Source organism: Podarcis tiliguerta (assembly GCF_965153285.1).
Source record: "Podarcis tiliguerta genome assembly, chromosome: 18".
NCBI lineage: Eukaryota > Metazoa > Chordata > Lepidosauria > Squamata > Lacertidae > Podarcis > Podarcis tiliguerta.
Window position 1 is genome coordinate 1,789,306 of NC_139551.1, and position 133,036 is coordinate 1,922,341.

Below are 133,036 nucleotides of genomic sequence, written 5' to 3' on the forward strand. Positions count from 1 at the left end.
ATTCATTCTGGAGGTCTGTTCTTAACCTGAAACTGTTCTTAACCTGAGGTACCACTTTAGCTAATGGGGCCTCCTGCTGCCGCTACGCCGCCGTCATGCGATTTCTGTTCTCATCCTGAAGAAAAGTTCTTAACCCGAGGTACTATTTCTGGGTTATCGGAGTCTGTAACCTGAAGCGTCTGTAACCCGAGGTACCACTGTTTTCAAGAACATCTAAAAACATCAAGAACATGTAAAAAAACAGCCACATTCCCTCACAGCGAGTAATGTCAAGGTATCTTTGAGCTACCCAATGCCTGAGTGAGCCAGGAATGGTCCTCTTGGGTGTCAGTAGTGAAAGAAACAGGAGCACCTCAATATGAAGAGCATTATGCAAAGGGGATATCTCCACCAAGAAGTCCACGTCATGGGTCAATGCCAACCAGGCAGAAGCCATCAACGGTACCACCACCAACAGGACCTTCTCCTGCAGATTGTAGGGTCAGATGTGGTGGGTCTTTGTGGAGGTGGTCTTTTTAGGTTCTCAGGCCCCATTCCATGGGTCTCTTTAGCCACCGTTGATGGTAGACCCAGATCTGGAGCACTGAGGAGACGCCACAGAGGGCTTTGAAAGCGACGCCAACCCGTCCTAGCTTGGCTTATCGGAAGCAGAAAGAGGAGATTGAGCAACGGGAGATCACCCAGGCGTGGTAGTTATCAAGAAGTGGTTGGCAACCTGGGAATCGATACCCCCGCACTCAACTGGGCTATCAGCGATCGTCTGGGGAGCTTAGGAGGACATATGGTCGCCACCTCATCTCCTCCCTTGGAGCAGCCAACCAGGAGCCCTCTCCATCGAAGCTAAGCAAAGCGAGTTGTCCTATCTCCTCTCCGGAGCCCATCAGTTCCTGTATTGCCCCTGCCATCGCGGCTGGCGAAGCCCTAATGGCCCATCTCTGATGTTTTATTATCTCTTTTAAAAGTGTAATTAGTTCAAGTGTAAACAAAAAACAAGGCCTTTGGTTAATTAAGAATTTTTAAACAGGGCAAGGGAGACAGTAAGCAAGAGGATGTTCCGGAAACATTAACGGACCCCGGGCAGGTATCATAAAATTGATTGAGGGACGGGACGGAAGGAAGGGGAGATGTCGGCGGGGAGGGCAGGCCGCCTTTGAGAGGGGAAATATGGGCAAGGGGGGGGGGAGGCGAGCCCTCCTGAAAATGGACCCTAGTTTATCTCTCCCTACCCACCCACACAACGGAGTGCATTTTGAGGGCAGTGTTTATGGCCCCGGGTCTCCATAGAAATGGCTAATGATTTTTTATGCATTAATGGGAATAATGGACATCGGTAATATATTGTTTAAAGAGATGGATAGGATCCTTTTAACGCTGACATGTATATAGATCTCAAGAGCGACCGGGGGATGGACCACGTGAATCAGGAACCTCCGTTCGGGCCACGATAGGCCAGGCACTTTGGCTGGGATCCAGGGCCTTTCGTTCCATTTCGTTTAAAAAAAATATTTTTCATTGGTTTTTACGAAAACAAATTAATAAAAAAGTAATAAAAAGAATAAACTTCTGCCATATCCATATATGCTGCAGCAAGGCTCCTCACGGGGTCTCTGCCATGGGAGCATATTCACCCAGTGCTTTTCAAGCTGCACTGGCTCCTGGTGGAGTACAGGGTCAGATTTAAGGTGCTGCTTTTGACCTTTAAAGCCCTTCACGGCCTAGGACCCTCGTACCTACGGGACCGCCTCTCCCGGTATGCCCCACGGAGAGCCTCAAGGTCCATAAATAACAACACCCTAGTGGTCCCAGGCCCTAAGGAAGTTAGATTGGCTTCAACCAGAGCCAGGGCCTTTTCAACTCTGGCTCCGGTCTGGTGGAACGCTCTGCCTCATGAGACCAGGGCCCTGCGGGATCTGATTTCTTTCCGCAGGGCCTGTAAGACAGAGTTGTTCCGCCTGGCCTTTGGCTTGGAGTCAATTTGATTCCCTCCCTCCCTCTCTTTCTTTTTCCTTTTCCTTCTCCTCCTGCGATGAGGCTACATTTTAACATTTTAATGTTTCAATATTTTAATGTTGTATTTTAATTTTGTTTTTAAGTTGTATTCATTCAACTTGTTTTTATTATTGCTTGTAAGCCGCTCTGAGCTCGGCCTTGGCTGGGGAGGGCGGGGTATAAATAAAAAATCATTATTATTATTATTACTATTATATATGAGATTCGCTGTCACGACTTCCTCCCTGTTCCCTGCATGGGTCCTTAACATACCATACTTTTCCGTGTGTTAGATGAGGTTTTTATACACCAAAAAAAGGTTTAAAATTTGGGGTCGTCTTATACACAGATAGTGCATGGGGGGTGTGGGATTGGCTGCTGCCGCGAGCCGGAGATTGTCAGTGGATATTGGGTGTGGCAAGGGCTGTTGCTGATTGGCCAAAATCAAACCCCTGTGTTGCAATAAGAACCAATCACAACAATACAAACACAACACGTAGACTAATAGTAGAGAATATAGATTGTCTTCCATAAACACGGTTTTAACAGTGAGTCCGTAAGTGACTGTGGAGGCCAATTCTGGATCCCCACGTCCTTCCACAGTGAGGACATTGGTTTCTGGGTGGGAGTTGATCCCGGTGAGGGTTTGCCAAGCATGCCTTCCTTTTAGCATGTTTCTCCCACGTTTCTCCTGAGTTCGAATGGCTCCAAAGCCCAGGACACCTTTGGTCAAGGCTGTTCTCCAACCGGAGCGCTCGCAGGCCAGTGTTTCTCGCAGGGAAGAGGTTTCTCCAGCCCCTTCGACCACCCCTCCCGAGGCTTCAAGGTGACACTTGCCTCCTTCTGCCCTCTTTCCCTGCCTCTGCCGGTCCACCCAGAGAAACCTCAGTCTCCCCACCTCCTTTCAGACTCCTTCCAGCTTGCTGCAATCAGCTATCGATTTCATCGACAGGCAGAGCCGGTCCCCGTGAGATAGAGCAGCGAGGCTCCCCGCAGAATCTAATTTCAGAAGGAGAGGCTTGATTTTTCTTTTAAAAAATTCTTCACACACACACACACACACACAAATATGGATTTAGCAACAAAGATCCCTCTCCTCCTTGCTTAGCCAACTCCCGAAACCGCCAAATCTCCTGCAAGAAAAATCAGGGAGGTAGAATAGATGGGTTGGGGTGAGGCAAACTCCCCCACCAAAGAAATAGATTACAACATGCAGGCCACATTTAAAGCAACAGTTATGTGGCCCCCACACACCCCAGAATGGAAGGATCATGAGAGGAACAATGTTGTGGTTTTGTTGTGCAGTTGAAGCTACGTTACAAAGCGTTTTATTGTGTTTTTATATATGTTGGGAGCTGCCCAGAGTGGCCGGGTTCCGATGGGAAGGGTAGAAATAATAAAAATATTATTATTATCACCATGGAATAGGATGTCCCTATTTTCACAGGAGAAACGTTGGAGGGGATGGAAGAGGACGTCCCTATTTTCACGGGAGAAACGTTGGAGGGGATGGAATAGGACGTCCCTATTTCCAGGGGAGAAACGTTGGAGGGGATGGAATAGGACGTCCCTATTTTCACAGGAGAAACGTTGGAGGGGATGGAATAGGACATCCCTATTTCAGGGGAGAAATGTTGGAGGGTATGACAGCCACTCTCTGCACTAATGATTCTCAGCCACTGGTACTTGGAGGCAGAAGACAGGCCGCTACGGCTAGCGGCCTTTGAGAGCATCCTCCGTATCAATGGTTTTGTCGAAGCCTCCATCCAATTTAATGGTCGGCCCTGCTTCTTGCCGGAGTGAATATCGTAATTTCAGCTGCGTTCTTCTCCCAAGGCTGAGTCGGCTTTGTGTGTTCAAAAACGGGTTTCGGGAGGGGAGCTGGAGGTGGGGAAGAATCGGCCCCGTTGCCGTGGAAACAGCCCGCGAAACAGGGGCAGCGTCTCCCTCCCCTCCTCTTCATCGATTCCAGAAATCTTCTCTCTGCATGTATGATCCATAGAAAGGCTGTGGGCCTATTGATCCGGCTGTTGCATGGCTCAGAGATCACCTTCCTTAGAAACGAGGGTGGGAGAGAGAGAGAGAGCGATGACGGCAGGCGAGGTGTCTGTCCCAGATCTGAGCAACAAGATGGTCGGCTGCATAAGACCCCCCTCTCAAAAAACCCCACAACAACAAATCCACCCCTCTCCATCCCTTTGTCTGCTGTTCTTGCCTTTTCTCAGACACATCCGCAGCAACCGGTCAAAATTAATGCTAGCCGGCTAGCGTGGGCTTCTTTGTTATTTACCTCTAGACGTCTCCAGGAGGGTTGCTCCCAGCTGAAGGCAGGAAGCAAACCCCTTTGGCGAATTAACACCAAACCATCGATGAACATCAGTAATCAGAAAGCGAGGAGGCCGGGCAGCCGTAAGGAGCGAGACTCCCGTCTGTTCCTCGCCCACCCTCCCCAAGACATCTGCAAAAAGGAACGTAGGATGATGGCTTGCTACTGAGTCAAACAATTGGTCCACCTAAGCTCAGTATGGTCACCACCACCACTTTTTATTTATACCCCACCCATCTGGCTGGGTTTCCCCAGCCACTCTGGGCGGATCCCAACACAATATTACAAACACGATCAAAAATTAAAAACTTCTCTAAACAGGGCTACCTCCAGATGTCTTCTAAAAGTCAGATAGTTGTTTATTTCCTTGACGTCTGAGGGTGCCACCACTGAGAAGGCCCTCTGTCTGGTTCCCTGTAACCTCGCTTCTCGCAATGAGGGAACTGGCAGAAGGCCCTCGGAGCTGGACCTCTGTGTCCGGGCAGAACGATGGGGGTGGAGATGCTCCTTCAGGGATACTGGGCTGTTTAGGTCTTTAAAGGTCAGCACCAACACTTTGAATTGTGCTGGGAAACATACTGGGAGCCAATGTAGGTCTCTCATGACTGGTGTTATGTGGTCCCTTGGGTTACAGACGCTTCAGGTTACAGACTCCACTAACCCAGAAATAGTACCTCAGGTTAAGAACTTTGCTTTAGGATGAGAACAGAAATCATGCGGCGGCAGCAGGAGGCCCCATTAGCTAAAGTGGTGCTTCAGGTTAAGAACAGTTTCAGGTCAAGAACGGACCTCCAGAACGAAGTAAGTTCTTAACTAGAGGTACCACTGTAATCGCTTTAGGGTGGGAACATGTGGGGTTTTTTTACTGCACGGGATATTAATCATTTGAAGCTTGCGGAAAGGGTTAGGGCTGGTTTCACAGCAGATCAGCGTCGGGTGTGGTTTCAAAACTGCAAAACCACACGCCACAAGAATTACGCTCGCACCGATTGCTCTGTTACTGCCCCTGTTGAAGTACTCCAGACTTAGAATCGTAGAAATTGTAGAATTGTAAAGTTGGGAGGGACCCCCAGAGTAATCTATTCCAACCCTCCGCAATGCTGGAATCTCAGCTAACGCATCTGGGACTGTGTTGAAGGAATTTATGTATAGGTTGGGGGTGGGTGTTGCCCCTCCAGCAGATCTCATGCACATGCAGCCCACTGCCAAAACCAGCACAATCAGAACAGAATAGAATAGAATAGAATAGAATAGAATAGAATAGAATAGAATAGAATCCTAGAGTTGGAAGAGACCACAAGGGCCATCGAGTCCAACCCCCTGCCAAGCAGGAAACACCATCAGAGCACTCCTGACATATGGTTGTCAAGCCTCTGCTTAAAGACCTCCAAAGAAGGAGACTCCACCACACTCCTCGGCAGCAAATTCCACTGTCGAACAGCTCTTACTGTCAGGAAGTTCTTCCTAATGTTTAGGTGGAATCTTCTTTCTTGTAGTTTGGATCCATTGCTCCATGTCCGCTTCTCTGGAGCAGCAGAAAACAACCTTTCTCCCTCCTCTAGGTGACATCCTTTTATATATTTGAACATGGCTATCATATCACCCCTTCACCTCCTCTTCTCCAGGCTAAACATGCCCAGCTCCCTTAGCCCTTCCTCATAAGGCATCGTTTCCAGGCCTTGGACCATTTTGGTTGCCCTCCTCTGGACACATTCCAGTTTGTCAGTGTCCTCTATGATTCTATGATTCTAAGTTTCCCGAGGGAGACTGTTCTACGGTCAAACAAGAGGTGGTGAGCTCTCCACCCCTAGAGGTTTTTAAGCTATTTCTCAAGGCTGCTTCAGTTGAGATTCACGAGACGGGCCTTAGCATTCCTCCCAACTCTACAGTTCTTTGATTTTATAAGACAAAGCTTCGCTGAGAACCATGATGGTTAGAATCTTTGTTTTCAGGGAATGCACATTTTAGAGAAAGTAACTCAGGGGTTCAGCACCTGTTTGGCATTCAGAAGTTTACTCTCCAGTAGTATCTCCGGGTAAGTCTGCCTCCTGCCAGAAACCCTGAGATCAGCTGCCAGCCAGTGTTGGCAAGGGGAACTGTGAAAAGCCTGGGGAAATCATTCAGGATGAGTTTTTAAACATTCATAATGGCAAGCAGCAAAACAGCACTGCGTGCCAGGAAAAAAAACAACACAGCAGCTTTTCATTTCTTTTAAAGAAGCTTCATTTCTCTCTCTCTCTCTCTCTCTCTCTCTCTCTCTCTCTCTCTCTTTCTTTCTCCCTGAAGATTAAAACAGAGGAGGGAGACACCGACTTCAGCTCCTCAGAGGAAAAAGGAAAGTATAAATGAAAGGAATGAAACAAAAATGTACTGTGCGTGTCTTTCCAACCTGATCAAGCAGAAGTGATTCAAATATCCATGCATTTCGGGCAGCGGCAAGTGTGTTCTCAATAGTCACAGGGACTAGCAACTTGAGTCCCACCTCCCCTTGCAAAAAATTAAAACCAGATTACTATATCTGTCTGTCTGTCTGTATATCTCTCTATTGTCTATCTATCTATCTAGTGCTGGATTTACATCTAAGCTAAACAAGCTCTAGCTTAGGGCCCCACACTCTTGGGGGCCCCCAAAAAAATTAAAGGGCAAAAAACTGAACATACATTTCCAAAATATTATCTATATCATCTATATCTATCTATCTATCTATCTATCTATCTATCTATCTATCTATCATCTATCTATCTATCTATCTATCTATATCATCATCTATCTATCTATGCCAGTGCCAGATTTACGTATAAGCTAAACAGGCTATAGCTTAGGGCCCCATTCTCTTCGGCCCCCCAAAAAAATTTAAAGGAAAGAAACAAGCTGGAAGTACATTTCCAAAATATAGGACATCCAGCAACAGTGTTTTGTGTTGTGTAGGCTCCTGTGATGTAAGTCATGGGCCCTGCCTGCTCCCTAAAATATCCCTGGTTTGCTCCTTTCTATATATAGGGTGCCTACATTCTGCATGGACCGGTTGCAGGGCCAGATGGGCAAATGGCTTGAGATACCTATTAGGTCCATCAATTAACATATAGCATATATTCAACACAAAAGAAACAGCGACAATTTGTTGTTGACAAAGGACAGCTGGACATATAAAGGGAGCCATTACCTTCAGTAGCTTAGGGCCTCATCAAACCTAAATCTGGCCCTCTATCTATCTACCTATCTATCTATCTATCTATCTATCTATTTCTATCTTGCCTTTCAATTCAGGGACCATACATGGATCTCCCATTTTATCGCCACATCAACCCTGAGTGGTAGGTTTGGCTGAGACAGGAGAGAGAGAGAGATTGGCCCCACATCAGCTGTTGAGCTTCGTGGTAGAGCGTAAACTCCGCCGCCAAAAGCACACTAACCCCTAGGCAGCACTGCCTCCAACCCACAACCCTCTTGTGTCTTGACGAGCTAGTGGAGTGGGGTCTTTGACCTTTTGAGAGGCCATGGGGTTTGTTTGCCAACAAAGGTCCGTATAGTTCAAGCTATGGATTTCCCAGCAGTGATGTATGGAAGTGAGAGCTGGACCATAAAGAAGGCTGATGGCCGAAGGATGGATGCTTTTGAATTCTGGTGCTGGAGGAGACTCTTGAGAGTCCCATGGACTGCAAGAAGATCCAACCTCTCCATTCGGAAGGAAATCAGCCCTGAGCGCTCACTGGAAGGACAGATCCTGAAGCTGAGGCTCCAAGACTTTGGCCACCTCAGGAGAAGAGAAGACTCCCTGGAAAAGACCCTGATGTTGGGAAAGATGGAGGGCACAAGGAGAAGGGGACGACGGAGGACGAGATGGTGGGACAGTGTTCTCGAAGCTACCAACATGAGTTTGACCAAACTGCGGGAGGCAGTGGAAGACAGAAGTGCCTGGCATGCTCTGGTCCAGGGGGTCACGAAGAGGCGGACACAACTAAACAACTCAACAGCAGGCTTTGTTTTTTGTCAAGCAGTGAAGAAAGGTGTGGCAGTCTCCCCCCTCTGAGAATTAATTATCCTTAAGGAGGTGTCCAGGGAGTCAGATTGGGGTGGGGTTTGCGGACGGGCAATTAATTACGTGGGGGTTTTCTCTGTCCCCACAACTCCATCCTCCTCCTAACCACCCCCCTGCTCCAAATGGGGACAGGGAAGAGAGCGAGGAAGCAGGGCAGCAACCTGGAAAAGGCTGGTCAATGAAAACATAAAATTAAAATAATTTGCGTCAATTCCGTTGAGTGGCTGTTAGCCCTAATTGCTATTGACTCGCAGCTGTAATTATTAAGGAAGAGAGAGAGAGAGAGAGAGAGAGGAACCCAGAGGTTGGTGTGGGATCAGGGCTGGGTTTGGATCACCTCTGGTCGTGCCCAAGCTCTGAGATGCTGGTCTAAGGTCAGAATGGCTCTTGCGTCCCAGGAAGCTGTGAAACTCTCCCAGGGAATCGGTTTGAATGTGGTATCAGAAAGGGTTAATGGTCGATGTGTCCAGGGAGGGGCAGCTTTGCCTGTAGGGTTGGGATCCGCTCAGCCGGTTGGGTCCTGATCTCACCCACACCCCATGCGCCATGTTTGACCCACCTGTCAATCACCTGATGTCATGGCCAACACCATTTTATTATTTATACCCGGCCTATCTGGCTGGGTTTCCCCATCCACTCTGGGCGGCTTCCAAACACATATAAAAACAAAACATGAAACATCAAAAACTTCCCTAAACAGGCTGCCTTCACATTTCTTCTGAAAGTTGTATAGTTTTTTAGCTCCTTGACATCTGATGGGAGGGCGTTCCACAGGGCGGGCGCCACCACCGAGAAGGCCCTCTGCCTGGTTCCCTGCAACCTCACTTCTCGCAGGGAGGGAACTGCCAGAAGGCCCTCAGAGCCTGCCACAATTCAAGCCTGGTCACCCTACACGTGGCTACAGCTGATTCCAGCTCCCTGCAGAGACAACATTATTAAAATAGCTGCTTTGGTGAGATTAGAGCTCTCCAAGGTCCTGAATAGGGACATGGGTGGCGCTGCGCCACAGAGCCTAGGACTTGCCAATCAGAAGGTCGGCTGTTCGAATCCCCACAACGGGGTGAGCTCCCGTTGCTCGGTCCCTGCTCCTGCCAACCTAGCAGTTCAAAAGCACGTCAAAGTGCAAGTATATCAATAGGTACCGCTCTGGTGGGAAGGTAAGCGGCGTTTCCGTGCGCTGCTCTGGTTTGCCAGAAGCGGCTTAGTCCTGCTGGCCACATGACCTGGAAGCTGTACGCCGGCTCCCTCGGCCAATAAAGCGAGATGAGCGCCGCAACCCCAGAGTCGGTCACGACTAGACCTAATGGTCAGGGGTCCCTTTACCTTTACCTTTAAGGTCCTGAATATGCTCTTTGTTCCAACTCTCTGCAGAGACAACATCTCCAGTCGTTTCCTCAGCAGGAATTCTTATGTTCTTTGCTCCAGCACACCACAGAGACAACATCTCCAGTAGGTTGCTAAAGCAGGAATCTTTAGAGCTGCCTGAGGTCCCATATATCCAGCTCCCCACGGAGAAAACCTCTTAGGTAGTTGCCTTAGCAGGGATCCTCAGAGCTTTGTGGAACACCCTCCCAGCAGATGTCAAGGAAATAAAAAACTCTCTGACTTTTAGAAGACACCTTTAAAGGCCTAAACGGCCTCGGTCCAGTATCCCTGAAGGAGCATCTCCACCTCCATCGTTCTGCCCGGACACTGAGATCCAGCGCCGAGGGCCTTCTGGTGGCTCCCTCATTGCAAGAAGCCACCTAACAGGGAACCAGGCAGAGGGCCTTCTCGGTGGTGGCGCCCGCCCTGTGGAATGCCCTCCCATCAGATGTCAAAGCGATAAACAACTACCTGACATTCAGAAGACATCTGAAGGCAGCCCTGTTCAGGGAAGTTTTTAATATGTGACATTTTAGTGTATTTTTCATCTTTGTTGGAAGCCGCCCAGAGTGGCTGGGGAAACCCAGCCAGATGGGCGGGGTACAAATAATAAATTATTATTATTATTATTACTATTATTATTATTATCTGAAGGCAGCCCTGTTTAGGGAAGTTTTTAATGTTTGATGTTTTATTGTGTTTTTAATTTTCTGTTGGTAAATAATTTTATTATTATTATTATTATTATTATTATTATTATTATTATGGATGGCCACCTTGACAGGATCCTTGCCTTGAGCAGCGGTCAGACTTAAGCACGGTTCCTTTCCAACTCTTGCTTGTATAAAAAATAAATTGTTGTTGTTCATTTTTCTCAGGATCAATCTGTGCAACACCCCAAAGATGGAAATTCTGTGAGCAGGGAGGGCACATATTGGGTTTTCCCCAACATTAGCAGACCCGCTCAAATTAAAGGCCATAACTGGCGCAGCTCCATTATTTTCAATAGGTCTACTTTGAGTAGAGAATTGAGCTGGGTGCAGATATGCTCTGAACTGGATTTGAATCGGTTCCCATCGATGTCTTCTGAAGCGAGTTTCGTCTATGCAATCTCAGTGGGTCTACTCTGAGCAGGATGCAACCCAGGAAGAACAGCGCACGTATTATTACGTATCTGAAACAAGACGCGAGAGCGGTCTGTATTCTTAATTAAAATTGATTTTTTTTTAAAGAAAGAAAGAGAGAAATATTCTAGAGAGACGCACGCGCAGTGTTTTATGGGGTTGTACCCAGCGTTAGTATTACTCAGAGTAGACCCATGGAAATCAATGGACTCATTAATTTAGACGCCTGCTGCTCTGAGTAGGACCAGTGTTTGTTGCAAACCAATAACTCAACAGCAATGGTCATTTTCTGGATTTGAATGGGTGCGAAAGTCATCTCCCTCCCCCTTTAAAAGATTAATCTTGATTCCCACCCCCAAAACAGCAGAATACTCCAGCCTCCCCCCAAACCCACCCCTCCCTCAGTCATGCTCAGCAAAGCCCCTCCGATTGGCTGCTGTAGTCTCCTCCCCTTTCCTGCCCCACAGCTAAGGGGCTGGCGGTGGGGAAAGGTAATTAATCTGGGAAAGCGAGGCGGGGGGGGGGGAGTGTTAATACCTCTAAGACACTAGGGATGCGAGCTGTCAGTTATCACCAATTAGTCACCGAAAAGCCTGCACGTATGATCTCCGCGGCGCAGCCGAGTTGATTACTCTAATTAATTTTGCATTGATCTACACGGATCTGCTGGAGGAAGGCTGTCCGGGGAAGTGGAGGGGAGTTGGGGGGGCACAGAGAGAGAGTTTACTCTGGAGGAGGTGAGGGGAGAGGAGGGTCGGCTACAGATGGTGGGGGGAGAATCGCGATGGGCAAATCTATGTGACATCCTTTTATATATTCGAACATGGCTATCCTATCACCCCTTAACCTCCTCTTCTCCAGGCTAAACATGCCCAGCTCCCTTAGCCGTTCCTCATAAGGCATCGTTCAGTTCCCTCTGTTTCCAATATCAGATTTTGGCCGGAGAAAAAATTGACAATTCATTTTCCTTAGGTTGTTTCTGGTTTTTTGCACTTCTGTACACAAGTTTGGTGTAATATTCGCATGGCTGCGTATCGTTCCGCACAATGCATTTTGTATGATACTCAGTGCCGGATTTACGTAAAAGCTGAACAAGCTATAGCTTAGGGCCCCACTCCCCAATAGTACTATTGGAGTACTACAATATATCCAAAACAATGGGAGAAATTGGAAGGATCTCAAAAGAGAAGGCAGACAGGGACTGGAAGGTGTTTAAAAGATACTTGCAAAACTATATCGAAAAATCAGAACTCCTATTAGAATAAACAAGTTTCGTTTCAAATATTGGAATACTAAATAAGATGGATAACAATGTGTAATAGAAAAAGAAGCATGAAATTAGGTAAAAGGTGTGCGAAAGAAAGTAATAGAAGTGGAAAGAAATTGCAATTGAGTAGATTGGAAGTCTAACACAAAGGTGGGGTGAGGGGTGGTGGATGGTGATGGGAATTATCTGTGGGACTGAGTGTAGGTATGTTGTATGTAGGTAGGTATGTTGTATGAAATGTATGTTTGTATGTTTGTATGTGTATTAATGTTGAATTATTTTAACAATAAAAAATTATTAAAAAAAAAAAGCTCAGGGCCCCACTCCCTTGGGGACTCCCCCAAAAAATTAAAGGAAAAAAAACACCTGGATGTACATTTCCAAGATATAAGATAAAAAACAAATAAAATAAAGCCTACATACAGCAACAGTGTTTTGTGTTGTGTAGGCTCCTAGGATGTAGGTCATGGGCCCTGCCTGCTCCCTAAAATATCACTGGTTAGATACCTATTAAGGGACGCAGGTGGTGCTGTGGGTTAAACCACAGAGCCTAGGGCTTGCCCATCAGAAGGTCAGCGGTTCAAATCCCCGCAATGACGGGGTGAGCTCCCGTTGCTCGGTCCCTGCTCCTGCCCACCTAGCAGTTCAAAAGCACATCAAAGTGCAAGTAGATAAATAGGTACCACTCCGGCGAGAAGGTAAACAGCGTTTCTGTGCGCTGCTCTGGTTCGCCACAAGCGGCTTAGTCCTGCTGGCCACATGACCCAGAAAAATGTGTGCGGACAAACACCGGCTCCCTTGGCCAGTAAAGCGAGATTTAGGTTTGGTGAGGCCCTCAGCTACTGAAGGTAATGGGGCCCTTTATATGTCCAGCTGTCCTTTGTCAAAAACAAATGGTTGCTGTTTTGGTTTTGGAATAGACTTCTGGAACAGATTAAGTTTGAGAACCAAGGTACTACTGTATATAGAAGTGATTTTTTAGGGAGCAGGCGAGCAGGCGGGCCCCATGACTTACATCATAGGAGCCTACACAACACAAAACACTGTTGCTGTAGGTTAAAGGGAAAGGGACCCCTGACCATTAGGTCCAGTCGTGACCGACTCTGGGGTTGCGGCGCTCATCTCGCTTTACTGGTCGAGGGAGCCAGCGTACAGCTTCCGGGTCATGTGGCCAGCAGGAGTAAGCCACTTCTGGCGAACCAGAGCAGCGCACGGAAACGCCGTTTACCTCCCCGCCGGAGCGGTACCTATTTATCTACTTGCACTTTGACGTGCTTTCGAACTGCTAGTTGGCAGGAGCAGGGACCAAGCAACAGGAGCTCACCCCATTGCGGGGATTCGAACCGCCAACCTTCTGATCGGCAACTCCTAGGCTCTGTGGTTTAAGCCACAGCGCCACCCACGTCCCTGTTGCTGTAGGTAGGTTTAATTTCTTTGTTTTTTTATCTTATATTTTGGAAAGGTACATCCAGGTTTTTTTCCCTTTAATTTTTTGGGGGGGCCCCAAGAGAATGCAGCCCTAAGCTACAGCTTGTTCAGCTTATACGTAAATCCGGCACTGCGGATGGTGGAAGCATGAGAACGGGGCCTTCTCTGCAGTGGCTCCCATTTGTGGAACGCTCTCCCCAGGGAAGTTTGCCTGGCGCCTTCGTTACACAAGGCAAAAACATTCGTCTTCTCCCCGGCCATTGCGTAATTAAACAATCTATGGCCTTTTAAACTGTGCGTGTGAGAGCGAGGTTAATGTTATTGTTTTAGAATTATGGTATGTGTTTTTATGTTTTAATAACGCAAACTGCCCTGCGACGCTTTCTCGCTACTTTCCTGACCTTTCTCCTGCTTAAAAAAAAATAAATGACTGGCAGCGGGAGATTTTCTAGATGCTTGCTGTAATCTATTATTAATCGAATATTCAAATGGGAATGTACGGCGTGAGATGGGACTGCGATTCCTCCGTTGCACCGCCCTCCCTGCTTTAAATTGCACCTTTCCCTTCACTCCAAGCCCCTCTCCGTGAATTCTTTTATCAATTTTGTTGCATTCTTTTGGCCTTTTTTGTGGAGTTTTCCTTGGAGAGGCCATTTTGGGGGGCGGTGGGAGTGTGTGTGTGTGTGTGTGTGAGACGATGTGCATTAAAATGTCACGTCCGTGCCCCTTTCTGTGTATGTATGCACACACACACACACACACACAAACACGCGCAGAACAGCAGCCGGACAGAGATCAATACTTCCTTTGCAGCCGCGTTAATGAATAGCAATATTCTTCATTTATTAATTATGAAAGGGAATTTTCCACCGCCGACTCGAGGCTGCCTGCTATGGGGCGTGACTCTCTTGCGGACGGTCCTATCCACCCCTCTCACATCAGGGGAAAACGGTTTTGCCTTCTTCTCTCGGTTCCACTGCAATTTATCTTTACAATCTTGAGCCATTTGCCAATTTTGTTGCGCTGGTGGGGGCGCACACCTCTGTCAAAAGGGACCCTGTGCAGATATGGGGTTTGGATTTATTCCCCCCTCCTTTCCCACCCCCACCCCCAATCTCCTTAAAACCGCCTGGTCGTTGACAGCACTTAGATTCCCTGTAAAACCTCAAAAAAAAAAAAAAAATTCCCACTCTATATTTACAATAATTGCTGGATCAATTTCACACTTACTAGCTACTTAGAGCTTGGAGGTGCCTTTATTCTTGTCATCCTAAATATAACTCAGGTGGCTATCAGAGGCTCCTTCCCCCCCCTTTCCACTCTCAGCCCCCTTCTTCCCTCCCCCTGCCCCACACACAAGCAGTTCGAACGGGGACCGCCAATTACTGTTATTGGCACACTTCAAAGCAGTCTCCTTTGTTCAGTCTCGGTGAATGAATCTGCCAGAAAGCCCTTTAAGCCATGTGGTTCCTCGCCCACCCTCTTTACAACCTTTGTTTTTCGGTGCCATCATTATCCTATTCTTCTAGAACGTCAGGTTTGAAGGACGTATGTGGCCCCGACCCAGGCCTCTCCATCTGGCACCAACATACCCAGCTCCTTCAACCGTTCCTCATAAGGCCTGGTTGCCAGACCCTTGATTGTCCTCTTCTGCACATGTTCCACCTTATCGATACCCTCCTTAAATCGTGGTGTCCAGAACTGGACCCAGTTTTCCAGGTGTGGTTTGACCAAGGCAAAATAGAGCAACGCTATGACTGCCTATGACAGACCTAGACAGCATCTTAAAAAGCAGAGACATCACCTTGCCAACAAAAGTCCGTATAGTTCAAGCTCTGGTTTTCCCAGTAGTGATGTATGGAAGTGAGAGCTGGACCATAAAGAAGGCTGATCGCCGAAGAATGGATGCTTTTGAATTCTGGTGCTGGAGGAGACTCTTGAGAGTCCCGTGGACTGCAAGAAGATCCAACCTCTCCATTCTGGAGGAAATCAGCCCTGAGTGCTCACTGGAAGGGCAGATCCTGAAGCTGAGGCTTCAAGACTTTGGCCACCTCCTGAGAAGAGAAGACTCCCTGGAAAAGACCCTGATGCTGAGAAAGATGGAGGGCACAAGGAGAAGGGGACGACAGAGAATGAGATGGTTGGATAGTGTCTTCGAAGCTACCAGCACGAGTTTGACCAAACTGCGGGAGGCAGTGGAAGACAGGAGTGCCTGGCGTACTCTGGTCCAGGGGGTCATGAAGAGGCGGATATGACTAAACTTTGCTTCTCAATATTCTCTGGTTGGCCTCTGTTATTTTCTCCTGTTGTTGTTGTTTAGTCGTTTAGTCTCTTCGTGGCCCCCTGGACCAGAGCACGCCAGGCCCTCCTGTCTTCCACTGCCTCCCGCAGTTTGGTCAGACTCATGTTTGTAGCTTCGAGAACACTGTCCCACCATCTCGTCCTCTGTCGTCCCCTTCTCCTTCTGTCCTCCATCTTCCCCAACATCAGGGTCTTTTCCAGGGAGTCTTCTCTTCTCCTGAGGTGGCCAAAGTCTTGGAGCCTCAGCTTCAGGATCTGTCCTTCCAGTGCCGAGTCCTATCTGGGATGTAGAGCTGGGCTCTCCTTCCAGACAAGAAGGCCCCCGCTGTGCTCTGTGCAGTCCCCGTTGTCGCTGGCTTTTGATTGGGCCTTAGGGGGGCATCTTTGAGTCTGCAACGCAAGCCCTGTTCTGAATCCGCAAAAAGCTTGAAGAGGTGCTCAATATGCTTATTGATCAAGCATTTCTCCTCGATCGGTTTTTTCTTTTTTTTTTTTTTTGCCAGTGTGAGCTGCTGCTGCAGTCTTGCGTCGCTGGGCCAGCGGGGAAGGACAGGAAGCATGGTGTGTGTGTGTGTGTGTGTGTGTGTGTGTGTGTTTAAAGAACAGAGGAACATCAGAAAAGCACAGCTGGATCCGGCCATAGGGGGCCCATCGAGTCCTGCAGCCTGTTCTTGCTCTGCACAACTCAATGTATTTTCTGCTTTTGCCATGAACAACTCAATGCATTTTCTGGAAAGCCCCTTAGCATAAGGTTACCAGATTTTTTTCAATGAATCCAGGGACACTTTTCAACTTCAATGGCTTTTGTATGAGGTAAAGGTAAAGGGACCCCTGACCATTAGGTCCAGTCGTGGCCGACTCTGGGGTTGCGGCGCTCATCTCGCTTTACTGGCCGAGGGAGCCGGCGTACAGCTTCCGGGTCATGTGGCCAGCAGGACTAAGCCGCTTCTGGCGAACCAGAGCAGAGCACGGAAACGCTGTTTACCTTCCTGCCGGAGTGGTGCCTATTTATCTACTTGCACTTTTTGTGCTTTTGAACTGCTAGGTTGGCAGGAGCAGGGACCGAGCAACGGGAGCTCACCCCGTCATTGCGGGGATTCGAACCGCCGACCTTCTGATCGGCAAGCCCTAGGCTCTGTGGTTTAGACCACAGCGCCACCCGCGTCCCTATAAAATGGTTCTTAAAGGTGAAGGTAAAGGGACCCCTGACCATCAGGTCCAGTCGTGGCCGACTCTGGGGTTGCGGCGCTCATCTCACTTTTTTGGCCGAGGGAGCCGGCATACAGTTTCCAGGTCTGTTCCAGAAGTCCGTTCGACTTCCAAAACGTTCAAAAACTAAAGTGCGGCTTCTGATTAGCTGCGGAAGTCCTGCCGGATGTTCAGGTTCCAAAAAACGTTCTCAAACTGGAACACTTGCTTCCGGATTTGCGGCGTTCAGGATCCAAAACGTCCTAGTTCCAAGGCGTTCGTGATCCCAAGTATGGCTGTATTATGATAATAAAACAGTATGTCACAATGTTATTATCTAGTGGGATAACGTTGGACTGGAAAGCTTGCTTGTAATTTTATTTCAAGATCAAATCAATATTGTTTTGATCCTCTGTTGGGGGGTCCTAAAATGGGTGGGGCCCAGAGGCCATTGTCTACTGTATCTGGTAATTCGGCACTGGGAAATACCGTATTTTTTGCTCTATAAGACTCACTTTTTCCCTCCTAAAAAGTAAGGGGAAATGTGTGTGCGTCTTATGGAGCGAATGCAGGCTGCGCAGCTATCCCAGAAGCCAGAACAGCAAGAGGGATTGCTGCTTTCGCTGCGCAGCGATCCCTCTTGCTGTTCTGGCTTCTGAGATTCAGAATATTTTTTTCCTTGTTTTCCTCCTCCAAAAACTAGGTGCGTCTTGTGGTCTGGTGCGTCTTATAGAACGAAAAATACGGTAAATCATCATCACCAAAGAATGAGTTATTTGCAGTGTTTGATGAGGAAAAACTCCTGGAAAGTGAGCGTTGCAATCTCTTCTCTGGCGGTGCTTGGATTTTGGGATGCCAATCCTGGCCATTGGGTGTGTGTGTGTTTGTGTGGTGTCATGGAAAATTGAGGGTGGGAGAGATTCCCAGCCAGGGGAGGGTGGTAGAAAAAGGTCACAGAGTTAATCTCCCCTCCGCATGGCTCTCTCACACATGGCTGATTAATAATTGAAGAAAATATATTTCTTTTTCCGCCGCAGCATAAATGAAAAATGATGAAGCGCTAAAGGCGTCGCCCGGACTGAGCCTGAGGGAAAGGTTCGATTCCTGCCATCTTTGAGGAGAGCAGCCTGAAACCTGGGAGAGATGCTGCCAGTCAGTGCATGCAATACTAAGCTTAACAATAACAACAATTTATTATTTATACCCCACCCATCTGGCTGGGTTTCCCCCAGCCATTCTGGGCGGCTCCCAACAGAATATTAAAAGCACAATAAAACATCAGATATTAAAAGCTTTCTTAAACATGGCTGCCTTCAGATGTCTTCTAAAAGTCAGATAGTTGTTTATTTCCTTGACATCTGACGGGAGAGCGTTCCACAGGGTGGGCGCCACCACCGAGAAGGCCCTCTGCCTGGTTCCCTCCAACCTAACTTCTCGCAGGGAGGGAACCACCAGAAGGCCTGGGAGCCAAGGTAGGTTTTGAGCATTAAATGTCATCAATACCTAAATGACGGGAAGCAGGCCATCAACGTTGTAAATTGGGCGCTACCATTTAAGAAGGATGTTGACAAGCTGGAAGAGGGGCAGAGGAGGGCGACCAAGATGATAAAGGGTCTGGAAACTAAGCCTGATGAGGAACGGTCGAAGGAGCTGGGTGCATTTAGCCTGGGAAAGAGGAGACTGAGAGGAGAGACGAGAGCCATCTTCAGATATCTATAGGGCTGCCACATGGAAGACGGAACAGGTAGTTGTTTATTTCCTTGACATCTGATGGGAGGGCGCCACCACCAAGAAGGCCCTCTGCCTGGTTCCCTGTAACCTCGCTTCTCACAGGGAAGCGACTGGCATTAGTTTGCCTGGCTTCGCAAGTGATGTATAAAAATATTCAGAGACACCCTTGATAATAATAATAATAATTTATTATTTATATCCCACCCATCTGGCTGTGTCTCCCCAGCCACTCTGGGCGGCTCCCAATCAAGTTTTAAAAACAGTACAGCGTTAAATATTAAAAACTTCCCTAAAGAGGGCTGCCTTCAGATGTCTTTTAAAGATAGGATAGCTGCTTATTTCCTTCGCATCTGAAGGAAGGGTGTTCCACATGGTGGGCGCCACTACCCAGAAGGCCCTCTGTCTGGTTCCCTGTAACATCACTTCTCACAATGAGGGAACTGCCATAAGGCCCTCGGAGCTGGACCTCAGTGTCCGGGCAGAACGATGGGGGTGGAGATGCTCCTTCAGGTATACTGGGCTGTTTAGGGCTTTCAAGGTCAGCATCAACACTTTGAATTGTGTTCAGAAACATCCTGGGAGCCAATGTAGGTCTTTCAGGACTGGTGTTATGTGGTCTGCAATCCCAGTCCCCAGTCTGGCTGCCGCATTCTGGATTAATTGCAGTTTCCGGGTCACCTTCAAAGGCAGCCCCACATAGAGCGCATTGCAGTAGTCCAAGTTGATGGAATCTTTCAAGGAGTTGGAGATGGCGTTTATAAGTGGTCCATGTTTCAGAAGCATACAGTAAGGTGGGTAGCAGAATAAATTGGGTGTATTACTTCTCGGTCGTTCTCTCGTGGCTCATAAATACAAGGAAGACAAAGGAACTTGTGGTGGACTTCAGGAGACAGAAGAGCAACGTCCAGCCACTTTTGATTGATGGGGTCTGTGTGGAGAGGGTAACAATGTTCAGATTTTTGGGCATTGAATTACAAGAGGATCTGTCCTGGAGTGTCAACACAAGGGGGCTTGTGAAGAAGGCGCAACAGAGACTGTACTTTTTGAGAATACTAAGGAAAAACCATCTTCCGCAGAAACGGCTGCTTGCCTTCTATCACTGTGCCATTGAGAGCGTGCTCACTTACGGCTTATGTGTGTGGTACGGAAGCTGTACTACCCAGGACAGGATGGGGTTGCGCAGGGTTGTGAAGGCAGCAGAGAGGATTGTTGGCTGCCCACTCTCCACCTTAGAGCAGATTTATGCCACAAGGTGCCATAGGAAGGCACTGGACATAGTAAAAGATCCATCGCATCCTGGTCACTGTCTCTTCGAGCTCTTGCCGTCGGGACGGAGATACAGGACGATGAAGACAAGAACGAGCCGTCTTAAGAACAGCTTCTTCTCCAGAGCGATCTCAGCCCTGAATGGGAAGCCCGGACTTTGAAAGTCATCTAATCTCCCTTGCTGTATTATACTGTATTGTTTAATTAGTGTTTTTATGGAGCAGTCAAGTAATTTCGTTGTCCCCGAAGGGGGCAATGACAATAAAGGTATTTATTATTATTATTATTATTTTAACTTTTCACCAGATTGGTGGTTTTTGTCCCCGTCCCCACCTCCTCTCCTGAAGAAGGACCCAGGGGGGGGGGGCACCAGTGTGGTGTAGTGGTTAAGAGCGGTAGTCACGTAATCTGGGGAACCGGGTTCGCGTCTCCGCTCCTCCACATGCAGCTGCTGGGTGACCTTGGGCCAGTCACAGTCTCTCAGCCCCACTCACCTCACAGAGTGTTTGTTGTGGGGGAGGAAGGGAAAGGAGAATGTTAGCCGCTTTGAGACTCCTTAAAGGGAGTGAAAGGCGGGATATCAAATCCAAACTCTTCTTCTTCTTCTTCTACCCAAGGCAAGGTTCAGCAAGCAGAAATGGCTGCCTCCGAAAACACCACTTCATCATCCCAGCTCCTGCAAATACACAGAGGGGGAGGGAAAGGGTGGGGGTGGTAAGAAACATGACATGATCAATCAGGTCTTGAAAATTAATTATGACTACACCTTGGAATCTCGATTATGATTGATTAATTGATTTGGCCGTTCCCTGCGTCGAAATCCCAAACTCATGCAACCGACGACTGAGGGTGGGGGTCGTGGGTGGAGTTTTTTGGGGTGGGGGTGGGAAATCAGCAGCTGACGTTCCTTAAAAGGGGGCAGGAGGTGAAAGGAAGAGAAGAGGGAGCTTAATACGGTGGGTGGGTGGGTGTTATCCCTGGTCCTGAATGGGGTCACTGTGCCCCCGAATACCAGGTGCGCAGCCTGGGGGTCATTTTGGACTCACAGCCATCAATGGAGGCGTAGGTCAGTTCTGTGTCCAGGGCAGCTCCATCTGGGACGCAGGATGAGACCCTCCCTGCCAGCGGACTGTCTTGCCAGAGTGGTGCATGCTCTGGTTATCTGCCGATTGGACTACTGCCATGCGCTCTACGTGGGGCTGCCTTTGAAGGTGACCCGGAAACTGCAACTAATCCAGAATGTGGCATCCAGACTGAGGACTGGGAGCGGCTGCTGAGACCACATAACTCCAGTCCTGAAAGACCTACATTGGCTCCCAGTACGTTTCCGAGCACAATTCAAAGTGTTGGCGCTGACCTTGAAAGCCCTAAACGGCCCAGTATCCTTGAAGGAGCATCTCCACCCCGGACACCTGGGTCCATCTCTCAAGGGCCTTCTGGCAGTTCCCTCACTGCAAGAAGCGAAGTTACAGGGAACCAGGCAGAGGGCCTTCTTGGTGGTGGCGCCCTCCCTTCAGATGTCAAGGAAATAAACATCTATCTGACTTTTAGAAGACATCTGAAGGCAGCCCTGTTCAGGGAAGTTTTTAATGTTTGATGTTCCATTGTGCTTTTAATTCTGTTGGGAGCCGCCCAGAGTGGCTGGGGAAACCCAGCCAGACAGGCGGGGTATAAATAATAACATTATTATTAATTATGATCATTATTCTACTCCAGCCCCATGAAATGCAGGAAAATCAGCTAAGAATCGCTGACTGATGGCCATCCAACCTGTGTCTAATAGGTTACCCTGTTTACATCGCCACACATCACCTCACAACTTAGATTAAAACTAGCAGAAATAATATATTGTATGGGGGGGAGAGTGGATTTGTATTTTAAAATAAAAACAATGACCCCTGTCGTTTTTTTAAAGGAACACAATCTCCTCTTTCATAATGAATTGTGTTATCCACAAAGCAAAGGGGACTTCAGCCATTTAATGGTGGTAATTAACAGATTTCAGGCTTAAAATTGATGCTGTGTCTTTAAAAGAAGGGGGGGGAGGAGAGACAGAATATTGGTGCCTAGGCCCCTGCGGAGAGTAAAATCATACCCTGATATTGATTTGATTGTTATTCTTGCATGGCCCCCACCCCCAATGCCTCAGTCTCGCAGCCTCCTGTGTAATAAAGATTAAACAGAAAAGCGTTCTGATATGACTTTGAAAAGCAGGGAGAACGATGAAGGAATTCAACCGGTATCTTCCAGAGATGGAAGCTTGTATTTTTAATTCCATTCCAAAAAGCTCACTCATGTTATTCTTGGCGTCTACCTCCTAATTTTGAAGACAGGAGGGCCTGGCGTGCTCTGGTCTATGGGGTCACGAAGAGTCGGACACGACTAAACAACTAAACAACAACAACACGTCCTAATTTGTGTTTGTGAAATTAAGAGTTGTGCTTGAGATGAGACGTATTCTGAGCAGGGCCTTGCAATGTTGTGTCACAGTTTATGTAGGGATGGGTGGTGTTGTGGTCTAAACCACCGAGCCTCTTGGGCTTGCCGATCAGAAGGTCGGCGGTTTGAATCCCTGCGATAGAATGAGCTCCCATTGCTCGGTCCCAGCTCCTACCAACCTAGCAGTTCGAAAGCACACCAGTGCAAGTAGATAAATAGGTACCGCTCCGGCGGGGAGGTAAACGGCGTTTCCGTGTGCTCTGGTTTCCATCATGCACCAGAAGTGGTTTAGTCCTGTTGGTCACTTGACCAGGAAAGCTGTCTGTGGACAAACGCGGCTCCCTCAGCCTGAAAGTGAGTTGAGCGCCGCAACCCCAGAGTCGCCTTTGACTGGACTTAACCAAGCAATGACAAACCTGGACAGCGTCCTAAAAAGCAGAGACATCACCCTGCCAACAAAGGTCCATATATTTAAAGTTGTGGTTTTCCCAGTAGTGATGTATGGAAGCGAGAGCTGGACCATAAAGAAGGCTGATTGCTGAAGAATGGATGCTTTTGAATTGTGGTGCTGGAGGAGACTCTTGAGAGTCCCATGGACTGCAAGAAGATCAAACCTCTCCATTCTGAAGGAAATCAGCCCTGAGTGCTCACTGGAAGGACAGATCCTGAAGCTGAGGCTCCAAGACTTTGGCCACCTCATGAGAAGAGAAGACTCCCTGGAAAAGACCCTGATGTTGGGAAAGATGGAGGGCACAAGGAGAAGGGGACGACAGAGGACGAGATGGTGGGATAGTGTTCTCGAAGCGACCAACATGAGTTTGACCAAACTGCGGGAGGCGGTGGAAGACAGGAGGGCCTGGTGTGCTCTGGTCCATGGAGTCACGAAGAGTCAGACACGACTAAACGACTAAACAACAACAACAAACCATCCAGGGACCCTTTACCTTTACCTGATCCTGCTAGGTTCCTCTTTTCTCCCTCCTGAAAGGAATAAAGACACAACAGTCTTCTTTTAAAAGTTTACTTACATTCAGTTCACAGTAGGTTCGCTGAAGGCAGGCTTTAGCTCGTAGTTACAGAAGAGGGTGTGGGTTCATCCCATATGGGAATTTGAGCCCATGTGCTGCTGGCTGAGAGCCAGCAGACAGCAAAATACATCAGTATCAGAAGAAAGTAGGAAAAGAGTAAGGGAAGATGACTCAGAAGAGATTGTAGTTTCATTCCCATGTGGGGATTGAACCCATGCGTGCCAGCAGACAGCAAAGGCTTCAGGAATAGATGCAAGGGAGAGGAAGAGGAAGAGGTTCAAGAGGAAGATGGCTGCATGACTAGCCCCTTTATAGGGTCTGCTAGGGTCACGCCCAGGGACGCGGGTGGCGCTGTGGGTTAAACCACAGAGCCTAGGACTTGCCGATCAGAAGGTCGCCAGTTCGAATCCCCGCAATGACGGGGTGAGCTCCTGTTGCTCGGTCCCTGCTCCTGCCAACCTAGCAGTTCAAAAGCACACTGGTGCAAGTAGATAAATAGGTACCACTCCGGCGGAAAGGTAAATGGCGTTTCCGTGCGCTGCTCTAGTTCACCAAAAGCGGCTTAGTCATGCTGGCCACATGACCCGGAAGCTGTACGCTGGCTCCCTCGGCCAATAAAGCGAGATGAGTGCCGCAACCCTAGAGTTTTACCTAGGGTTTACCCTTTACCTTTACCTAGGTTTGCGCCCATCTACCTGGTCACAAGCAGAGGGAGGATGCTACAGACCAGGTGTGACAGGAAGTCCTCCTGGCAACATGTGTGTCCACTCTGGGCAAGCAGGAAGTGTTGTACTTGACTGCTTTTGTTACACCCCACAGTGCACAGCCAGACCAGTGACTCATTCAGAGATACAGCAAGGAAACTCCTCTGGGCTCCGTCATTTAATGAACCGATAGATCCCACAAGCTGCACACCGGCTGGGAATTACCGGTTTGCCCAGCCTCGTTTGGGGCTGTTTTCTTTATAAATATAAAACCCCATGTATGACGGCAACGTGATCTGTGACTGCTTCGTTATATCCCCCCCCTCTCCTTGTCGTTTTATCGTTTCCTCTTTCGTTGCAGATCCTTCAGCAATTAAGAAAAAAGAGAGGAAGGGAGAAGGAAAGAAGGAGGAAAGGAGAAACAAAAGGAGTTGATGTTGAATTCTAGGCTATCACTTAGACGCTTGTTCCTGCTTACTCGGGGCTTATTAAACCCCATTCAATGCCCATAGCTGGGTGAGATCGATAGGTGCTCCGAGCAAAAACGACTCTGTTTGGTCACTGTAGCCTGTGTTGCAGAATTGATCCGGCACGGCTGCCGCATTCGGAAAAAAATCCATCTCTCTCTCTCTCTTTCTCTCTCTCTCTCTCTTTTTTAACCAGCCCCCCCCCCAACTTCCCCACAAAGCCAGGTTGCCAGGCAACGGGCCTCCGTGTGGGTAGCCATTGGCTCAGCATCTCAGCATCGGGTCTCTGATGTCCCCCACTCTGTGGTCAGTTGGTCAGTTTGGGCCGCAATCTGTCCTCCAGGCTGGCTCCAGGGGTTGGAGGGAGAGAGAGAAGAGAGAAATCGATAGCAGCTCACATTTAACCTTTCTTCCTCTTCTCCTCCTCTCTGAAAAGTGGGGGGGGGGGGGGGAGGGGAGGGGAGAGAGTGGGGGGCGGGGGGGCGCGCGCGCGCTTCTCGAAAACTATATTGACTTCTTCGCCCTTATCCCTAGGGAGGGGGCGGGGGAGCACCGAAGCGGCTTGGGCAAGGTTTGGCGAGGGGTCTTCTGTGCCAAGCTGCCGCTGGCAAGCTCGCTTGGGGACAAGGATTGGCATTTTCGCTGCCTTCTGCTCCTTGGCAGGCCTGAGAACCTTCCAGGAGATAGAGGGGCAAGTTCCCCAGGAAACGTGGGGAATAAGCGTGGTTTCTATGCTTGGGGTTCGGGAAAGAGAAAGCGACCACTAGGCTAGATTGAGGAGAAAAAAAAGTAATATCTCTCTCTCTCTTTCTTTCTTTCTTTCTTTCTTTCTTTCTTTCTTTCTTTCTTTCTTTCTTTTTCTTCCTTCCTTCCTTTTTGTTGTTTTCTGCTTTCTCTTTTCTTCCTTCCTTCCTTCCTTCCTTCCTTCCTTCCTTCCTTCCTTCCTTCCTTCCTTTCTTCCTTCCCTCCCTCCCTCCCTCCCTCTTCCATCTATAATTTCCTTCCTTCCTTCCTTCCTTCCTTCCTTCCTTCCTTCCTTCCTTCCCTCCCTCCCTCCTTCCCTCCCTCCCTCTTCCATCTCTAATTTCCTTCCTTCCTTCCTTCCTTCCTTCCTTCCTTCCTTCCTTCCTTCCTTCCCCCTTCCCTCCCCTCCCCTTCCATCTCTAATTCCTTCCTTCCTTCCTTCCTTCCTTCCTTCCTTCCTTCCTTCCTTCCTTCCTTCCTTCCTTCCCCCTTCCCTCCCCTCCCCTTCCATCTCTAATTCCTTCCTTCCTTCCTTCCTTCCTTCCTTCCTTCCTCCTTCCCTCCCTCTTCCATCTCTAATTTCCTTCCTTCCTTCCTTCCTTCCTTCCTTCCCTCCCCTCCCCTTCCATCTATAATTCCTTCCTTCCTTCCTTCCTTCCTTCCTTCCTTCCTTCCTTCCTTCCTTTCCTCCCCTCCCCCATCCATCTATAATTCCCTCCCTCTTTCTTCTCTCTTCCTCCTGACATCTTCCACTTTTAATAACCTAACAAAACACAGGCCTCAGTAGCAACATACATAAATAACCTTTTTTGACACCTGGGAATTTCTGTCTGAATTATCCCCACCAGAAAGGACTCTCTGGTGTGTTGGTTTTTTTTTGGGGGGGGGAGGAGTACTTTTAAACATTTTTTTTTCAATTCATTATTTCCCAATACTCTTTTACGCTTTTACAGGTCCACCACATAAGAAAGAACATTCCCTCCACCTCATTGCTGTGGGATGTGATACATAAGTAGCAGTCAAGTACAACATTCCTTGTTTTCCTAGAGTGGACATGCAATGGAATGTTTGGTCCAGCCAGCCGAAAACTTCCTGTTTCCTCCCGGTCTGGAGCATCCTTCCTCTTGCATATGACAAGAGGTGGGTGTGGCCTTACCTGTGCAGGTAACAAAAGGACAAAGCACGTAGCCATCTCTCTCTCTCTCTTTGACTTCCTCTGTCGTTGGAGCAGCTTTTCAGCTAGAGCTGCTCTGTAGGCTTTCAGCTTTCAGCCAACAAAGAATAAAGGTAAAGGTACCCCTGACTGTTAGGTCCAGTTGCAGACAACTCTGGGGTTGCGGCGCTCATCTCGCTTTACTGGCCGAGGGAGCCGGCGTACAGCTTCCGGGTCATGTGGCCAGCATGACTAAGCCGTTTCTGGCGAACCAGAGCAGCGCACGGAAACGCTGTTTACCTTCCCGCTGGAGGGGTACCTATTTATCTACTTCGACTGGTGTGCTTTCGAACTGCTAGGTTGGCAGGAGCAGGGACCGAGCAACGGCGGCTCACCCCGTCATTGCGGGGATTCGAACCGCTGACCTTCCGATTGGCAAGCCCTAGAGGCTCGGTAGTTTAGACCACAGCGCCGCCCATCCCAATTCCGTCAGAGAAAAGTTGGAAGGTATGTGCGGGGTGGCCTCCTTGTCCAACCCCTCTTCAAGGCCTTCCTAAAACTGCCAGGAGATGCCTGGCAACTTCGCTATGCCCAGAACTGACTCTCCAAACCAGCCAGCAGTCGAGGCCCTACCTCCTTCCACCCCCACGAATCTTGGCAGCCCACGACCAGCCTCATTAGGAGGAGTTTGATGGCAGAGTCTCGGGATCAGACCAAAGATTTATGCTGAGGTTTAAGAACACAGGGATGTCTGGCTGAGATGCGGCTGACAGGGTCAGTGGATTGCCCGTCAAATATTGAGCAGATGTTAGCTCAACGTCAATGATGTTAGCCCTAAGTGAAAACAAACAGCCAAGGGGGGGGGTGGAGAGAGCAGTTAATGGTCTTCTTGAGACATCCTCTTGGCAAAGCTGGCCCGAGCAGTACCTGGTATGAACATTATTCATGGCCGAGTGATGTACTGATGGGCAGAACTCTTGATCCGCAGCCATTCGGAGGAATATTCCTCGTATACGAATCAGGGGTGAGAACTAGGACTTTGCACCACAGAAGGATGGCTGTGTTGTGCAGTGGTTAGAGTAGGGTGGCAGGGAATCTTTGTTCAGGGTGGCAGAAGAGAAGAGTTTGGATTTGATATCCTGCTTTATCACTACCCGAAGGAGTCTCAAAGCGGCTCACATTCTCCTTTCCCTTCCTCCCCCACAACAAACACACTGTGAGGTGAGTGGGGCTGAGAGACTTCAGAGAAGTGTGACTGACCCAAGGTCACCCAGCAGCTGCATGTGGAGGAGCGGAGACTCGAACCCGGTTCACCAGATTACGAGTCTACCACTCTTAACCACTACACCACACTGGCTCTCAAGGATATCCTGTTTATTAATATCCTTCCTAACTTGCGCTAGCAAGTTCCTTTTTGGTAGCAGAGTTACATTCCCCCTTCTTACATGCAGAGCAGATAGCTGGTTGCAGGCTCGTGTGAGCCTCTCACTATTATACAATTCACTCTGTCTCAGATTGAATTGTACGTTTCTGGTAAATTCCCTTGAATCCCCCTTAAAAGAATAAATACACTACAATCTTATTCAAAGTCAATAGAATAAGTTTACTCACATCAGTTCACGGTTGGATTCCTGAAGGCAGGCAAAAGGTAAAGGGACCCCTGACCATTAGGTCCAGTCGCAGCCGACTCTGGAGTTGTAGCGCTCATCTCGCTTTACTGGCCGAGGGAGCCGGCGTACAGCTTCCGGGTCATGTGGCCAGCATGACTTAAGCTGCTTCTGGCAAACCAGAGCAGCGCACGGAAATGCTGTTTACCTTCCCGCCAGAGCGGTACCTATTTATCTACTTGCACTTTGACGTGCTTTCAAACTGCTAGGTTGGCAGCTGAGAGCTAGCAGAGCAGTCCTAGCTAAAAGCTGGTCAAATGAAGAAGGAAGTCAAATAGAGAGAGGTGTGCTGCGTGACTCGTCCTTTTATTACCTGGGCAGGTGAGGTCACGCCCACCTTCTGTCACATGCAAAAGGAAGGATGCTCCAGCCAGGAGGAACAGGAAGTTTCGACCGGCTGGACCAAACATTCCCTCGCATGTCTTCTCTAGCATCGCAAGGAATGTTGTACTCTCGTGGATCACCTCTCACCATCTTTGCCACGTTCCCTTCTGGGGCCACAATCCAAAGAGGAAAGTGGATGGAGTAATTCATGTAAATATTACCTTTATTTACCAATATTACCAATATCAGTGCTGACAGTGCAGGGAGAAGACCTGGCAGGGAAGTAATCAGCTAGATGCACCAAGAAGATAGCTTGTTGTTGTTGTTGTTGTTTAGTCGTTCAGTCATGTCCGACTCTTCGTGACCCCATGGACCAGAGCACGCCAGGCACTCCTGTCTTCCACTGCCTCCCGCAGTTTGGTCAGACTCATGTTGGTAGCTTCGAGAACACTATCCAACCATCTCGTCCTCTGTCGTCCCCTTCTCCTTGTGCCCTCCATCTTTCCCAACATCAAGGTCTTTTCCAGGGAGTCTTCTCTTCTCATGGCCAAAGTCTTGGAGCCTCAGCTTCAGGATCTGTCCTTCCAGTGAGCACTCAGGGCTGATTTCCTTAAGAATGGAGAGGTTGGATCTTCTTGCAGTCCATGGGACTCTCAAGAGTTTCCTCCAGCACCATAATTCAAAAGCGTCAATTCTTCAGCTGGATCAGGCCAAAGATGTATCTGATCCATCATTCTGTCCTCACAGTGGTTGACCAGATCCCTGTGGGAAGTCTACGAGCTGGAGATCAGCAATTCATAGAAACCGGGATGATGCTCCTGACTGATGGCCTGACTGGGAAAGATGGAGGGCACAAGGAGAAGGGGATGACAGAGGACGAGATGGTGGGACAGTGTTCTCGAAGCGACCCGCATGAGTTTGACCAAACTGCGGGAGGCAGTGGAAGACAGGAGGGCCTGGCGTGCTCTGGTCCAGGGGGTCACAAAGAGGCGGACATGACTCAACAACAACAAGAATCAGATATCTTAAATGAAAATATGAAAATGTTCTTATACGCAACCACGGCAGCAAGAATATTAATTGCCCAAAACTGTAGAAAAAGTGATGTAGTACCAACTAACGGAATTAAGCCATGTCTTTTGGTTTCGATGGGCCTACTCTGGGTAGGATGAACGCCAGCTGCAACGCCGAGCTTGCAACGGGCGAAAACAGCAGGGTTCACTGCAAGACTTCAGCTCCCAGACACCCAAATGAGATTTGATGTCTGGAAATGAGGTCCACTTTCTGCTGCCAGCCCTGAAAGGCTAACAAAACTGGACTTTCTGGGGGTCAGCCAGCGCGTTCTCCCTCCCTGCTCGATTTCCACTGGACGTCCACCGCGAGCCAGAGGAAAACGTCGATAGAGACAAAGCAAGGTTATTAATTTTTCAGAAAAGAAAATGCATTATACATTTTCGGGAGAAATATTGATAAAGGCACTCAATTGCTTGCCTGCTCCTTCCTCAGCCCCCCCCCCCCCCGTCCATCTCCATCTTGCTTTTCCGTCCTTCCAGAGGTTTCTTTTGTAATCTGCTTAATGCCATAACTCTGCCCTGATCGTGGCTTTTTAAAAACAAACAACAGCTTTTGCAGTGAGACCGCAAGGCAAATGTTTTCCTCTCCTCCCCAGCCAAAAAAGAGAGGAACAAACGAACAACCATTTGTCCTGATTTGGGTGAGCGTCCCAGACACTGCAAGTGTCTCTGTTTTCCAGGGACAGACCCGGATTTACAGAAGCTGCCCTGGTTTCTGATTTGATCCAGGAATGTCCCACTTTTCCTTAAAAGGTAAAGGGACCCTGACCATTAGGTCCAGTCGTGGCCGACTCTGGGGTTGCGGTGCTCATCTCGCTTTATTGGCCGAGGGAGCCAGCATACAGCTTCCGGGTCATGTGGCCAGCAGGACTAAGCCGCTTCTGCCGAACCAGAGCACGGAAATGCCGTTTACCTTCCCGCCGGAGCACTACCTATTTATCTACTTTCACTTTGACGTGCTTTGGAACTGCTAGGTTGGCAGGAGCAGGGACCGAGCAACGGGAGCTCACCCCGTCGTGGGGATTCGAACCGCCGACCTTCCGATCGGCAAGTTCTAGGCTCTGTGGTTTAACCCACAGCGCCACCCGTGTCCCTAGGTTGTGGAATAGGACGTCCCTATTTTCACAGGAGAAATGTTGGAGGGGATGGAATAGGACGTCCCTATTTTCAGGGGAGAAACGTTGGAGGGGATGGAGTTATCTGACCCTCGAGCCAACCTTTAGAAGACATCTGAAGACAGCCCTGTATATGGAAGCTTTTTAATGTTTCATGTTATGTTTTTATATATGTTGGAAGCTGCCCAGAGCGGCTGGGGCAATCCAGTCAGATGGGCGGGATAGAAGAAGAAGAAGAAGAAGAAGAAGAAGAAGAAGAAGAAGAAGAAGAAGAAGAAGAAGAAGAAGAAGAAGAAGAAGAAGAAGAAGAAGAATGTCCCTATTTTTATCAGTGAAATGTTGGAGGGTATGGAGTTCTACACAAAGTCCTACACTTAAGACCAGGGGTAGGCAAACTAAGGCTCAGGGGCCGAATCCGACCCAATCGCCTTCTCAATCCGGCCCGTGGACGGTCCAGGAATCAGCATGTTTTTACATGAGTAGAATGTCTCCTTTTATTTAAAATGCATCTCTGGGTTATTTGTGGGGCATAGGAATTCCTTCATTATTTTTTTCCAAAATATAGTCCGGTCCCCCACAAGGTCTGAGGGATAGTGAAGCGGCCCATGGCTGAAAAACTTTGCTGACCCCTGGACTAGACCATGTAAAAAAGGAACATAATATCTCAGCTGCAGTTAATTCATTTTCAGCTTTGTATATTTAAAAAGCATCTAGGCATTCTGTTGTTACGCCCGGAACCTAGGTTTAAGGTGCCTTTTAGCTCCTAACTTGCATATTTCAGTTTAGGTTAGGCCCTGATCCGGGAGACTTTTCTGACATTCTTATGATTTTGTGACATCCTGCACTGTGCAGAATCACAGCAAATACCGTATTTTTTGCTCTATAAGACTCACTTTTTCCCTCCTAAAAAGTATGGGGAAATGTGTGTGCGTCTCATGGAGCGAATGCAGGCTGCGCAGCTATCCCAGAAGCCAGAACAGCAAGAGGGATTCCTGCTTTCGCTGTGCAGCGATCCCTCTTGCTGTTCTGGCTTCTGGGATTCAGAATATTTTTTTCTTGTTTTCCTCCTCCCAAAAATAGGTGCGTCTTGTGGTCTGGTGCGTCTTATAGAGCGAAAAATACGGTAATTGTTCCCCATTCTGATTCTGGCCATTAGGGTACCCAGCCCATTATTGTGGCAGTGATGACGAATCAAGAAAAGGGGATAGGTTTGTTTGTGCGTGAGCGCTCAAATGCGGAAGAGGGAGAAGCTGTTGAAATGGTCTCTTTAAGCCATCTGTTGTTGACAAGACTATTCTAATCCCATCGAAGCTCTAAGTGATAGATGGATGTTGTCGTTCTCAATCTCACACTATAGCGTGCATTGATTTCTCCCTCCCTCCCTCCCTTCTTCACAGACGGATCTCAAAGGTAACCTTTCTCTGAAAGCGATAGATGTTGTCTTCCATATCTTCCAGGTGGCCCAGGAAAAACCCGTGGCTAGCTCAACTGAGCAGGGTGCCGTAGCCAACATTAATCGTACAACAAGACCCGTTATATGAGCATCACTAATGAGATGCCGATGGTTCCATAGTGGAGAAACACAATAAAACATCAGACATTAAAAACCACAACATTCGGTGGTTGGCTGCCTGCCCCAGCCATTCTGGGCGGCTACCAACAGAATATTAAAAACACAATAAAACATCAGACATTAAAATCTTCCCTAAACAGGGCTGCTTTCAGATGTCTTCTAAAAGTCAGATCGTTGTTTATTTCCTTGTCATCTGATGGGAGGGCGTTCCACAGGGCGGGTGCCACCACTGAGAAGGCCCTGTGCCTGGTTCCCTGCAACCTCACTTCTCACAGGGAGGGAACCTCCAGAAGGCCCTCAGAGCTGGACCTCAGTGTCCTGGCTGGACAATAGGGGTGGAGACGCTCCTTCAGGTCTACTGGGCTGTTTAGGGCTTTGAAGGTCAGCACTGATATTTTGAATTGTGCCTGGAAATGTACTGGTAGCCAATGTAGATTCTTTAGGACCTGTGTTATAAATAAATAAATATTTTAGTTCCATTCATGGTTTCCCATTAGGACATCTGGTTGGCCGCTGGGAGAACAGGAAGGAGGCTAGATTTATCCTTCAAAATTCAAGGTGGTCTACATGGTTTTATACCCTCACCCCTAATTCTACCTTCACAACAACCCTGTAAAGCAGGTTAGGTTGAGAGGCAGTGATTCACCCCCAAGATCCCACCTAAGAAACTTCATGTCTGAATGATTTGAACCCTGGTCTTTCCCGCCCAACATTTTGTGGGAAGAAATGCCCGTCGCTTGACTCTGCGTTGTGTGAGCAAGGCCTGTCCTGCTTCCTTCTGACATTCAGGGTTGTTGGAAGTCCCTGAGGTCTAGCATGATGAGAGACCCTCCCTTTCCCTCCCCAGCCACAACCAGAGATGGATGATATTGACAGGCTGGTCTCCATCTCTCTGTCAATTCCACTGTTGACATCATTAAAGCTAGCAGTGGATCTCAATTTAACGTGTTAGCTAACAGATTATTTAATTAGTTTTCGATACTAAGGAAAAGATGACCAAAAGGATTTATGAAAGAAAGAAAGAAAGAAAGAAAGAAAGGAAGGAAGGAAGGAAGAAGCCAGGAAGGAAAAGGAAGGAAGGGGGAGGGGAAAAAGGGAAGGGAAGGGAAGGGAAGGGAAGGGAAGGGAAGGGAAGGGAAGGGAAAGGAAGGAAGGAAGGAAGGAAGGAAGGAAGGAAGGAAGGAAGGAAGGAAGGAAGGAAGTTGTGATTTTCGAAAGCATCAGGAATCCTGAGCTTGTGGAACTCACAGTCTGAACTTCACATAACAGCTGATGAATGATCATAGACTTTACCTGCATGCAGCCCAGGAATGTAAAGCAAAGAATTATGGGAACTGTCGTATGTAGTAGATTTCAGGAATTGTAGCTCTTTGAGGGGTAAATTGAAGTTCTTGGGATACTTTTCTGGGAGCGCTGTGTTTGTGCTTTAAATTGGGGGGGGGGAGGGTACATGGAATCTGTGTCCTGAGAGCAGTTAAGCTACTGGAATTTGCTCCTGCAAGGTATTGTAACGGCCATCAATTTTGTCAACTACGTGGAGCCACCAGGACTAGGATCCAGGTATGTTTAGCCTGGATGAGAGTGGGAGGAGATAGGATAGCCTAGGATGTTGTTGTTTAGTCGTGTCTGCCTCTTTGTGGCCCCCTGGACCAGAGCACGCCAGGCACTCCTGTCTTCCACTGCCTCCCGCAGTTTGGTCAGACTCATGTTGGCCACTTCAAGAACACTGTCCCACCATCTCGTCCTCTGTCGTCCCCTTCTCCTTGTGCCCTCCATCTTCCCCAACATCTGGGTCTTTTCCAGGGAGTCTTCTCTTCTCATGAGGTGGCCAAAGTACTGGAGCCTCAGCTTCAGGATCTGTCCTTCCAGTGAGCGCTCAGGGCTGATTTCCTTCCGAATGGAGAGGTCTGATCTTCTTGCAGTCCAGGGGACTCTCAAGAGTCTCCTCCAGCAGCAGAAATCAAAAGCATCCATTCTTCGGCGATCAGCCTTCTTGATGGTCCAGCTCTCACTTCCACTAGCCTAGGATAGCCATCTAGACAGCATCTTAAAAAGCAGAGACATCACCTTGCCAACAAAGGTCCGTATAGTTCAAGCTCTGGTTTTCCCAGTAGCGATGTATGGAACGTTCTTTAGCATTCCTCCTGCCGTTCTCCATTCCCCTACCCGCAAAAGTTAAAAACAGTAGTGTAGGCAAGAGAAACGTTTGTTTCACACACAGCCAAAAGATGCGCGTTTGGGCACCATCCGTTAGAGAGAGGCAGGCAGAAGAGGAAGAGGAAGAGAGGAACGGAAGGAGGGGGTTTGCAAATTCAGGGACTCTGTGTTGGAGAGAAACTTCGAACGTGCACATTTTTACGCGTGGGCGCGTGGATAAATCGAGGCGCGCGCGCGCTCTGCTTCACAAAGCGTCGTTTGTGAAGCCTGTCTGAAAAGCAAAACTGAAACCAGGACACTGTTGAGAGGAGATTGCTTTCTCCTCCCCCACCTTTCTTTCTCTCTTATTCTTTTTTTGAAATGCAAAGATTTTTTTAGCTGCAAACCCAAGCTTGAAACCAACAGAGTATTCCCATCGAAATCGGCAAGGATGTTCCTGGTGAATTGCCGAACAACTTCAATTTAAGAAGGCGCGTAGTATACGCGGACGCACAAACACCTCTAATAATAATAATAATAATAATAATAATAATAATAATAATAATAATAATAATAATAATAATAATTTATTTATACCCCGCCCATCTGGCTGGGTTTCCCCAGCCACTCTGGGCGGCTTCCAAAAGAATATTAAAATACTGTGATACATCGAACATTAAAAGCTTCCCTAAAGAGGGCTGCCTTCAGATGTCTTCTAAAAGTCTGGTAGTTGTTGTTCTCTTTGACATCTGGTGGGAGGGCGTTCCACAGGGAGGGCGCCACCACCGAGAAGGCCCTCTGCCTGGTTCCCTGTCACTTGGCTTCTCGCAGCGAGCGAACCGCCAGAAGGCCCTCGGTGCTGGACCTCAGTGTCCGGGTAGAACGATGGGGGGTGGAGACGCTCCTTCAGGGATACTGGACCGAGGCCGTTTAGGGGTCCTTCTGTGGTTAAAATAATAATAATAAAAAAAGTTTTTTTAAAAAAGAACCAAGGAACTTGTTTCTTCCCCATGGAAGTTAAGCCACGTACACACACAAACACACACACACGAAATAAACCCCACCGATTGATTCTTTCCTTGGTTTTTGCTGCAGTGGGGCTGGGTGCGCGCGCGCGCGCGAGGCTTGCTAAGCGACGGGAAGAGGATCGATGCGGATCGATGCGGAGCCCGATCGATTAAACTCCCATTCCGATCAATTTGGCGCAGGATCTTGCCTGTTCGGAAGGAAATTTACCAGCCCCTTGTCTGTTTCACGCAGAGAGGGGGAGAGATTTTTTCCCCCTCCTCTCTCTCTCTCTCTCTCTCCCTCTCTCTTTTTAAAGAAGCGAAGCGATGCAGCCCCCCCTCGTCCCCCAGTGAAATCTACAAGGCCTTGTCAGTTTCTCTAAGAATGCGCGCGCGCGGTTTATTATTATTATTATTATTATTATTATTATTATTATTATTATTATTATTATTAAATACTAACAGTTAAATCACCGAGCCAGATTGGAGACTCTTAAACCGGAGGAACGGCAGGGCCCTAATACTCTGGTGGAACTGGGTGGAAATTATTTTTTGTTTGTGTAATTGTAGGTGACAGAGAAAGAAAGAAAGAGAGAGAGAGAGAGAGAGAGAGAGAGAGAGCGTTCCCTTTTAACTTTATGGGTCCTCTAAACTTAAACCCTCTATCCGCACTGAACAGCCAAGTGGGGAAAATAATGGCTAATATTGCGGTTCAAAAAAATAAATAAATTGTGGTTCAAATGTTTCCGGGGAAAGCAGACTGGTGAGGTGGGAGAGGAAGAAATCAAATCAATGCCGCAGTAAAATTGATAGTGAGGTTGCAGAAATCCCGTTTTTCTTTTCTTTTTTTCTGTTTACAGATGGATAATTTTAAGAAATGGTGGGCTGTGTTATATTTGTGTGCCTGTGTGGCGTCTTGGACGGTTGTTACTTCCCTCTGAGTCAGCCAGCAGCCCTTTCCAGATTGTAGGGAAACGATCGATGGGTCGTGTTTTGGGGGTGGTGGTTGCTGTTTTTAGCTTACTTGCACTGCACAAGGCGGCGGGGGGGGGGAGGGGAGGAAACGACAGCTAATTCCTGAGCCTATCAAGTTCCGGCCCCCAGAGGCTCTCTTAAACCTCTTCTCATCCCAAACCTCAAGTTTTGCTTCGCGAGCCCAGAACGTTGAATAAAGTGATTGTCAGAAATCTAGGTCCAGCCTTGCCCTGAAGTTTGTGCGCCGGTGCGCGCGCACGAGGTTTGGAAGAGGGGAATTTGTGGAGCTGGGAGGCTGGTGTGTGTGTGTGTGTGTGTGTGTGTGTGTGTGTGTGTGGAATAATCTGCAAGATCGCCAAGCCTGAAAGGTTTGCTTGGACTTTGGTTTCTAAGCGCACAAAGTACAAAAGGAAAATGATGTAAGGGCGCCTTTGGCGAGGTAATGATTGACAGCGCACCCAACTCCCAGCCAGCTCTTTCTTAAGTTTGCACAGGAGTAAAACCGTGTTGGGTTGAATGGGGACTTGCCTCCTAGATAAATGGGGTTTTAGGGGGGTTACAGCCCGATTTAGCTGGAGGGAGGGGACAGAAAAGGGCGTTTAGAGAAAACGGAAGAGGAGGCAGCGAGGTCTGCTACTTCAGAGGGAAGCAACGTGTGTGTGATCCGATTCAAGGCACGTTTTCTCTGAAGTCAATCCAATCCGGTTTCAATCCGGTTTCCTTCTGTGCTGTTGGCGAAGCCGCGCATTTGCAGCCTCGCTTTTAAAATCTGCTTTCTGGTGGCAAAGATACATGTCACGCTTTTAAAAATAAATTTGGGGGAGATAGCTAAAACAGATGGGGCTGAGGGTTGCTTAAGACGCCGTCAGCGCGCCTCGGAAGGGTTGGCCTTAGGAAAGCACCCATCCCCGGAAATTGAAAAAGAAGGCGAAACATACAATATATACACACACGCGCGCGCCCGGCTCCTTGTTACCAAATTTCCCCTTTAAAAAAATTTAAGTTTTGTCCGGAGAGGGGATCTAAAAGGAAAAAGCGAATCAGAGAGAAAGAGACGAAGTTATTTTGGAGCGTGACGACATCATCATCATATTATTATTATTCCAACTAAATAAATAAATTAAAGTTAATGGGCCTAAGTCAGGCATGCCCATCAATTCTAATGGGTCTACTCTATTCTGTTGCTCAACAACAAGCCACTGGCATTATTATGGGCCGCGTGCAGCTAAATTATGGGCTGTCTTCAAATACGCTCATAATTATTGCTGCGCTGTCTCAAGTCGTACTCCAGAGTATGCCTGATTCTTGGCCTCGCTTTTCTGTGGTTCATTATTATTTTTGTAGAAGGATATTTTTCGACCTATTGATTTGTTGCGGGGGGGGGGGCTGGGGCGGGGCGGGGACTAAAACACTTTTAGAACTTCTGGTGGTTTTATTGCTTTGGACATTTTTTAAATATAGTATCTTTGCTTTCCCAACTTGTTGGACAAGTCGCTTCCAGACTCGTTGTCACCCTGCGAAAAGAGAGGGATATATTTATAGAGTCACCCGTTGCTTTCAATGGGTATTTTAGCCGGAAGCCCCTTGTTCCTCTGCAAACCGTGACCCGTCTAGTCACAGAAGTAAGTTGGACCGGGGCTTACTCTCGAGGAAACGTGTGTGTGATGGGATGGCAACTTGAACCGTCCCATTTGCAACCCCCGGATCATAATGAATCATAAAAAGACGGATCATTGTTGTTCCTGAAGCGGGGGAAATCTGTTCCGAGAGGGTACCTTTTGATCTACACACATCTGCATTTATATAAAACGGATCATCTATCCGTAAAAAAATCGCCGCTCGCAAGACTTAAGAGTTTTCCCAGAGCGAAGCAAGACTATAGGAAAGATTTATCCAGGGGCCAGGACAGTACGATTTATTTTATTTTATTTTATTTAAGACTAGTCCCCGCCCCCACCCGCAAAAACAACCCGGAACATCGCTGGATCGTCATTCCAAGGACTGTGGTTTTAAAACGGAGCGACGGAATTGCCCCCGCAGGATCAGTCAAGGCCAGATCGCAGATTCCCAGGGCAGGAGGGATCTTTTTCCCTCCCCGCACCCTCCCCCCCCCCCCCGCCGCCGCCGCTTCCTTCCTAAACCTTAGGCCGAGTCGCCTCTCAATGCTTCACCAAGGAGATCCTTGGAATGGGCTTTACTTCTGAGTAGAATCAACTTGCTCTGTTGCAAAGGCCTGGGAAGATTTAAGACCTCCGAGGGCTGAAAAGCTGAAAGGGGAGAGAAAATCAGGGTAACACACACACACGAAATCAGAAACACAAACATTTCCATTGGCGACTCTATGTGTGTGTGTGTGACTCTATATATCTATGCAGATATCTAATTTTAGGGGTGGGGGCCCTCAAAGTTTACCCCATAATGCTTGCAATTCTCCCGCTCACACCAGAAATCTGGAGACGATTATGGGTGTGTGATTAAAGTTCTATATTCATTCCCGGATTAATCAAAGGCGAATTTACTTGCAAGTATAAGTCGTCGGCGTCTTGCAAGGCGCCCGGATTCTGAGACCGTGTGTGTCGTTAAAAATAAAAAAATTTACTCGCATAGCTAGAGTTTAACACACATTTCCGAGTCGTCCACTCACGACAGAATCACTTCCGAGACGTCCTCCCCGCGTTGGTGTGTATTATATGGAAATCTGGGCAATAATGGTAATATATGGAAATGTGGAAATTTTGCAACAGCGACGATCGCCCCCAAATCCCCGCGTTAGACAATTAAAAAATACCCAACATTAATGCACAGGGTTTCTTTATTTCTTTTGCAATTTTTTTAAAAAATATATTATTTAATTAGATTACTTTAAACTTTTGGTTTGGGCGTCAGGGCCCCGAGTCTGGCACGAAAATGGAGCATAGCCTTTCCGAGCGCGACAGTCCTTCCTCTCTTCTTTGCCGGAAGACGTCCGGGTATACAGCGCGAGTCTAACCCGGTCTACTCAGAAGTAAGCCCTGCTGAATTCAAGGGAGCTTACTCCCAGGTTCAAGGGGTTGGGGTTGGGATAAGGATTGCAAACTTTAGACCACCTTCTTCCCAAGAAGATATAAAATCTTAAATCCACATAGGGTTCCCTTTTAACATGTGAGGAGGAGAATTGGAGCACATTGAAATGTTTTTCCCCCCACGTTTGAAAACTGGAAGGCCCCTGTCAGGGTCCTACTCGAGTGTAGGCTGAACTGACAATTCTCCCACCCCACCCCCGGACTACTTGAGAATTACAATATAATTTTGCACGTAACAGATTCCAGCCGAACTTAACCTCCTTCCCAATTTGTATACCCGAGAGAAGGGAAGTTGCCCTTCTGTTCCACTTTAAGATGGAATAAGCCGGCACCTGGCTGTTGATTTGGGGAAGGATCCTGTTCAGCTTTAAGCAGAGGATTTCTGCTTAATTGAGGCTTGAAGGCTGCAGTCCTAACTCTCCCCCCTCCCCCGTACCTGGGAGTAAGGCCCGTTGGATTCAACTGGGTTTGCTTCAGAGTAGACACGGTTAGCTTTCCCACCGGAAGCGAGCCTGGTGGAATGAGCGAAGCGGGTCTAGGAGCAAAGGAGCTGCTGGATCGTGTCCCGGCCTTTACTGGATTCTAAATGAGATAGATTGAATATGTACCTTGGGATCTATTTCTGCATGGACAGGGTTGGCTTTATCTGTAAGGGGCTGGGGAAGCGCTGGAGAAAGAGGGAAGGGTCTCTGCGCGCGAGGAGGTTACAGTTTAAGGAAACTGGGCGCCCAATGGCAAAACTTTCCTGCAGTGTCATATATCTGGGAATATATATATATATATATATATATACACACACCCTGTGTTCGTAGATACATAGAGTGGGTTATAGCTAACTAAGCCCTACTCAGAGTAGGCCCATTTACATTAATGGACTTAAATGAGGCTTGCCCTTTAATTTCAAGGCGTCTGGTCTCGGCACGACTAGAGTTACCTGCCATCACAAATCTCAACACAGGCACCCAAACTTTCTTTCTTTTATTTTCTCTTTCTTTCTTTCTTTTACAAAGCAGGGCTGGTTAGGAACGGATCTCCCTTTCCTTCCAAAATCTTGCAGAATTTCCCACCTCACCCCCCCCGCGCGCGCCCTTTCCTCCGTGGTGATCGCAAAACTTCCTAGCTAGACCTTCATGGACTTTAAGTTTCTCGGTATTTTTGGATGCGCGACAGAAAATCAGGCGCTGCGCGGAGGCGTTTAATATTTATCGCGACCCACCAAAACGTCACAAGAAGTGCGGAGGGCTTTCGGGTTCTACAGAGTTCTTCCTCGGGCGAGCAGGGAGGAAGGGAGAAGAAAAATAACCTTTAAAAGAAAACAGAGGGAAGAAGCGCAAATTATAATCAGACTGATTGTTGAAGCTATTGAGAGCAGCTTAGTGATGGAGAGACACCGCAGTCTGCGCTCAAGGCCGCAGCGCAACTCCCTCTTGGCGCAACGCTGAGCCTGAAGAAGAGCTCTGCAGGAGCTGAAAGCTTGCCACATTTCTGTGGCGGATGAGGGGGTCCCGATAAAAGGCGTTGCCCGACTGCGGGTGATCCTATCGCCGCCACTTGCGCTCACTACGCCAAAGTCCTTGCACTGTGTTCAGATGGAGATGACGAAAGAATATGAATTTGTACCCAACATTACTCCTACTCAGAGAAGACCCGCTGGAATCAAAGAGCATGCCCCTTCCCCACTAAGGTTCATTAATTCCATTGGGTCTACTCAGAAGGTAACTGGACGCACGCAACCTGTTTTTCGTATTAATGGTGATGGTAACGATAAACTCTTTGACACCACCTTTCAAGGTTTGTTTAAGTTTAAAAGGATGTAGGGTGTTTTCCAGCCGCCAGAAGTCCCACTATGTTGAATTGGGCTTTACTCCGAAGTAAAAGGCTTTTGGTTTTTTTAAGGATTATAGCTTATTTCTCTAGGTGCGAAATGACTTTTGGGTATTAAACTATTGCGCCCGTGCGCAACTTCCAAAAGCAGATCCGTGGTCAGGTTTATTCAGAAGTATCTCGCGTTTAGCCGTATTCAGAGCGGACCCATTAAATAAAAAGAAATTGCTTGCTTAGCTCCGTCAATTTCAATGGACTTACTCTAAGTAGGATTCCCTTTTTATTTATTTATTTTTAAAAGGACCTACCCGGCGGTTTTTGGCACTGCGCTCCAGTGAACATAGCGAGGCTTACTTTTGAGTAGAGATGCGTAAGATTCCGTCCCTAGTCGCTGAGTGTAAAAAGCGGGGAGGCAGCAGCCCCGGAAACCGATTCCCTAAGCGTAGTTTCCCCTGAAGTAAGCCTCGCTGCGCTCCGCGCGTTTTGCTCCGGCTGAAGCGCTTCTCGGATTGCAGCCTTGCCGGGTGGGAGGTTAGCAGATCTGTACGGTTCTCCTTTGCAAAAAGTTGTTTTTTATTATTATTATTATTATTATTATTATTATTATTATTATTATTATTATTATTTTTAAAAGTCAGTCTCGCTGAATCCAAATCAATCTACTCGGAGTAGGACTAACCCATTGCGACCAGTCCTAAGCAAATGTGTTTCTCAGATCTCATCCCCTGAAATGAAGGAAAACAAACCAAGCGGATTGTAGAAGAATCCGAGGAATTTGAAATGCCTGTTCTCCAACTATGAATTATTATTTTTTGTTGTTTTATTGCTATTACTATTACTAATGCGTTCCTTCAAATATAAACAAATAAAAACTCTGCGACCCTTTTTTTAAAAAAACTAAATCACTCCAATATAAATCTCTCGGATACTGCCCGTTCGCTTTTTTCTTTCTTTCTTTCTTCATGTGTCCAAAGACTCGTTAAAATCAATGGGCGCGCCTGCCTTTGAAGCCCATTGATTTTCAATGGGTCTACTCTGAGTGGGACTTAGCCGGGCGCAGCCCTTTTCTCCCATCCTCCTGTTTAAGCCCTAGAAACGCTGGGAGTCTGAACTAAAAAATGAGCTTTATAATGCGATGGGTTTTCCTTTCTTTGGGGGTGGGGCGGGGGGGGAGGAGGGGGGACGGTCTAGGAAAAGTTTGGAGGAGAGAAGGCGGACGAGGGTCAACTGGGCGGGCCGCAGGTTCCCCCGCACCTTGGATCCCTTCAGAAATTCGGCCCCCAAATGCGTCGTCCTAGTTAACATTCCTTATGAGAAGCAAGGTGTTTGTAAAACGAGCATGATCGCTAAACTGGGTGCAGAATCAGGTAAGAAAAAAACATCGCTCGTCCATGCTAGATATCTTTATAAGATACACACACACACACACACACACTGATACGTGCCATACTATTCACACGTGCCATGTTATAATGCAGCAAGTTGAATTGATTTAAGTTAAATCTCTCTCCCTTTCTCTCTCTCCCTCTCTCTCTCTCACTGCCCTTTTTTCCCCTTTCACACTCACACACTTTTTGGGCCAAGGGAGCCCAGATCCCAACGTTTGGGAGAGGAAGGCGGAGAAAGTTAGAGACATAATACAAACGGCAATCCCCTCAAGGCAGGTGTGTGTGTGTGTGTGTGTGTGTCGGAAGAGTTCCTTAGGCCTTCATCTAAATGGGTTTTAAGAGACACCTGGGCACTCTCCTTCCGCCTGCCTCTTCCCCAGTCTCCTGTCTCCCGAGCTGGATCCGCCAGCCTGTTAATAATAATAATAATATTTTATTATTTATACCCCGCCCATCTGGCTGGGCTTCCCCAGCCACTCTGGGCGGCTTCCAACAAAATATTAAAATACAGTAATGCATCAAACATTAAAAGCTTCCCTAAACAGGGCTGCCTTCAGATGTCTTCTAAAAGTCTGGTAGTTGTTGTTCTCTTTGACGTCTGGTGGGAGGGCGTTCCACAGGGCGGGCGCCACCACCGAGAAGGCCCTCTGCCTGGTTCCCTGTAACCTCACTTCTCGCAGGGAGGGAACCGCCAGAAGGACCTCGGGAGCTGGACCCAGATGTCCCGGCTGGACGATGGGGGTGGAGATGCTCCTTCAGGTCTACTGGGCCGTTTAGGGCTTTCAAGGTCAGCACCAACACTTTGAATTGTGCTCGGAAATGTCCTGGGAGCCAGTGTAGGTCTTTCAGGACCGGTGTTATGTGGTCTTCACTCCCAGTCCCCAGTCTGGCTGCCGCATTCTGGATTAGTTGCAGTTTCTGGGTCACCTTCCAAGGCAGCCCCACGGAGAGCGCATGGCAGTAGTCCAGGCATCTAATCCGGGATGCGGTTCTTGTGGCGCCTCAGTGGGAAACCCACAAGCAGGACCCGATCCCAAGAGCCTTCTCTCCCCCCACCCCCCACCCCACTCCTGCGGTTCCCAGCATTTTGGATTGAGAAGCATCGCTGCCTCCCACCGCGGAGGCGGAGAACACGGTTTGCTAGCCAACCCTGGGTTCCGAAGGGAGCGCGTTTGGCCACTTGATTTCCAAGCTTTCCAAGACAGCTAGTTGCCTTATACCGAAGGTCCACCCAGCGTTGCCGACACGGACTGGCTGCAGCGGCCCTCCAGGGTTCCAGGAAGGGGTTTTCCCCCGAGGAATGCCGAGAACCGAACCTGGGACGCTGTGCGCAAAGGAGGCGCTCTATCATTGAGCTGCGGCACCTCCTCTAAAAACAGTGCAAGGCGCCAGTCCTCATTGTTCTGTTCAAAAAGGGCAGAGAAACAGGACACAGGAAACAGGTTTCTACGGAGTCTTGAGCATCGGTCTATCTAGAGCCTGCACTGACTGGAAGCAGCTCTCCAGGTAGGACACTCCCAGTCCTACCTGAAGGTGGCAGGAATTGAACCTGGGACCTTGCGTCAGCAACGGCAGAGATGCTCTAACCACTGGGCTTGCCAGCCCACGCCGCCAATATATGAAAATATCCACGTTTGACAAAACAAAAACAAGCAACCCCCCCAAAAAAAACCCCACCCAAAGAAATAAACAAAAATAATCTGGAAAGTCGTGTCCTGGGGGGAGAATTTTCGGCGTGATGATCCGAATGTTGATTGTAGGCGCCACGGGGCAGAGATACCTCCTTTAAACCCAGCGGTTTTGAGTGTTATTTTTATTATTAGATTTATATACACCGCCCTTTCTCAAAGGATATCAGGGCGGTTCACGAGATAAAAGCAAGTTTGAAAGTGAAAACAGAAAGGAACTAATAACAGGCCCCCATGGCCGTTGATTTATTTGAGGGGGCAGGCTTTATTTTTTTTGGGGGGGGGGGGAGAATCCAGTTATCTGCGACACAGTTGGTCAGTTAAGTATTTTTTCTTTATTTACTTGATTTGGAGGGGGGGGGGACTGCCTCCTTCCGCCCCCGCCCCCCAGCCTAACTTAGTTCCATCGCTTTCCATAGGTCGGGTTTGGTGGAACGCAATTCCACTATATTTCTGGAGAGATGAGAAGGAATCCGAACTTAGTTCTTTTAGGGATTTTCTAGGGGTGTTTGGTTGTCGACTGCCAACCCGCCCCCTCCCCACCCCCAAGGAAGGAAGACCTAGGTAAATTAAATTAAGACTTTGAATTAATTCATTTATATGCCGCGTATCTGACAAAATGCCTTCTTGGTGTTCCAGGCATCAGGGGTCTGAACATATAGAAATATTATCGCGATTGCAAGGTCTTCGGGGCAGGGCTCTGTGTGTATGTGTATCAAAAAGTGTACTAGGCAGACAGCGTAACAGTAAAGAACCATCAACATTTTACAATAATAATAGCTTGGGGGGGCCCTGAATAATACACTCAATTATTATAAAATATAATGCTGATGGTTCATGGCTGTGACGTGGCCTGCCTGGGACGCTTCAAACGAGAGAAAGGAAGACGCCGGATCTCTGCCCCGAGGTCCATACAAAAAACGATAACGGTTTTTTGCGCGTTTTTTCAATATATTGCGGATCCTTGGAAGGTGAACATATTACCCCCTTCGCTCTCGCAGCTCATTCCTCGGTTCCCTGAAAGCCGAGTCGTTTCTTGGGGAGAAAATATTTCGCACTGAGATCGATGCGGACTGTAAGCGCCGCGAGGGCAGAGACCTTTTTCTTCTTCTTCTTCTGTAAGCCTGCAGCGCGCGCGCGCGCGCCCCCATTCCGGGGGGAAAGGCGCATGGGGAAAGTCCCTCGCCCTCACCCCCACCCCCCAAATGAAATGCCCAAGGTGCGCTTTCTGTCCCACCGCGACCCCTCCCCAAAATGTAAATCTTTCCTTTATTATCCCCCAGCCTCTCCCACCGCCCCACCCACCCACGGGAAGCGGGCTTGCGGTCGCCTCTGGACAACTGCGGGCTAGCCGAGGCGCCAGGAAATATTTTTCCCAGGGTATATCTATCGATTGCCCCAGCAGAGAAAACAAATCTTTATGTGTCGAGGGCTGAAGTGTTTGTGATAGATCTGCGGGGAAGGAGGAAGGAGGAGCTGCCGCCGCCAAAAAAAACCAACACACACAAAAATGAAATTTAAAAGCCCTGGTGTCCTTTTTTTGAAACCCCACCTCCTCCTTCCTTTCCTTTGTTTTTTCTGTTTTCTTTCTTTCCATCCTCCTCGCTTTTCTTTCAGTTTCTTTTCTCCTTCCTTCCTTAGCTCTAATATGCTCTGCTAAGGGGTTGTTAGGGACGCGGGTGGCGCTGTGGGTTAAACCACAGAGCCTAGGGCTTGCCGATCAGAAGGTCGGCGGTTCGAATCCCCGCAAGGACGGGGTGAGCTCCCGTTGCTCGGTCCCTGCTCCTGCCCACCTAGCAGGTCGAAAGCACAAAGTCCAAGTAGATAAATAGGTACTGCTCCAACGGGAAGGTAAACGGCGTTTCCGTGCGCTGCTCTGGTTCACCAGAAGCGGCTTAGTCATGTTGGCCACATGACCCGGAAGCTGTACGCTGGCTCCCTCGGCCAGTAAAGCGAGATGAGCGCAGCAACCCCAGAGTCGTCCGCGACTGGACCTAATGGTCAGGGGTCCCTTTACCTTTACTAAGTTCCCTTATATCCCTCTTAAAAGAATAAACACGCCACAATCTTGTGTAAAGTATATAAAAGAAGTTTACTCACATCATCAGTTCACAGTTGGATCCCTGAAGGCAGACTTAGTTACAAAGTATATCAATGTGGAACTATCCTATATGGCAGTGGTTCTCAACCTGTGGGTCCCCAGATGTTGTTGGACTACAACTCCCATCATCCCTGAGCTCTGGCCTTGCTAGCAAGGGGTGATGGGAGTTGTAGTCCACCAACATCTAGGGACCTACAGGTTGAGAAAGGCTGCCATATGGGAATAATCCCAGGGTCCTCTATTGGCTGGAAACCAACAGAGCATCTCAAGCTAAAAAGATGAAGCTCCTACGATGGAGGAAATCAAAGAGAGAGAGAGAGTGCTGCGTGGCTTGTGCTTTTGTTACCTGCACAGGTAAGGTCATGCCCACCTCTAGTCACATGCAAAGGAAGTATGCCCCTGCCAGGAGGAAACAGGAAGTTCCGACTGGCTGGACCAAACATCCCTTTGCATGTCCGCTCTAGGAAAACAAGGAATGTTGTGCTTGACTGCTGCTTATGTACCACATCCCACGATTGTTTACCTTTGGCAGATAAAGGAACCCAGCGCTGGGTGTTGTGGGGCCTTATAAATAGGAGGGAGGGAGTTGTGGCCTTCTAGATCAGTGGTTCTCAACCTGTGGGTCCCCAGATGTTGTTGGACTACAACTCCCTTCATCCCTGAGCTCTGGCCTTGCTAGCTAGGGATGATGGCAGTTGTAGTCCAACAACATCTGGGGACCCACAGGTTGAGAACCGCTGTTCTTGATGCTGCTGGGCTCCAATTCTCATCATCCCCAGGAGGAGCCACAACAGCATCTCCCGGGAGCTGTCCCAGGTCCTGAATAACCTTACCTTGGATATAAAACGGTGTGAGGAACTCTTGGCCCTCCAGATGTTGTGGAGTACAACTCGCAACATCCCTCGCTATTGGCTATCCTAGCTACCAGGAGATTCCAACAACATCTGAAGAACCAGTGGGTTTTCCCCAATCCTATTCTGTTAAGAGGCATTCCCATCTCTTATGCGGAGATTCAGGAACTTTCTACCATATGTGGTGGATATGTAGGAAAATACAGGTATTCTGGGAGAGTATCCATGCAGGACTGCAAAAAAATGCTGAAGATCTCTTTCAATAAAATTCCAGAGACCTACCTCCTAGGAATAACAGATTTGGATATTCCACAAAAGAGGAAGGGTATCTTTTTATATGCGACGGCGGCAGCAAGAGTTTTGATCGCAGCAAATTGGAAGAGTAATGAAATCCCCTCTATACAAGATTGGATCCAAAAGCTGACAGAATATGCCGAATTAGATGGTCTATCAGAAAAAAATAAAGAATAAATCAAAACAGGAATTTGTTTCACAATGGGAGGTTTTCAAAGAATATCTGAAAAATAAATATAGTCGTTTAAATTCTGTTGCAGCATTCGAGGAACTTCAGTAATAGTTGCAAGGTAGATGTAAGAAATTAGATTTATTGAGAATAAGTTTAATTATGATAAAACTGTGTATTGGCAATAAGTAATATGAAATTGAAATATGGAATAGACGGGAGGTTGGGTCTTTAGTGTTAAGACCAACAGATGTTTTATTGTTTGCTAAGAAAATTATGTGTCTAGGGTTATTCTTGTGTGTAATTTGGTATTTGTGGTTTCCCCCCCCTTTTTTCTTGTTGTATCAATAAAAATCTTTTTTTAAAAAAGAGGCATTGCCATCTCTTGAGAGGCCAATGCTTCTTCTAAGCAGAGTCATTCTTTCCATCTCTCGGATGCAGCAGGGAATACTGCTTCTTAGATAAGGGAATGTGGGGAGTGAGACGACCTATAACCCAGGCATAGGTAAACTCGGCCCTCCAGATGTTTTGGGACTACAATTCCCATCATCCCTACCCACTGGCCCTGTTAGCTGGGGATCATGGGAGTTGTAGTCCCGAAACATCTGGAGGGCCGAGTTTGCCTATGCCTGCTATACCCCAATGGATGTTGCTGGACTCCAGCTCCCATAATCCCTGACTATTGGCTCTGCTCGCATCTGGGATTACTGGGGCTACCGTATCTGAAGAACCAGTGGCATAGCGTGGGGGTGCAGGGGGGGCTGGCCGCACCAGGCGCAACATCTGGGGGGCGCGCGCTCGCACTCACAGCTCTCTGCCCCTACCTGGCTCACTCACTCTCTCTCACTGCAGTGCTGGCTGTGTGAATCCGATCTGAGCCGCCGGGTCGCCGCCCACTGTGGAGGGGAGGGTGCCAGGCGTGCGGTGCGGTGCGGAGAGAGAGCGAGGGACTATCTGGGGGAGGGACAGTGCAGCGGGGGGGGGGTGCAAATTACTTGCCTTGCCCCGGGTGCTGACAACCCACGCTACGCCACTGTGAAGAACCACAGCTTCTTCAATGGTGTTATAGGTCTTGGGTTGTATTTACATTATATGAAAAGCAGACACACTGAAATTCATTGGCAGTTAGTCTTGTCCATTCGGGTCGGCCTGGAGTAGGATTAACGTTGGACCATTTTTTGGTAAATTTATTTATTTGGGTTTTTCAAATTAAATTTTTACAATAACATATCAATATACAATATAGAAACAAGATTCCACAGATTCTCCTGGCCTTCCATTCTCCCCTTTGTGGGCCCTAATCATTCCCGCCTGCATCTTTTATAATAATCCAAATCTTTTGCATCTCCATTATGTCCAAAATCCACCGTTAAATTACAAGTGTTATCCCATTAACGCTTTTAACTGTTTTACAATGGTTTTTAAGATGCTATAAATTTCCCCCATTCCTTATTAAAATTTTGGCCTTCCTGATTTCTGATTCTTCGGGTCATTTTTGCCATTTCAGCACAATCCATCAACTTGATCTGCCATTCTTCTCGGATCGGGACTTTTTCTTCTTTCTATCTCTGGGCTAGTAGCAATCGTCGCGGGGCTGTCCGGGCTCCATGCAATCGGAGAGGGCGCTTCAGAGCCAGACAGTCAATGTTGTTGTTGTTGTTGAGTCGTTTAGTCGTGTCCGCCTCTTCGTGACCCCCTGGACCAGAGCACGCCAGGCCCTCCTGTCTTCCACTGCCTCCCGCAGTTTGGTCAGACTCATGCTGGTAGCTTTGACAACACTGTCCAACCATCTCATCCTCTGTCGTCCCCTTCTCCTTGCGTCCTCCATCTTTCCCAACATCAGGGTCTTTTCCAGGGAGTCTTCTCTTCTCATGACGTGGCCAAAGTCTTGGAGCCTCAGCTTCAGGATCTGTCCTTCCAGTGAGCACTCAAGGCTGATTTCCTTCAGAATGGAGAGGTTGGACCTTCTTGCAGTCCATGGGACTCTCAACAGTCTCCTCCAGCACCAGAATTCAAAAGCATCCATTCTTCGGTGATCAGCCAAGAAAACTCCATGGACAAAGACAGTCAATAGCCCTGGTTAACTCCATATTGCAGTGGCTCACCAGGGAATCACCTGAAAGGCCACCAGCATGGGATAAAACATCCCCTATCACTCTCTGAAAACCATTTGGATCCATTAAATGGCGGGGGAGGACCATCCGAATCGGTCCCACCTCCCTGCAGAGGCGAAGGGTCACAGATAAGTCCAGTTGCACCAGGAAGTGATCTGACCAGGGCACGTCTTTTGTTTCTAATGTCAGATCACCAACATCCATAGAGGTGAACACGGCATGTCCGCGACTATGGGTTGGGCCAAACTTATTCAGGGACAGCCCCATGGAGGCCATGCTTTCCACGAAGTCCCGAGCGGCCCCTTGTAAGGTCGTGTCGGCATGGATGTTAAAATCCCCTAGAGAACCAAGCTAGGTGTCTCCAGGAGAACATCCACCATGACCTGAAGCAGCTCAGGCAGGGAATCCTTGGTGCAGCAAGGAGGTCAGTACACCAAAAGGAATCCTGTACTGCCCCTATTGCCCAGCTTCCAGAATATGCACTCGGAAAACTGGGTCTTCCCAATAGGATGCCTGGTGCAAACTTTTTGTTGTTTAGTCGTTTAGTCGTGTCCGCCTATTTGTGACCCCCTGGACCATAGAACGCCAGGCACTCCTGTCTTCCACTGCCTCCTGCAGTTGGGTCAAACTCATGCTGGTAGCTTCGAGAACACCATCCAACCGTCTCGTCCTCTGTCGTCCCCTTCTCCTTGTGCCCTCCATCTTTCCCAGCATCAGGGTCTTTCCCAGGGAGTCTTCTCTTCTCATGAGGTGGCCAAAGTCTTGCAGCCTCAGCTTCACGATCTGTCCTTCCAGTGAGCACTCAGGGCTGATTTCCTTCAGAATGGAGAGGTTGGATCTTCTTGCAGTCCATGGGACTCTCAAGAGTCTCCTCCAGCACCCGAATTCAAAAGCATCAATTCTTCTTCATCTGGGTTTGGTATTTCTGGCATGGCTACCTGTCTGGCACTCAGGTATCAGGAGGCCAGGGATTATCCCTCAGGCAGAGGGGCTGCTGAGGAGCTGAGCTCACCTGTCTATATGAATTTCTGAAGTTTTCCCTGTGAGCCAGTACATAGGTACATTGATCAGTGAATTCTTACATTTGGTATCGTGCAGCAAAGCCCCTCTGAATAGATAGGAAGAAACTGCGGTTGGATCTTCTTGCAGAGGTTGGATCTTCTTGCAGTCCATGGGACTCTCAAGAGTCTCCTCCAGCACCAGAACTCAAAAGCATCCATTCTTCGGCGATCATCTTTCTTGATGGTCCAGCTCTCACTTCCATACATCACTACTGGGAAAACCAGAGCTTGAACTATACGGACCTTTGTTGGCAAGGTGATGTCTCTGCTTTTTAAGACGCTGTCTAGGTTTGTCATTGCTTTTCTCCCAAGAAGCAGGCGTCTTTTAATTTCGTGGCTGCTGTCACCATCTGCAGTGATCATGGAGCCCAAGAAAGTGAAATCTCTCACTGCCTCTCACTGGTGCAAACTAATGACTTCCTAAAAATCACTGCAAACCCGCCTCCCCGCCCACAAGGCCTGGGTTGCTGTGCGTAAGAGAAATGTAAACTGCAGCAGGGTCTCCTTTGATTTGGACTTGGCTTGGTACAATCATAGAATCTTAGAGTGGGAAGAGACCCCCAGGGCTCATCTAGTCCAACCCCCTGCAATGCAGAAATCTCAGCTAAAGCATCCCATGGCAGGTGGCCGTCCAACCTCTGCTTAAAAACCTCCAAGCAAGAAGAGTCCACCACCTCTCATGTGAGTCTCTTCCACTGTCAAACAGCTCTTACTGTCAGAAAGTTTCCCCCAAAATGTTTAGTCAGAATCTCTTTTCTATAACTTGAAGCCATGGGTTCGACTCCTACCATCCAGAGCAACAGAAAACAAGCTTGCTCCATCTTCCATATGGCAGATATCTGATATTATATCTCCTCTCAGTCTCCTCTTTTCCTGGCTAAAAATACCCAGCTCCTTCGACCGTTCCTCATCAGGTTTGGTTTCCAGACCCTTGATCATCTTGGTCACCCTCCTCTGCACACCTTCCAGCTTGTCAACCTCCTTCTTAAATTGTGGTGCCCAGAACTGGACACAGTGTTCCAGGTGTGGTCTGGCCCAATTCAAATTGAGCAATTCCTTTGTTCTTCCTATTCCTCTGTGTGTGAAGATATGACTCCCTTTAAGCAGTAAATTTGGATTTCAGGGAGCAGGGGGTCTAATTGAAGCAGGGTTTAGGTTTGACAAGGCCCTAAGCTACTGAAAGTAATGGGGCCCTTTATATGTCCAGCTGTCCTTTGTCAACAACAAATGGTCACTGTTTTTTGTGTTGAATGTATGCTATATGGTCACTGATGGACCTAATAGGTATCTAAAGCCGTTTGCAGATAACAAAATATGTATTTTATCCAAGTAATTGTTGAACTGAAATACAATTAAGAAGACGTATATTAATAGTGAAATACAGTTAAGAAGTATATTAACAGTTAAATAATTTGTTAAGCTCAAACTGTATGTAGGTTTGTTTTTTATCTTATATTTTGGAAATGTACATCCAGTTTTTTCCTCCTTTAAATTTTTGGGGGGCCTCACAAGAAAATGGGGCCCTAAGCTATAGCTTGTCTAGCTTATACGTAAATCCGGCACTGATTTGAAGCCTACATAAACACACACACACACAGCAGACATAATTTTCTAGGTTCGGGGAGGACTTTAAACAAATTAATAAAATATTGTGGGTGTGTTGAGGGAGAGGGGTCACTGAATCGTGCAAAAACCTAAATGTCCTGCCTTCGATTGTATAAAGATGGACATTGCTGGTGTACAGAAGGCCCTGGCTTCAGGACACACCCTCCCATCTCCCAGTGGATTATCGGTGGCTGTGGAGAAGCAGAAAGAGTTGACCATACAGTAATATTTATCTGCCACGTGAAACAGACTTCCAGTCCTACGGAGGATGCGATTTAGCACCTGAGCTCCATCCATTGTTCTTCTTACCTTGCTTTTTCTACAAAAGATCTTCCCTGGTGGCTTAAAACAGCCTTTCCTTCTTCCTCCTTCCTTCCTTCCTCCTCCTCGTCCTCCTCCCCTCGCTGCCTTACCACATTTTCTGGCCTTTTGCCTAATGACATTGTATTGATTAGGCTCTAGCAACGGGGTGTCACTGCCCAGTGGAAAGGAGAACAAGCCAGCATAGCTCAATTATATTTTATTAATTACAGAGCGGTTGGGGAGAAGAAAGTCCGGCCAACGTCACCGGGAGAGAAGGGGGGAGGAAGACAGATTGCACCGCGAGAACCCTCAGCCAGGCCGCTTGGGGGGGGGGGACCGAACAGGGCAGAGGGGACTTCATTTCCCCGGCTTCGAAATACTTTTTTCCTGATTGTGATAATAGTAAGGAGATGATAGATAGATGATAGATAGATAGATGATAGATAGATAGATAGATAGATGATAGATAGATAGATGATAGATAGATGATAGATAGATAGATAGATGATAGATAGATAGATAGATGATAGATAGATAGATGATAGATAGATAGATAGATAGATAGATAGATAGATAGATAGATAGATAGATGATAGATGATAGATAGATGATAGATAGATAGATAGATAGATAGATAGATGATAGGTAGATAGAGATAGATAGATAGATATAGATAGATAGATGATAGATGCTATAGATAGATAATAGATAGATAGATAGATAGATAGATAGATAGATAATAGATAGATGATAGATAGATGTAGATAGATGATGGATAGATGATAGATAGATAGATAGATAGATAGATAGATAGATAGATGATAGATAGATAGATATAGATAGATAGATGATAGATGATAGATAGATAGATAGATAGATAGATAGATGATAGATAGATAGATGATAGATAGATAGATATAGATAGATAGATGATAGATAGATAGATGATAGGTAGATAGAGATAGATAGATAGATAGATATAGATAGATAGATGATAGATGCTATAGATAGATAATAGATAGATAGATAGATAGATAATAGATAGATGATAGATAGATGTAGATAGATGATGGATAGATGATAGATAGATAGATAGATAGATAGATAGATAGATGATAGATAGATAGATGAAAATAGATGATAGATAGATATGATAAATAGATATACATAGATAGATGATAGATAGATAGAATGATAGAATGATAGATAGATGATAGATGATAGATAGATATAGATGATAGATAGATGATAGATAGATGATAGATAGATATAGATGATAGATAGATGATAGATAGATGATAGATAGATATAGATGATAGATAGATGATAGATATCACTGTTATACACACAGAGAGAAAAAGAGATGCTATTTTAATTTATTATTCAACACACACATGGTTTATTGCATTTATAGCCCAACTTTCCCCCACTCCAAGGAGTTCGAGGTGATGAAGATGATTACCCCTGTGGGAATGTTCAGGGTGGTAGGAGGGATATATTGTTTATTAATATCCTTCCTAACTTGTGCTAGCAAGTTCCTTTACTTAGCAGAGTTACATTCCCCCTTTTTACAGGCACAGCAGAGAACTGGTTGCAGGCTCGTTTGAGCCTCTCACTATGATACAGCTCAATCTGTCTCAGATTGAATTGTGTGTTCCTGGTACGTTCCCTTGAATCCCTCTTAAAAGAATAAAGACGCCACAATCTTATTCAAAGTCAATAAAAGAAGTTTACTCAGACTTCTTGGGTTCTAGGATGAGGGATGGTTGAGCTGTGGCCCTCTGGGCTGCAGCTGAGCTCCAGTGCTCATCAGTCCCAGAAGACAGCATGGCCAACGGTCAGGGTTGATGGGAACGGCAGTCCAGCAATGTCTGCAGGCCTCGGTTTCCTTACCGTCTTCCAACGATCACCAATGTCAAAGCGATGATTCTTCAACATCAACTTCGTTGGACTGGTCATGTTGTGCGGATGCCTGACTATCGTCTTCCAAAGCAACTCCTCTGTTCCGAACTTAAAAATGGAATGCTGGTGGTCAACAAAAGAGGTTTAAAGACTCTCTCAAGGCAAATCTAAAAAAAAAAGTAGTATAAACACTGACAACTGGGAAACACTGGCCTGCGAGCGCTCCAGTTGGAGAACAGCCTTGACCAAAGGTGTAGTGGGCTTTGGAGACACTCGAACTCAGGACGCGAGGGAGAAATGTGCTAAGAGGAAGGCACGCTTGGCAAACCCTCACCAGGATCAACTCCCGCCCGGAAACCTATGTCCCCACTGTGGAAGGACGTGTGGATCCAGAATTGGCCTCCGCAGACACTTACGGACTCACTGCTAAAACCGTGTTTATGGAAGACAATCTTACTCAGCTACGAGGGATCGCCAAAGAAGAAGAAGACCCCATCTTAGACCATAGGTCAGATGCTTCAGGACCTGGGACAGCTCCCAGAGGGTTCCCTGGTGGATTCTTCCAGGGCTAGATCATAAAAGGAGTTCTTATATCCCCAAGGAGAGCATAGTGCTGAATCAGGTCTAATCCATAGTGACAGTCCAGTCAAGGGAGGGTGGGACAAAGAAAGCCCCCCCCCCCGCTTTAACACACCATTTGTGGGATGTAAAACTCAGGAGCAGTCAATGACAACATTCCTAGAGTGTACATGTTAGAACATGGGGAGGGATGTCTGTCCAGCAAGCAGGTAAACTTCCTGGGGACGGACTTCCTCCGCATGTGACCAGAGGTGGGTGTGGCCTCACCTGTGCAGGTAAATGATAAAAGCACAGGGCAGGCAGCCACTCTCTCTCTGCCATCTTCCTTCGATGAGGAAACATCTAAGCATGCCCTCTTGGCTCTCAGCCAAGAGAGGAGATAAGGACTATCTTGCTACAAGATAGATTCTGAATGTATGTAACCTTTTTAAAGCTGTCTGCCTTCTGGGATCACATTGTGAACAGAACGTGAGTAAACTCTTTTATACTTTTATGAAGACTGTGTCGTGTCTTGTATTTTAAGAGGGAACAAAGGGGAAATTACCAGAGTAATTATTATAGAGGTTCTAGCGAACTTGTGCAATCGTTACCGTTGTGAACTTAAAGGGGAATGTCATAAACTCTGCTGATATTTTGGGAACTTGTTAGCACAAGTTGGATAAGGATATAATTAGTTAATATATCCTCTCCTGAACCCCAGAACATTCCCACACCAGTTACTCACAGCTGCCCACACCCGTCCTTTTCCAGGTGAGATGCTTCACTCCTGAAAGAGCCTGAAAAGTCCACAGGTGGAACAAGCAAAAGGGAAACTGATCTGATTGTTTCTGAGGTCATGTCCAGCCGCTGCTGTGCTTGTATCAACGAAGGGCAGGTCAGGACGATATTCATTTATTATTGGACAAAATCCAATTTGGCTGTACACAGAGCGGACCCATTCAAAAGAATGGACCTGGGTCACATAGCTCCATTAATTTCAGTGGGGCTACTTTGAGTAGAAGGGACGCAGGTGGCGCTGTGGGTTAAACCACAGAGCCTAGAACTTGCCGATCAGAAGGTCGGCGGATCGAATCCCCGCAATGACGGGGTGAGCTCCCGTTGCTCGGTCCATGCTCCTGCCGACCTAGCAGTTCGAAAGGACGTCAAAGTGCAAGTAGATAAATAGGTACCACTCCGGCGGGAAGGTAAACGGTGTTTCCGTGCGCTGCTCTGGTTCACCAGAAGCGGCTTCGTTCTGCTGGCCACATGACCCAGAAGCTGTACACCGGCTCCCTCTGCCAATAAAGCGAGATGAGCACCGCAACCCCAGAGTCGGCCACGACTGGACCTAATGGTGAGGGGTCCCATTACCTTTACTTTGAGTAGAACGTAGTTGGAGACAACCCAAAAAGAACAGCCTTTATTGTTCCGCTGAGAAGCTGGAGGAGAGGTTTTGGATATGGGGGAGAAGGACCTGGGTGGGGAAGCTGAGGACCAGGCCTCCGGGTCCATCTATGTGGGCCCCAGAGCTGCCCCCAGGCTGCACACCCTCTTCCCAGGTACACACTCCACACTCAGCTCACGAATGTGGTCCTTGAAGCACTTCTACTTGGCCCTCAGAGCTGTCGCCTGGCCACGCCCCTTCTCACCAAGCCACGCCCCTCAGTAACCTTGCTTGAAGCCTGATAGGCCTGGGAGCTGAGACCATGGAAAGCGGCAGTGTAGACTACACTGGGCTAGATGGACAGGCAGTATCTTCGGTTCCCGTTAAAGCAGAAACGTGAGGACTAGTGTGTTACTTTCTAGGGGGGAAGCGCCTTTGCTCAGTGGTAGAACCTAGCAATGACAAACCTAGACAGCATCCTAAAAAGCAGAGACATCACCTTGCCAACAAAGGTCCGTATAGTTAAAGCTCTGGTTTTCCCAGCTGTGATGTATGGAAGCGAGAGCTGGACCATCAAGAATGGATGCTTTTGAATTCTGGTGCTGGAGGAGACTCTTGAGAGTCCCATGGACTGCAAGAAGATCCAACCTCTCCATTCTGAAGGAAACCAGCCCTGAGTGCTCACTGGAAGGACAGATCCTGAAGCTGAGGCTCCAAGACTTTGGCCACCTCATGAGAAGAGAAGACTCCCTGGAAAAGACCCTGATGTTGGGGAAGATGGAGGGCACAAGGAGAAGGGGACGACAGAGGACGAGATGGTGGGACAGTGTTCTCGAAGCTGCTTACATGAGTTTGACTAAACTGCGGGAGGCAGTGGAAGACAGGAGGGCCTGGCGTGCTCTGGTCCAGGGGGTCACGAAGAGGCGGACACGAATAAACGACTAAACAACAACAACAACAGATCTTATTTGCATTCAGAAGACCCCCAAGTTCCATTTCCTATATCTCCCCCCCCCCGGGGAGGGGGCTGGGAGAGACTCTTTGTGGAGGGGGGGGGCAGGCTGCTTAATCCGGCCCCATTAGGAAACGCTCCCCTCCCCCCCCAATATTTCCCACAGACCATCTGCGAAATCTTTTCTCTCTCCCTTCCCCCCGTGAGCTGAAGTGATCGATAAGGGCACAGCGCGGGGAGGGCGGCTGTGCTACAGCGGAGCGCCGGAGCCACTCCTGCGAGCCCCCCCCCCCCGCTTCCACGCCGTCTCCAAGGATCGGTGGTGGGGATCTAGGAAGGAGAGAGGTCATCTTGGGACCGTGTGGGGCGCGTGGAGCGATCCCCACAAAGGTTAGGCAGATGAGAAGCCTCGGTTGAAGTAGGGGGGTGGGCAAGGCTGGCCTCCGGCGTGGACCCCCTTGCCACACGCGCGCCCCCGCGCACACACACGCCAGAGCGCGCTCAGAGCCTTTCCCCTGCGAGGATAGATAGACCAATAGAGCAGAAAAGCCCGTGATAGATGGAGGCAGAGATTAGGCGCGATGGAGTGTCGTGATGTATGGCTGGCTGATACAGTCGGGGGCGGAGGCGGACGGGGCCGAGGGGCGAAGAGGGCAGGCGGGGCACGGGGCGCTTGCTCAAGAGCTCAGCTAACCGGTCCCAAGAGACATAGCCTCAGTACTCCCTCCCTCCTTCCTTCCTTCCTTCCTTCCTTCCTTCCTTCCTTCCTTCCTTTCTCCTTCGTTCCTTCCTGTTTCTTTCCTCCCTCTTTCCACTGCTCTTCTTTCTTTCTTTCTTTCTTTCTTTCTTTCTTTCTTTCTTTCTTTCTTTCTTTCTTTCTTTCTTTCTTTTTCTTTCCTTCCATCCTTCGTCTCATTGCTTCTTATTTCATTCATTTTCTTTTTTTCTTCCTTCCTTCCTTCCTTCCTTCCTTCCTTCCTTCCATTTCCTTCCATTTCCTTCCTTCCTTCCTTTCCTTTCCTCCAACCCTTCCCTGCTCTTTCTTTCCTTCCTTCCTTCCTTCCTTCCTTCCTTCCTTCCTTCCCCCTCTCTCTTTCCTTCCTTTGTTCCTTTTCCACCCCGTCCCTCAATCTCACCCTTCCTTCCTTCCTTCCTTCCTTCCTTCCTTCCTTCCTTCCTTTTCCCTTCCTTTCTTTCCTCCAACCCTTTCCTTCCTTCCTTCTTCTCATTGCTTCGTTTCATTCATTCCTTTCCTTTCCTCGAACCCTTCCCTGCTCCTTCCTTCCTTCCCTCGCTCTCCCTCCCTCCCTTCTTCCTTTTCCACCCCTCCCTCAATCTCACCCCTAACTCTTCCTTCCTTCCTTCCTTCCTTCCTTCCTTCCTTCCTTCCTTTTTTCTTCCTTTCTTCCTTTCTTTCCTCCAACCCTTTCCTTCCTTCCTTCTTCTCGTTGCTTCCTGTTTCATTCATTTCTTTCCTTTCCTCCAACCCTTCCTTCCTTCCTTCCTTCCTTCCTTCCTTCCTTCCTTCCCCCTCTCTCAATCTCACCCCTATCCCTCCCTCCCTCCTTCCTTCTCGCCTCTCCCTCCCCCACAGATTCACACTCTCCCCCCTCACCGCCCGCCCTACAACCCAGCTGAAACTCTCGCTCACCCTCCAGCCGCAATTGATTTTATATCGCTATTCTCCCTTACTCCCCGCTGCTGCTGCTGCCTCTCCCCTCCCCCCCCCCGCCGCCCACCTCCCAGCACTCGCCTTTCCCTGTCGTGTGTGTGAGAGAGAGAAAGGAAGGGGGGAGAGGGAGAGAGAAAGGGGGGGGCACATCCTCGTCGCTTGTCGATGCCTTCTACAGAGAGAGGCAGAAATCACATTCGTAATAGGCACCAGAGAAGCCACACTGAGGCTGGCAGGTGGGCGCTCGTTAAGAGCACGCTGGGCAGGTTGTGTGTGTGTGTGTGTGTGTGAGCTTGGGGGTGGTGTCGGTGGACGGGGGGGGGGGGGGGGCGGACAGACCGTAGCTGGGCGCCGTGACGTCAAGGCGAGAGGGAGGCTGAGCCGAGGAGCAGAGCCGCGCGATTCGCAGCCACGGCGGACAGAAGAGGAGGAGAAAAGCCAGCGAGCGAGAGACACCAGCCAGAGCCTAGCGCCGAGAGGGAAAGAGCGCCCATCCCCGCAGCTTTGGGCAGGAGGGGGGGTGGGGACCCGCCGCCGCCGCCGCGGCCCCTGAGCACCACCCGCTCCTCCGCCTGCGCGCGCGCCCAGAAGAGATCCGGATGGAGATCTCCTGAGATGGATCTGGATTAAGGCGGCGGGGGACACAGGAGGAGGGAGGGAGGAGGAGGAGGAGGAGGAGGGAGGAGGAGGCGGAGATCCAGGAGGAGGGGGAGGGGGAGGGGGAGGAGGAGGAGGGATCGCCTGGCCGGGGGAGAGCGAGCGAGCGATGGAGTTGAGCCTCGACGGGCTCGGCAGCCTCCACCAGGCCGGCGAGCTCTTGAGCCCCGCCGGGGCGCACGGCAGGCAGCCTCCGCCTCCTCCTCCGCCGCCTCCCCCTCCGCCTCCTCCCCCGTCGGCGCACCGCAACCTCGTCTCCTCGCACGGCCGGCCGGCCATGGTTTCTAGCATGGCGTCCATCCTCGACGGGGCGGGAGACTACCGGCCGGAGCACACCTTGGGCGGCCCTCTCCACCCGGCTATGAGCATGGCTTGCGAGTCGCCCTCGGGGATGAGCACCTACACGACTCTGACGCCGCTGCAGCACCTGCCGCCCATCTCCACCGTCTCCGAGAAGTTCCACCACCACCACCATCCTCACCACCACCCTCACCACCACCCGCACCACCCGCCGCACCACCAGCGCCTCTCCGGGAGCGTCAGCGGCAGCTTCACCCTCATGCGCGAGGAGCGCAGCTTGGCCGCGTCCATGGGGAACTTGTACGGCCACTACCCGAAGGACATGCCGTCTATGGGGCAAGCGCTGTCGCCCCTCTCCAACGGCCTGAGCCTCCACAACGGGCAGCAGTCGCTGGCCCCCTACGGCCCCGGCGCCCACCTGGCCGGAGACAAGCTGCTTTCGCCCAACGGCTTCGACCCTCACATGCTTTCCAGGAGCGAGGAGCACCTGGCGCGGGGTCTGGGGGCTCCGGGCTCCGGCATGATGCCCTCTCTGAACGGCATGCACCCCCACGGTGGCCACCCCCACGGGCAAGCCAACGGCGCCCTGCTGGGAGAGCGCGAGAGGCAAGGCTCGTCCGCGTCGGGCTCGCAAGGCGGCGGCTCCGGGCAGGTGGAAGAGATCAACACGAAGGAAGTGGCGCAGCGGATCACGGCCGAGCTGAAGCGCTACAGCATCCCGCAGGCCATCTTCGCTCAGCGGATCCTGTGCCGCTCGCAGGGAACTCTCTCCGACCTCTTGAGGAACCCCAAGCCGTGGAGTAAGCTGAAGTCCGGGCGAGAGACCTTCCGACGGATGTGGAAATGGTTGCAGGAACCGGAGTTCCAGAGAATGTCTGCCTTGAGGCTGGCGGGTAGGTGGCTTCGCGTTAGGGACTAGAAACTTGGAGGGGCTGCGTGGTGGGGTCCGGAGAGGGGTGCGGGGCGGGAGCCCAACAGCTGTAAATTTCACTTGCGCGCGCGCACATACACACACTTAGCCGCCTGGACTCTCCACTTTTACGCGCGCCTCTCTGGAAGAGGGAACGCGGTCGTTTGAACGCCCGCGGGGAATGTCATAGGCGGGTGGGGGTGAGAGAGAAAGAAGGAAAGGCAAGGGGGGGTCTAGGGGAAGAAGCAGATAAGTCGTTGGGGAGCGGGAGGGGTGTGCTTGTGAAAGGGATGAGACGGGAACTCCCGCCCCTACAAGAAAAGTGTGGTTTACAGGTGTGTGGGTCAGGATGCGTGTATGCAGCTTCGCGGCCCCGAGCCTCAGGGAAAGTGGCTGGCGTGTGTGAGGATCAGTTCCGGCGGAGATGACACCCCCTCCTCGTCCCCTCTTGACCGCATAACTTTTTAATCGCCTCAATTTGCTACGTTTTCCAGGGTATTGGGGGGAAAATCTGCTCACACGTGCCATCCCTGCCCTTTGCCGCGTGTCGAGAAAAGGAGCGGCGACGTTCCAGGGAAAAGCTGGGGGGAGATGCGCAAGGCACGGTCGGTGTTTATTCAGTCTTGCGCTCCCCACCCCCGGTTTTCTGCACAATATACATTGGGGCCTGTTCATGTCTGCTTTCTGTCTATGAATCGTCCAGATCGCTGTCCTCAGAGAGCATTTGGGGACAATCGCAGCGCCCTAGGGTCTCTGCCTACTCAGGAGTAAGCCCGCTTGGGTTGAATGGGCCTTACTCCAGGGCAAGAGAGCGAGGGAGCTTCTTTTGTTCATCTCTGCTCAGAACAGACCCGCTGAATTTAAAAGGGCACGGCCAACTTGGGCGCGCTCATTTAAACGCCCCTTCTCTGATTCAGCTACATCCCAGAATATTTTATCCCAGAATTGGTGGTGAATATAATGCCTGGTGTGAGCCACACACAGGCACAGCACTCCGACGTGCGCAAGAGCAGAATCCGGGTGCTAGCTAAGGCATGAGCGGAGCATGATCCGTTTTCTACTTCGGTTAGATACACACACAGAGAGAGAGACACGCGTCAGTCCATCCAAACGTTTTGGGACACTGGGCCGCCTCCGTCCTACCTCACCGGGTTGTCGTTGAGGATTAAATGAGGCGGGAGAGAGAACCACGTAGGTCACTTTGAGAGCAAAAGTCCTGCTCAGAAGGAAACCCATTGAAACGAACCAAGGCCTAAACTAGGCACGTCTATCCGTGTCTATTAGTTTACCCTGAGCAGTGCGTAACCGTTGAAGGCAAAATCTATTAAAACGCATGGGGTCCACTGGTCTCAGTGTCTCTGAGCAGGGCCGAGAGCTTTATGGCGCACCAGACGCCCGCGCGATTCACTTTGCAAGGAGGAGCTCATCCTGCGATGCCCAGAGACGGATGGGGGACTAGGCAGCTTCAGAATACAGAAGGAGGAAAAAGAGAGAGGGCGGGGGCGAGAGAGGACGCGCGGGTCTCTGCCTGCAAGGAACTTACAAAGGCTAAAACCCGCAATTGCCTTAGGGATCGAATACAGTTGAATGCGCTTATTTACATTACTCTGTGATCCGCTATATGTGTATATGAATGGGACTTGCTGATGAAGGGCATGATATAATAATAATAATAATAATAATAATAATAATAATAATAATAATAATAATAATACATCTGAAGGCAGCCCAGTATCGGAAAGCTTTTAATGCTTAATATTTTACTATATTTTTATATATGCTGTAAGCCGCCTAGAGTGGCTTGGTATAATAATCCTGTAATAATAATAATAATAATAATAATAATAATAATACCCATCTGACTAATTGCCCCAGCCACTCTGGGCTGCTCCCAACAGAATATTAAAAACATAATTAATATTAATATTAATAATAGTCAAATGAATGAACACTCTTAACCTACAGGGAGGGAATTCTCCTCCGCCTTACTCATTCTCTCATTCTCTCCTTCCCCTTATCCATCTGAACGTTTATTCTATCTATCCATCCCTCGCCAGCCGAAAGCTAGATTTTAAAGAGATGGATTCTTTAACAACTGGCCCTATTAATTAATAAATGAATCCCGAAACGGAATCCCCCTTGCTCACCCTGTCTGGTTGTACACTTGTCAATCGTGCGCGGGCGCGCGCGCGGACAGATTATACGTGGTCTTGACAACTTGGCAACTGCGTTTTATTCACAGCCGATTTTCGCTGATCAACGGGTGTAAAGAGAAACGTGAGCGTGTGTGGTGTCTTTTAAAATGCCGTTTCGTTTTAAACGATTTTAATATTTTTATTATATATATATATATATATATATATATATATATATATATATGTACACTTTCATAGGGTCTACTCTGAGCAGGGCGCAACACTAGATATTATTATAATTGCATTCCTTACCGCCCCTTCACCATTATATATAGTAAGGGACGCAAATAATAATATCTAGCGTTGCGCCCTGCTCAGAGTAGACCCTAAGGGACACGAACAACGAATGTCAACTCCAACCAAATTATACTAAAAGGAGGACCTCGTGAAATCGATAGGCCTAAAATCTTTTCGTCCGTGCATTTCAGTCTCAGCCAACCCATAGGCAATTTTTCCTGATGGGAGTATGCAGAAATTGCGAAACTTACTGGAAGAAATAAGAAACCAAGAAGAGAGACTTTAAAAAATCAGAATGGGGGGAAAATTAGTAGCTAGCTGAAGATGCATTGTAGACAACTTAAAACATGATCAGGATCGACATAAAGATGTGCAGTAAGAAATAATGAAAAGGGAATGCGAAGGGGAAATTAGTAAACAGGCTTGAACTGGATTAATAATAATAATAATAATAATAATATTTGTATGCCACCCATCTGATATAAACCAAGTAACCGCCGAAAGGAGGGGAGGAAAGTCGAGGGAAATGCAGATTGATTATGTAAAGATTTGGGGGGTGTTTTAAAAAATGAGAAAATGAAAAATTAAATTAAAAAAGAGACAATTTTGACACCCCTTCCCTTCGATAACTGCTGAACACTTTGCGGATTCTGGAAACATCATTTTTTTTAAAACAAACAAGGAACCAAACATTGAGGAATAGGTGGATAGCTTCGAAGATGGAGATGGCGGAATATACATCTTAATACCTGTGGTTAGAGAGGCGAGCCGAATCGGTGCCCTAAGGAAGGCTTACCAATAGCCGTGGAGAGGCGAGGGAGAATTTAAGGGCATTGAAAGGTTTGCCATTGAGACCAGAGGTGAGGGATAGCCCCTGCCTGGTGGGCTACCTCTGTACCCCACCCCCGTGTGAAATTTCCACCCGTGACTTCAGAGGAAATAAATAGCTGGTTTGGGCGCACAGTCAGCCCCAGAAACCCATTATCCCCCCCCCCCCCAGTTTCCTGTTTCCAACGCTGGTCAGATGCATTCTAGACCAGGGAAGGTCTAGGGGGACAGCCATAGTTTGATTGATTGATTGATTGATTGATTGATGGTACTCCTCAAAACCTACCATGGCATCGCCAGTGAACACTGTCGCGTGTGCGCCAGTTTGGACACGGTGGCCCCTTCCACTGACAGGCCTGAAGAAGACAATAAGGGTTCTGCCGGATCAGGCCAGTGGCATCCAGCCCAGATTGTTGTTGTTTAGTGGTTTAGTCGTGTCCGACTATTCGTGACCCCCTGGACCAGAGCACACCAGGCCCTCCTGTCTTCCACTGCCTCCCGCAGTTTGGTCAAACTCATGCTGGTAGCTTCGAGAACACTGTCCCACCATCTCGTCCTCTGTCGTCCCCTTCTCCTTGTGCCCTCCATCTTTCCCAACATCAGGGTCTTTTCCAGGGAGTCTTCTCTTCTCATGAGGTGGCCAGAGTCTTGGAGCCTCAGCTTCAGGATCTGTCCTTCCAGTGAGCACTCAGGGCTGATTTCCTTCTGAATGGAGAGGTTGGATCTTCTTGCAGTCCATGGGACTCTCAAGAGTCTCCCCCAGCACCATAATTCAAAAGCATCCATTCTTGATGGTCCAGCTCTCACTTCCATACATCACTACTGGGAAAACCATAGCTTGAACTATAAGGATCTTTGTTGGCAAGGTGATGTCTCTGCTTTTTAAACGCTGCTGCTTCCTTAATCCCTCGAGTTTGCGTAGCCCCCTTTTTCCAGTGCTCCGCAGAATCTTGTGGCCGCGAGTCCCGCAGGCTCAGCCTCTTCCCCGCGTGAAAGACGCTCTCCTCGGGCCTGAGCCGGAGGGAGATGTCGGTCGCAAGGGGAGCATTCAAAGCGCTTGGGGACCCACCCACCCACCCTCCCTGCCCGCCCCCTTTCTCTTACCCATATCTCTGCTGCTTTTAATCCTCCTTTTCCCAGTCCATATTTCATTATTTCCTTCCATCCAACCCTCGATTTCTCTCCTCCTCCCTCCCTCCTTTCTCAGTCTCTCCTTCCTCGACCTCCCTCCATCCGTCTCTTCCTAAACTCATATGCATATAAGATGGAGCCATTTTTATTATCCTAGCCCCCTATTCCCAAGGCTTGAATGTTGCTGAATAGGTCAAAATCAGCTGATCTCAGTGACCTCCCCCCCCATCGCCGCTCGACCCCCTCCTCCCCCCCCTTTCTCCCTCGCAGGCGGATCGATAGTATAGCTCCTTCATTTTACAAATGGCGGCGAGGATCAATTATCTATAACCCAGGCAACGCGGCTCAGATAGGGAGGTAGAGAGGCCAGTCTAGTAAACAGACCCTTCTGTGGGCGAAGGGTTCTGTTTCCTGTCCCACCCAGCTTAATTCGGATTCGGAGAGGGTTCTGTGTGAATGGAATCGCGCGCAAAAACGCACGCACACAAACAACACAACCCTTCAAGGCTTTCTGATGAGGACTATACGAAAATATTGTCAGCCGAACCTTACTAACGCGCTGCTTTCGGGAAAACTCGACACACCGGAGCGACTCCGTTTACACGGAGCTTGATCCTACTACGCGCAATCCGGTGTTTGTTTTAGTTTAAAATAGCGTGGGTAGAAGGGAGATTACTTCATTTGCTTTGTTATTTACCGAGACCGAAGTCCAACCCACCCACCCCCGCTCCGGCAGTTGCCAATCTGGAACGCACACGAAACGAATAGCCCCCAGTCTCTCTCTCTCTTACTATCCCTTCTATCTTGTGTTCAAAGATAGACCGCCGTGGACGGGGGAGGTTCCATCTTTTTCGCCTTTGCTTTCTCCTCCGTGACTTTGCTTTCTCTCTCTTTCCTCCCCCCAATTTTTAAAATTAATTTCCACAAAATTATAAACGGACAAAACACACAAACAAACATAAATCATAACCTTATTAAAATTACACTTATTAACATTGCTAAGTGACTTCCTCGCTTCCCCTTGGTTGAATTTCCATGCATATCCTTATAACGGCTTTCCAAATCCTAATTCTTATATACTTAACTTAGTCCATTAACATCCTTATATCTTTTCAATTCAAAATTGTACATGTTAAACATCACTCAACTTATATAAATCCCTAAGCCAACCTGTTACCTGCAAGCTATTTCCAATTAGCTTAAATTAACAAATTTAGCTAAATAATAGTTGAATTTTGTCCATTCTTCCTGATACTCCTCCTCCTTCTGGTTGCGGATTCTTCTGGTTAGTTTGGCCAGCTCAGAAAATTCCATCATCTTCATCTGCCATTCTTCCACCGTTGGTAATTCTTGGGTTTTCCACTTTTTAGCTAATAAAATCTGAGCAGCAGTTGTGGCATACAAAAACAATTTAACATCTTTTCTTGGGCAATTCCAAACCTGTTATTCCAAGAAGGAAGGCCTCTGGTTTCTTTATAAATGTATATTTCAACATTTTTTTTCAATTAATTATAAATCTTATCCCAGAAGTCTTTCACCTTGGGGCTGGTCCAGTGACTTTGCTTTCTGGCCTCTCCCACTTAGTCCAACATCACATGGCGGTGAGTTCCACAGATAATGAGTGTGTGTGTTGCGGTTTAATGAGTCGAGGAAGCGCCCGTTTTCCTTTCCTGGCTAATGCCTGGTTCATTCTCGTTCGCTGGAGATGAAAGAACCACTTTTAGTTTTCTATCGTAATTTACTGTATTTTTCGCTCTATAAGACACACCAGACCATAAGACGCACCTAGTTTTTGGAGGAGGAAAACAAGGGAAAAAATATTCTGAATCCCAGAAGCCAGAACAGCAAGAGGGATCTCTGCGCAGTGAAAGCAGCAATCCCTCTTGCTGTTCTGGCTTCTGGGATAGCTGCGCAGCCTGCATTCGCTCCATAAGACGCACACACATTTCCCCTTACTTTTTAGGAGGGGAAAAGTGAGTCTTATAGAGCAAAAAATACGGTATATAAAGCGCAAAGCTTTTGTGGCAACTAAAAAAACCTTGAATATACCGTATATAAATAGAATCGCTGTACAGTGAAGTAGTAAAGTAGACAGCTGCCCTGGACACAGAATTGACCTGCGCCTCCATGGACAGCTGTGAGTCCAGAATGACTCCCAGGCTGCGCACCTGGTCCTTCAGGGGCACAGTGACCCCATTCAGGACCAGGGAGTCCTCCACACCTGCCCGCCCCCTGTCCCCCAAGAACAGTACTTCTGTCTTGTCAGGATTCAACCTCAATCCAAAGACTGTGCCACTCCAGAAGTTGCGGAGGTGCTACAACTCCAACCTCTGGTCCCACTGGCTGAGTCTGTTGTGAGTTGGATAATGCGCCATCTCCTGTCAGCGATTATCACAGAAGTAGCAAGAGTTGGAAGGGACCCCACCCTCCAATGGGCATCTAGTCCGACCCCCTTGCAAATGCAGAAATCTTTCGCCCAGCGCGGAACTCAAACCCAGGGCCCTGAAATGACGAGGAGGATTGGAGAAAGCTGATGGGTTCTCCTGTCACCTAGGCATGCAAGTTGCTAGCAGGATTTGAGATATAAGCAGTGGATAAGTGAGAGAATTAAACGACACTGGAGTTAAGATAGCGAAAACGTATTTTTATTTTTATTATGTATTTTGTGGTTTTACATATCTTGGTTTTATTCTGTGAACTGCCCCAAGACCCCACCAGGTGTTTAATATATATATTTTTAAGAGTATGATTTAGTTGGGAACACAATCATAATAATGCATTTAGCATTTAGCATATCTATATATTTAAGAGTATGATTTAGTTGGGAACACATGGCATAATAATGCATTTAGCATATTGCCTTTGAGACCTGAAAGATGACCCAAAGAACTGACGATGAATTGTTGGGGGTTTTTTTAAAGCCATAGGATATTGAAATATAAACCAGAGCGCCATTAAAACAACAAGAGGTAGTTGTTAAAACGTTATAAACTCAGGAAGATAAAAACAGATCATAACCTCAGCAAAAATGCCACCTATGTAAAAAATTCAGCAGAGCTAAAATCTATAGAGACTACTGCTAATGTATTGCATTGCTAATGTAGTCAGTTGCTTTTTCCAAAATGTTTGTGTTCATGGGGGAGGGTTCAAGTATGATTCTGCTCAAGCAAACAGCTTTGGAATCCCATAGATTTTAAAGGAAGCCTTCTGGGATATAATGGGCCTGCTCCCAGGTAAGCAAGCATGTAGGACAAAGGGTTATTATGGGCCAGTAACTCCACTCAGGTACGCGGGTGTCGCTGCGGGTTAAACCACAGAGCCTAGGGCTTGCCAGAAGGTCGCAGTTCGAATCCCCGTGACGGGGTGAGCTCCCGTTGCTCAGTCCCTGCTCCTGCCAACCTAGCAGTTCGAAAGCACGTCAAAGTGCAAGTAGATAAATAGGTACCGCTCTGGCGGGAAGGTAAACGGCGTTTCCGTGCGCTGCTCTGGTTCACCAGAAGTGGCTTAGTCCTGCTGGCCACATGACCCGGAAGCTGTACGCTGGCTCCCTCGGCCAATAAAGCGAGATGAGCGCCGCAACCCCAGAGTCGGCCACGACTGGACCTAATGGTCAGGGGTCCCATTACCTTTACCTTTAACTCCACTCAAAGTGGACCCATTGAAATGAGCGGACCTCAGTTAGCCATGTCAATGAATGCTGGATGCAACCTGCAGTACCTAACTTGACCAAAGACCCATTGGAGTGAATGGGCAGCACTAATTGAACTCCATTGACTTCAAAGGAGAGAAACAGGAAGCAGCCTGGGAGTCATTTTGGACTCACAGCCGTCCATGGAGGTGCAGGTCAATTCTGCGTCCAGGACAGCTCCATGTGGTACGCAGGCTGAGACCATCCCTGCCCACAGACTGTCTCAACAGAGTGGTGCATGCTCTGGTTATCTCCCGCTTGGACTACTGCCATGCGCTCTCCATGGGGCTGCCTTTGAAGGTGACCCGGAAGCTACAACTAATCCAGAATGTGGCAGCTAGACTGGGGACTGGGAGTGGAGACCATATAACTCCAGTCCTGAAAGACCCACATTGGCTCCCAGGACGTTTCCAAGCACAATTCAAAGTGTTGGTGCTGACCTTGAAAGCCCTAAACAGCCTAAGCCCAGAATACCTGAAGGAGCATCTCCACCCCGGACACTGAGGTCCAGCTCCGAGGGCCTTCTGGCGGGTCCCTCCATGTGAGAAGTGAGGTTACAGGGAACTAGGCAGAGGGCCTTCTCGGTGGTGGCGCCCAGCCTGTGGAACATCCTCCCATCAGATGTCAAGGAAATAAACAACTATCTGACTTTTAGAAGACATCTGAAGGTGGCCCTGTTTAGGGAAGTTTTTTATCGTGTTTTTAATATTCTGTTGGGAGCTGCCCAGAGTGGCTGGGGAAACCCAGCCAGATGGGCGGGGTATAAATAATAAATGGAAGTGGGATTCAAACCCAAGAGCCTGAGATTAAGAGTCTCATGCTCTACCAATTTATATGTTTTGATATATATTGCTTTTGTGTTCCATCTCTCCAATGAAGAGTTTTGGAGAGCTGGAGATTTGATGACACTTGAGCTAGTCTTAATATAGTTAGTTAGTTAGTTAGTTAGTTAGTTAGTTAGTTAGTTAGTTGGTTTGATTGTTTGATTGATTGATTGATTAATTGATTGATTGACTGCCCTTCATCATAAGATCTCAGGGCGGCTCACAGAACAAAATACAGGATGAAAAATAAGTGAATAAGTAAAACGAAACAGCAAAAATCAACTCCCCTTTACAAAGGTTGTAGCCTCAGCCTGATTTGAACGCTATCGGTCTTATCTCTCCCGTCCTTGGAAATAATAATAATAATGATTGGAAATTGATCAATTAGCTTTCAATATCAGCTCCTCACAGTCACATTTAGGGTGGTTCAAGAGAAGGCTTAAAAATAAACAAACGTTCAACATCCCTGCTATTTTATCATAAATGTGAAGGGGAAGGGGGGACGGAGGAAAGCAAATATTTATTAAGCACGAACAAGAATAAAGAATTGGGCTCACCTTTTACATCTGAGTTTGGGCTTAATTGGGGGCTCTAGTAATTTAATTCAGAAGGGGACAGGGAGCCTTTGTGCGTTGTTGTTCTTGTTTTATCCTTGCAGATGTACCGATCCGTAGTTCCAGAACTGCTTTCTCCCAATCCCTGTATATCCCGCAAGACTTATGTCAAAATATTTGTGTGTGTTGTGTGTTTATGTGAACTTGGCAGGTTCCCCTCACTCTCCCATTGTGTTCAGATGGGGTGGAACATAATCCGTATTAGATGATTATGAAGAGGAAGGAGGTGGCGATATATATTTACGCGTCTTCAAGAAGCATCACAAGCAAAAGGGGGTTAAATAAGAAAAACTCTGACTGCTAGAAGCTTGAAATTTAATTTACCGTATTTTTCGCTCTATAAGACGCACCAGACCACAAGACGCACCTAGTTTTTGGAGGAGGAAAACAAGAAAAAAAATATTCTGAATCTCAGAAGCCAGAACAGCAAGAGGGATCTCTGCGCAGTGAAAGCAGCAATCCCTCTTGCTGTTCTGGCTTCTGGGATAGCTGCGCAGCCTGCATTCGCCCCATAAGACGCACACACATTTCTCCTTACTTTTTAGGAGGGGAAAAAGTGAGTCTTATAGAGCAAAAAATACGGTATGTCACAGTACTGCACTGTTTCCCAAACCTGGGTCTCTGGCTGTTTTTAGACTACAATTCCTATCATCCCCGACCGCTGGTCTTGCTAGCTGGGGGTGATGGGAGTTGTAGTGCCAAAAAAACAACTTGGGGAAAAGTTTGTTTAAAAGGTGTTTGAAATGCCACAGGTAGGATGCAATATTTATAGAGGCCTTCTTCCCCTTTCTGTTTCTAGAATCTACTGGCTCCCCTTTCAAAGAATAGTAAGCTGGAAGGATGTGGGTTGGGAGATAGAGGTGTCTTTTGTGGATAACAGTTGCCTCATTCAGATAGCAGGCCTGTGCACAGGATCATTAGAAAGCCTTGTTATCAGAGAAAGGTCATGTGGCTAGTCCTCAAACGTGTTGGGTGCACAGAACTGCAGGCTTCCTTGGTCTGGGCAGGATTCCAGTAGAGAACAAGGACTCATTCTGAGACACAAGAGGCACCCTCTCCTAAGCGTGAAGCCCTCCTGCCGCAGTTCTACATGAATCTGAATGACCCAGTCGCACAGGTTCCCTCATTGCAGAAAATATTCAGCTTGAGGGATGCATTTATCGTGTTTTTAATATTCGGTTGGGAGCCACCCAGAGCAGGGTATAAATATTATTATTATTATTATTATTATTATTGGCTGGGACGTGGATGGCGCTGTGGGTTAAATCACAGAGCCTAGGACTTGCCAATCAGAAGGTCGGCGGTTCGAATCCCCGCAATGACGGGGTGAGCTCCCGTTGCTCGGTCCCTGCTCCTGCCAACCTAGCAGTTCGAAACCACGTCAAAGTGCAAGTAGATAAATAGGTACCACTCTGGCAGGAAGGTAAACGGCGTTTCCGTGCGCTGCTCTGGTTCGCCAGAAGCAGCTTAGTTCTGCTGGCCACATGACCTGGAAGCTCCCTTGACCAGTAAAGCGAGATGAGCGCCACAATCCCAGAGTCGGCCACAACTGGACCTAATGGTCAGGAGTCCCTTTACCTTTACCTAATATTATTGCAAGAGGAAGCTGCTTACAGCAGAGAAGGGGGTGTTATTAGTCAAATCTAGAGGGTCAGGTGGCTATCAGACCATGTTCGCAGACGGTTTTCTTCCAAATAACAATTTGGAGAGCAGCGATGAAGAAATCTGATTGCTAGACGCGAGGAAAACAGGCTTTTCATCTGGTCCAGCAAAGTTGCCGGTCCTTAAAGAATTTCAGAGAAGCAAAACGTCACACCTACGGAAACCTGAATCTTGACGCATGTGTGTATGTCCCTTTCTAGTGACAGACTTGGACAGTGCAGTCCTATACATATTATTATTATTATTATTATTATTATTATTATTATTATTAGACCGCCCTATACCTGCAGGTCTCTGGGCGGTTCACAAGACAGAATACATAACCAAAACGAAAAAAATCAACCCAATAATGCCATGTCTACTCAGAAGTAACCCTTCTTGAGTCCGATGGGACTCCCAGGGAGGTGTGCCTAGGATTGCGTCAAAATCAAAGCAGCCTTTTTAAGGATTCCTTGGAGCAAGGTTCCGAGGACTTTGGAGACGAACCTTTTGAGATGCGTTGCTTTATGACAGGAGAACTGTGATTTGTGTGGTTTTGCTCAGAAGGTGGATTGCAGACAGGAACATTTGGTGGCAATGCCATTATTCCAATCTCTTACTTGCACCAAGAGTATCTTCTTACACCTTGTGTGGAGACCCCCAGACACACTGGAGCCCACAGTCTCTCCAGCCAACGTGTCTACAAGATGGTTCTGTCTGCGTAGATTTTCAAAGCAAGACATATACAGGCCCAATCCAGACCGTCCAAGTGTCCCCATTTCCCGGGTACTGTCCCAAATTTACAGAAGACATCCTGGCATCTCATTCCCGGAATGTCCCACTTTCCCTTAGGACGTCCCTATTTTCACCGGAGAAATGATGGAGGGTGTAGACTTATGCGACCCTGCAGCCAAGGAGATAAATAACTAGACCATGGGGAGGCAAACTAAGGCCCGGGGGCCGGATCCGACCCAATAGCTTTCTAAATCTGGCCCACGGACAGTCCGGGATTCAGCGTGTTTTTACATGAGTAGAATGTGTCCTTTTATTCAGAATGCATCTCTGGGTTATTTGTGGGGCCTGCCTGGTGTTTTTACATGAGTAGAATGTGTCCTTTTATTTAAAATGCATCTCTGGGTTATTTGTGGGGCCTGCCTGGTGTTTTTACATGAGTAGAATGTGTCCTTTTATTTAAAATGCATCTCTGGGTTATTTGTGGGGCCTGCCTGGTGTTTTTACATGAGTAGAATGTGTCCTTTTATTTAAAATGCATCTCTGGGTTATTTGTGGGGCCTGCCTGGTGTTTTTACATGAGTAGAATGTGTCCTTTTATTTAAAATGCATCTCTGGGTTATTTGTGGGACATAGGAATTCGTTCTTCTTTTTTTCAAAATATAGTCTGCCCCCCCCCCCCAGGGTCTGAGGGACAGTGAACCGGCCCCCTGCTGAAAAAGTTCGCTGACCCCTGATTACTAGACCATTAGAAGACATCTGAACGCAGCCATGGATAGGGAAGTTTTTTTAATGTTTTGTTACGTTTTTATATATGTTGGAAGCCGCCCAGGGTGGCTGGGGCAACCCAGTCAGATGGACAGGGTATTATTATTATTATTATTAATAGTAAAAATAAAATAAAATAAAATAAAATAAAATAAAATAAAATAAAATAAAATAAAAACAATAATAAATGAAAACAGTTCTGGAATTGTTGTTTAGTCGTTCAGTCGTATCTGACTCTTCGTGACCCCCTGGACCAGAGCACACCAGGCCCTCCTGTCTTCCACTGCCTCTTGCAGTTTGGTCAAACTCATGTTTGTAGCTTCGAGAACACTGTCCCACCATCTCGTCCTCCGTCGTCCCCTTCTCCTTGTGCCCTCCATCTTTCCCAACATCAGGGTCTTTTCCAGGGAGTCTTCTCTTCTCATGAGGTGGCCAAAGTATTGGAGCCTCAGCTTCACGATCTGTCCTTCCAGTGAGCACTCAGGGCTGATTTCCTTAAGAATGGATGTGTTTGATCTTCTTGCAGTCCATGGGACTCTCAAGAGTCTCCTCCAGCACCACAATTCAAAAGCATCTATTCTTCGGCCATCAGCCTAGAATAGGATGTCCCTATTTTCGTTGGAGAAATGTCGGAGGGTGTGTTCTGCTCTTTCAGATTTTACTTGTGCAGCAGGGAAGAAGGGAAAGAGTGACACCCCCCGCAGCCGGAACCCCCAACCCTATCATCCTGAACCCTCACCGTGGGGGCTGCTGGAAATCCTGAGAAATCCCAAAGGCCATCTGGGTCCTCCGTAGGTGTAAAGCCTATAAGGACTACCCATGGAGATGATGTTGAGGAACCACCAGTCTGGAGTTCTAATGAGGAAAGGAGGCCCAGGCAGAACGGGGACTCATTCAGAGATGTTCGGTGGTGGGGCAACCTCGCTTTGAGCGCTGCAATCCAACATGGGGGCGGGGCTGAGGGATCGGGTCCCCACCCCTTCCGGGGCAAAGGCACGTGGCGCTGCTGCTTCCGGTTCAACCTCCTTGGGAGAAGTTTGGAGAACAGGGACTCTTGCAGGGTTGCCTCTTGTAGGACTTTCAGGAGATTCAGAATGACCAAGGCTGCGCTCCAAGGGAGCCAGCGGAGACAGTTTCCGTCGGAACCTCCCTCCCCTCTCCCCGCAAACCGGTTCCAAACCGGTTTCTGTCGCCCTCAGCGCTTGGAGCCGAAGAACACACACTCTCCTTTAAAAAAAATAAAGTCCAAAGGGATTTGCCAAAAGCCATTGACACCTCCTGCCTAATGAGCGTCTTGGGCAGAGTCCACATCCCACCGTGTGCCAATGGCAGCGGTCCAACGAGGCGGTTCTTCCAATCCACGAGGCCGCTTGCCTGGCGTAGATCTTCAGAGGCGCCTCTCTCAGCAGCCCTGGCGGGGTTCAGAAGGACACGGGTTTCCGGCGGCGCTGTTTCGCACGTGGCGGCGTACACGTGTCGTACACTTGCGCGAAAGTCATCTCCCGTCAAGGGGTGGGTGGGGAGGTTATACTCAGCTAGCCAGCCGTCCTCACTGATAATTCCACATAATTTTAAAGATTTACAAAACAATGGAAAGTGTGTGTGTGTGTGTGTGAGAGAGAGAGAGAGAGAGAGAGAGAGAGAGCGCTGGGAAACCCAGCCAGTTGGGCGGGGTATAAATAAATTATTATTATTATTATTATTATTATTATTATTATTACTAAAAACAGATCCAGCTGGTTTCAAGTTGTCTGCTACGGAGCCGAGCAGAAGAGAAACAGAAATTATTCTTTTAAATACTCTCTCACATACCACCGTATGCCGATATTTAATATGCATATAATCAACAAACCAGGCATCATCCAGCAAAAAAGGGGTATTTTTAAACTGCCATCTACTGGGGGAGGGGCATGGATTTAGCTCACGCCAAACCCTTCAGAATTGTGAAACGCATTAGGAATTAAAGGCTTAATTTTGGCTAGATTAATAAAGGTTTAACGTTACCTCGCGTACCCTATTCACATAATGCAGGATCTTGCTTTTTTAATGTCGTTTATAAAATTGTAATGCACATTTCGCTGCACACTAGGATATTTTATTTATGATTATGATTATTTCTTCTTCCTCCCTTCATTTCTGCTGTACGAGTGCAATCTGAAAGATTTTTTACATACCCTCCAACATTTCTCCGATCAAAATAGGGACATCCTATTCCAGAACTGTTGATGCTGGTTTATTATTATTATTATTATTATTATTATTATTATTATTATTATTATTAACACCCTGCCCATCTGACTGGGTTTCCCCAGCCACTCTGGGCATTTTTTAAAAAAATATGTGTTATATAGCTCCATAGTGACATCCAGCGCTATTCCCAACCCCCTAAAAAAATGTTTAGGGGTACTCTCATTTTGGCTCAAGAAAACCACCATTTTATAGTTCAAATCGGGGAAAAGAAATACAACAAATGGACAAAAGTACAAAGATTCACAAAATGTTTAGGGTGTGCGTACCCCCATGGGGGAAAGCAAGGGTGATAGGGGGCGGAGCAACACTCGCTGTAGACTTCAATAGGTCTACTTGTCAGGGACTGGCCAGATGAGGAGTGGTTGAGACCATCACCACAGGACGCTTCAGGGCAGGAGAGAGATGGAGATAGGATGGACCTAGGACGCTGGTGTTTTGAGACAAGGAGACGCCCCAGCAGTGGCGTAGCGTGGGGGGTGCAGGGGGGGCCGGCCACACCGGGCGCAACATGGGGGGGGGCGCTCGCACTCGCAGCTCTCTGCCCCTACCTGGCTCACGGGTTAGGGGGCGCAAATTACTTGCCTTGCCCCGGGTGCTGACAACCCACGCTAGGCCACTGCGCCCCAGAAGAGGAAGCAAAGATCTGGGGAATAATGGAGGGGAGAAGCTAACAGATGCCTTGTTTCTGACCAGAGAGAGGAGACAGACGTGGTAGAAACAGGAGACCCTATGTCGGTTGAAACCCGTCCTGCTCCTCCAACCAAGCGCTGCCTTCCTTTCTCAGAGCAGAAAGCCAGAGGCAGAAATATTCATCCCCTTGGCAGCAGGAGGCGTCTGGCATGTGGAAAGTCATTGTCACGGGAGAGGGGTGCCCACCCCGGGGCAACAGCTCACGCTTCAAGGAGCACAGCCCAGTGGCGTAGCGTGGGTTGTCAGCACCCGGGGCAAGGCAGGTAATTTGCGCCCCCTAACCCGTGGATTTGCGCCCCCTAACCCCCAGATGTTGCACCCACGCTACGCCACTGGCACAGCCTCCGTGTATTCTGTTTGATCTTCTTCTTCTTCTTCTTCTTCTTCTTCTTCTTCTTCTTCTTCTTCTTCTATCCCTCGTAGCCGAGTCAGATTGTCTCCCATAAACACGGTTTTAGCAGTGAGTCCATAAGTGACTGCGGAGGCCAATTCTGGATCCACACGTCCTTCCACAGTGGGGACATTGGTTTCCGGGCGGGAGTTGATCCCGGTGAGGGTTTGCCAAGCGTGCCTTCCTCTTAGCACGTTTCTCCCTTGCGTCCTGAGTTCGAGTGCCTTCAAATCCCACAACACCTTTGGTCAAGGCTGTTCTCCAACTGGAGCACTCGCAGGCCAGTGTTTCCCAGTTGTCAGTGTTTATACTACATTTTTTAAGATTTGCCTTGAGAGAGTCTTTGAACCTCTTTGGTTGACCACCAGCATTACGCTTTCCATATTTAAGTTCGGAATAGAGCAGTTGCTTTGGAAGGCGATCATCAGGCATCCGCACAACAGGACCAGTCCAGCGAAGTTGATGTTGAAGAATCATCGCTTCGACACTGGAGATCTTTGCTTCTTCAAGTACACTGGCATTAGTTCGCCTGTCTTCCCAGGTGATGTGTTTGATGCCAATAAGAGGACTGAACAGTGTCTGCGTGTCTGGGTTTACGCAGCAGTTAGTGAGCTGTGTGCCGGCTCCCTCTATTATTATGGCTGGATATATATACAACTTTTAAAATTACTATTCTGTATACTAGGATGTACCCAGCATTTGTCGCAGCGTAAACCCAATGAAAGTAACCCCATTAATTTCAGCGGACCTACCCTGAGCTGTTTTTGGTAGGGTACAAACCATCCTAGTTAACACATAGCTACAATGCTATCTAGTTAATTTGCAAATAGTTATTTTTTGTGCATGTGATATATTGTGTGTGTTTTACACACTTGGTTCCCAATTATTTTTATTGATTTTCCAAATTATTACAAATCATACCGGATCACTTTAATTCAATACGATGTCTTAAAATCGGGTTTCCTGTTGCAAACATATTTGACCTGCGTTATGGGTCTCTGTGTGTGACACCTCTACACATAACGCACGTTTGTACAAACAATACGAGTGTATTTTTTCCTCAAAGGTTATCTTCCATACGATATGCAATAAGCGGGTTGACTGAGCTTCGATCCGGTCTGCTTTTGAATCAGCGTCAAAAGCCTGTTCTGAGTAGTCGTATTTGGATCGGGCAATAGCAGGGGAGCGAAAGGAGTTAACGAGGGAGATGGAGGGAGGAAGGAAGGAAGGAAGGAAGGAAGGAAGGAAGGAAGGAGAGAGAGAGAGCGCTGAATCTATGGGAACCAGTCTATTTAGAAGCGATCCCTATTGGTTTGAAGGGGAAACTTCAACAATGGTAGGATCCTGTCCGCGTGCCTCTGCAGGCGGGCGTCGTGGGGGGAGGCCGTGGGGGGGGGGCGAAGGCCGCGTGGGGGGGGGTGTGCCTGGAAGACGCAGAAAGCCCTTTTTATTTTATAGAGCGTATGGATGCGAGTATATGTCCGTCACTCTCTGCGCGCAATGGCGAAGATGCGAAAGGAATGTAGCAGGCTTGCTGTGGAATGAGGTAGGGGAAGGAAGGAAAGAGAAAGCGGGAGGAGAGAGAGAGAGAGAAAGAAAGAAAGAAAGAAAGAAAGAAAGAAAGAAAGAAAGAAAGAAAGGAAGGAAGGAAGGAAGGAAGGAAACAGGAGGGAGAAAAGGAGCGGGAGAGAGAAAGAGAAAGAAAAAGAAAGGAGGAAGGGGAAATTAAAAAGAATAAAGGAAAAGCGGAAGAAAACTCTAAAAAGCGTGACAGGAGGAGGGGAGGGAGGGAGGGAAGGAGAGGGAAGGAAGGGTGAAGTAGCAAGAAAAAAGGAAGAGAAAGAAAGAAGCGAGGGACGAAGGGGAAACGAAAACGAATAAAAAGGGAAAAGAACGAAGATGGAGGGGAAAACGAAAAAGAAAGGAAGGAAGGAAGAAGAAGGGAACAGGAAAGAGAGAGAAGGGGAAATAAAAAGAAGGGGGGGTTATAATTAGGGGACATGTGTGTGTGTGTGTGTGTGTGTGTGTGTGTGTGTGTGTGTGTGTGCCTTCACGCGGGCCCTTGGTTTCACACGGAGCCCTGTCCCCTTCTCGCCCTCCGCCCGGGCCTTGCTCTCCCCGGGGTCCCGAGTCTCTCCGCCGTAGCCGGGCTCCTTCTCCGCCCCGGGGGACGCGCGGAGGCAGAATCGGCGCCGTGCGCCCCTCACGGATCCTGGCCTTTCTCTCCCCCCGCCGCCTCCCTCTTTCCCAAAGTGTCTGAGCGGATTATTTATGGGGGGCGAAGCGGTATTCATACGTATTTAGAGTAATTCCGCCAGTGTTTAATTAGGAAGGGCGAGTGGCGTCCTTTAGTTCCAGTCAATGCCCTATTGAAAAGCAGTTAATAGCGATGCAAATTGTCCCTCTGTCTTTACAAGGCTCTGGTAAATAAAGATTTAAACACTGGCCACAATTGGCTCCTTAAGTACCCCTGTTGTTCGCACTAATTGAGCCGTCGGTGTTTTATTTCCCCATCCCAACAAATAAATAATAATTTAAAAGGAAGAGGAGATAGAGCGGCGGACGACGCCAAGTCCTACTCCGAGGAGGAAAGGCCCGTGGAGATCAATGCTGGTGATCTCCCCGCTTGGACTACTGCAATGCGCTCTCCGTGGGGCTCCCTTTGAAGGTGACTCGGAAGCTACAACTAATCCAGAATGCGGCAGCCAGACTGGTCACTGGGACCATATATAACACCAGTCCTGAAAGACCTACATTGGCTCCCAGGACGTTTCCGAGCACAATTCAAAGGCCTGGTGCTGACCTTGAAAGCCCTAAACGGCCCAGTTTACTTGAAGGAGCATCTCCATCCCCATCGTCCAGCCCGGACACTGAGGTCCAGCTCCGAGGGCCTTCTGGCGGTTCCCTCCCTGCGAGAAGCGAGGTTACAGAGAACCGGGCAGAGGGCCTTCTCGGTGGTGGCGCCCGCCCTGTGGAACGCCCTCCCAGCAGATGTCAAGGAAATAAATAACTATCTGACTTTTAGAAGACATCTGAAGGCAGCCCTGTTTAGGGACGTTTTTAATGTCTGATGTTTTATTGTGTTTTTAATATCCATCTGGTCCGCAGGATGAGACCCTCCCTGCCCGCAGACTGTCTCTCCAGAGTGGTGCATGGTCTGGTTATCTCCCGCTTGGACTACTGCCATGCGCTCTCAGTGGGGCTGCCTTTGAAGGTGACCCAGAAACTACAACTAATCCAGAATGCGGCAGCCAGACTGGGGACTGGGAGCGGTCGCGGAGACCACATAGCACCGGTCCTGAAAGACCTACATTGGCTCCTGGGACGTTTCCAAGCACAATTCAAAGTGTTGGTGCTGACCTTGAAAGCCCTAAACGTCCCAGTATACCTGAAGGAGTGTCTCCACCCCGGACACCTGGGTCCATCTCCCGAGGGTCTTCTGGCGGTTCCCTCCCTGCCAGAAGCGAGGTTACAGGGAATCAGGCAGAGGGCCTTCTCGGTGGTGGCGCCCTCCCTGTGGAACGCCTTCCCATCAGATGTCAAGGAAATAAACAACTGTCTGACTTTTAGAAGACATCTGAAGGCAGCCCTGTTTAGGGAGGTTTCTAATGACTGACGTTTTATTCTGTCTTTATATGTACTGGAAGTCTCCCAGATGGGAACGTCAGAGAGCCACCTTGGAGAGCTTGCCAGCAAGCTAGCAGTCCTACTAGTTGAAGCCAACTCTAGAGTAGACCCGTTGAAAAATCGTCAGGCCTAAATCAGGCTCGCCCCATTTCATGTCAGCCGGTCTACTCTGTTGTAGCGCTTAAGGTTGGGCGCCTCGCTGCTGCGCCTTGAAGGAAGAACTTCTGGTTTTCGGACTCTTGAGCTGAAGCTTTTTATCATTCCTTTAAGGAGAAAAAGCAAAACAGAAAAAGCGCGTGTCGGGAATGACACCTGCCAGGGTGGGGCCACGTCGCTGCCCTCCCGAAGCCCTCCTGCTCCGTCCCAGCTGAGGGCGTGTGTGTGTGATAAATGCGCTCTGCACACGCTCATGTGCACCGCTGCCCAGTAGGCGCCAGGGAATGCGCTCCGGTTTTTAGAGAGCCGGATGTCTAAGCAGAAATAGACAGGATGTTCTAGCAAAAGGACGGTGGCGGTCGACCCCTCCTGGCAATAACAGTGTTTGTGCCCGGTGTTAGTCACGCTCAGAGAAATGTAAGAATATTTAAAGCACACACACACCTCTCCCAGAGTGCTACAATTCCCAGCACCATTGACAAACTGCAGCTTCCAGGATTTAAATATATGGTGTGTGCACAGCCTAATTTAGGTCCCTTGCTCTGAGATTAATAATAATAATAATAATAATAATAATAATAAACAGAGCTTCAATGTCCACAGTGCTTTACAGAGCGCAGTTTTCTCGCAAGTAAGCAATGCATCTTAGATCCCATAAAAGTCTGTTAAGCGTTGGGGTTTTTCAGTGGGGAAACGAAGGACCCGATCCAATCAAAATAAAGCCCTTTCGAAACCCAATGGCCTTGATTTTCTTTTTTTTAAGGGGTGGGGCGGCTTAACAGACCGATCGCAACGCCTTGCTTACTCGCAAGTAAGCCTTACCGAGCGCAACGAGGCTTACGCCTAAGTAAGAAAGTGCTGGAACGCGAGGTCTTCCCCTCTTCGACGCAACTGAGTGTGGAAGAGAAGGCAGCCTTTGTTTCATTATCGTTGTGTTTCGCTGTTGACTCTCGAAAACGTAAATCGAGGGAGACACGAAAACTGGCGACGATCGCGGGCCAGCAATATTATATTTGGGTGTTTTTAATCCGGGACGGGGGGAAAGGAATAATCGTTTGAAGCTTGTCGCGCGCTCTAAGCGGAGTGAAACTGAACTTCCGCGTTTGGTAGGGACGGTCTCAGATGTTTTAAATAAATTGAATTGCATCCGTTTGGATGTCGCCGTCTTGTAATTCGAACAAGCAAAAAACAACACCAATGAATTATTATTTTATTATTATTTATTTATAGGGTTATACACAGTCAGCTTGCCTTGAATATTGGTGACCTGGGGTTGCGTCTAAGTCCTGATTACAGCCAGGTAAATTGAAATTAAAGGGCAGGTCCATTAATGTCAATAGGTCTGCTCTGAATTTGGTCAATGTTAATGGTATCATAGAACTGTAGAATTGGAACGGAATCTTTGTTGCATGCAGTAAGCTAACAGCACCAGGAATACAGTGTTTTTAGATAGATGATAGATAGATAGATAGATGATAGATAGATAGATGATATAGATAGATAGATGATAGATAGATGATAGATAGATAGATAGATAGATAGATGATAGATAGATAGATGATAGATATAGATAGATGATAGATAGATAGATGATAGATAGATAGATATAGATAGATGATAGATAGATAGAGATAGATAGATAGATAGATAGATAGATAGATAGATGACAGATAGATGATAGATAGATGATAGACGATATAGATAGATAGATGATTGATAGATAGATAGATAGATAGATAGATAGTTTGGTAATCAATACATATATATCGCCTAACAGCCCTTTCTATGCATATTTACTTGGGAGTAAGTGTATTCCACCGAGCTTACCCCCAGAGGAAGTTGTAGTCCACCCGACATAATAATAATAATAATAATAATAATAATAATAATAATAATAATAATAATAATTTCATTATTTATACCCCGCCCATCTGGCTGGGCTTCCCCAGCCACTCTGGGCGGCTTCCCAAAAAATATTAAAATACTGTAATACATCAAACATTAAAAGCTTCCCTAAACAGGGCTGCCTTCAAATGTCTTCTAAAAGTCTAGTAGTAGTTGTTCTCTTTGACATCTGGTGGGGGGGGCGTTCCACAGGGAAGGCGCCACTACCGAGAAGGCCCTTACATACATTTAAAGCGCGCACCTCAAATATTGGGAACTGTAGTCCTTTAATTTTTGGGGGGGGTGTGTGTTAAACTACAGCTCACAGGATTCTGGGGAGGGATGTGTTTTTTCAAACAGTACGGTGTGCACACAGAAATCAGGGAATAGGTTGTTCGGTGAGACAAGGAGCGCAGGATCGCAGTCCTGTTTGTGTGGAAAGGAAGGTTGGGAATAAATATAATCTGGTGAGGAAGGCAGGGGCGCTGGAAGAAAATGACAGTATTTGAAATTAGTAGGTTCCAGAGTCATTTATCTTGGAGAAGACTGAATTTGAGAATGGGGTGGGTGTTCTTTCAGTTTCTAGGGAATCCGTGTTGATTTATCCTAGCTGCGTTTTCTTTCATGCCACCTCTGGAAAAACCCGGTGGAATCCTGCGCCTGCCCTGAAATTGTTAATAGGCTGTTTCAGATGCGTTTACTCGGAAGTAAAGGCCCGTGGTTATCAAGCCAATCGCTTGCCAAAGGCGTCAGGACAGCCGCTTCGGTATTTTGGGAACGCAGAGCTTCCATCTCGAATAAAAACAATTTTCATTTCGGATGAAATAATTTTCTTGGGTGTGCCGGGGGCCGGGCGGTATTCGTAAATTGGGTTTTTAAGGCAAATTGGGAAACCATTCCTAGTTCCCAGACACGTTTCCTCCCCCACAAGTAAAACAAAACATTAAATCCCCAACCCAACCCAAGTAAAATCAATTATTAAATCTGCAGCGGCTGTTCATCGATTTGAGACTAGGTGTTGCCAGAAACCTTAACAAAATTAGCAGCCTAAGACCCATATCGCAGCTAAAATGAGCGAGGAACGTGTGGCTCGTAACCAACTCAATTTTACTCAGACCCAGTGAAAACAGCAGTTTTATCAAGTTTATCGTGTGGGTTGGTTTCAACGGGTCTACTCGGCGTAGGTTTTACTTGGACGCAGCTTATTTACGGGGTGGGGGAATCGATATAACGCCCTATTTTAAGGGAAGGGGAAGGCAAGATGGTCAACATTAAAACCAAAAGTTAAAACGGCCACAATTAATAATGGGTTCTGTGCTTCGCTTCTCTTTATTTAAGATACGATTAAATTAAAGAGAGACTTTGGCGTTTGATCGCCACTATTCTCCTCCAAGGCCGGCGTGTAGATATAAATAAGATTTTTTAATTTGCTTGTTCATTTTGACCACAAACAACACTACTGGAAACCGGAAAGGCTAATGATTTTAAAATGCCTTTTAGGAATGAGACAGTGGTATTTTTTCTGGGCAAAACCGGATTTAACAAACCGGCTCAGCCGGAATTCGTGGAGTCCGAGCCTCGGCGCGTTTACTTGGGAGTAAGTCTCAGTGAACTCGTTGGTTTTGGGTAGACACGCGCAGGATTTAGGGAAGTGCGCGAGGAAAGGTTTTCGGGAGCCAAACGGGAACCTCGCCCACGAAGTCAGATAATTTTGACGACTCTAAGATGGTCATTTGCAGGCTTAAGACTGGGAAAGGAAGGTGAAAGGGAAAGAGGTGGGGAGCTTAGAGAGGGAAAGTTGCTGGCAAAGGAAGGGGCAAAATTAGTGTGTGAGAGAGAGAAAGGGAGAGAGAGAAATGGGAGAGAGAATGGAGAGAGAGAGAGAATGAAAAAGAGAATAAGAGAGAGAACGAGAGACAGAATGGAGAGAATGAGAGAGAGAGAGAATGGAGAGAGGAAATGAGAGAATGAAGAGGGGAAATGAAAGTGAGAATGAGAGAATGAAAGAGGGAAGGAGAGAATGAAAGAGAGAAGGAGAGAATGAAAGAGAAAAGAGAGAGAGAATGAAAGACAGGAGAGAAGGTGAGAATGAAAGTGGGAAGGAGAAAATGAAATAGAAGAGAGAGAGAATGAAAGAGAGAATGAGAGAATGAAAGAGAAAAGAGAGAGAAAATGAAAGAAAGAATGAGAGAATGAAAGAGAAAAGAGAGAGAGAATTAAGGACAGAAGGAGAGAGAGAAGGAGAGAATGAAAGAGAAAAGAGAGAGAGAATGAAAGACAGAAGGAGAGAGAGAAGGAGAGAATGAAAGAGGGAAGGAGAGAATGAAAGTGGGAAGGAGAGAATGAAATAGAAGAGAGAGAGAATGAAAGAGAGAATGAGAGAATGAAAGAGAGGTGGGGGGAGTGCTGGCAAAAGAAAGGAGCGAAATGAGGGCGCTATATGAGGGAGGGGGAAATCACAGAGAGGGGAAAAACAGTAGCAGGAAAAAAGGGGTGGGTGGGGAAAGGAATTACAAAGAAATTCGGGGGGGGGAGGGAGATGGGAAATGAGACAGGAGAAGAACATTGGAACGGAGGGGGAACGGCAGGAGGAGATTAAAAGGAACGGGGGGGGGGGCGTGGAGAAGGGGGAAAAAGGAAGGAAGGAGAGAGGAACGAAAGGAAGTTAAGAAAGAAAAAAGAAAGGAAGAGCGTTTTTTTTTTCCTGGCGCCCAGCCCTCTCGGCGAGGGGCCGGCCAACCTCTCCTCTCGGCCCGGCTCCCATTTCCCTGATTGCATTTAAACGCGTCATTATCCAGAGCGCGGACTCTCGGAGGTGGGGGGGCGTCCCTGGCCGCTCCGATCCTCATCGATTCCTATCCCTAATTCATCACCGTCTGTCCCCGATCGATCCCTCCGCCCCTGCCTGCCTGCCGTAGATACAGCTTCGACCCCAACCACCAACCCCCGTCTCACCCTCCCCCAGCTTCTCCCCGCGCGGGGCCTCCCAACGTGGCGCCGGGGGCCAATCCGGAGTGAGACCGGTTTGGGAAAAGGAGCTGCCGTGTTTTACTGCTCCTCCTCAGGGTTGCAAGGCTCCCTTCAGATGCCTTCTACAAGTCAGATAGTTGTTTATCTCCTTGACATCTGGTGGGAGGGCGTTCCACGGGCGGGTGCCACCACCGAGAAGGCCCTCTGCCTGGTTCCCTGTAACCTCACTTCTCGCAGGGAGGGAAGTGCCAGAAGGCCCACGGGAGCTGGACCCAGGTGTCCGGGCTGGACGATGGGGGTGGAGACGCTCCTTCAGGTATACTGGGCCGAGGCCGTTTAGGGCTTTCAAGGTCAGCACCAACACTTTGAATTGTGCTTGGAAACATACAGGCCTTACAGTCTGCCCCGGTCTGAGCATCTGGGCATCCTAAATATCAGCTAGAGCACGAGATTCTTAATCTCAGGGTCGTGGATTCGAGGCTCATATTGGGCAAAAGATTCCTGCTTGGCTGGGGGTTGGACTGGATGAGCCATAGTCCCAGGGCCGGATTTAGGTTTGATGCGGCCCTCAGCTCCTGAAGGTAATGGGGCCCTTTATATGTCCTGCTGTCCTATGTCAACAACAAATTGTCGCTGTTTTTTTGTGTTGAATATATGCTATATGGTATTTTAGGTATCTAGGGACGTGTGTGGCAATGTGGGTAAAACCACAGAGCCTAGGACTTGCCGATCAGAAGGTCAGCGGTTCAAATCCCCTTGACGGGGTGAGCTCCCGTTGCTTGGTCCCTGCTCCTGCCAACCTAGCAGTTCGAAAGCACAAAGTGCAAGTAGATAAATACCGATAGGTACCGCTCTGGCAGGAAGGTAAACGGCATTTCCGTGCGCTGCTCTGGTTCGCCAGAAGCGGCTTAGTCCTGCTGGCCACATGACCCGGAAGCTGTACGCCGGCTCCCTCGACCAGTAAAGCGAGATGAGTGCCGCAACCCAAGAGTCATCCACGACTGCACCTAATGGTCAGGAGTCCCTTTACCTTTAATAGGTATCTATTACCTTTAATAGGTATTCCATTTGTGGGAATCTTGTGGATAGTAGGAGGTAAGGGTAAAGGGACCCCTGACTGTTAGGTCCAGTCATGGCCGACTCTGGGGTTGCGGTGCTCATCTCGCTTTATTGGCCAAGGGAGCCGGCGTGCAGCTTTCGCGTCATGTGGCCAGCAGGACTAAGCCGCTTCTGGCGAACCAGAGCAGCGCACGGAAACGCCGTTTACCTTCCCGCCGGAACGGTACCTATTTATCTACTTGCACTTGGACGTGCTTTCGAACTGCTAGGTTGGCAGGAGCAGGGACCGAGCAACGGGAGCTCACCCCATCTCAGGGATTCGAACCACGGACCTTCTGATCCTAGGCTCTGTGGTTTAACCCACAGCGCCACCCAAGTCTCTGACATTCCCCTGTATATTGCAGGAAGCTAGTTGTTAGATTTGTTTGAATCTCTTGTGTTGATTGGATTGTTCCTGGTAAATTCCCCTTTAATCCCTCTTAAAAAGAATAAAGGCACAACAGCCTTCTCTTAAAAGTAGTAATAGGTTTACTTACATTCAGTTCACTGTTTGATCCTGAAGGCAAGCTTTAGCTTGTAGTTACAGAAGAGAGTGTGGGTTTATCCCATTATAGGGACCGAGCTCATGTGCTGCTGGCTGAGAGCAAGCAGACAGCAAAAGAACATCAAAATGGAACAAGGCGAAACAGAAAAAGGAGAAGGGTCAAGAGAGGAAGATGGCTGCTTGACCAGCCCTTTTACGGGGTCTCACTGTGGGATGTGATACGTAAGTAGCAGTCAAGTACAACATTCCTTGTTTTCCTAGAGTGGACATGCTGGGGAATGTTTGGTCCAGCCAGTCGAAAGCTTCCTGTTTCCTTCTGGCTGGAGCATCCTTCCTTTGCATGTGACTAGAGGTGGGCGTGACCTCACCTGTCCAGGTAACAAAAGGACAAGGCACGCAGCACTCTCTTTCTCTTTTTTACTTCCTCTGTCGTTGGAGGAGCAGCTTTTAGCTAGAAATGTTCTTTCAGCCAACAGAGGACACTAGGATTATCCGCAGATGGGATAGATCCACATGTATATACTTTGTAACTAAGTCTGCCTTCAAGGATCCAACTGTGAACTGATGATGTGAGTAAATTTCTTTTATATACTTTACACAAGATTGTGGCATGTTTATTCTTTTAAGAGGGATATAAGGGAACTTAAGGTAAAGGGACCCCTGACCATTAGGTCCAGTTGTGGCCGACTCTGGGGTTGCGGCGCTCATCTCGCTTTATTGGCCGAGGGAGCCGGCGTACAGCTTCCGGGTCATGTGGCCAGCAGGACTAAGCCGCTTCTGGCGAACCAGAGCAGTGCATGGAAATGCTGTTTACCTTCCCGCCGGAGCGGTACCTATTTATCTACTTGCACTTTGATGTGCTTTTGAACTGCTAGGTTGTCAGGAGCAGGGACTGAGCAATGGGAGCTCACCCCGTCGTGGGGATTCGAACCGCCAATCTTCTGATCGGCAAGCCCTAGGCTCTGTGGTTTAACCCACAGCACCACCCACGTCCCATAAGGGAACTTACCAGGAACCTAATAGCGAGAGGCTCACACGAGCCTGCAACCTGCTAACCGCTGTTTGTTTAAAAGGGGAATGTGAAATTCTGCTAAGTAAAGGAACTTGCTAGCGCAAGTTAGGAAGGATATTAATAAAAAATATATCCTCTCCTGCCTCCCTGAACATTCCCACACTCACAGGGTCACGCCCATCTACCTGGTCACACGCAGGGAGAGGATGCTACAGACCAGGTGTGACAGGAAGTCCACTCTAGGCAAACAGGAAGTGTTGTCCTTGACTGCTTTCTGTGATGTTACATCCCACACCTTTGGGCACGTTAACGCAACCGATAGCCAGGTGAAAACGAGCCTGGCGCCTGGCTAATTCCGAACACCGGCTGGAGACCCGAGTTTTGGAAACAGCTCTGTTTGGAAAAATGCAGTGTCCTACATTCTACTACAGTGCGGAAGAATATTTTGTGACTCTAACTAGGACTGGTTCCATCCAGCTGTGATTCACTCGTCCCTCAATGCCTCTCAACACGGCTCTTCAGATCTCCCTCAATGTCGCAATTTTAACTGCAGGATACCAGCTTTATGTTCCATTCGCCTCCCCTGTTAGGTTATTTTCCCACCAACGGAGATTTTATTTTAAAGGTGCATTCTTTTTTATTTTATTTGGGGGGGGGCTGTTGTTTGTTTGTGGATTCGCAGCTTCTTTACAGCGGTGGAGCCAAGGGGTGTGGGGAAAGGGGGAAGAAAGAGAGAGGGGGAATTTCAACCCTGTATACTGCTAGATGAAATGAATAGGCCAGAAATCTTTTTTAAAAAAATTCAGCGAAGCTCAATCGATATCAGGCACAAAACAGCAAGCAGGGATATTGACAAACACATCTTCTAGACCCCCAATCTAGGAGGGAAGAAAATGGGGGGGGGGGTTTGAGAGAGAAGGGAGGGGGAGGGAGAAAACTGTTGGAAGGAAGGACAAAGGGAAGGAAAAATAACGCAGGGAGAGGGAAAGAAATAGAGGTCTGAACTGGGAGGGTTTTCATGCAAACAAATCTATGTGTGTGTGTTTTTGTGTGTGTGTATCCTTTGTTTGTGTATGTATAGCTGAACAGAGTAGAAATCTGAGCTGCGAATGGAAAATATATACCGTATTTTTCGCCCCATAGGACGCACCGGCCCATAAGGCGCACCTAGTTTTTTTGGGGGGGGGAATAAAGGGGGGGATTATTTCCCCCCCAGGCACGGGGCTGGGGCTGCCGGTTCTGGGGCTTCCCCGGACCCCAGCCCCCAGAACCGGCAGCTCTCTGCAAGCCGTGGGAGCCCAGTGCCGGGCTCCCACCGCTTGCGGAGAGCTGCGCAAAGCCTGGAGAGTCCGAGAGCGATGGCGAAGTTGCGCGCAGCTTCGCCATCGCTCTCGGAGCTTGCGGGTCTGGGGGTGGGGGAAGCCCAAGCTTCCCCCAACCCCAGCCCCCAGAACGGGTCCGAGAGCTTGCTGGGCTGGGGGGATAGCTTCCTGAAGCCTGGAGAGCGAGAGGGGTCAGTGCGCACCAACCCCTCTCGCTCTCCAGGCTTCAGTGAAAGCCTGCATTCGCCCCATAGGACGCACACACATTCCCCCTTCATTTTTGGAGGGGGAAAAGTGCGTCCTATAGGGCGAAAAATACGGTACACACAAGGACTCGCTGGAAGGGCTTTATCCAGAATTAATCCTAAGTGAGCAAGCCAACCGAAATTGGCCGGCATGGCTAAACCAAGCCCATTGAGGACAATGGTTCTAGAATGGTGATGGCTCCAACCCATAATATCCTCTCTTTCCCTGGGCGTCTGTGAATGTCTGTGATCGACACACAGAATCTCACAAGGAAGGGGGGGGGTTAGGATGTATACAAGGGGAGGGAGTTTAAATGGCTTGCCTAGAGATTCGCTGCAAAAATCTGTGCAAGGGACACACAGAAGGGCCTGTGGGTGGCTGCAGTAAAGGGAGAATGTAAACAAAAAGAAACAGCTGCTCAGAGATAAGTCTTCAAGACCTATCTGGGTCTTTTCAGACCCAAATATACATTCGGGAACACATTTCTTCATTTTTCTTTCTTTTGAAAAAACCCCAGTTACGGGTCCCAACTCGGCAGCTGTGTATGTGGTCCAACGGTCTGTCTGAAGGGGTAAAGGGACCCCTGACCGTTAGGTCCAGTCGCAGACGACTCTGGGGTTGTGGCGCTCATCTCGCTTTACTGGCCGAGGGAGCCGGCGTACAGCTTCCGGGTCATGTGGCCAGCAGGACTAAGCCGCTTCTGGCGAACCAGAGCAGCGCACGGAAACGCCGTTTACCTTCCTGCCGGAGCGGTACCTATTTATCTACTTGCACTTTGACGTGCTTTTGAACTGCTGGGTGGGCAGGAGCAGGGACCGAGCAACGGGAGCTCACCCCGTCGTGGGGATTCAAACCACTGACCTTCTGATCGGCAAGCCCTAGGCTCTGTGGTTTAACCCACAGTGCCACCCGCGTCCCATTATATATATAATAAATGTTCATAAATGTACCAGCCAAGCACGTACATAGATATGTGGACCACATATCTGGAGCAGCACGGGAAGACCGCCCTGAAACCGTTTTGACTCCCAAACTGACCAGATGTTTTCTCTGCAAGGAGGGAGGGTGTGAGGGAACCTTCCCTTTGTCTCAGGAATTGGGTAATCACCATCTCAAAGGAATGGACAGACTACCAGGATAAGGCATTGTCAGATAACCTGGCAGACAGGAGATAAAAAACGCACTCAAATTTCTGTTGTAGACCGCCTTTTCTGTGATGTGGGTATGATGTTTGTAGAAGGAAGAAAACCAAGTGAGGTTTTCTTCTTTTCTTTGGCCTTAGCCCCACCCCGGGCTGTCCGTCCACTATCCTCCCTGGCCGAGGGTAGGTCAAAGGCCGGCCCAAGCAGGTGGGAGACACCTGCCCAGGTGAGCCCCCCCTTTGGTGCCATAAACCCCACCCACTTGTAGGGAAGGGAGGGCGGAAATTGGAGGTGGTGGTCTTAGGTTACACCCCTTCTGTGATGTATGTATGATGCATGGAGGGGTGGTCTTGAGCTACCAAGTAGGCAATTTTAAAAGTCTATATAAGAGCTTGCACACCTACCGTATTTTTCGCTCTATAAGACGCACCAGACCACAAGACGCACCTAGTTTTTGGAGGAGGAAAACAAGAAGAAAAATATTCTGAGTCTCAGAAGCCAGAACAGCAAGAGGGATCGCTGCGCAGCGAAAGCAACAATCCCTCTTGCTGTTCTGGCTTCTGGGATAGCTGCGCAGCCTGCATTCGCTCCATAAGACGCACACACATTTCCCCTTACTTTTTAGGAGGGAAAACGTGAGTCTTATAGAGCCGAAAATACGGTATGTTCTCGGTTCATCTCCCTCCCTCCCTGCGTGGGGTGAGCAGCGGACCCTGTTGCAACAGTTTAATAAAGATCAGACTTACCAGCTGCTTTGCTTCTCAATATTCTCTGGTTGGCCTCTTATTTTCTCCTGTGGTTGTTGTTTAGTCGTTTAGTGGTGTCCGCCTCTTTGTGACCCCCTGGACCAGAGCACGCCAGGCCCTCCTGTCTTCCACTGCCTCCCACAGTTTGGTCAAACTCATGCTGGTCCCTTCGAGAACACTGTCCAACCATCTCGTCCTCTGCCATCCCCTTCTCCTTGCGCCCTCCATCTTTCCCAGCATCAGGGTCTTTTCCAGGGAGTCTTCTCTTCTCAGGAGGTGGCCAAAGTCTTGGAGCCTCAGCTTCAGGATCTGACCTTCCAGTGAGCACTCAGGGCTGATTTCCTTCCGAATGGAGAGGTTGGATCTTCTTGCAGTCCATGGGACTCTCCAGAGTCTCCTCCAGCACCAGAATTCAGGCTTCAGGAAGCATCCATTCTTCGGCCATCAACCTTCTTTATGGTCCAGCTCTCGCTTCCATATGTCACTATATTTTCTCCTACCGATAGAAAAACGTACTTAAGGACTCTATACAGGCTCTTGGATACCCCATAAGGGCAGATTTTGTTTAAAACAGAGGGTTTACAACCCATGACAGGCCATTGTTGTTGAGCTTTTTTGGTGTGTGGGTTGGTGGAATTCGTCCATAAAAGACAAACAGTGATACTCAAACACACAGTTCCTGCTTCTACTGGCAACAACCTGGACGTTGTTTTGACGGTTTTCTGAAATTCCTCCCGGACGCTAAATTCGCTGTTTGAATTCCAGACATGGCAACCCAACTTGGAGAGTTGTGGACTCTCCTTCCTTGGAGGTCTTCAAGCAGAGGTTGGGTGGCCCTCTGCCATGGATGCTTTCAAACTACAAGAAAGAAGATTCCACCTAAACATTAGGAAGAACTTCCTGACAGTAAGAGCTGTTTGACAGTGGAATTTGCTGCCAAGGAGTGTGGTGGAGTCTCCTTCTTTGGAGGTCTTTAAGCAGAGGCTTGACAACCATATGTCAGGAGTGCTCTGATGGTGTTTCCTGCTTGGCAGGGGGTTGGACTCGATGGCCCTTGTGGTCTCTTCCAACTCTATGATTCTATGATTCTATGATTCCTGCATTGCAAAGCAGGTTGAGATGTATGACCTCTGGGGTCATTTTACGACTGAGCGTTGGCGAAACTCCTTTGCACGCAGAAGGTTCCAGGTGCGATTCCTGGAGTTTGCAGGAAGGGCTTGGAAAATACTGCAGCCTTATTTCCTCCATTGTCAAGCGAGATGAACCAGCGGTTTGCTTCGGTATGAGCCTGTTAACTTCCTATTAGATCAGCCATTCCTTCATGAGGACTAGTTTATTGCTTAATTTTTTTTAAGGAGAGCGTCTATAGCTCGATAGTAGATCATCTCTTTTGCACGCAAAAGGTCGCAGGTTCTATGCTTGGGGGTCTTCAGGGAGTGCCAGAAAGCCCCCCCCCAAACTGGGCCTTTGGATAATAATAATAATAATAATAATAATAATAATAATAATAATTTATTTATATCCCGCCCTACCTAACTGAAGCCAGGCTCAGAGTGGCTAACAACAGTAAAATATACAACATGCTAAAATCATTTCATTATAAAATCAGTTCAAATCAATATATAATCCAAATAATAATAATAATAATAATAATAATAATTTTTATTTATACCCTGCCCTCCCCAGCCAAGGCCGGGCTCAGAGCGGCTTACAAGCAATAATAAAAACAAGTTGAATGATTACAACTTAAAAACAAAATTAAAGTACAACATTAACCCCCGGTAACCCAATACATTTGAAGCAAGCGGCTTCCTGGAAAGGATCCTGGGAACTATGGCATGCTAAGGGTGTTGGGAACTGTAGTTCTTTGCGGGGGAACCCACAATTCTCAGGATTCTTTGAGGGGAAGTCATATACTTTAAAGATATGGGGTTTGTGGGGGGTGGCTAGCGCTGGTGAGATCTCTGCCCCGAGTAGACTAAAAGGGGCGTAGAGTTGTGCTGCACGGGAGAACGGGCTCCCATTCGCCCAGCCTGCTTTCACACGTGCGGCTAAACACGCGTGTTGGCCGGGCTGTGAACGTTCTAACACAGGGCGGAGAGAGCCCCGGAGGTCTGAAAACCGATTGGGAACATGCGTTGTTCACCTTCCCATCCTCTTGCGCACGAACACGCAAGCCCCACCCCGTGAGAAAATGACCCGGCTCCGCGTCGCCTCTGCCCTTAAATCGAATTGACGCCCAACTACTCAATCCGGCTAAGCCGAGCGAGGTATTAAACGCAGCATTCGATGTCAGCCGAGGAATTTACGAGGCGGTCGATCTTCTTTTCGCAACCTTCTCCCACACAGGGAATCTTTCTTGGAACGCCTATCCAATCGACTGCAACATCCGCTTGATATTCATTCCTTTGGGTGTCGCGGGTTCGAGTCCCGTGCCGGGCAAAAAGATTGCCAACTTCCCAACTCGAGAATTCTGTGATTCTTTTTCGCACGCCAGAGGCAGGCACATTTGACGCACCAGAAAACGGATTGCCACCTTGCCAAGTAACAGGAGGTCGGACCCGAATTTTACTCAAAAGGCCTACCCGTTTCAGCCGGTCTACTCTGAGTAGGATCTAGCTGGGCACAGCTGTATTTCAGTCTGTTTGACGTATTACAGTATTTTAATATTTTTTTGGAAGCCGCCCAGAGTGGCTGGGGAAGCCCAGCCAGATGGGCGGGGTATAAATAATATTCTTCTTCTTCTTCTTCTTCTTCTTCTTCTTCTTCTTCTTCTTCTTCTTCTTCTTCTTCTTCTTCTTCTTCTTCTTCTTCTTCTTCTTCTTCTTCTTCTTCTTCTTCTTCCACACTCATTTCATTTGCTTGCTTATTCAATATCTTTGTACCCCGCCTTTCTCCCAAACTGGGGCTCAAGGCGGCGCACAAAAGCGTCGGTTATAAAACGCAGGACAGTGGGGAAATCTAGCTGGAAAAGAAGAAGTAAAAACACATCGCGAGGTATCTAAAACCCAGCCATTAAAGGCAGTTTTGCCCAGTGACCAGCCTCCGCATTGCAAGGGGTCAGACTACAGGACCTCTGGGGATCCCTGCCTATTCTCCGATTCCTTTACCGCCTGCGCCTTAGTTTTTCAAAAAGGCCGTCTGGATCTGCGAGCTGATAGATACGGAAGGGAGAGCCGGCCCAAACCCCTTCTTCATTAAAATAAAAATTAATAATACTAAGTTTAATAATATTAAGTTTATAATAATAATATTGATTTATTAAAATTAAAATTATAAATATTAATACCCTTATAGTGTGAATTCAGTTTAGAAAGGGGTTGCAGCGCCCCCATCTTTATTGAAATCATTTTGCCCCCCATCCCAGATAAAAATAGATTTATTTATTTTTTACAGGGTGTGTGTTACTATGCGTGTTTTGTCTTTCAGAGGGAACAGCGGGGTGGGAGATGGGAGCGAAAAAATTATAAGAACCCTAAATATATATATATATCAAAAAATTCACAGCTGGATTGGAAATAGGATCTCAATTATTGTAGTGGCAAAAGTCTCCTCAAATGACAGAGCGAGACTATAGATATTTACTCAGAAGTAAAATTCACTGTGTCCGGTGGAGCTGACTCCTGGGTAAATGTCCCACACTCAGTGGAGCTTACTCCTGTGTGCACGTTTATAACTTTGTGCTGCGAATCGGATTGGAACCACTTTCGTTTAATCCGGATTTACCGTTTCCCTTGGAAGTCTGGGATTTTTTCTTTTCTTTCAAAAATACACACACACACACACACACACACACACACACAGACACATATTAAAACCCTTTACAAAAAACACAGAAACTGTAAATCCGGGTTCGAGGGGCGTTGGCGGGATATGCATCTAGAGATTATTTACTGGGCGCGTTTGGGTTTTTTACTGAGAAAGGTTGAGAATTTTCTGTGTCTCTGTGTTGCAAAACAATAAAAATAAAAAAATCCTGTTATTTTGTAATTGTGCAACGATTCATTTTAGCTTTTAAAAATTTATATTTTGTACATCGCTGTGGAACATACCTTGAAGGCGAATAATAATAATAATAATAATAATAATAATATAATTTCAGCTTAATCTTTTGGAACTGCTTTTAACGAGTCCCACTCCCCCAGCCGTGACAGAACCCCGTTTCGATTCTCTCAAACGTCCCCCCACACCAACCACCTCGCTCCAGATGCAAATCTAGGAGCCACTCCGGATTCGTTTTCCGTTCACACGGAAACAGGTCCTGGCGTCGGATCCGCTCGGAAGTTCCAAATTAACCGAGCGAGAAGCTCTTTCGGGCGAAATCTTCTTTGGGAACCAGATTTTTTTCTCTCTCTCCCCACCCCTGTTCAAGAAATATAGATAAATATCTCAAAATCTTGACTTGCCAGCGTGTGGGGGCGGGCGGGGGCGGGGGAGAGGATATGCTTAAGCCTCGGCTAATTTGCTCCCCTGTGCATTCATTATAAATAGAAATATCCCCCAGAACCTCAGCTTTCCCAATCTATTAGCGGGACTTAATTATGATAAATAATTAACGGATAAATCTTTGCTTGCTGTTCCACAGGGCTTGTCAAATTCATATCAGGATTTCCATTTAATTCCCTCGCAGCTAAGTAAGAGGCCCGCCTGTTTGAGCCACTTAGTTTCAAGAAAGATTTCTCTCTCTTGCTCTGCTACTTCCCCTTCCTTCCTTCCTTCCTTCCTTCCTTCCTTCCTCCCTCCCTCCCTCCCTCCCTCCCTCCCTCCCTCCCTTCCTTCCTTCCTTCCTTCCTTCCTTCCTTCCTTCCTTCCTTTCTTTCTTTTCCTTCCTTCCTTCTCCCCTTCCTTCCTTCCTTCTTTTTTCCTTCCTTCCTTCCTTCTTCCCTCCCTCCCTCCCTCCCTCCCTCCCTTTCTTTTCCTTCCTTCCTTCCTTCCTTCCTTCCTTCCTTCCTTCCTTCCTTCTTTTCTTTCTTTTCCTTCCTTCCTTTCCCCCTTCCTTCCTTTCTCCTTCCTTCCTTCCTTCCTTCCTTCCTTCCTTCCTTCCTTCCTTCCTTCCTCTCTCCCTCTTGCTCCTTTTCTCCCTTCTTTCTTTCTTTCTTTCTTTCTTTCTTTCTTTCTTTCTTTCTCTCTCTTCCTCCCTCCCTCCCACCACCACCCAACCTCTTCCCCCCTTGCCCCTAGAACCTTCTGGGGGAGAGATAACAGAGCCTGAAAACTTCTCTGGGTGACCTCTGAATCAATTTGAAAAAGCTCATTTAACTGATAAGTCCTGAAAGCCCCAGAACTAATTTGAAAATACACCTATTAAAATCCCATCGATGGTGCCAGAGCGATGCTGGGAGAGCCCTGAGAGGTTGCAGGCCCAGCCGCCCTGTCTGCCTGGACCCATGGGCAGCAACGGTCAACAAAGAAATTATACCTTTGTTGGGGAAAGAAAGGAAAAAAGAAGAATTATGAGGGTTGAAGGATACAGAGGCCTCTCTGCTGCTCCTTCCTAATGGAGTAGGCTGGGCCAAAAGCTATTCATTTCCCCCAGGAACCAGGGAGACAGAATATTGAATTTTAAGTAAATCCAATATGTTATAATTTGGCGCAGTTTTAACGGTTAGGCTGGAAGGCGGTGATTCAAGGGTCATAAGCAACATAGCAAGCGGGCTTATAAGGAGTCAGGCCAGTGGTCTGCCAAGCTCAGTACTGTCTGCACAGATCGGCAGGGTTTTCCAGGGTCTCAGAAAGAGGTTCTCTACCACCACTGCTGGGAGATGTTGCTGGGAACTGAGCCCGGGGTCGTTTGCATGCAGAGCGAGTGCAATATAACTCTGTGATTCCATTAAATTTTTGCAAGACCCTAGTCCACATGGTCCGTATAGTAGAAGATATGGTTTTCCCAGTAGTGATGTATGGAAGTGAGAGCTGGACCATAAAGAAGGCTGATCCGCGAAGAATGGATGCTTTTGAATTCTGGTGCTGGAGGAGACTCTTGAGAGTCCCATGGACTGCAAGAAGATCAAACCTCTCCATTCTGAAGGAAATTAGCCCTGAGTGCTCACTGGAAGGACAGATCATGAAGCTGAGACCTCCTGAAAGACCTACATTGGCTCCCAGGATGTTTTTGAGCAAAATTCAAAGTGTTGGTGCTGACCTTGAGAGCCTTAAATGGCCCAGTAGACCTGAAGGAGTGTCTCCACTCCCATCGTCCACCCCGGACACCTGGGTCCATCTCCTGAGGGTCTTCTGGCGGTTCCCTCCCTGTGAGATGTGAGGTTACAGGGAACCAGGCAGAGGGCCTTCTTGGTGGTGGCACCCGCCCTGTGGAGCACCCTCCCATCAGATGTCAAGGAAATAAGCAACTATCTGAGTTTTAGAAGACATCTGAAGGCAGCCCTGTATTGGGAAGTTTCTAATGTCTGATGTTTTATTATGTTTTTATATGGACTGGAAGCTGCCCAAATTGGCTGACGGAAAGTTAGAGAGCTAGTATGGTGTAGGGGTTAGAGCAGTGGTTCTCCACCTGTGGGTCCCCAGATGTTGTTGGACTACATCTCCCATCATCCCTGAGCTCTGGCCTTGCTAGCTAGGGGTGATGGGAGTTGTAGTCCAACAACATCTGGGGACCCACAGGTGGAGAAAGGCTGGCATTAGAGCAACCTACTGGGACCTGAGAGACCCGGGTTCAAATCTCCGCTTGGCTCTGACGCTCACTGGGTGGAGAGTCACTGCCTCTCCGCCTGACCTAGTGAGGTTACAGGGAACCAGGCACAGGGCCTTCTTGGTGGTGGCGCCCGCCGTGTTGACCACCTTCCCATCAAATGTCAAAGAGATAAATAGCTATCTGGTTTTTAGAAGACACCTGAAAGAAGCCCTGTACAGGGAAGTTTTTAATGGTTGGTGTACTATCATGTTTTTAATATTCTGTTGGGAGTAGCGGGCAGGGAGGGTCTCATCCTGCGTACCAGATGGAGCTGGCAGACAGCTGCCCTGGAACACAGAATTGACCTGTGGCTCCATGGACAGCTGTGAGTCCAAAATGACTCCCAGGCTGCGCACCTGGTCCTGTATGGGGAAATTGGGTCGTAAAGACGACGGGATATATATATGCAAGTGTGCTAGCAGTGTGCTTTGCTGTGGCTACTGATTTCCACCGCAGTTATTAATGACCCAACCTGGGCCTGTGTGCCAGGAGACAAGCAAGTTGTGCTGATTGAATGAAAATTGGAAAACTCGTTAATACCTCAAGCGATATAGATCATCTGGAAGAAGATTTAAGCTCAGCCCGGGAGTGACTGATGGGTTTTAACACCTCTCGGATCTTTAAATTATATCTATCATAAAGCCCAAAACGCGACGTGTCTCGCCTAGGATGATGTTAGAGGTTGGGCGCGTGACGATGTGCTTGAGACCTTCAGATGGGGCCAGCTCTCTAACTCTGGGTCCAGACCTGATGGGGATGAGCTGCCTGGGCCTTCCCCAACCCGGTTTTGGACTACAACTCCCGTCATCCAAGACCACTGGGTGTGAAGGGGTTGATGGGAATCAGAGTCACGCAGCTCTGTTGAGCCATTGCTGGGTGAGAACTGAAGTCCAAAATTCCTAGAGGCACCAGGCAAATTTGAACAATTTTTAACCTGTTGTTGGACAACATCGCCCTAGACCAGCCTTTCTCAACCTGTGGGTCCCCAGATGTTGTTGAACTACAACTCCCGTCACCCCTAGCTAGCAAGGCCAGAGCTCAGGGATGATGGGAGTTGTAGGCCGGAAGAACACAATAAGGGTTCTGCCAGATCAGGCCAGTGTCAGCCAGTGGCCAGCCCAGATTGTTGTTGTTTAGTCGATTAGTTGTGTCCGACTCTTTGTGACCCCCTGGTCCAGAGCACGCCAGGCCCTCCTGTCTTCCACTGCCTCCCACACTTTGGTCAAACTCATGTTGGCCGCTTCGAGAACACCGTCCCACCATCTCGTCCTCCGTCGTTCCCTTCTCCTTGTGCCCTCCATCTTCCCCAACATCAGGTTCTTTTCCAGGGAGTCTTCTCTTCTCATGAGGTGGCCAAAGTCTTGGAGCCTCAGCTTCAGGATCTGTCCTTCCAGTGAGCACTCAGGGCTGATTTCCTTCAGAATGGAGAGGTTTGATCTTCTTGCAGTCCATGGGACTCTCAAGAGTCTCCTCCAGCACCAGAATTCAAAAGCATCCATTCTTCGGCCATCAGCCTTCTTGATGGTCCAGCTCTCACTTCCATACATCACAACTGGGAAAACCAGAGCTTTATGTAATAGGACGCCCCTGTTTTCATCGGAAAAATATCAGCGGGTATGTGAGGTTGCCGCCCTGAGCTAGAAAAGAGGGCGATTGCAGCTGTCGGTGTCAGCCAGCAGTCCAGGAACAATAAACCTGACACAGTTTTGGCAAGGCCATCCCCATCGCTTGCCTTTCACGCCTCTTAACAAGCATATCGGATGCGTATAACAAGCTCCTGGCCAGCCAGGCGAAATTCTTGGGTTCCTGGCTCCGATGGCGAGATTGATGGGGAAACATTTCCTCCTGGCTTCCCCATAAACCTGCGCCTGGCCTGGCCCTCCTGCTAGAATCACCCTAAGCCAAAGCCATTCATTAGAGGCGTCAATCGATGTGGTGGGGTTTTTTTATTTTTACGATTATTCTCGTGCTCCCCGCACCAAGTGCATTCCAAGGCCGGGGCTTGGAAATATGTCAGCGTAATTGGAGGCAAGAAGACGAGCTCTGCACCCGAGTAGATTTGATTCTGCGTGTTGGTGTTTGCTTGATCGTTAAGAAGCAGAATCATGGAACTGTCGACTTTGGAGGGATCCTCAGAGGTCCTCTAGCCCGACCCCCTGAAATGCAGGAATCGCAGATTAAGCGTCCATGACAGTCGAAGGCTTCTCCTTTCCTGGTTTGACCGTAGAACTAATCCTTTGAACTAATGTTTGCGGCAGCTGAACTCATCTTGGATTTGCCTAAGTAATTACAGTATCATCTTTCCTGGGGGTGGGTTATTCTTCATCATGTAGTACATCATTAATCTGCAGAACTCACTCCCACAGGGGGCACAGATAACCCCCTCCACCAAGCAATAATAATAGTAATAATAATAATAATACATTTATTATTATTATTATTATTATTATTATTATTACATAATAGTACGTTTCCCAGTACGTTTCCGAGCACAATTCAAAGTGTCGGTGCTGACCTTGAAAGCCCTAAACGGTCCAGTATATCTGAAGGAGCGTCTCCACCCCCATCGTTCTGCCCGGACACTGAGGTCCAGCTCCGAGGGCCTTCTGGCAGTTCCTTCACTGTGAGAGGCCAAGTTACAGGGAACCAGGCAGAGGGCGGGATGCACATTCACAACCTGCAGCGGCATGTCTGCGCATGCTCAGATTGCGTTTTGGGACTTCTGCGGATGCGCAGAGCGCGATTTGGCGCTTCTGCGCATGTGCAGCCACCAAAACCCGGAAGTCACCCCTTCCGGTACTTCCGGGTTTTGGCGCGTCCATAACCTGAAAAAACGCAACCTGAAGCATCTGTAACCCGAGGTATGGCTGTATCTGTCCATACTTGCTACCAGAGGACCAAAATCCACATTCCTTTATAAGAAAATACGAAGTAATGTAAAACAATTTTTGCAGGCAATAATAGTAATAAAAAGTGTGGGGTGTGTTGACAAGAATGTTTCTGCACTGGGTACCATCTGATCTTCCTATGCCTCTGTGAACATCCATTCATCACCCTTAAAGGTAAAGGGACCCCTGACCGTTAGGTCCAGTCGCGACCGACTCTGGGATTGCGGCGCTCATCTCGCTTTACTGGCCGAGGGAGCCGGCGTACAGCTTCCGGGTCATGTGGCCAGCAGGACTAAGCCGCTTCTGGCGAACCAGAGCAGCGCACGGAAACGCCGTTTACCTTCCCGCCGGAGCGGTACCTATTTATCTACTTGCACTTTGATGTGCTTTCGAACTGCTAGGTGGGCAGGAGCAGGGACCGAGCAACGGGAGCTCACCCTGTCATTGCGGGGATTCGAACCGCCGACCTTCTGATCGGCAAGTCCTAGGCTCTGTGGTTTAACCCACAGCGCCACCCGCATCACCTTCACTGTGATGTAAATAACCCATGAAGGTTGGCGGGAGGAGAGAGAGGAGAGAGAAATCCCTGGGAAATCTGTTTCGAATCTCCTGCGTGGGCACGGCACTTGGAACTGCATCCCAGAGAGAGATTCTTCTGATCTGCCTGTCTCAGGTGCCGCTGGCAAGCAGCCCAGTGGCGCTGCTGACATCTCTACAGTCCCATCAAAAAAACCCGACTTGGAGTAACAAGCAATCAATTCCCCTGTTAAGCTGTCGAAATATTTAACAGATATTACGGCTAATGGGCGCGGGGAGGGGGAGAGAGAGAGAGAGGGAGGAACCTCAAGCCAAGGGAGAGGGATGATGAAAAGAGGTCTTCGCAGTGGAAAGGCAGAAGAAGAAGGCTCTCCTTTAGAAGCGTGAACATGGCCTACGCTTCCCGCCTGCCCTGCTGCCCTGATGTCCCCTCCAGAAGCACTCCCTCCTTGTGACCATCTCTGGTCAGAAGCTGTTGGAGAGGCAGAACAGCATCCGGGAGCCTGTGATCGTCTGAATTTGACCTTCCTGCTTCTGTTACTCTGTGACTTTGGGAGTGGGGGACTCAAGGAGAGTTGGGGTGCACCTTTTATGTACGCATGTGTTGATACTGGGTCACAAGAGGGCAGGAGGCTCCTTGGATGCGTTGTAAGGTAAACATAAAGGGACCCCTGACCATTAGGTCCAGTCGTGGCCGACTCTGGGGTTGGGGCACTCATCTCGCTTTACTGGCCGAGGGAGCCGGCGTACAGCTTCCGGGTCATGTGGCCAGCAGGACTAAGCCGCTTCTGGCGAACCAGAGCAGCACACGGAAACGATGTTTGCCTTCCCGCTGGAGTGGTATCCATTGATCTACTTGCACTTTGACGTGCTTTTGAACTGCTAGGTGGGCAGGAGCAGGGACTGAGCAATGGGAGCTCCCCCCCGTCGCGGGGTTTCGAACTGCCGGCCTTCTGATCGGCAAGTCCTAGGCTCTGTGGTTTAGACCACAGCTAGACTAAAGGTAAAGGTAAAGGACCCCTGACTGTTAAGTCCAGTCGCGGACGACTCTGGGGTTGCTGCGCTCATCTCACTTTATTGGCCGAGGGAGCTGGCGTACAGCTCATGTGGCCAGCAGGACTAAGCCGCTTCTGGCGAACCAGAGCAGCGCAAGGAAATGCCATTTACCTTCCCGCCGGAGCGGTACCTATTTATCTACTTGCGCCGGTGTGCTTTTGAACTGCTAGGTTGGCAGGAGCAGGGACCGAGCAACGGGAGCTCACCCCGTCATTGCAGGGATTCGAACCACCAACCTTCTGATCGGCAAGTCCTAGGCTCTGGGGTTTAACCCACAGCGCCACCCGCGTTGTACATTCTGCTTAAAGGCTTCGTGCCATATAGCTCCATATAGCTGTGGGCGTGGTGGTGGTATGTGAAATAAAGATCTTTGAAAAGAGAAAAAAAGAAAAAGAAAAAGAAGGGAGAGGGCTGAGGTCAAGGCCTTGGTAAGGTAGGACCTGGCTGGTGCGATGGGTTGGGGTGGGGGAATTGGCGCCAAGGGGGGCAAAGAGCTTGTCTAAAAGGCTCTGTCACCCACAGGAAGAACAGGCAATGGGTATGTGTGAGAGCAACGCCCAATTATTCTCTCTCCTCTCTCCTTCCTTGGAGGTTTCTAAGCAGAGTTTGGATGGTCACCTGTCAGGGATACTTCAGCTGAGATGCCTTGTCTCAGTCCAGTATACCTGAAGGAGCGTCTCCACCCCCATCGTTCCTCCCAGACGCTGAGGTCCAGCGCCGAGGGCCTACTGGCGGTTCCCTCATTGCGAGAAACAAAGCTACAGGGAACCAAGCAGAGGGCCTTCTCGGTAGTGGCGCCCGCCCTGTGGAACGCCCTCCCATCAGATGTCAAAGCGATAAACAACTACCTGACATTCAGAAGACATCTGAGGGCAGGCCTGTTCAGGGAAGTTTTTAATGTGTGACATTTTAGTCTCTGTGGAAGCCACCCAGAGTGGCTGGGGAAACCCAGTCAGATGGGTGGGGTATAAATAAATTATTATTATTATTATTATTATTATTACATTGCAACGGGGGGTTGGGCTAGGGGGGTCCCTTCCAACTATGATTCTATGGTTCTATGGTAGGCAAACTAAGGCCCGGGGGCCGGATTCGGCCCAATCGCCTTCTAAATCCAGCCCGTGGACGGTCTGGGAATTAGCGTGTTTTTACATGGGTAGAATGTGTGCTTTTATTTAAAATGCACCTCTGGGTTATTTGTGGGGCATAGGAATTCGTTCATGTTTTTTCCCCTTCATAATATAGTCTGGCCCCCACAAGGTTTGAGGGACAGTGGACTGCTGAAAAAGTTTGCTGACCCCTGGGCTAGAATCTCTCTGTCTTATCCGTATCGAACTTCAGTTCAGGCAAGCAAGTCTGGGGAACCACCTGCTACTAGAACATGGGAAGGCAAACTAAGGCCCGGGGGCCGGATCCGGCTCAATCGCCTTCTCAGTCTGGCCGGCAGACAGTCCAGGAATCAGCATGTTTTTACATGAGTAGAATGTGTCTGTTTATTTAAAAGCATCTCTGGGTTATTTGTGGGGCCTGCCTGGTGTTTTTCCATGAGTAGAATGTGTGCTTTTATTTAAAATGCATCTCTGGGTTATTTGTGGGGCCTGCCTGGTTTTTTAAATGAGTAGAATGAGTGGGCACCACCACCGAGAAGGCGCTCTGCCTGGTTCCCTGTAACCTCGCTTCTCGCAGTGAGGGAACCGCCACAAGGCCCTTGGGAGATGGACCCCGGTGTCCGGGGTGGAGACGCTCCTTCGGGGATACTGGGCCTTTGAGGCCATTTAGGGCTTTCAAGCTCAGCACCAACCCTTTGAATTGTGTTCGGAAACGTCCCGGGAGCCAACGTAGGTCTTTAAGGGTTCGTGGTGAGTTCTGGCACCTCTTTTTTCCAAAAAACGCAACCATACAAACAATAACAAAGGCATTACAAGGAGCATGTTCAGTACACACACACACACACACACACTCCAAATGGCAGGGGTACCAAGATTTTAAGGGGAGTTTGCACAGCCCAACGAGAACGAAGAGCGATTCATGCCGTCATCAAGGCATTCGGGCCCCAACCTCTTTTGTTCTTAAAGCTACTTCTGGGGGTTTCAATAAAATCGATTCCCACCACCTCCGTCCGCCCACCAGAGTGTCCAGAGAAGTTGGGATGGCAGCCGTTGGTGGGTGGGGGTAGGTTTGGAGGGCAGCAGGATGAGTCCGGCAGCTGCAGCGAGGCTGCTTGTGGGAAGAGAAATTTGATTGGAAATCTATCAGCTCCTTCCTGTGATTTATGGGTTCTTTGCCAGCAGAAAGAGCTCCAGATGGGGGTCATTTTTTAAAGGGCGATGCCAGGAAGTTTCCCAGCTCCCAAGCGTGGCACGATCCGTCCATTTGATACAAGAAAGGAAGGTTCTTTCCTTCTCTCTCTCTCTCTCTGCACCCCACGACAACCAAATCCTGATATGCTCTTGACTACTGTAATGTGCTTTTCGCGGGGCTGCCCTTTGCAGCTGGTCCGGAAGTTGCAATTAGATTGAGGTTGAATCCTGACAAGACAGAAGTACTGTTTTGGGAGGATAGGTGTGGGGGATTCCCTGGTCCTGAATGGGGTAACTGTGCCCCTGAAGGACCAGATGTGCAGCCTGGGAGTCATTTTGGACTCACAGCTGTCCATGGAGGCACAGGTCAACTCTGTGTCCAGGGTGGTTGTCTCCCAGTTCCATCTGGTACACAGGATGAGACCCTCGCTGCCCGCAGACTGTCTCACCAGGGGTGGTCCATGCTCTGATTATCTCCCTCTTGGACTCTCATGTGCTCTAATTGGGGCTACCTTGGAAGGTGACCTAGAAACTGCAACTAATCCATAATGTGGCAGCCAGACTGGGTACTGGGAGCAGCCGCTGAGACCACATAACCCCGGTCCTGAAAGACCTACATTGGCTCCCAGGACGTTTCTGAGCACAATTCAAAGTGTTGGTGCTGACCTTGAAAGCCCTCAATGGCCTAGTAGACCTGAAGGAGCGTCTCCACCCCGGACACCGAGGTCCCTCTCCCGAGGGCCTTCTGGCGGTTCCCTCCCTGCGAGAAGCGAGGTTACAGGGAACCAGACAGAGGGCCTTCTCGGTGGTGGCGCCCACCCTGTGGAACGCCCTCCCGTCAGATGTCAAGGAAATAAACAACTATCTGACGTTTAGAAGACATCTGAAGGCAGCCCTGTTTAGGAAGGTTTTTAATGGTTGATGTTTTCTCGTGTCTTTAATATTCTGTTGGGAGCCGCCCAGAGTGGCTGGGGAAACCCGGCCAGATGGGCGGAGTATAAATAATAAATTATTATTATTATAGCTGTGCAATTGTATGATTCTGTGAGTAAAACCTAGTTGATTGCCCGTACTTTGTTGTTTTTAATAGTAGGCGGGTGTGCGATCTATCCCTGAAAATGGGCGACTGTTATTCCTGGTGGTTCTTTCCAACTTCTTTCCATTTAGAGAGCCTCTTCTGGGCACCACAGTTCAAGAAGGACACTGACAAACTGGAACGTGTCCAGAGAAGGGCAACCAAAATGGTCAAAGGCCTGGAAACGATGCCTTATGAGGAACGGCTAAGGGAGCTGGGCATGTTTAGCCTGGAGAAGAGGAGGTTAAGGGGTGATATGATAGCCATGTTCAAATATATAAAAGGATGTCACATAGAGAAGGGAGAAAGGTTGTTTTCTGCTGCTCCAGAGAAGCGGACACGGAGCAATGGATCCAAACTACAAGAAAGAAGATTCCACCTAAACATGAGGAAGAACTTCCTGACAGTAAGAGCTGTTTGACAGTGGAATTTGCTGCCAAGGAGTGTGGTGGAGTCTCCTTCTTTGGAGGTCTTTAAGCAGAGGCTTGACAACCATATGTCAGGAGTGCTCTGATGGTGTTTCCTGCTTGGCAGGGGGTTGGACTCGATGGCCCTTGTGGTCTCTTCCAACTCTATGATTCTATGATTCTGTGTCTCCATCTATCCTTCTCCTTGCCTCTCGCCTCCTCCTCCTCCTCACACCAGGTACAAATTGAGCTGTCACTCGGTTTCTCCAGGTACCCTCTGGCACCGTCGCAGAGTCTCCCCTGCCAGGTTGTGTTACTGTGGCAGTTTATTAGGAGAAATTGGCTCCCGTCGCATTAGCTGGGGCTGGTTCAGAAGAAGAGATTGAGAGTGAAAGGAGGCGAGGGAGGGAAAGGAGAACGATGAGAGTGAAGAAAAGAACAAGACACTGCGGAGAGCTGTCAGGAGTAAGCAAGGACCAATGGTACCGAATAGTATGGGAAACAGCCTTACTGGAAAAATTAACCAATAAATTGAAACTGACACAAGGACAAATAGAATCATCATCATCATCATCATCATTTATTTATTTATTTATACCCCGCCCATCTGGTTGGGTTTCCCCAGCCACCCTGGACGGCTCCCAACAGAATATTAAAAACACGATAAAACATCAAACATTTAAAAAACTTCCCTAAACAGGGCTGCCTTCAGATGTCCTCTAAAAGTCAGGTAGTTGTTTATTTCCTTGACATCTGATGGTAGAGTGCCACCACCGAGAAGGCCCTCTGCCTGGTTCCCTGCAACCTCGCTTCTCGCAGCGAGGTAACCGCCAGAAGGCCCTCGGGAGATGGACCCAGGTGTCTGGGCTGGACGATGGGGGTGGAGATGCTCCTTCAGGGATACTGGGCCGTTTGGGGCTTTCAAGGTCAGCACCAACACTTTGAATTGTGCTCGGTAATTTATGGACCTAACAGGTATCTAAAGCCATTTGCACACAACAAATAGGAGCCTACAAAACACCATCGCTATATGTAAGTTTTATTTTATTTGTTTGTTATCTTGTATTTTGGAAATGTACATCCAGGTTTTTTTCCTTTAATTTTTGGGGAGCCCCCCCCCCAAGAGAGTGGGGCCCTAAGCTATAGCTTGTTTAGCTTGTTTGTAAATCCGGCACTGGGTATCATACAAAATGCATTGTGAGGAATGATGCTCAGCCATGTGAATATTATGCCAAACTTGTCTACAGAAATCCTTCCTTCCTTTCTTCCTTCCTTCCTTCCTTCCTTCCTTCTCTCTCTCTCTCTGTGTTCCTTCCTTCCTTCTTTTTCTTTCTTTCTTTCCTTCCTTCCTTCCTTCCTTCCTCCCTTCTCCTTCCTACTCTTTCCTTCCTTCCTTCCTTCCTTCTTTCCTTCCTTCCTTCCTTCCTTCCTTCTCCTTCCTACTCTTTCCTTCTTTCCTTCCTTCCTTCCTTCCTTCCTTCCTTCCTTCCTTCCTTCCCTTTTCTTACATGACTAAGTTCTCCCACCCCACCCCAAAAAAGAGAGAGGCGAAAATAGATTCCGCTGCAAAGCTCAGGAGCCTTTTGTATTGTCTTACATCCTAATTTGCAGAGTTCAGAGGAAGATTTAATTTGCGTCGCTGCAGACAGTCTGCCTGGGAGAGCGCGGGAGCTCAGGGCATGCCGGCTGCATACCAATCACAAACTGCTCCCAGTGCTCTAAGGGAACCAATCCTGAGAGCCTGGCTAGCAGGTCTCTCTAACCTAGTACCCTGTCTCCGACAGAGGATGGTAAAAGGAAGTAGCGTTGCTGGAACAGAACCCAGATATTCTATCGCCTATCTATCCTGCAGTAGCATAAGCGCCAACATTTCTCTGATGAAAATAGGGACGTCCTATTCAATAATAATAATAATAATAATAATATTTTTTATGATTTATACCCCGTCCATCTGACTGGGTTGCCCCAGCCACTCTGTGTGGCTTCCAACTTATAAAAAAATGTAATAAAACATCAAACATTTTAATACTTCCCTCTACAGATGTCTTCTAAACAGTTACCTATCTCCTTGGCTCAAGGGTTGCATAACTCCATCACCTCCAACATTTCTCCCATGAAAATAGGGACATCCTATTCCATCCCATCCAACGTTTCTCCCCTGAAAATAGGGACGTCCTATTCCCTTCCCTCCAACGTCTCTCCCCTGAAAATAGGGACGTCCTATTCCCTTCCCTCCAACATTTCTCCCATGAAAATAGGGACGTCCTATTCCATCCCCTCCAATGTTTCTCCCCTGAAAATAAGGACGTCCTATTCCATCCCCTCCAACGTTTCTCCCCTGAAAATAGGGACGTCCTATTCCATCCCCTCCAACGTTTCTCCCCTGAAAATAGGGACGTCCTATTCCATCCCCTCCAATGTTTCTCCCCTGGAAATAGGGACGTCCTATTCCATCCCCTCCAACGTTTCTCCCGTGATGCTCTCGTGTAGCAAAAAATAAGAATTCTTAGGGTGGGAGGAAAAAATAATCTGTGCATCTTCCGCACTCCCAATGGTGAGCCCTGGCCCTGAGAAACTGAGAATTTCTCCTCAATCCTGGAGAAATCGGGTGAAATTGTTACTCACACCTCCTCTGTTTTCCCAATTTTTTTATGGCTGGTGGATTTTGAGAGGTCAGTTTGTGAATAGCTCTAAGTGAAAGAGCCTAGTTTGCAGATGAAGCCATAGTTCCACCTGGTGGCCAGCAGAATACATCGCAAGAGGATTGTGGCGCCTCAGAATGGTTGAGATGGGCTTACAGGAATCCCTCTTGAGCTTGCTAATCGGCAGGTCAGCGGTTCGAATCCCCGCAATGACGGGGTGAGCTCCCATTGCTCTGCCCCAGCTTCTGCCAACCTAGCAGTTCGAAAGCAGGCCAGCGCAAATAGATAAATAGGTACCACTGTGGTGGGAAGGTAAACGGCATTTCCGTGCGCTCTGGTTTCCGCCATGCGCCAGAAGCGGTTTAGTCCTGCTGGCCACATGACTCGGGAAGCTGTCTGTGGACAAACACCGGCTCCCTTGGCCTGAAAACGAGATGAGCGCCGCAACCCCAGAGTCGCCTTTGACTGGACTCAACCGTTCAGGGATCTTTTTTACGTTAGAGCATTTTCTAGTTGTGATTCCTGTATTGCAGGGTCTAAATGACCCTGGAGGTTTGTGTGTCTGTCTCTTCCAAGTCTACAGCTCTATGATTCTATGAATCTATGAATAGGGAAGCTTTTAATGTTTGATGTATCACAGTATTTTAATATTCTTTTGGAAGCCGCCCAGAGTGGCTGGGGAAACCCAGCCAGATGGGCGGGGTATAAATAATAAATTATTGTTATTATTATTATTATTATTATATATGACAGGGCCTCGGTCTTGCAGTCATTGATCCGCCACGCACCCCCATCGCTTGCAGGAGTCTTCGCCGTTGCACAAAAACCGCTGTGTTGTTGCTGTCAACGCACGGAACAAAAAACACCCCCCTCTTGTTAACGAACAACCAGAGCCAGCCCACCTCGTATCACCAACCTTTTGTCGTTTGCCTAAATTGCCGGCGCTTGAGTAATTGCCATGCAATTGCATGCATGTGTGTGTGTCTGTGTGCAGGGCAGAAAATTGCAGGTTGAGTTGCAAAGGGGGCTGAGGATAAACAGGTGCATTTAGGGGTACAATGGGGAAACCGGTGCTGGGTCTCTCAGCACCTTCACCCTGCAGGGAGGCATCAGGTATATTTAGTGGGCGAAATGCTGAGAGGAACTCCCACAGGGAGAGACAATCACCGCCTATCAATGGCTGGCCCCCTCTATTCCCCCATTACAACCCCCCCTTCTTTTTAGAAACAATTCTTCTCCTCTCCACTCCCCCTTTACTTTCCTTCTTTCTCTTCTTTGCCCGGACACTTGCAGAAGAAAGAACCGAGGGAGACGGAGGATAGCAGACCATTGTTTTGTGCAAGGCAGGTTTGTGAAGAGTAGAGAGGGGTTGGCTTCACGGTGGAGCCTGCATGCTGCACGCAGATGGTGTCAGAGTCAGTCCCCAGCAGCTCTGTCCCTGAGACTCTGGAGAGTGACTGCCAGTTGTGGGAATGTTCAGAGTGGAAGGAGAGGTTGTATTGTTTATTAATATCCTTCCTAACCTGCGCTAGCAAGTTCCTTTATGGAGCAGAGTTACCGTATTTTTTGCTCTAAAAGACTCACTTTTTCCCTCCTAAAAAGTAAGGGGAAATGTGTGTGCGTCTTATGGAGCGAATGCAGGCTGCACAGCTATCCCAGAAGCCAGAACAGCAAGAGGGATTGCTGCTTTCACTGCGCAGCGATCCCTCTTGCTGTTCTGGCTTCTGAGATTCAGAATATTTTTTTCTTGTTTTCCTCCTCCCAAAACTAGGTGTGTCTTGTGGTCTGGTGCGTCTTATAGAGTGAAAAATACGGTACACCTCCCTTTTTACATGCACAGCAGAGAACTGGTTGCAGGCTCGTGTGAGCCTCTCACTATTATAAAATTCAATCTGTCTCAGATTGAATTGTATGTTCCTGGTAAAAAGGGTAAAGGGACCCCTGACCGTTAGGTCCAGTCGCAGATGACTCTGGGGTTGCGGCGCTATTGGCTGAGGGAGCCGGCGTACAGCTTCCAGGTCATGTGGCCAGCAGGACTAAGCCGCTTCTGGCAAACCAGAGCAGCGCACAGAAACGCCGCTTACCTTCCCGCCGGAGCGGTACCTATTTATCTACTTGTACTTTGATGTGCTTTCGAACTGCTAGGTTGGCAGGAGCAGAGAGAGAGAGAGATGATAGAGATAGAAGATAGATAGATATAGATGATAGACAGATAGATGATAGATATAGATGATAGATAGATAGATAGATAGATAGATAGATAGATAGATAGATAGATGATAGATAGATAGATAGATAGATAGATAGATAGATAGATGATAGATGATAGATAGATGATAGATAGATAGATAGATAGATAGATAGATAGGATAGATAGATAGATATAGATGATAGATAGATGATAGATAATAAATAGATAGATAGATAGATAGATAGATAGATAGATAGATGATAGATAGATAGATAGATAGATAGATAGATAGATAGATAGATAGATGATAGATAGATATAGATAGATGATAGATAGATAGATGATAGATAGATAGATGATAGATAGATAGATACATAGATAGATAGATAGATAGATATAGATGATAGATAGATGATAGATAGATTAGATAGATAGATAGATAGATAGATAGATAGATAGATAGAGATAGATAGATAGATAGATGATAGATATAGATAGATGATAGATAGATAGATGATAGACAGACAGACAGATAGATAGGTAGAGATGATAGATAGATGAGAGAGAGAGATTAGGCTTTAGATAGATAGATATTAGGCTGTAGCCAACTAAGTCCTATTTGCAGCAGCAGACCCACTGAAATGACTGGCCCCAGGTTCACCATTGTTTTTCATCAGTCTACTCTAAGTAGAATCACCTGCAGCTGGAGCTGTAAGCGAAGCTTCACCGTGTTATTTAATCCTACCTTTTGCCGAAGAGGGAAGACCCTGGCGAGTCTGTGGAGCAGAGGAACATAGTGGCCTTCAACACAAATGCCCCCCGGAGCCCGTGAACGGCTAGACCAAAGGCTGCCTAGACCGTCATACACAAAGAATGAGAAATATGAGCAGAGGCTTTGGCGAGGCTCTTGTGTATAGATCCGACTACAGCAGCTATTGATTCCTGCTCTGCTGAGCTGTAATTATATTGAATTGCAAAGGGACATGTTAAGCCGCTTCTTGGAGGGAGGGAGGGAGGGAGGGAGGGAGGGAGGGAGGGAGAGAGATGGCACCCCAACCCCCCTCCAAAAGGAAGGGAAGAATTTATTTGAGATTTACTGGTATCTGTGCTTAAGATGAGAGATGTTTGGATTCACTCTGTCCAGAGAGTAACCTCATGAAGAAAGGTGGTGGTTTCGTCATCTGTAACAGGGGACGCACTCTGCACATGTTCAGAAGGTTCGCCTGGTGCCTTCATTGAGAGAGCCAGTGTGGTGTAGTGGTTAAGAGCGGTGGACTCGTAATCTGGGGAACCGGGTTCGCTTCCCTGCTCCTCCACATGCAGCTGCTGGGTGACCTTGGGCCAGTCACACTTCTCTGAAGTCCCTCAGCCCCACTCACCTCACAGAGTGTTTGTTGTGGGGGAGGAAGGGAAAGGAGATTGTTAGCCGCTTTGAGACTCCTTCGGGTAGTGATAAAGCGGGATATCAAATCCAAACTCTTCTTCTTCTTCATTATATACCGTATTTTTCGCTCTACAAGATGCACCAGACCACAAGACGCACCTAGTTTTTGGAGGAGGAAAACAAGGGGAAAAAATATTCTGAATCTCAGAAGCCAGAACAGCAAGTGGGATCGCTGCGCAGCGAAAGCAGCAATCCCTCTTGCTGTTCTGGCTTCTGGGATAGCTGCGCAGCCTGCATTCGCTCCACAAGACGCACACACATTTCCCCATACTTTTTAGGAGGGGAAAAGTGAGTCTTATAGAGCAAAAAACGTGGTATATTTTAGGTGCCGGGTAAAAATGTTGCTCTTCATCCAGGCTAATCAATATTCCTACAGCCTTTTAAATATGTCTGTGTGAAGGGGGTGGGTTTGTTGAATTGCTTTATTTACTTGTGCTTTAGCATGTATTTTATTTCGTGAAATGCCCTGAGATCTTTCAATGAAGGATGGTATATTAATTCGATAAATACTAAAATGAAAAGGCTGAAATGGTTTGCCTGGGCTAGGACTTGATTCTGGCACCTAGGCATGGCTAAAGCGTGAAAAGGGCTCTTGAGCACAGGCAGTGGTAAAAACTTAAAGAGCAGGGCCTCCTCATGACTGGCCACCGGATCCACGCCCCCATAGCCACATACCCCTTGTTCCCCAGGAGCACCCATAGCTCAGTGGCAGAATACAAGCTTTGAGTGCAGAATGTTCTAAGTCTGATCTTCGGCATGATCAGTAAGAAACATCTCAGGAAGCATCCACCTTGGAGGGCTGGCATCTCTTGTTCTGGTCCCATGGAGAAGCTCATGCAGCAAGACAAGTGGGGCGTTTCAGCACCACGGAGAGCTCCAAGTGAGCCTCTTGCTCCTGAGGCAGCACCACGGACAGCTCCAAGGCAGGCCTGGTGTTTCAGAACCAAGGAGAGCTCCAAGTGAGCCTCTTGCTCCTGAGGCAGCACCACGGACAGCTCCAAGGCAGGCCTGGTGTTTCAGAACCAAGGAGAGCTCCAAATGAGCCGCTTGCTCCTGAGGTGGTATCATGGACAGCTCCAAGGTAACAAGGAGTGCAGTGGTACCTCAGGTTAAGTACTTAATTCGTTCCGGAGGTCTGTACTTAACCTGAAACGGTTCTTAACCTGAAGCACCACTTTAGCTAATGGGGCCTCCTGCTGCTGCCATGCCTCCAGAGCCCGATTTCTGTTCTTATCCTGAAGCAAAGTTCTTAACCTGAAGCACTATTTCTGGGTTAGCGGAGTCTGTAGCCTGAAGCGTATGTAACCTGAAGCGTATGTAACCTGAGGGACCACTGTATTTGTTTTTGCTGGTTCGGTGGGCAGCCTGCCCACTCTCTGACAGCAGACGACCCCACTGGGAGGGGCACTGGGGTGGGTTTCACCCTGTGCCTCGTAGAGCTGGGCTGACGCTGCCGGCGGGCCCTGCGCCCCTTGGCACCATCCGAAGGCCGAGATCCAGTAGGCGCTGGGGTGGATTGCAGAGTCAGGCCCAGGCTGCCCCCGGGCCCAGCACTGACAGCAGCAACAAGTAGTTCTGGCTCGCCCAGCCCTACCTATTGCCAACCAACCACACTTACCTGAACTGGTGGTTCTGGATCGCGGGGTCTACTGGTCAAAATGGGAGCCTCAGCAATCGCTGAGGATGTGCAAGGAAGTATCCCCTTACCCGCTTATGACTGGCCAAGAGGATATGAAGGAATGGGTTTCCCAAATCTAAAATCTGACTGGGCAGTCAGTCTGAAACGGACCCCAAAATCCCCATTTTTCCTTCTCCACTAGCTAAAATGCATTAACTTGAGAATTTGAGCACTTGAGCCAAGAACCCAGCTGTATAAACAAGGCTCTCTCCTTTATCAGTACATGACGCTTAATGAATGGCCTTGTCAGTTCCGAGTGGAGCAAGGATGGCACATCTGGGTCTTATCTTACATCCTGACCACACTGACGCACAGACCTTGTCAGCCCCCACGCCTGGGAACGGCGCCAGGAGTGCTCTTAAGAGTTGGTGACCTTCTTACCCCAAGATAAGGAATACAGGAACAGGAACATCCTTTTATGGTCAAGAGTACCGGAACAGGAACATCTTTTTATGGTCACGGATGTCAACTTACGTGTATAAGCTGACGTGGCTGGATTCCTGGGGAGGGGGTAAGGCGACCAGAAAGGGTATATAAGCTGTGTGTAACTGCTCTTTAAGTGCTTTTGCTGTGGACTGACCATGCAGGTGTCTTCTGCTATCCGGAGAGAAGAATAAACTCTTTCTCTGAACCAAACCTTGGTGTCATTTGACTTCCTTCCTCCCGTCCGGGAGCAACGCAGACCCCACCAATCAGTAAAGTCTAAAAAGGCTACAGATAACCAGCCAATGAGGGGTTTTGTTTTGTTTTTTAATGTTTTCCCCCTGCATTTCTCACTTCTTTCTGCGGCCCCCTAGCACGCTGTGGTCCCCCCCCCCATTACACGTTTTCACCTGTGGCCCCCTTGGAATATCCTGGGGGCATCCAGCCCCAGGTTGAGGAACACTGTTGACACCAATGCATACATGGAAAACCAATGACCAAACTGATTTTGTCTGTTGGGAGTTGATGGGAAAGCTGCTGGGGGGAAGGTTGTGGGCTGGGGAGAAGGGGTGAAGGAATTGGTGGTGGGTGGTTTTCCTGTCGCAAATGCTTTGACCCAACTTCTAATTTTGAGAATCTTGTGTGTGTTTTTCCTCCCCCCCTTTCCTTTTTAAGCTTTCTGATTTTTTTGTGTGTTTTTTTTTTATATAAAAAAATGACTTTTAAATAATAAGTAAATATTACCTGTTGATGTGCCAAAAAGGTTTATATCTTTTATTTGTTTTCCTTGCAAGCATCTGATGGTCATAGGGTATGTTTTTTAATTCCTCTGCCGGGGGGGTTTTGGATTGAGAAACACCCAAAGCTTCGCCCAATCTTTAAAAAATAAAAAAAGGAAGAGAGAGAGAGAGAGAGAGAGAGAGTCGCCCAACCTTAAAAAAAAAAAAGAGAGAGAGAGAGAGAGAGAGAGAGAGAGAGGGAGAAATACTAATAATTAAAATCCATACTAATACTAATAATTAATGATGTTTGGAGACAGAGGACTCATCAGCAGAAAGGTCTGGAAACCAAGTCATAAGGAACGGCTGAGGGAGGTGGGTACATTTAGCATGGCAAAGAGAAGACTGATTTGATAGCCGTCTTCCAATACAGTGGTACCTCGGGTTAAGTACTTAATTCGTTCCGGAGGTCCGTTCTTAACCTGAACCTGTTCTTAACCTGAAGCACCACATTAGCTAATGGGGCCTCCCACCGCTGCCGCCAGAGCACGATTTCTGTTCTCATCCTGAAGCAAAGTTCTTAACCTAAAGCACTATTTCTGGGTTAGCGGAGTCTGTAACCTGAAGCGTCTGTAACCCAAGGTGCCACTGTATCTGAAGGGGAAGACTTGGAAGACAGAGCAATCTCGTTTTCTGCTGCCCCAGGGGGTACGACCCCAACCTGTAGGTTCAAATGATAAGCAAGGGTCGGAGAGATGTTATTGTCAGCCATCTTCTGATGCGCCCCCTAATGGCACTATATAATTTAAAGCACTACAGTGGTGCCTCACAAGACGAAATTAATCCGTTCCACGAGTCTCTTCGTCTAGCGGTTTTTTCGTCTTGCGAAGCACAGCTATTAGCGGCTTAGCGGATTAGCGCTATTAGCGGTTTAGCGGCTATTAGCGGCTATTAAAGGCTTAAGGGATTAGCGGATTAGCTGCTAAAAGGCTATTAGCGGTTTAGCGGCTTAGAAAAAGGGGGTGGGGAGCGGGAAAAAAATCTCAAGACTCGCAAGACATTTTCGTCTTGCGAAGCAAGCCCATAGGGAAATTCGTCCTGCGAAGCGCATCGAAAAACGGAAAACCCTTTCGTCTAGCGGGTTTTCCGTCTTGCGAGGCATTCGTCTTGCGGGGCACCACTGTATATAATATCACTTTAGCAGCCATGGCTTCCTCCTCCTCCAACGAATTCTGGGAGCGGTAGTTTGTTTAAGGGTGCAGAGAGTTTATCAAGAAATCCTCCCTATTCCCCTCACGGAATTCCCAGAGATCTCTGAGAAGAGGGATGGATTCTTAAACGGTACGGGCTGCTGAGCAAGGGGCTTGATAACTGTTCAGAGGTTTGCAAAAGAAGCAGGCGGTTTTGTCCAAATGTAAGATTTGCACCATCTGTAGGCAAGGGTGCAGAAATGGGGGGAACTGGGCGAATCTTTTTTCTAAAAAAAAAAAAGGAATACAGATACACTGGAACCTCGGTTTTCGGACGCAACCCGTACCAAACGACCATCCGACTTCCGAAACGTTAAAAAACCGAAGCAGTCGATTCCGGAAGCGTTTGCTGACGGGAAACTCAAAACGGGAGCCGCGTGTCAGGTTCGGCTTCAGAAAAGCTTTTGGAAACCGGGTTTTCGGCGTCCAAAAGCCAAAGTGTTTGACTTCCGAGATGTTTGAAAACCGAGGTTCCGCTGTAGCCTTAATGAAGGACCACAGAAGTACCAATTTGTGGGGTGGGGTCTCTTGCCAGGGGAAGGGTCAGAGCAGCTTTGTTGTCCTCTGTATGGGGGAGGGCCCCCCGAAAAGTTGGAAGAAGCCTTGTTCTGCATCTTGTTTGATGGCTGTGTTCTTTTGTCTCCTCCTCCTCCCCCTCCCTGCTTCCCGGCCCCTTCCTCCTCCTCCTCCTCTGACGACATATAGCATGCAAACGTAAAGAACAGGAGCAGCAGAAGGACAGGAACCTACAGCCGAAAAAGCAGCGCCTTGTCTTCACGGACCTCCAGCGCCGCACCCTGATTGCCATCTTCAAGGAGAACAAGAGGCCTTCTAAGGAGATGCAGATGACCATCTCGCAGCAGCTGGGCCTGGAACTCAACACCGTTAGCAACTTCTTCATGAACGCTCGCCGGAGGTGCATGAACCGTTGGCAGGAAGACCCGGGCGCCAACCCTGGCGTTCCCTCTTCATCTACAAGCACTTTTTCCAAAGCATGATCTCCTCCTCCTTCTTCTCACCCTCTCCCTACATCTCTCCACTCTTGTCCAACACCACACAGCAGCCAAAAAACTCACCGCCTTCTCCATGCTGGCTTTCCTTCTCCTCACCGCCATGCGCACACCTTGAGCAACCAGCCACTCATACCTCAAGCACAGCCATCCGCACCAGGTGCAACTGGGATGCTGCTAGAGCTCTGGGAGCATCCATGCGTCTTAGATGCACAACCGCCATGCGTCTGAGATGCGCAAGAGCCCTTGCCTCCGGCCGCCTTCTGAAAGCTGGTGCCTGATTTGCAGAGGGTCGCTTGCTTGGCGCCATCTCACAATTAGCCCCAAAATCTTTGGCTTAGGTGAGAGACGCCACTTGCCCCATAAACAAACAAACAAGCACCCAGCCCAGAGGGTGTTGTGCCATTCTGATGGCTGGGCAAGGGGATTAAGGGGCTGGTTTAATTGCAGACGTTTTCAAGGAAGTCTGTTTTGAAGTCCCCGTTATGGGGGAGGCGAAAGCCATATCGCTGAGGGTTGGTGGGTGCCTTGGCCAACTGAGTGTGCGCTGGATGCCTTAAACACAGGCCAGCACTGGGCAATTGTTGGGAGGGCAAGTAACCATGTCAAACTGGTACACCTTCCTTCTGCCCTTTCCCTGTCCCTGGGTTTCAACCCCTAGACCATTCACCTTTCAGTAGTAAAGCATCCGCTTTGCATGCAAAAAATAAATACATACCAGGCACCTGCAGGTATGGCTGGGGAAAATTCCCAGCCTGAAATCCCCAGAGAGCTGTTGCCAGTCAGTGTGTACAGTGCTGAGTGAAATGGACCTATGGTCTGACTCAGTATTAGGTAGCTGTCTATTTTCCTGCCATGGCTACCTTGGCACCAGCAATGGTCTTGCATTCTAGGACACAGCTGAGCCCCCAAGTTTCCAGACCCCCTGCCCCTGCCCCCACAGCTCCATTTCAAACGAGGGTCATTGTCGCGAAGCTGATGACAGCCCTTTTGGATGCGGGGCAGGGAAAAGGCAAACGACCGTGTCGCGTGGGAACGGTTTGCAATTCGTTTGGGGACAAGCTGTTGCATCCTAGGCAATGGCGAGTGGAATCAATGGCGGCCTGCATGAATGGTGTTTATGGGGTGTTTCTCAGTTTGCAAAGGGGGCTGAGAAGTTTTTTTAAAATAATAATAAAACCAGTAATGAGTATGGCATTCGTAGGACCAACAAGGGGAAAGCATCTTTGCAAGCATCACCAAAACATTACCATGCTGTCCTCACGCACATTTGTCCCCCACTCACCTGCTCAACACCCTTCCTTGCATCCCATCGTCTACGCAGCTCATGAACAGAAGGCGTTACTCTCCAAACCAACCCCTCCATGAATATACACCCTAAAACTAATGGTCAACTGCACAACAACATGATTCACGTCTACCAAAAAGGAAAAAAAAGAGCAACCAAAAAGTGTAGGAGAATCAGCCGAAGAGAAGACTTCTTGTTCTATCAATGGTTCCTCTCAAAGGAATTCCAAGCCAAAGTATGGAAAGGAAGAGGGGGAGTAGCAACTCACACGAAAAAAATACCCCCTTCCTCCCCCCTGGAATCAGTCGTGCAGGGGGGTCTAAAGCTAAGTTGCACTGTGTCACCTCGAGAGAGAGAAAATATAAGCGGGTCACGAAGCACATTTTAGGTACATAATTCGGGTATTTAAAAAGAGAGAGAGAGAAACGAAAAGCTTTAACGAAACCAAAGGAAAGGAGAGGACGGGATTTCCGTTCTTTTTTCCGGACGCTGGACCGCCGTCTCGCCTTCTGTCTTGACCTTGGTTTCATTCCAGAAGACAGCCCCAGATTGGACCGATTCTGTCCATCTCCTCGCAGAGTACCCACAAGCCCCCCACCTCCTTTATCCTGCTGTCAACAGAGAGAGGTGGGGAATGAGAATTGACCGTTATGATAAGAACTGGATTGGTGGACGGAGGCCCCAATTGTGAATCTGCTTTGCAGAACAGAGATAGAGATATATTTAAGTACGGATTGACGTTGTGGGTGGCGAGAAATGCAAACTTCCTTCTCAACCACCCCCTGTCCCCATTCCACCCCTCTGCTCCTGGAAAAAGAAAACAAGCTCAAAAAAAAAAAAACCATGGATCTCTGGCAACGTATGAACGATAACTGACTATTTGAGTGTGTGCATGGGTGAATGTGTGCCAATTAACAGCCTGCCTTAAAAAAATAACAATTACAAGATAGATACACCACGATTCTCTTCTTCATTTCTGGAAGGAGCGTTGTCCTCAACAGGGGCCGGCACCATGAATCACGAGTGACTTGCAAAGGCGAAATAAAACGAGACAATGGCGGGGTCAAAAGAGGACGAGGGATGCTTTCGCGAGCCAAGCCTCCCCAAAGTTTGAACCCAAAGGGCCGAAGAGGAGACGACGTCGAGAAAGCCCAGAGGGCCAAGAGAATCTCGCCACCACCCCAGAAAACGTGGGGGTTTCTTTGTGTGTCTGTGCGTCCGTGTGTCTGTGTGTCTTCTTGTTTTTGATTTTTAATGGGACAATACCAAATTGATGCGGGTACAAATAGCACGGTCTGTGTGGAGGTCTTTTTCCCCCTGTTCACTTTACGTTGAAGGCGAAGTATTGAATCCACGGTTAGGCGACTTCTGGAACGACGAGGAGGAGAAGAAGGGAAGCCACGCCATCGGATAATATTATTTGATTCGAAAGGAGGATGAACTTTGAAAAGAAAAGAGAGAAGAAACTTTAACCAGAAACCCACCCACCCACCCCCAAGATTATGCCCCGATCTATTGAGCGGGTGTGGCCATCAGGGTGTCAGAAGGGGAGAGATGATTGAACCAACCCAAACAGATGACGGAAGGAGGGGAATGTAGCTGTGTTTTGCCAAAGGAAAAAGAGAGGGTGCGAAAGGGAAGGGAAGAAAAAATATATATATTTCTCTCTCCGCCCAGTGTCCACCCGCCTCTCCAAGCGCCCCCAATCCCCCCCCCATCCTGTCTTGTCTTTGTCGTGACGTGTCGACGCTAACGGACGATGGAGGGCGAAGACAGTGGATTTCCGTACCTGATTTTGTGGAGTATTTAAAGGGCTGAGAAGCCACGCCAGAAAAATAAAAGAAGAAAGGTAATAAACGTGGGGGCCTGACCTTGGCTAAAAAATAAATAAAGAGAGCACCCCAAGGACAAGGAAGCTGTCGACGAGCGACTGGCCCCCCCAGCGTGAAAAAAACCACACAAACGTTTGTAGTGAGACCCAAAAAAATATAGGCTACCTCACTTGAGTTTTCGAGTTTTTCGTGATTTGAGAATCACACCTGATACCAAAGATTTGTTCCGCTTGCCTGGTTTGTGGTGGAATCTAAACACACCCACCCCCAAACTCCCCCAAACTTCCTTACCCTCGTTCCCACGCTACCGCCATAACCGTTCCTAGATGGTTATGTCACCCACCATGACCCATAGATGTTGTAGCCAACCTTCTTCCTTCCCAAGACCCCCATACCTTGCTCTTTCCATTACTCCCCCCAGAGAGAAAGACAGACAGACAGAGACAAAGAGAGAGAGGAGAGAGAGAGAGATAGAGAACATGATCTTTAGAGTGACAGATGAGTGCCTTTTCTTGTACCAAAGGTGGTTGACCACGTTTCTTTGTCCTATAAACTCACACAGTAACTTACCTCAGTTCTCTTAATGGGATGGATCCCGGCTACTCTCGTTTGCTTTTGGGTGATGGGGCAGAAGCCCAGTCTACCCCTTGCTCCCTCCTTGTCCCTCCCCTCTCGCCCAACCACCAAAGAGACTTATTCTTCCTCCCCAACTTGAGTGCCTGCGAATGCGCACAAGAACCAAAATGTGCTTAGTGGGCTCTTAACGTTCACGGATATTAATGTTCTGGAACTTTGTCTGTACCAATGAATCGGGTGAGAAGAGACTCTATAGCTCAGTGGCAGAGAGCTTGTAGGTCCGGTCCCAAACATCTCTGATTTGAAGCCTATCTCACACAGCCAGTGAGGAGGAAATCATCTCTCTGTCACGTTCTGTGGGACCCTGGAGAGCCTCGTGGGGTCTCCCACCTGCCAATCGCCTGGTTCAAGGTGCTTTGAAGCTCCAAAGTTTGGGTCTTCAAAGCACCTTGGAAGTTGGCAAATGAGCAGGAGCTGAAACCTGTTCGCCGTTGCCAGTGTGCAATTGTTGTCCAGGGCTCTCCAGATGTTCTTATGAAGAACAGAGAGAGAAAGAGAGACAGAACAGCTGTTCCCTGTATGTCCTGCCCATGCGTTTCCTGAAGGAATCCTGATTGGTTACCAAGAGAACAGGTGGCTGATGGGAATTTGGCTTCACCCAGCAGGTCTCGTTTGAGGTTCTCCAGAACCTATCTCCACCTGAGAAGGAAATTGACGTTTCTTCTCACATTATCATCACCTTCCATGGGTTGTAGGTGTCAGACCCCCCAGAACACAAGCGACCGACCCACCTTCTCTCCCAAGACCCCTCTTTCCCAAGCTAAATCACACCCCCTCCATCTTTTGACCCAACACCCAAATAGCCTTGTTGATACCAAAGAAATTCTCCGCTCAGGAGGAAAAAATAACCCTTTGCATAAACCCAGCCCAATCGACCCAACCCACCGCCTCTCTCTCCATCACAAACCTGGCAAGACTTTTGACAATGTTCTCTGAAATACCTCAAAAAATAAAATAAAATAAATATTTAATGTATAGTTTATGTGACGAAAAAAATAATAATGATGATAATAATAATAATTACTTAGCTAGTTTTTGGAATTTGCAACTTGAAGCTTTATACTGTTAAATTATAATTTTTTGCAGAGGGCGGCATGTTGTAATTATGTTAAGATCCTCATTGGGAGACGTATTGAATGTTAAGAAAAGGGAAAGGGAAAACTGGTTCGTTTCATGATTTTTTAAAGAGGGAGAGAGACGAAGAGAGGGAAACGAAAGTTCCTTGGCGTTTACAGATTTCATATTTAAACGAGTCCTTTAAAAGAAAAAAAAAATCACAAATAATACTGATACCTGTTGCTTTTCGGGGATGTTATTCTTTTCTTCTCCTCTCCTGCTGAGTCATGTCTTACGAGAGTATTTATTATATGTGTTTATGTGTTAAATTGTAATTTAAGAAGAAGAAGAAGAAGAAAAAGACCAAAAAAAAGAGAGATGAAATGGAAATTTGATTTATGCATGGAAAAAAAATATACTCTTTCTTGAAGTAACGTAATAATTATTGAGGGGGTGGGAGGGTGGGCGGGGCGGGCGGGGGAGAAGGGAATTGATGTGTTGTTTGTCTGACAAAAGATTTCATTTCGACTTGATGAAAGGTCTGTGCATGGGCCGGATCCGTTTCATGTGACCCTTTCCCCCCTCCTTTCTCGTTTCTCCCGCCATCTCTTCTTCTTCCGTGTTGTCTGTCTGCTCGTTGTCCAACGACAACGAGGACGGTGCTTATCCGAGGTGAGAGAAAAGGGCTGGAGCTCCTCGTGTGTAGGAGACCCCTGGCAGGGCTGGGGATCTCCCCCCACGTCCGAAATCCAGGAAAGCAGCGCTCAGCTAGACGGAACCAATGGCCCAACTCTGTACAAGGCAGCTGCCTAGGTCCCTGTTGAAATCCAGCTCTTCATTCGAGATCATGAGGACCAGAATCCTTATGCAATCTTCAACTTAGTGGTGGGACACCAGCTTCGCATGTAGAAGCTCCCCTGGTTAGATCCAGGGGATAGACACCATTTCTGAAACCCTGGAGGTCCTCTGACAGTCGGTGTCAGCACTGCTGAGCTAGCTGGACCAATTGGCCCCAACAGCTTGGGAGCAGAGTCAGGACAAGAGTTGGCTGCAACGAAGGAATGGTGCCTCAGCCAACTCCAACCCAACACGGTCCCTGCCTTTGCAGCAAGCAAACATCAGCTCCTCCACCCTGCTTTGTCCGTGCCCCTTTTAGCATCCAATCACAAGTGTCTTTATAAAGAGAAAGAGACAATCATCTGCCCAAAATAACAATTGCCACTGAACCCGTAGCCGCATTGATACCGGTTGCTGGAAACGGCAGGGAGCAAGGGTTGCTGTTGAGCTGAGGTCCCAATTGAGCGCTTCTCGTTGGGACATCTGGTTGGCTTCTGTGACCACAAGGGCCTCCTTGATCCAGCAGAGCTCAGCTCATCCTCTAAGGCACTGTTCCCCAACCTTGGGCCTCCAGCTGTTTTTGGACTACAATTCCCATCATCCTTGACCACTGGTCTTGCTAGCGAGGGATGATGGGAGTTGTAGTCCAAAAACAGCTGGAGGCCCAAGATTGGGGAACACTGCTCTAAGGAACAGAACGAGAGACAAATTCTTCCCTTCATGCCCTGCCTGTTGACTTCCCAGAGGAATCTGGTTGGGCACTGTGAGAACAGGACGATGGACTTGATGGGCCTGATCTTCCGGGGTGCTTCCAATATCAAGTTTTTATGACAGACCTCTCCCACTGTGGATTTTGGGTCAAGGGGAACCACGCACCATGGGCGTGCTTGTCCTCTGACCATGGAGCATTGGGCTCCTGGACCAAAATCAAGCTCAGATCAGGGCAGAAATATCTCCAGGAATCGATGCTTCTAGGTCCTCTTTCTGTAGTTTAGAAAGTTGTTCTAAAGGATGAGTGTCCGCACCTCTTCCATCTCTGAGGAACAAAGTGTCTTACAGGTCTCTGAGGCCTTCCAATTCGACAGGGCCTGTAGCTCATCTGCTTTCCATGCAGAAGATCACAGGTTCAATCCCTGGTATATTCAGCTACAGCTGGCAAATAAGATTCCACCTAAACATTAGGAAGAACTTCCTGACAGTAAGAGCTGTTCGACAGTGGAATTTGCCGCCAAGGAGTGTGGTGGAGTCTCCTTCTTTGGAGGTCTTTAAGCAGAGACTTGACAACCATATGTCAGGAGTGCTCTGATGGTGTTTCCTGCTTGGCAGGGGGTTGGACTCGATGGCCCTTGTGGTCTCTTCCAACTCTATGATTCTATGAATCATCTCCAAAACCCTGGATAGTCAGTCGGTGTAGACCGGTGATTACAAAGACCTGAAGTCTTCCAGATGTTGTTGAGTCAGGTCCCAGCAGCTCCCCAGGGTTTGGGAGAGGATTTCTCCCCCACTGGGGATGATGGGAGCTGTCATCCAATAACATCTGCAAGGCTGCAAGTTTCATGTCAACCAGGGTTCTTCAGCCTCAGGTCCCTAGGTGTTGTTGGGACATCATCTCCAGGCAGCTTAGTCAGGGATGATGGGGAGTCATGGAGTCCAGCATCATCTAGAGGCCCAAGGTGGAAAAACACTTTGGAGTGGACAGTGCTGACCTAGATGGACCAATGCTCTGATGTGACATAGAACACCTTCTGCATTTCCATGCTCCTATGTGTAAAGGACCCGCCACCAGAAGTATCAAATCCAGGAGGGTCATAAGAAGTTCTTAAAAAATGAGTGGTGGTCTCAAACAAAGAGAAGTTGAATGTAATTGAGAGGGGGCTTAATGCTTGCCAGAAAAGTGGTCCATCTGCACATTCAGAATGAAAACAAACCCATCGATCTGCAAGCAAGCTGTTAGTCTGTCTCCAGATGGGGTTGGTATCCAGACAGAGTTATATCCAATTCATGTATGCTCAGAGCAGATCTACTTAAATTAATGGACCTGACCAAGTCACACCCATTAATTTCAATAGGTCTTCTCTGGGTAGGGCTAACACCGGCTGCAACCCTATGGGCTGTAGCCAACATTAGTCATACTCAAAGTAGACCCTTTTAAATTAATGGGGCAGCTGAAGCACATCAGTTTCAGTGGGTCTATCCTTGAGAAGAATGTTATTGGATACAGCCAATAAAATGTCTGTAATAAGCGCTAGGAGCCAAATTATTTCTTGATTTCTGTCCTCGGATGATGACCACATTTAGATTGGCTCTTGTACAATTTCCACAGTTTCAGTAGTACCTGTGTGCCAAAATAGGTCTGTCCGGTCACAGACCATCCCAAATTGGCTTTCAGCCTTGAGACAAAGAGGCCCTCTTCTGAGACATCTCACTGACCTCATAAGCCCAAAGCCTCACGAGATAACATAGGTTGCTCCACACATGAGCAATAACTGGTCCAAGAGCCCAGCCAAGTTTTTTAAAGCTTACCATGAAAAAAATGTGGGAACGGGAATGTCTCTGACTAAGCCTTGCTCAGAATGAACCAGTCGAGTTGATGGCCAGCTAAGTTCTCTGTGCAAGGCAAACCCATTGAAATGAATGGGCCTTGCGTCCATTACTTTCAATGGGGCTGCTCTGAATGGGACCATTAAAGGACATGACATATGTGAGGCCACTGATTTCAGTTGGTCTGAGTAGATTTTAGTTTGAGCGCACAGGGCATTAGATCCGTTTTCCCCAAAGCCTGGTCAGCTTCTAGAAGTTCCGACTTTGGCCTGTTATCGCTGAGATGAAGCAGATGGAAGACTTGTAAGGCCCAAAACCAACATCCTTTCGTCTCTCCTCCTTTCTGCCATCTTGCCTATCAAAATTTGCTCCATCATTCACGCAGTTCTCAAATCATTTCAGGAACAATCTTTCCAGGATACCAAAGATCTTCATTCCCTTCCTTCCTTCCTTATAGAGGTATCGACAATCCAAACTTGTCCTAAAGACAATTCTCTCTACCACAAGAAGGGTGGTGGTGGGGGTTCCTCAGGTATAAATTTTGGGAACTGTGAGGAGGAAGAGGGAATCGTTCCCCCCCTTTTTTTATTAGAAATGGTTTTGTCCACAGCCATCAAGTAGAGCAGGCTGGAATATGCCACCATCTGACAGGAGGCAGCAGCATATCAATGGTTTAGAAGACAGACTTTCAAGGCAATAACAGACTCCCACCCTTTCTTTCATTACTTTTTGTTGTTGTTAATGAAAAGCTAATACAGTATGTTTCCCCATACCTACCCAACCTTGTCTCCCCTAATGATTGCATTATGACATTGCAGACTATCAATTAGCGGTAGGTGGGATACTTTCTGCATGTGCTCTGAACCAATGCTGGTTTCACCGGGCACAGCCAATGTGGACGGGGATATGTTCTTCATCAGGGCCCTTTGGAGTTGGCTGGATGTGTGTTTTGATCCAGAGCATCCTGTTCTGATGTGGCGGGAGAGCCTTTGGAGTGGGGTGAGGCAGCACCACGGACAGCTCCCAGTGAGAAACGTGCCCCTAGCCAGCACCACGGACAGCTCCCAGTGAGAAATGTACTCTATGTCAGCACCTCAGACAGCTCCCAGTTAGGAGTTTCTCTCCTAGTCAGCACCACGGACAGCTCTGAGCGAGCAAGTTGCTCCAAGGCAGCTCAAAGTGGGCATCCAGGCAGCACCATGGACAGTTCCCAGTAAGACATGTGCTCCAGGTCAGCACTATGGACAGCTCTCGGTGGCAAATGTCAGAGGTAGACTAAGGCCTTTGAACATCTGCCTCCAGCCCACCTCACCTGGCCTTCATCCCTCTTGAGAATTTCAGCCTATTAAGGCAAACAAGCACTTCTTCTGTCCTCCTCCTATCCCTGAACCATTGGGCCAGCTAGTTAGCTTGGGAGGCAGAGGGAAAGGTTTTTGGACCTTGGTGCTGTGGGTTCTAGTTCAGCTCCTTCCTGAAACCCCAGAGAGCCTCTGGCAGTCAGTGTAGACAGCACTGAACTAGAGGGACCAAGGATCTGAGCTGGTATAGGCAGCCTGAGACAGCAACCCACCTGTCGAATGAATGTGTAAGTGGACTCTATCAAGCAAGCATTGCATTTGAGGGAAGGTGAAGGCTCTGCCTCTGACCTCTGACCCAGATTTGCTTCTCCACCCCTGCAAAATTGCTCCTTCTGTGAAGCGTTCGTCAGGTGTCCACAGGTAGTTCAGACTCCATAAGTGTCTCACGTGCAACTCCTGGGAGTGCAATGATTTTTATACCATTATCAAAGCAATATTTTGGATGCAAATCTGGTCCACACACACCACGAGAAACTGCAAGACAGGTAAGAATAAAAGAAGCAAAGTTCCTCAGGAGTTGGGACCATTTCCATACACCTTGCTCTTTGACGTGCTTTCGAACTGCTAGGTTGGCAGGAGCAGGGACCGAGCAACGGGAGCGCACCCCGTCATCGCGGGGATTCGAACCACCGACCTTCTGATCAGCAAGGCCTAGGCTCTGTGGTTCAACCCACAGTGCCATCCGCATCCCGTTTCCACTGTTGGGGGGCAGTAAAAGCCTCTGAATACCAGTTGCTCGAAATTACGTGTGGGGAGGTTGAGATCAGGTCCTGTTTGTGAGCATCACGAAAGACGCATCTGATAAGCTGCTGTGAGAACAGGCGTGATAAGTCTTTGGAGATACCCAAACAACCCCCTGTGTTGCAAATTATGAGTGAGCCATATCAAAAGCAACATGATGGCCAGAAACGATAACAATGTGAAAAACTTTATTTGTTGTTGTTTAGTCGTTTAGTGGTGTCCGCCTCTTTGTGACCCCCTGGACCAGAGCACGCCAGGCCCTCCTGTCTTCCACTGCCTCCCGCAGTTTGGTCAAACTCATGCTGGTAGCTTCGAGAACACTGTCCCACCATCTCGTCCTCTGTCGTCCCCTTCTCCTTGTGCCCTCCATCTTTCCCAACATCAGGGTCTTTTCCAGGGAGTCTTCTCTTCTCCTGAGGTGGCCAAAGTCTTGGAGCCTCAGCTTCAGGATCTGTCCTTCCAGTGAGCACTCAGGGCTGATTTCCTTAAGAATGGAGAGGTTTGATCTTCTTGCAGTCCATGGGACTCTCAAGAGTCTCCTGCAGCACCAGAATTCAAAAGCATCCATTCTTCGGCCATCAGCCTTCTTGATGGTCCAGCTCTCACTTCCATACATCACTACTGGGAAAACCATAGCTTGAACTATACGGACCTTTGTTGGCAAGGTGATATCTCTGCTTTTTAAGATGCTGTCTAGGTTTGCCATCGCCTTTCTCCCAAGGAGCAGGCGTCTTTAAATTTCGTGGCTGCTGTCACCATCTGCAGTGATCATGGAGCCCATGATCTTTATGGAATAATTCAAAACATCAGACCTAACAAACCAAAGTCTCTGAACGTCCTTAAATGAATCACGGTTCCAGACTTTACCCAGCGGAGAACAAGCTGTGAAGCTTTCTATGGTCAGCAAATGTCCAATTCTGATGTCCAGCTCTGAACTCTGCTGAACGGTGTTTCCGGATAACAACTCCTGTTTCGCTGAATTCTTCATCAGCCAATTAGTTCCACACTTGTAAGTAGAAAGATATGTCATTTCTTCATTAACTGAAAATAAAATATTCAAACGATGACCTGCACATAAGAACAACTTCAAATAGCGTAGAAATTATAAACTGTAACAGAATTGGACATTTGCTGATCATACAAATTTTCACAGCTTAAGGACTTTTTCCAGAGACTTCAGTTTGTTAGTTTTGATGTTTTGAACTATTCCATAAAGTTTTTCACATTGTTATTGTTTATGGCCATTGTGTTGCTTTTGATATTGCTGAGTTACCCAGATGGGCCACTGTGGGATGCAAGTTGATAGACTTTATGGGTGACTGGCTTGAGTCATCAAGGCTCTTCACAGGCTCTTATGCAGCAAAGAAGAAGAAGAAGAAGAAGAAACTAATGTTCTTCTAGGCTGTATCAAAAGAAGTCTAGTGTCCATATCAATGGAAGTCATAGTACCACTCTATCCTACCACTCACTTAGAAGACTGTGTCCAGTACTGGGCACCACAGAGTTTAAGAAGGATATCGACAAGCCGAGGAGGGCAACCAAGATGATCAAGGGTCTGGAAACCAAGCCTGATGAGGAACGGTCGAAGGAGCCTGGTGTGTTTAGCCTGGAAAGACGGAGAAAGCTTGTTTTCTCCTGCTCCGGAGGGCAGGACTCGAACCAATGGCTTCAAGTTACAAGGAAGGAGATTCCAACTTAACATATACGGGAAAACGTTCCGATGGTAAGAGCTGTTTGACAGTGGAACGGTCTCCCTTGGGAGGTTGTGACCTCTCCTTCCTTGGAGCTTTTTAAGCAGAGGTTGGGTGGCCATCTGTCATGGATGCTTTAGCTGAGATTCCGGCAAGGCTGATGACCTCTGGGCTTCCTTCGCACTCTATGATTGTATCATAATATTGACAGTCTGCTTTAATGGCGGAATGGGTCAGGAAACAGGGTGACTCGGTGGACGTCAAATGTCATAGGTGGGGCATTCATCTCTCAAATGCAATCTTTTTGAACGGGTGACACTTGACACATCGAGATAGCCATGAGGGGCAACCAATTCTTGGCTGAATGGGTCATTTGCCTTAATGGAAAACCATATAGCAGGTCAAGAGACATTGGAGATATAGAAGGTTGTCCTAGCAAGGAAGACACACACGAACCAGCCAACCTCTTCTGTTAATTTAGCCAGAGAAGCAGAGTTAATATAATCACCATGTCTTATCAGGATCCAACGGTTTAGCTTAATGGCATGGTTTTCTCGCTGATTGCCACCAAGCTGTTTTAATTTGACCCAAAGGCATCTCCTCAATAGCAGTTAAGGGTGATATTCAATGTTAGTCGTTCTCAGAGTTGGACCCATTGAAACGAGCGTACCTAAGCAACTAATGACTATCGATTTGAATGGGCCTCCTCCGGGTACGAACAGGTCCCCCAAACAATGTATATTTTTAACGGCATGAGCTTTTGTGGGCTGGATCCTGCCTCACCAGACCTTAGCAGGCTGGTGAAGATATGAAGGATAAAATTGTAAGCTGCGAGTTGAACAGAGAGCAAGTGGAGAGTCGGTGATAGCCAGGACATAAAGGCATAGAGTAAGGATACACCTTGGAGTAGGAGATTGGTGATAATTTACTCCACATGGCTGAGATGACCTGTGTCAGGGCAAGGGTTTTAATGTCGGCCTAAACAAATGGTCACCAGCTGTAATGTTGCCATAGGTAAAGGTAAAGGGACCCCTGGCCATTAGGTCCAGTCGTGGGGACTCTGGGGTTGTGGCGCTCATCTCGCTTTACTGGCTGAGGGAGCCGGCGTACAGCTTCCGGGTCATGTGGCCAGCAGGACTAAGCCGCTTCTGGCGAACCAGAGCAGCGCAAGGAAACGCCGTTTACCTTCCCGCTGGAGTGGTACCTATTTATCTACTTGCACTTTGACGTGCTTTTGAACTGCTAGGTTGGCAGGAGCAGGGACCGAGCAATGGGAGCTCACCCCGTCACGGGGATTCGAACCGCCGACCTTCTGATCGGCAAGTCCTAGGCTCTGTGGTTTAACCTATAGTGCCACCTGCGTCCCTGTCCCTGAATGTTGCCATATTCCATTGCTATTCAGCACACACTTTAAATGCCTGAGATTTCACTTTCTACATCGGACAAGGTGGGTTTGAAAGTCCTCAAAAGCTTACCACACAAGAAATTTAAGGCACTGTAGTTTCACTGCAAGAAACTAACAAGGCTGCCATGCCGGGAATTTTGACAAAACGAAACATAATAATACAGTGGTACCTTGGTACTCAAACGGCTTGGCTGCCAAACAAGTCGGCTCCCGAATGCCGAAAACCCGGAAGTGTTCCAGTTTTCGAACGTTTTTTGGAAGCCAAACATCTGACATGGCTTCCACTTGAGCACCTTGGTTTTTGAACAGTTTCGGGAGTCGAACGGATTCCTGGAACGAATTAAGTTCGAGAACCAAGGTTCCACTGTACTCACAAATCAATCAGGGGGTGGCTACATTTCTCACTGGCTCTGCCTCCATCCTATTATTGGCTGTAGCGCCACCTATTGTTGGCCTCCTTGCCTTCTGCCCAATCAGACCCAGTCACCATTGCCTTCCAAATCTAATAAATCTGTATTTTTTAATTTTATCCAGTCTCGAATCCAGCAAATGCAAGAGGCTTCATAATATAATTTCAAATCGGGCAGGGAGAAGCCTGGAGGTTGTAGCTCTGTTCACCAACATGGGGTCCACAATAACCCATTGGCATGACCTGGAACTTTGGCATGTCACCCACCAAATCTACCAAGCATTTGGGGTTTTGTTACCAAGTAGGCGAGAAAGTCTGTTTCGTAGCAACGTAAAAGGCCCTGTTTCAAAATTCCAGAGCCGGTTTAAGCTCCTGTGTTTCATTCCTGCTTCTCTTTACCCAGATGGCTTAGGAAACTCGTTTTTTGTTTTTAACGTTATGGGTAACACATACTTATTCGCTCTTCCTTCTGTGTCTTTGCCATTCTATACTTCGGTTCTTTTCAAGACGTCAGTTTAATCTTTAGCTCTCTTTTTTTAAAAAAAAAGTCTTATTTGTTGGCACTTTATCCAAAAGAAACCCAGAACCAAAACACCACCATTATGAGGGGTGGGGAAAATAACCATGTTGCTTGGAGCTGGTTTTCAGCATTCGAGATCCCTGCTTGAAACTTCTCGACCGATTTTTGAAAGGAAACCAAAAAAGGAAAAAAAACTAAGAGAGAGAGAAAATAATTCTATTTGTTTTGTTTTTTTATGGCTTTCTGCTGTTCCATGTGTGTTTGTATGTTCCTACAGCTTTTGGGTTCCTTCAATAAATTATTTTTTGGTCATTCAACTAAGCTCCAGCAGTTCACCCGTGTCGTTGACTTTTGCCACTGATGCTATGATAATAACAATAATTTATTACCTGCCCATCTGGCTGGGTTTCCCCAGCCACTCTGGACGGCTTCCAGCAAAATATTAAAATACAATAATTCATCACATATGTCAGAGCTGGCTCCTGGTCCC

The 133,036-nt window shown here is 48.1% G+C and overlaps 1 protein-coding gene and 1 long non-coding RNA gene across 2 annotated transcripts; both read left to right on the forward strand.

The window, feature by feature from the left end:
* Positions 1-60,086: 60,086 nt before the first annotated feature.
* ONECUT3 (one cut homeobox 3) lies at positions 60,087-120,997 on the forward strand. Its single transcript, XM_083421721.1, has 2 exons — positions 60,087-61,207; positions 117,928-120,997. The coding sequence occupies exons 1-2, from the start codon at positions 60,124-60,126 to the stop codon at positions 118,218-118,220; spliced, it is 1,377 nt and encodes a 458-aa protein (XP_083277847.1). The 5' UTR covers positions 60,087-60,123; the 3' UTR covers positions 118,221-120,997.
* On the forward strand, positions 84,021-85,158 carry LOC310668683. Its single transcript, XR_014506791.1, has 2 exons — positions 84,021-84,962; positions 85,037-85,158. It is a non-coding gene; the product is annotated as an uncharacterized lncRNA (long non-coding RNA).
* Positions 120,998-133,036: the final 12,039 nt, after the last annotated feature.

What these genes read in the sequence shown, in the direction of transcription:
- ONECUT3 (XM_083421721.1), top strand. Translation starts at nt 60,124, where the DNA reads ATGGAGTTGAGCCTCGACGGGCTCGGCAGCCTCCACCAGGCCGGCGAG. An exon ending in GTCTGCCTTGAGGCTGGCGG is followed by an intron (nt 61,208 to 117,927) that starts GTAGGTGGCTTC and finishes GACGACATATAG; the next exon opens with CATGCAAACGTAAAGAACAG.